We start from the raw sequence: 144179 nt of genomic DNA on the forward strand, positions 1-144179 counted from the left end.
GCCGTGTTGCTCTACAAGTCAGTATGAATGAAGAACAATACGATACAACTTCCCCTTCTTAACACCAGGCTCGTTCAGTTCCAGTGAACTGATCGGAGAGCCATCAAAAGAAAGCCAGAGGGCAACGCATTACATTTACTATATACAATCTAGTAATCTGGCAGGCAAGCCACTGCATGTTGCTTCCCCCTGCTCTCTATTTATTTGTATTATTGTGGTTCCCCAGGGTGGCCAGCAACATGATGCTGAAGGCCAGGCAGAACAGGAAGCACTACGGGACGGTCCGCACGCTGCTGCTGAACTGCGTCAAGCTGCTAGACCAGGAGAGACACCCCCAGGTAAACACTCCCCCAGGCGACAGGACTCCACTCTGCTGGTTCTGTTCGCAATCTCTGGGCGACGCATTTGGTGGACATTGCATTTTGTACATACTAGTGTCAAACCCTACAAACATCACTTGCGGACACTGGTCACTTGCATTCTTGGTCCGAAGCTGCTTGGGGAACCACTGTAGTCGGCTTCTTTAGCTTACTACCTATTAGAGAGGTGACCATCTGGAGATTTACGAAGTGAAGCCGAGAATAATCTCAGCATAAGGATTGCCTGCCGGAATCGCTCCAGGAACACCTATCAATACTCCTTACTCTTTATGATTCTCCTTAATCGTGATGTCGGGTGCCCCCCCCTGGTCTCAGATCATCGCGTCGGCCCACTACATGCTCTCGGAGCTCTTCCAGCTGGACGAGCCTCCCGAGGCCGACAGCGACGGCTCTCTGCGCGCCGGCTCGGAGGACAGCTACAGCGACGAGGAGGAGGAGGAGGGGGAGGAGGAAGAGGAGGAGCTGGCAGAGGACGACAGCGACGGGAGCAGCTCGGACGCGGCGGGCGACAGCAAGGCCATCGCCGTGATCCGCTCCGTGGGGGAGCTGTCGGTGCCGGAGAAGTACAAGTCCACCCACCAGATACGGGTGAGTCTTGGTTCAGCCGGAGGATTCCCCCAAACTGGGGCACACATAGCCTAGGGTCCCCGGGGTAGTACGCAAACAGAATATCCCCTTGGTACCGTTACCCACGGTCCCCTAGGTATGTGTGCCCTCGGTCTCCTAGGTGTGTGTGCCCTCGGTCCCCTAGGTGTGTGTGCCCTTGGTCTCCTAGGTATGTGTGCCCTCGGTCCCCTAGGTGTGTGTGCCCTTGGTCTCCTAGGTATGTGTGCCCTTGGTCTCCTAGGTATGTGTGCCCTTGGTCCCCTAGGTAATCGTTTACTAGTTAAGATTTGTGTGTAGCTTTGTTAAACGTACAAATCACAACCTAAATTCCAAGTTGATTTTTGAAGATGTATAAAGTCGAGACCTCAGCTTCCATTTTAAACGCCTAGGGCGCTGCAATATTAAAGTGGAAATCTCCAAGGCCTCCGTTTTGTTCTCTTCTGTGGCACCCATGGCGGAAAAAATACAGTACGGGGCTATACACAAGTGGTTAGGAGCTGTTGACTGTTGCAGCAGCTCCACCATTACCTCTCTGGGATGGGAAGCACAGCAGTAACTGCACCGTATGGGATTTGAATGCACAGTGGCAAAGAAAGCACAGACACCCAGTTTGTAACATTCATAGTACTAAAAATGCAAGGGCATTCATCAGTGGGCCAAAGGCTCAATCACCGTTGTGTAACCTCATTCACTGATAGATAAAGACCTAACTGTAATATATTTCAATGAAAATCTGGAGATAGTTGAGATTGCCACTTTAATAAAGATTCAAAAATATAAATGTATAAATTTAGTTCCTAGGCCACTACAATATAAAAAATGATGCTTTATATTATTTTGTCCTGTGTATTGCTGCATGTGTATCACTTCCTGCTGACAACTTCCTGTATATATTGCCCTCTGTTAAACCTTTTGTTATTGTTTTTGTTTGATCACAGCCCAGTTACGCATTCCCTGTGTCCCAGGATAAGGAGGAGAGGTGCAGGCACGTCCTCAGCTATGTGTTGGAGGTACGCTCGAGTTCATATTGCATCAGCGCGTCCCCCTACAGTAGTTCCAGGGGCCAAGAAATGTCATTATCGGGTGCATCCCTAAAAAGAAGGAGTTGCATGCATGTGTTTCCTCCGCGGTATCCTAACGCCTCGCTCATCACACCTAGGGGTTGAAGGCGGTGGACGGGAGCATCAAGAAGGAGAGTGACCTGCCAGCGGCGGACCCCAACACCCCCATCCCCCTGAAGTATGAGGAGAGGGTCGCCCCGGTCGAGAAGGGCATCACCCTGCTCCTGGAGATAGGTCAGCACAGGCCAGCTCCCCGCCCCCCCTCTACCAGGGCTCTGATCACAGGGTCTGTGGGCCACGAGAGTCTAGTGATTACTGGTTAGGGTGTTTGGCTCCTAGCTGGAAAGGTACTGGGTTCAATCCCCATTGCCAGAAGCCTAATGTAATACACTAAGCAGAGTATACTCTGCATTAATTCTGATAATGGATTGTTCCCAATGTTTTTGAACTTTGAATTGAACCAGTTGAACTATATAGCGCTTTTATCCAAAGCGCTTTACAGTGTTGACTGACATTCACCCATTCATGCACACATTCACACCGACGGCGGAGTCAACCACGCAGGGCGACAGCCAGCTCGTCAGGAGCAATTAGGGGGAGGCGTCTTGCTCAGGGACACCACGAAACCCAGCTAGGAGGAGCCAGGGATCGAATCAGCAACCAGCAACCTTGCGGTTACCAGCCAACCCGCTCTACATCCTGAGATAATGCCGCCCTAGAATGGGGCGTCTCTTCTTAATCTTAATCAACTTAAGGCAAAGATAATAAAGATATAGTTTATTAATCCCAGATGGGAACTGGGTGTCACAAACAGTAGCAGATGGTACATAAAGTTTAAAAGGAGAATTTATTTGTAAACCTCTTTCCCCCAACTGCGGCTCCTCGTAGTTATATCAAGTTTAAGGCAACCTTTACCACACTGGCTAACCATAGTTGTATCCCTTAAGTTAACCTAAGTGTGTGTCTCTGTAGTCGTACCATTTCAGGAGATCAGAAAGCACGCTACCCGGTCGGGGATAATTCCCGGGACGTGGCAGCACCGCATCAAGCAGCAGCTCTTCCTCAAGGCGTCCAAGGCCTACTACGTGCTGTCGGACGCCGCCACCAACCTGCTCAAGTACGGCCGCGCCCTGCGCTACATCAAGCTAGCACTGCAGTGTCACGGTCAGTAGCGTTGGTGTAATAACACAGCCACAGCGTCTAATGGATCATACATAATGAATGTATAAGTGCATGGGGATTTTAGTTAGGCTTAAGTCCCATTCATTATTGAGCTTGTTCACTTTTTTTTCCCGATCTTGTGTTCGCTCTTTCTTTCATTTGCTTTTCAAATCTTTCTTGCGATATTTCATTCTTGTGATCTTTCATTCTTGTGATCTCTTGTTCGCTCTGACTTTCTTTTGTTTGTTCTTTCAATCTTTATTTCAATCTTCAATTAAAGTTATTACTTTTACTTTCCTTCATTCTTTGAAGGCTTTCTTTTGATCTTTTGTTCTTACTTAGTTCTTTCTTTGAATCTTAACCTTTCTTTCTTTCTTTCTTTCTTTCTTTCTTTCCCTCTCACATTATCCTCCTGTCCCTCCATGATTCTCTCTGTCTTTTCCTCCCTACCTTCCCTCCTCCAGATGCCTACTGTGCGGTGAGCAGCGTGCTGCCCCCCCAGGTGCTTCTCTTCCACACCGAGTGTCTGTCCCTGTGCGGGGACATCCAGCTGATGCTGGCCCAGAACGCCAACAACCGGGCCGCCTACCTGGAGGAGTACAGCTACCAGACCAAGGAGGACCAGGAGATTCTGCACAGCCTGCATCGGGAGAGCAGCTGCCAGGGTGGGTGTCCTGGCTGCACACCCGCTGTATGTAGAGATGGACGGGTGCTTTTTTCTTCCCCAAGCAGAACCTTTGCTTGTACCAGAAGCATACAATGAAACAACATATCAATGCAGAAGATGGGTAGTGATACAGGGATAAGGTCTCAACGGAGAACTAAAGTAAACAAACAATCGGTTCAAGAGCCAGAGGTAGTTTGGTGGGAAAGGGATTCATGCATTACCTGCTCGGTCCTCCCATCCAGCCTTCAACATGGCCACGGACCTGGCCACCGACCCTGAGTACCAGCTGATCGTCAGCAGCAAGTGCTACGAGGCGTCCTACGAACTGCTAACGGCGGAGGTGGTGAAGGAGCAGGGCGCCGAGCAGCTGGGCCAGGTGCTCAAGAGGCTGGGCAACATCCGCAACGAGATGGGCGTCTTCTACATGAACCAGGCGGCCGCCGTGCAGACGGAGAAGGAAGGTAAACGTGCTTCTGCAGTGACTCACGCTAGCGGGGGACATATAGAGAAACCCCACAGACATGCACAGCATTTCATTCCCCCCCCCCCCCGCCCGCTGTGTCTCCTCCGACCTCCAGGGAGGTCCTCTGTGTCCGTGCCGGAGCAGGAGTTGTGGAAGAAGAGCTTCGCCTGCTTTGAGAAGGGCATGCAGGACTTCCACGCCATCGAGGACCAGACCAACACGGCGCTGCTGCTGTGCAACACAGGCCGGCTGATGAGGATCTGTGCCCAGGCCCACTGCGCCCTCTCCACCGACCAGAGCCGGGGGGAGTTCTCCCCCGAGGAGGCCCTCTACTACAACAAGGTAGGGGGTGACACTGTCGCTTTTGGCGCAATGGTTTCCCTGTTTTCGAAAAACCTGGAATTAACTGAAGTTTTGGGATTGAATGCTTTGCTTGTCACTTCTGAGGTGGTTTGGATGGATGGGACTACATGGAAATGTTTTCATGATTTATCGAGGTCATTTGGCAGACATGTACAGTTTGGAGAGATACTACTGAGCAGAGTGCAGACAGATCTGATGGTATAGAGCTCTGAGATTTGTCGTTTATTTGGTGGTAGTCAATTGCAATTGTAATACTTACTTTTCTTATTTACATTATGTTGTGCATTTATGTCATTCAATGTAGTATTGGATGCAGGAGGGTGTCCCTTCTCGGCTTTTGTTAGCACACATTCCAAAAATGACGTACAACAGTACAAAAAAATCTATTTGCTCCAAACACTGTTGTATTTCTTCTCCCCTCGGCTTACAGGCTATAGACTACTACCTGCGTGCCATGAAGGCTCTGGCCATCAGAGGGAGCCACCCTCTGGTCTGGGACAGTGTGAACTGGGAGCTGTCCACCACATACTTCACCCTGGCCACACTCCTCCAGGACTACGCCCCTCTGTCCCGCAAGGCCCAGCAGCAGGTAGAGATGAGATGCGATAACGCTTTATTAATCCTAGGAGGGAAATAGTTATTATTTAGCAGCAAATTATCGTTATAGCAGCAAATACAAAAGAAAATGAATATAAACAGTCCAAATCAAGACACAATTAAATGACAATAATATAAGTTAGGGTTATTGTTGGCTGGTTGTTGTGGTTGGGAAATCAATAGAAGAAAGAATATAATAAACAATATAAACCAATCAATGCTGGTAATTATGCTTGGTACCTCAACACACACACATAGCAGCAACAATACAATATAAAGTAAATAGATATTAAAAATACATAAAATAAGTAAGAAAGAGTAAGTAGATTGAATAGCTACCGCAGGAATGAAGTGGGTGTGCAGGCTGATAGATTGCATTTGTGATTCTTCATCGGTGACTCCGTCTTCAATTGAGGTTGGATGTAACATGGAGATGATGTACAAGTACGATGGTGTCCACATGTAGGCATCTTTGAGCAAGATATCTTAACCCCTACATGCTCCTTAAAAATAATACTTTTTTTTTTATACTGTTGGATTAAAGCATCTGTAAAACACCATTAATCAACGGTATTGGATATGTTTGGATATGTGGGTATAACTCTGCACTCTGTCGGCCAAACCAACCAAATCAAAGCTGAGTTGTGTGCTGGGTGCAGATCGAGCAGGAGGTGACGGAGGCCATGATGAAGTCCCTGCGGTACTGCGACCTGCAGACGGAGTCGGCCCGCCAGCCCCTCTACCAGTACCGGGCCGCCACCATCCACCATCGTCTGGCCTCCATGTACCACAGCTGCTTCCGCAACCAGGTCCTCCCCGCTCCGCCACACACTTTAGATCTATAGAGGCCCATGTGTTTTATTGGTCATGTTCTGGGCTTTATTCAAGGAGCGGGCTACAGCTGTTCACAACCCCACTTGTAAGTCCATTTGGATCAGAGTGTCTGCTAAACAGAAATTGAAACTATTGATTTTATTATTTGGTTTAAAGCCAGCGTAGGCAATTTGGGGAAACCAGCCAGAGTAAGCTTGATTTTGAAAGTATCTAACGTAAATCATTAGCCCTCATCATTAGCCCCTTCAGGGCCTCCCTTCCAAAGCCACTCCCAGAGCTTTAATCATGCGTCATGTGTGTGAAAGGGCTCAAAGCCTCGAAAACCCCCAAGCATACGTTACAATGGCGCCTACTTTGTTGTGTTGAGCAACCGACTAAAACCAACCGTTCATATATATAACTGCACCAATGACTTCCGGTTGTTATCTCTTGACTCATTCGGTGGCGGTCCATTAAACATAGCGTTGACCTCATGTCCCGGCTCCCAGGTGGGAGACGAACACGTCCGCAAGCAGCACCGCAGCCTGGCGGAGCTGCACTACGGCAAGGCGGTGCGCCTCTTCCTCAGCCTGCGGGACGCGCCCTGCGAGCTGCTGCGCACCCTGCTGGAGCGGGTGGCCTTCGCCGAGTTCACCATGGCGGGTAGGGGTCAAAGGTCGAGGAGGCTAGAACAAAACAGTGCTGCTGCTTCCGTTTGTCAGGGAGAAGACGTTGTCACTGTACTGTGTGAGGAGAAGGACAGTGTGTTGCCGCAAATTCAGAATTCTGCATTTCTGAATTTAGGAATTCTACATTTGTTGCGGAATAAGAATGGGCAAGAAGAATTGAACCTATCGACAAAACGATTAGAAGCAATGTGAATCTAAATGCATAAAATAAATCAAAAAATGACAGTTGAGGAAGACAAAGAGGATGGATCAGATCAATAAGTGTAATAGGCTCACAGGTGTCTTTCCTGGGTTCTAACACGTCTTCCGCCCCCTTGTGGTCACTTCAGGTCAAAGCAGCAGTGGAGCCAAGCTCAAGTCCCTCACTGCGGCCCTGGAGGTCATGACAGACACCCGCCACGCCTTCCAGCTCATCCACAAGGAGCTGCTGGAGAGCCACAGAGAGGTGCGAAGCATGCAGAGAACACTACATTGTAAAGCACTGCACCATTAGATCATGTACTGTATACAGGTCATTCGGCAGAGGCTTTCATCCAGAGATACTAGCAATCAAAGAATACGACCAGTATAGGTTTAACTGTAAAGGAAATGTATTAAAGTGCTGCAAGTTTTAAATTATCATTTACTTTTTCCAAGTAAAGAAACTGATTTTCAACAAAAGTTACTGCTAAAAATGTAAGTAAACCTCTTAAACTACACTGATGCCTCTTTCCTGTGTGTGTGTGTGTGTGTGTGTGTGTGTGTGTGTGTGTGTGTGTGTGTGTGTGTGTGTGTGTGTGTGTGTGTGTGTGTGTGTGTGTGTGTGTGTGTGTGTTCGTTCTTGTGCAGCTGATGACATGTGACCATACCCAGCCAATGGCGTCAGCCGACGGGGCTGATGGGCCCTCCTCCTCGGGCCTGAACCTGGAGGAGGTGATGAAGCTGGTGGGAGTGTTCGAGGCCAGCTTCTCCTTCCTGCTGCTCCAGCTGGTCAAACTGCTCGCGGCAGCCAAGCGCAAACCAAGGTGACCCATCCGCCATTTTAAGATATCAACCTAAACCACAGGGCTATTAATCTACAGCTAGTGTTTTTAATGGCAAGTAACAAAATTCAAGATTCAAGCGTTGTATTTGTGACATGCATACAAGTATGCAGTGAAATGTAAAAGTGACAGAAGCGGTGCAATTACAAATATACAAAACAAATTAAGAAAATAAAAAAGCCAATATGACAATTTTTTGAGATCAGATGCTTGAATCGGTTGAATGTCGGGAGGTGTTTGAAAAAGAAGAAGCTAAAACATTGTCTCCACATGATTGAAGAGCAGATACTAAAGTGTGTGTGTGTGTGTGTGTGTTTGTGTTTATTTGAACAGCACTAAGGACGAGGAGCTGCTGAAGACCTACAAGAGTGTGTACTCCAAGCTGCTGCGAGCAGAGAAGAGCGCTCCGCTCCACGCTCGCGTGCAGCTCTACGTGGATCTCTTGCAGCAACTGTCCTCGCCGGCAGGCAGCGAGGACGCCAGGGCATGCTGACGCCGCTGCGCACGCAACGGAGACCGCGCCACTCGACATCGGGAACGCTTGAGACCGCAACGGTTGAGGACTCGTCGTTCGTTTGAGGACTTATCGTTTGAGATTGCGTCGTTTACCGCATCCTTAGCGGTTAGCTTAAAGGCCTTAGCTTGATGCTTCGCCCCCGGTTATTTAATGTAAAAGCTGAGGTTAAATCCATCTATCGGAGGATAGTCAACAGGGTTACCAACTTTACCACCACCACCACCAAAGGATTACCTCACAATATGTGCCTTTTTTCTAAAGTATGAATGATGAGCTCAAACCTTTTCTAATGCTTGCACACTATGGTTTGGTTTGTACATTTGTAAAGATTGACTTGCTGTAAAGGTTTGCTTGTTTGCATGTCAGATACCACAGACTGGGGTCATCTAGCTTGAATCTAGATGCATGATGGTGTTTTAATGTATTATTTTGGTGTGTTGATATTCAATAACACCATTAATGACAAGTCATATGTTTTGCTTTAGAGGGTTGAAACAAATGAGCTGAAAGATGTCACTATGAGCAATAGCCACACGCTCTGTCAAGGTCACGTTTCCGCATTACTTTACTGAGAGTTTATATCAGTGTCTGCTGTGAAGAGAATTAAAGCATTTTTAATTTCCAATAGCTTTTTTCTTTTTGCGTCAAATGTACTTATTTAGTGATTCTTTGTGTCATGGCATAGCCTAAAGACTGGAATATAACCCAGGCATGCAAACTGGATTGGGGTGAAAAAGGTGAGAATGATGCGTGAGCCAAGGAAAACACAGACCCACTAGGGGGTTCCAGGGTTATACTCCGGGGAGTTAAAAAAAAAAAAAAAAAAAAAATATATATATATATATATATATATATATAAAAAAAGAATTATTAAAAAATTGTAAAAATAAAAAAAATTTGACCTGCGCGCATGTTTTTTTTTGACCTGCGCGTGCATGTTATTTTTGGACCTGCGCACATTTTTTTTACCTGTGTGCGCATGTTTTTTTTTGACATGCACACAAAAAAAAAACATGCGCAAATTGAGGTCAAACAGGTCAAATTTTTTTTATTCATTTATTTTTTTATATAATTTTTTTATTATCTTTTTTAATATAATTTTTTGTTATACTTTTTTTAATATATATATATTAATATATATTTTTTACATATAATTTTTTTTTTAATATATATATTTTTAATTTTTTTTTAACTCCCCAGTTTATTTTTATTAGTTTTTATTTTATTTTTTATTTTTTTTGAAAACTCCCCAAAAAGATAGTGTAGTCTAACTTTAGTCTAGTCTAAAGTTTTAGTCTAAAGTCTGAATAAAGTCAGATTAAAGTCTGAATAAAGTCTGATTAAAGTCCGAATAAAGTCTGATTCAAATCTGAATAAAGTCTGAATAAATTCCTGAAAAAACCCTGAAAAACTCCTGAAAGTCCTGAAAAGTCAGAATAAAGTCTGATTAAAGTCTGAATAAAGTCTGATTAAAGTCAGATTAAAGTCCGACAAAACTCTGAAAAAACCCAGAAAAACTCTGAAAAACGTGAAAAACTCTTTTTTCGCTCTTTTGTCGGCTCTGCCGCTGCCGACAAAATCTCACTCTGAACTCAGTTCAAAACTTGAGAGCCCTGTAAATGTATAGATATTATATATTATATATATCTTGTACTTGATATATATATATATATATATATATATATATATATGTATCTTGTATACTTGAGAGCCCTGTAAATGTATAGATATTATATATATATATAATATCTATACATTTACATATATATATTATATATATATAATATCTATACATTTACAGGGCTCTCAAGTTTTGAACTGAGTTCAGAGTGAGATTTTGACGGCGGCGGCAGAGCTAGGCTTGTTTAGAGCCTAGCTCTGGGCTCCCCTTCAAAAAACCCTGAAAACCCCCTGAAAAACTCGTGAAAAGCTCCCGAAAAACTCCTGAAAAAACCCAGAAAAACCACAAAAAAAACCTTAGTCTAGTCTAACTTTAGTCCAGTCTAAAGTTTTAGTCTAGTCTAAAGGTTCACACACTTTCAGCCCCACCCAGCGCCGTCGTATAGGGGGGAAAGGTTATGACAATTATAAGGGCCCACAGCCTGCTAGGGCCCACACACAGCCCCCAGTAGCCTCTATGACAAAATGATTATGCATACACTGAACTAATATATATTCATTTGAATGAATCCGAATTAAAACAAAGCCACAAATCATACAATATTCTAATTTTAATAATTTCAATAATCCCCTTGGCCCCTTCTTAAAAAATGGTTTGGTCCACACCGCGGTTCGTTCTTCTTCCCATGGTTCTCTTCCTCATCGGAAGTGAGTGAGCGATGAGACTTACAGTGAACAAACAAGCCAATTTAAACTTTAATTGAGATTAGATGAGGCTTGTTGTTGTTTTTGATATTTGTTTTACAACAACGTATTCCATGTGCTCTATTTCACTTGCACATTTAAGTTAAATGCTACATATTTACCTGTGGACTATCTTGAGCCAGGACACTGTTTTTTGCATATCAGTGCTTGATTGTTAAATACAATAAAATACCCACACCTATTTGTTGAGTTGTTAATTGAAAATGTATTTGCAATCAGAGGTGTAATAACGTGTTGCAAATCAGGGAAATGAGAATAAGACAATTAATAATACATAATAATACTTGTTAAGTCGTTAAATGTAAAAAAGGAAACAAATTGGGTGTATTACACCAGGCACCGTCAAGAACACAAGAAACAAGAACATTTAAGGTGGCAATGAATGGGGGAAAGGGGCCCACACCGATATTCTTTCAGGGGGCCCAGAATTCCTAGCAACTGCCCTGCTCCCACCCCCGCTCAACACACACACACACACACACACACACACACACACACACACACACACACACACACACACATATATCTATGGCGGCGCACACCTGCATGTAGTTCCACTGATTATTCGCTGATTATTTCGCGGGTCTCGGTGCGGATTGCGCTGCGTCTCCATTGAGCCTCACTGTGCTGCTGCTCGCGCTCCGTCAGCTGTTGGCTCCACCACAGGTTAGATTGAAAAAGACGCTGAGCCGTCTCCATTACACGGTTAATATTGACGTTATTTTAGTAGTTTAACCGAAACATGGTTAGAAACGTCCGGTTGAAGTTATGAAAGTAACTAATGATCCGTCTGGTCCTTTTGTTTTCCAGGTTGACCGTCGGGTTAATTAACGAACACTTTTTGAAGTAAAACGACCCGCTACATCCGGACCTGCTGTGAGTAGGACACTTATTTATAATTTATCTTAATTGTTTTTTACTCTAGGCCTACTTGATAAGTTGAATAATGGTAGTTCTGGATGTATGTCGTCGTAAGCTGTTTGTAATTGAGTTAATTGATATTTTTCGCCGGGTGACGCGGCTGCAGATATTTATCAATGACTCCATGACGGAGTTGGCGGCGGAAGACGTAGGGGGGCGGGGCCATGACGTCACACAATGACTCCGCACTCGGTTACCGTCGTAGTTAGATGGGAAAAATAACTTATTTTAATAACTTATTTGGATTTATTGGATTAATCACTAATTAAAACACACACACACACACACAAGCCGTAAAACTAATCTCGTTGCTCTCCTTCACAGCTCAAGAAGAAGAAACCGATTCTGTGAGTATCACGATCGAACCACGAAGAAGAAGAAACTGCGAACTGTGAGTCACAACATTTTCTTTTAATGCTGTGGGCTGACAGCGTTTAGTTTGAACCGGTTCTCAGGCCCTGCCCCACGTAGGCCCTGCCCCGCCCCACGTAGGCCCTGCCCCGCCCAACGTAGGCCCTGCCCCGCCCCCTCTCTGGCCCTGCCCCCTCTCTGGCCCTGCCCCCTCTCTGGCCCTGCCCCCTCTCTGGCCCTGCCCCCTCTCTGGCCCTGCCCCCTCTCTGGCCCTGCCCCCTCTCTGGCCCTGCCCCCTCTCTGGCCCTGCCCCCCCTCTGGCCCCGCCCCCCCCTCTGGCCCCTCTGGCCCCGCCCCCCCCTCTGGCCCCTCTGGCCCCGCCCCCCCCTCTGGCCCCTCTGGCCTCTCTCTCTCTGGCTCTCTCTCTCTCTCTCTCTCTCTCTCTCTCTCTCTCTCTCTCTCTCTCTCTCTCTCTCTCTCTCTCTCTCTCTCTCTCTTCCCCCCCCTGTTCTCATGCCTCATTCGTCCCTAGAAGATACTTTATCCGTCCACTTTCCTACTACATTCCTCATCATTGCATCACATCCCATGTGTGTTGTCCTACTGATAAGGGTGTGTGACTGACTGACCAGAGATGCATGCGAGGGTTCTGCGCTGTTTGAGGCCTTCAGTTGTGTAGACGTTCCCCCTCAGGGGAACCTAGTGTTTAAGAGGCCGTCGTCACGTCAGTTACATGAACTGGAACGTCCTTCAGGATGGAGACAGGGACTCCTCAAGGAGACACACCAGGGGGCGAGATGTGAGGGCTGTCCCTCTCAGCAACTAGAACCCAACCTGGTTCCTGCACCTGAGAACCACGGAGCACGTTCCAATGTTTCCCTCCGTACGCTTTGAAGCCCTAGCCCTAGCCCCCCCACCACTGGTCTCTCCATCAAACCGTCCACTGGTCTCTCCTCTCTCAAAGACCTACAAACCCACCGCTGGTCTCTCCGTCAAACCCACCACTGGTCTCTCCGTCAAACCCACCACTGGTTTCTCTTCTCTCAAAGACCTACAAACCCACCACTGGTCTCTCCGTCAAACCCACCACTGGTTTCTCCTCTCAAAGACCTACAAACCCACCACTGGTTTCTCCTCTCAAAGACCTACAAACCCTCCACTGGTCTCTCGTCTCTGTCGATCGAAAGGGAGTCGGGTTCAGATTCCCAAATCTGGAGAGGCGGAGATAGGCGCTGCGAGGCGTCCAGTGCGGTAATGCAAACGACCCCGGAGAAGCTGGCGGGAGCCCCGGGAAGTGTTCTCTTTTCTTTGTGAAGGGCAGGGCGCAAAGGCCTACAAACCCAGCACTGGTATCTCGTCTCTCAAAGACCTACAAACCCAGCACTGGTCTCTCTGTCAATCCCTCCACTGGTCTCTCCGTCAAACCCTCCACTGGTCTCTCAAAGACCTACAAACCCAGCGCTGGTCTCTCCGTCAAACCCTCCACTGGTCTCGTCTCTCAAAGACCTACAAAGCCACCGCTGGTCTCTGTCAAAACCTCCACTGGTCTCGCCTCTCTCAAAGACCTACAAACCCACCACTGGTCTCTCCTCTCTCAAAGACCTACAAACCCTCCACTGGTCTCTCCTCTCGTGATAATAAAGGTGTGATCTTTAACCTGGTACTGGTCAATCTTTGCATGTCATGGGGTACTAAGTGTGAGGGGCAATCTTTGCATGGCATGGGGCACTACTTCATGTGAGGGGCAATATTTAACCTGGCATGGGGCACTAAGTGTGAGAGGAGCAATCGTTGCCCTGGCATGGGGCACTAAGTGTGAGAGGGGCAATCGTTGCCCTGGCATGGGGCACTAAGTGTGAGAGGGGCAATCTTTAACCTGGTACTGGGCACCACATGTGTGAGGGGAAATTTTTCTACTTGGCTTGTATTACCTGAACATTTTAATTTTCAGCTATAGGAGGATGCTACTCTTCCTGAAACACCCTTGAGTGTCATTTGGTCGGATGTTTCTGATGACTCAAGTCTGTGGCCTAAATCAAAGAGGATAACAAAGTGGGTGTTCAATACAGCAAGAGCCTGGAGCGATCTAGCATCTGGATCTCAATTCAACCTTCTACACACTGGACAGGATGACTTGAGTGTCATGCAGCTTGGACTGTAGTGTGACTGAATCATGCAAACAATGGGAAGCGACAATGGCTACTTGGTATGATGGACTAACGGCATTCCGAATGGACAGAATCGGATGAGAAACCAACCAACTAACTGAAGATGGAAGATGAAACATTCTGCAACGTGGCTTCCCTACCTAACCTCAACATGATGGACTGCTGGCAAGCCCTCTGGATCTCCTGTAATCCTGCCCTGAGATCCAAGTATTTCTCGGGCTGAATCGGAAACCATCTTGGAATCATCCCAACTAGCGTCCCTGTCGAGCTGCAGTTGTGCTCTTCTTCAGAAGAGGTTTAGAAAGCCTCACTGGGGCTTCAAGGTCTATGAAGAGGAACGTTGAAATGTGCACCATGATTCTCTCCTGTAAGAGCTGTTGTATTCTAGTCGCCGAGAGGGGGAGCCTCACAGCCTACCCTTTGGCATTTCTCCTTGGGGAGTCCCTGTCATGGTCTTGACGGACGTTCCAGGTCATGTAACTGATGTCACGACAGCCTTTTGAAAACTTGGTTTCTCCTGAGGGGGAACCTCTACAGAACTGTAGGCGTCAGATGGCACAGTATCCCAGCATGCATCTCTGGTCACTCAGATCGCACCCTGATCAGTAAGGCAACACTCATGCGATGTGCATGCGATGTTTTAGAGAGTAGTAAGGAAGTAGACAAAAGGCATGAGAACAGTTTGTTATTTTGTACTGTTGTCAGCCTTGTTTATGGGTGGGAATTATTTGCTAAATGGGGGGGATATGAAATGTATAGTCAATTATTTGTACATGAACCAACAGCAACAAACTACTAGGTCAAGGTAAGTCTGTTGGCTGTATTTTGCAACAAGACGACCAAAGCACCCCAAGATCTCCATCGTCGTTCCAGCTCAAGGTAAGAGGCTCCTGCGGGGGGTTGGTAGTTAGATTCGAGACCGTGATGTGCACGGGTCTATAAAGATGCTGTCTGACTTCACAGGATCTCCTGGACCAGGGTGGACCAGAGGCTGAGGACCAGCAGGTGACCAGATCCCACTGGACCAGGTATGGGTCACCAGGGTGGATTATTATTATTATTATTATTATTATTATGTGGATGTGTCTAGTGCTTTTCTCGCACTTAATTATAATGTAGGGTAACTAGATCCCCTAGACCAGGCATGGGGTACCAGGCTGGACCAGACGGTATCCAGATCCCCCTGGACCAGGAATGGGGTACCAGGCTGGACCAGAGGGTATCCAGATCCCCCTGGACCAGGAATGGGGTACCAGGCTGGACCAGAGGGTATCCAGATCCCCCTGGACCAGGAATGGGGCACCAGGCTGGACCAGAGGGTATCCAGATCCCCCTGGACCAGGAATGGGGCACCAGGCTGGACCAGAGGGTATCCAGATCCCCCTGGACCAGGAATGGGGCACCAGGCTGGACCAGAGGGTATCCAGATCCCCCTGGACCAGGAATGGGGCACCAGGCTGGACCGGAGGCTGTGGACCAGAGGGTAACCATAACCAAACACTTGACACCTGGAGGTTCTTTTTAATTATTTCAAACAATCGTAGAGAGTCTTCATTAGTTTTTCCTTCAGATTTTTCATTCTGTGAATTTTAGCCAAAGCTGTGATTTGAAATAATTAAGGTCACATCAGCTGCTACTACTATAGTTTATCCAGCGTACATCAAGGTGGACACTAAAACGTAACAGCTGGTCACACTCACACTTGGTAACGTAACATCACCCTTTTAATGTGTGTTTGTATTGTGAACAGATTAAGCTGACGACCCACCAGGAGCGAGACGAGGACTACGATGGGACTGCTCAAGTCTTTGGAAGGTTAATACCAACAGGTTTTTTTTACATCGTTTCACCACCAAAGCTATGCTGTTAAATTCACAGAATGTTTTACTATATTCCTGAATTACAAATTCCCAATTGTAGCATAATTGACATTGGTAGCCCCATAGTGTAATCAACATGGTAGCCTCATAGCGTAATCGACATGGGTAGCCTCATAGTGTAATCGACATTGGTAGCCTCATTGACATTGTTGGCCTATGGCTAGCAACATAGATTATGCTACGAGGCTAACGATTTGTGTTTTTCCTCTTGCAACATTTCAGTGACCCACTGACGGCGCCTCGTCGGAGCTGGACGGTGGAGACTTCAGATGCAACTTCTACCTCGCAGGACGTGACTTAAGTCACGGGTTGTCAAGGGTTCCTTATTTCTCAAGGGTTCCTTCGCGGGTTCCTCATGGTTCAGTGTTAGGGAAAGAGTTAGGGTCAGATGGTCTCACGATGAACCATTGTTTTTTTTTAATCATATCCCAGAATTGTTTCACTGTGTGCACAGATGTTGAAATGTATACTGATGTTTTATGATATAAAATAATTTAAAATGACCTGGTTGTGTGGCTTGTTGTATGGTAATTTTTATTATACACATGCATGTTACCCTAATGAGGTAAGGTTACCTCTCCCCTCCCCTATATCCTAACCTCCCCCCTCCCTCTCCCAACCTCCCTCCCCTATACCCTAACCTCCCCCTCTATACCCTGACCTCTGTCCTCCCCCCCCCCCCATACACCCTTACCTCCCCCTCCCCTCCTTTACTCATACCTTCCCCCCCCCCTCCTCTAAACCTAACCTCTCCCCTCCCCTATACCCTAACCGCCCGCCTCACTTACCCTCACCCCCAACCTTACCCTAATCCTCACCCTTATCCTCATCCTCACCCTTATCCCTAACCCTAAACCTAACCTTAACCATAGCAGCGAATATCAAGCCAGTAAAAGCACGTATGATGATATTAGCTAACTAGACAATCAGATGGACAGTGGCTATACAGTATAGCTAGTCTAGCTTTCCAACCCAATTTTGTGTAGCCCACCTTCGTGAAATGTGTGATGAAAAGGTCCTGCCACACTTACCTGACAACTGGAATGGGGTATTTTTTGGGATTACTGTTGAACTACTGTGTTCACCCGGCTATGAACTGAGACTTGATAAATCATATTATCAATATATAACATTTCTTGCCTTTTCTCTCTATAGTGTAACACTATATAGTACCATTGATACACTTAATACTAACCATGAAACGTATAGCAATACTAACCCACTCTATATATCTCTCTCTTCCCCCTTACCTCACTTGTGAGGTAAACCATTACCAGTCATTAGCCATCCTTGTATTTGGCCCTCATCGCACCTGAAGTCCCATCCCTATGACTGCCCTACCATCGCCTGTTGCTGTCCCCTTGACCGGATACCTGGCCTGCGCTGCCTAGCGATCCACTACTGCCCTATGACAATTCCTAATCCCTATGACAATTCATCCCTACACTAGACTATTTGAACTTTCTGACACTAAATGGGATTCATGCATTATCATACTGGTAAGGTAACCATCCCACCTCTTTGTAACATACACCCCAGGTGGCTCTAAACACCATGTTCTATTCTCTACACCTAACTAACCTATTAATTTATCATGTATACAAACCGCACTGCCCTGTAACTCACCCTAGGCAGATGGGTCAGGCCCTCGGGTCGTGGATCTGCTCGAGGTTTCTTCCTATATGTATCTCCAATTCTAGGGAGTTTTTCCTCGCCCCTGTTACTCATGGGCTCTCTCTGAATGTTCAATACTCAAAAATAAAGCGCCGTGAGACGTGTAATGTTTTGGCACTCTATAAATAAAATTGAATTGAATGTTAACTTGTGTATAATTCCCAATTTTTATTGATATATTTGCACTTTTAATCTTGCTGAATTCTACAAGGAAAATATTAAATAAAAAAATAAAATTAATAAAATAAAATAAAACTTAGTTCCCCGGCCCCATTCGTCTTTGTAAGGAAATGTTCTATTTTGTCTAATTTTAGGCAAAGTATAAGACAATACTTTCTTAACAGTATAATTGGAACCATGAATAAGTCATTCAAGTAACAAAATTGAAATACTATTTATTTATGTTTAAGTATTTGGCAGACGCTTTTATCCAAAGCGACATACATACATACAAAAATACATATAAAACAATCACTCTAAACATAATTTAAGGGAAGAATGTAATACAAAATATCATTACAAATTGTCAAGACAGAATAAACTCTGCTGCTGCAGCAACAGAGATACAGTCTATAAGTCCCTAAGATATCTAATGTATTCATACATTGTTTATGTAGGATATACAGTACGTATATGTATATATAACCTAATCATATTGTTTCTTCTACTTAAAAATAGCTGACCGTTTTTTTCCCCTTCTCGGGGATTATATTCCCAGTTTTGATCTCGGACATCTGGTCACTTATAGCATATAAGAATATTCTATTACTGTTAAGCCAACTATGAATAATAAAACACGGCAAAACATGTGTCCTTTATCATAGCTACACATATGACAAAAAACTGCGTGAAAATCAGTGGTATTCAGTGAGGTAAGATTAATTAAATGCGCTAACAGTTCATTGCTCCTGCCAAATGAATTACACTGAGTGGAGCGGATCACCACTCCAAGATGGCGGCCCCGCGTCTCGTCAGCGCCAGTAGGCAGTAGCGGTCGATGCTGCGTCTACTTATAAGATGTCTATGGGCGGGACTATCAGTACTACTTCCCCACATAAAGAGCTTAGTTCAGATTGGATCGCTTCCCAAATCGTCCCGCTTACATTTTCGTCTCGTTTTTATTCGATAACGAAAGTGTCAAAAGATTTCGTCGTAGTTTTTGTCATCCTAAATTGATTTTTATTTAGTTATCGTCTCGTTTCCGTCAGACTGTAGACCCACCCCCAATGTTTCCCAATGGATCTCCACGAATCACACACATCGCCGAAAGGTGACTAGTTTGCATGCCTGATAACCAAATCATACAAATGTATATATTCTGTTGACTGTACAGACCGAACAGAATTTGAATATGATATGAATATCTTCAGCCTAAAGTTGGTCACATAATGATGAATTACGGAATTTATTAAGAGAGAGCATCTGAAAAAAATAATGACTAAAAAGATAGAGAATTTAGCCAAGATCAGTTAGGGTTTTATTGTAAAGTGCAAATGCTGAAAAAACAATCCCTCTTAAAAATGTAAGATAAAACTAAATAACATAATTTTACAACATGAATGTGATTGTTAAGTTGCTCATTCCAACAATCTTACCAAAATGTAATGCAATGACACTGAATTATTTGAAAAACACAAATGTGCAGCAGAGCTAAGGGATACCCTTATTGCCCTGATGCTGTCAATTCCACATAAGATGTGTCCCCAGTAGTAATGGAGCCAAGTATATTTCTATAGAACCCTTCAAACACAGTGGTCAGTGCTTTACATAGGGATCCCATGTATACAACATTTAAAAGGACAATCAAAACACTTTTTCTCATTTAGAAGAAAATGTTAAAATAAGTGTTAAATGTTAAAAGGTTACACCAGGTCCGACCTACATTTTCATAAAAAGCTGTGGCAAGTAGAAACGTTTGGAGCCCTGATTTAAAAGTTGATTGTGTTGAGGCAGACCTCAGATGTTCTACAAGTGTGCTCCGGATATGCGGGAGATGAAAGTCACTGGACGACACAGCGTGTGTCCGCCTGCTGCTCCTCTTCCAAAGGAGCGGTTCCCCTCCCTGAAGAATGAGGAGAACCGTGGTCCAGAAGGTCTTGGAGAAACTTCTTGCTCCCACTGGGTGGAAGGTTGTAGAAGAAGTACTGAGGCGCCATCTCAATAAACCTGGCAGAGAAAGAAGGAGGAGGTTGGTGGAGGTAATAACAATAAATACATTATTGAACCTTTTTAAACCGTTTTAAATAGTTGTTATCGTGATGGCAAAACATTACATGAATGACACTGTCACTCTCAAAAAATCGGATTGTACGATATGTTGAAAATAAAATATACACGTAAGGTGAATTTAAAAAACAATAGGGACGTTAAATATGTGGAAAAATAAGATGAATACTCTGTATTCTGCCCAGTTGTTTTATATAAACAAGGTCATGCATCCTTTAGGGTTACTAGCTACTTGTTGATTTTTCTGGGCCTCATGTGCATGTCACTTTTGATATAAGCAACTGATAAATGACTCAATATGATTGTAGTTATATCTAGTGAAATAAATCAACACTAGTTGTCCCATGTGGTAAAAGCGTGTAGGTCTTGTCCGTACTCTTCGGGAGCGATGCGTGTGACGGTCCTCAGGCAGTTGTCCTCCCAGAAGGAGAAGTGGTGGAACAGGATCCACTCCGGCAGGCCCAGCTTGGGGGTCCTGGCTCCGTAGCCCGACAGGGGGTGGATCTGGGCCACATGTTTATTGGTCAGGATCAAGTAGTTCCCCGAGCCGTCCGTCTCCTGGGCCACCTGGACGTAGATCAATGTTGTGTTGAAGTGTTGATAGTGTTATTGTTCTATCGCTGCTTTTCAATCTTCAGCAAGTTCTGATTCCAATGTATAACTCTCCCAGCAGAAGTTCTGCTATAACAGAGCAGGACTTCTGGATCCCAGAGTACCATTGCCGTGACAACAACAGCAACAGCTCTCCCACCTGCATGAAGAAGCCGGCGAGCAGGGCTCTCTTGACGTTCAGGGTGTTGCTGCGACATCCGAAGGTTGCCGTGGAGATGGGAAGCTCCGTCCTCCTCAGGATGTGGATGAGTTCGTCCCGGAGGTGGTCAGCGCTGCGCAGGGCGGAGAGGCTCAGGTCGTTGGTCTCACACCACTCCTCCACCCTGCAGTCTGGGCCAGGGGAGAAGCCAAAGTATTTCATTGATCAAAATGCACAGTACAACAGAGGGTCCCTCTGGACACCGGGCCGAGGGTCCATTACGTGATCAAAATAAAAGACAAAGTAAAATGGAAAACATTATTTTTTTAGTGACCAAACGGTATCTTCCAGGGTAGCATTGTGAAGATTGCTGTTGCTGCCTGTTGTATGTCTGTACAGTCTGTATGTTTGTACAGTCTGTATGTCTGTACAGCTGTGCCGTTGCCTCTCTAACCTATCCTTTCTCACTTTCTCACTGCCCCTTTCCCTTCCCCCCCCAAGAAGCTTGTGATTTTTGTCAGGCCATCATTGTAAATAAGAACTTGTTCTTAATGATCTGCCTGGTTAAATAAAGGTTTAATAAAAATAAAAAAGGTTGTAAGGTAGAGGTGTCTGACGGCGGAAACATGTTTGTGATCGTTTGACTCCTATCTCTGTATACAATTTACTATTTTGTTGTCTTGCCAGTCGCTCCTATCCAAAGTGACTCATTGAAAGACTTGCATGTCGTTAAGGGGTAGGGGGTAGGGGGTAGGTCCTCTTGCTCAAGGATACCTACAGGTAGACTGCAGACATTAGGCATCCTACCCTATCAGGCCTCGTATTTGTTGTCTGGAAGCTGTTTTGGCAGCCATATATTTGAACATAACTGTTGTTCTGTACCCCTGTATGTTGCTGAATACACCGGAATGTAACCAAACCTCTGGAAACCCTTTCTACATTTCAATAAAATGAAGCGATTCAGGAGATCACTGTGCACCGTCCGCTGTGTTTCCCCACAATGCATTGCGGTAAGCCACCAAATGGCTCCTTGTGTATGTTGTCTCTGCTGCTGCCTTCTGACTACAGCATCTGGAGGTGGCTCATCACTCACATGGGTCCTGCTGGCTCTGCTGGAAGGCTTTGAAGACGTTGATGAGGGTGAAGTGGTCTCCTGCCGGGTGCTGGAACTTCATGAGGCTCCGGCAGGACGGATCCGCTCCCAGGCCCACCGAGGGAGCCCGGAAACAGCTGGGTGCTGACGGAGAGACGGGGGTGGAGGAATGTTGTTTACCAACACAATGACAACTAGATGGATAGCGGTACAGTCGTATGAATGTATTAAGTACATCTGGGATATATTCACGACGGGAACCATCTGAAACAGCCTCTCGACCAGATGCTGGATATTTTGCGAGGTTTCTTTCTTGGATTGTGCTATTGGCGGTGCTTAAATAACATTCAGGGAACGAAGCACATCGATTCTCTTTGCTACTGCATAATAATTTCAAGGAACTGACAGTTCTTACAATTGCCAATTACATTGGCAGCAAAAAGGCAACATTTAAAGATAACAAAAATATTTACATACATATCCTATACCTTGACATATCCTATACCTTACCTTACCTTTACCTCTGTATCTGCTAAGAATTTAATGTGAAAAGTATGAACAACTTTTTTGCAATAATAAAAGAAGAGTGAAATGCTGATCAACTAGAGAGTTATTTACCTAATAGACATCATGTTCTGTACCCACTACATCGCACTTAGAGGGCCCCTATTTAATCACCAGGTGTGACTTTGATGAGCCATTACAAGCCCTTTCAAAATCCACCCTCGGGTTACATCCCACGCGCGAGGATCCACCTAGATTTATGCTGGCAATATCAGCCATCAGCTGGCACAGTCCACTTAATATACATAGGTTGATAGGGGCCCTTCGACCCAATAAGTATTCACCATGGAAGGAGTTCAGCACGACAGCCCATTCTGACCTGTGAGCATGGCAGCGATGGTGACTACCTCGTCCACACAGTCGAACTCGCAGGAGGCCAGGAGGGTCTTGGCCATCTGGGGGTCCAGCGGGAACTCAGACATGATGATGCCCATCTCAGACAGGTTCCCGTCGTCGTCCAGCGCCGCCAGGTAGTCCAGCTCCTCCAGAGCCTGCATCAGGCCCTCCGGATCTGGGGGGGGAGATGGGTGGAGACGGGTGGAGATGGGTGGAGACGGGTGGAGAATGGTTTCAGAATAGGCTCAGAAGGTTCCAATAGGAGAGTTTTTCCTGTGGATAAAGCAACTTAAAATGGAAAATCAAATTGAGATAGAGAAGAGAGAGGGCGATAGAGAGAGAAAGCAAGGGGGAACAGAGAGAGACAGATTCAGTGCACAAGCAAACAACAATGACACACACACACACACACACACACACACACACACACACAGTTTGGCTGTTTTTATGAACATAATGATCTGTATGAGCATGTGTTGATCTGTGTGTGTGTGCCTGCGTGGGTGGGTGGGTCGGGCGTGCGTGTGTGTGGAAGCGGGCACAGGGAACAGAGCCTGCTGGTTCCTCTACGATGCGGTCCACTGATCTCTAATAGGAAACTGTTTGTTCTGATCTCCCAGTCCTCACCTCTCTCTCAGCATTCACTAAATTACACCCAAATCGCTTCCCACAATAGCGTAGCATGAAATTGAAAACGTCCCCTTCGCATTTAACATCGGATACGCCCACGTATATTCATCGAAATGTGCTCAAGAATAATGATATTCATTTGCCCTGTGTAGGCATCCAGGAAGCTCCAGAGACCAGGGTGAAGCAGAACTAAATCCCCCGTAAGCAGACTCTCACCTGGTCGGTCGATGAAGTCACATGGGCCCACGCCACTGAGCTCCATCCTCTTGAGGAACAGCACAGAGGAAGTGATGTCACACTCCAGGATGTGCGGGTGTGTCTCGTCGGGCAATAGCCGGTCCTCCGGGTATAGACAGAAGCACTTGCCTAGAAGAGATAAACATCCAACTGTGAATTCAATGACCCAGGGAATGTGTGCGCATCACATCATATCAAGTGATTAGTAGTTGTTAATTTATTTTACTACAACACTGAGGCTAGCTTAGCCGCAAACCTGTTGGGCCTGTGAGTTGTCTGCGACTGGCTGCTTCCCCCCTACTGATTGGCTGAACCATGGCGGAGTACGTCCTGATCCGGGGGTTGTACACCTGCAGTGACATCAGAACCACATGGCATCAACCTTACAGATCAGTAGAGATGGTTATTTTTGAGAGATATTACGCATGCTGTGATATATGCATTTATTTGATTACATTAGCAAACAGATTGCGTGATATTATCACTTCATAATACAGTCATAATTTATACATTCATTGTAGTAATCTTTATTTATTTGACTTTGACTTGGTTAAGAGGCAGACAAGAAACGTGTATCAAGCAACAGAATATACAAACAATAATAATGTATTCCAAAATATTAAGTTAAGTTAATGTGTGGCTACAAAAAGCCCAATCTATGTCAAAACGCCATAAGAATAACATACGTATCTCTCCCCGAGCCCAGCATCGATGACAAAATTTATCGAGCCCACATCCCAGAAGAAGTCCTCGTTGGGGCTGGAGGTGAGGAACACCCGTCGGCCTCCAGAGGCAGGCTGGCTGGCTAGACTCCCTGCCTGCCCAGGGTGCACCGGGATGGGGCAGAGCTGGCCCAGTGTGGGAGGCAGACTGGAGCCTTCCTGTCTGAGCAGGTCACATGCCAGATCCATCTCCTAAGAGAGAGAGAGAGAAAATAAAATAAAGAAAGACAGATGTAGAGACAGACTTCAAATAGCATTATTTTATTTTTTTTCCTTTCCTCTCATTATTCATTTATTATTATTATCTGTATTACCATTTAATATATATATTTTTATTAATTTCAAGATTCTGTAATCAAGCAGAAGTTGATATGCATATCAGGATTTAGTCATTTCATACAGATGCATCTGTATGAAAGATGCCATACCAATACAGTTTAAATTAATAAGGCAGACCTGTGCGGTGACCAGGAACACAACCACGTCGCCCTCCTCTTTGGAGTGGTGGATCTCCAGAACCAGACGCACAGAGGAGCAGAAGTAATCTTCATCTCCGCTTCTTCCACCACCACCACCACCAGCATCAACTCCTTCACCCCCAACACTACCTCCACCAATTCCACCACCACCCTCTGCACTACCGACACCACCTCCATCATGACTACCTTTACCGCAAACACCACCACCACCAGTACCTCCATCTCCTCCACCACCACCCTCTCCCCCACCACCGTCACCACATCCATCATCACCACCACCCTCTGCACCACTCATACCACCTCCATCCTGACCTCCACCAGCACATCTACCACAAACACCACCAGTACCTCCATGTCCTCCACCACCATCCTCTCTCCCACCACCGTCACCCCTACCCTCTGCACCACCGACAACACCTCCATCATGACCTCCACTAGTACATCTACCACAAACACCACCACCACTACCAACACCAGTGCCTCCACCTCCTCCACCACCACCCTCTCCCCCATCACCGTCACCACATCCACCACCACCACCACCTCCACTGAACACCACCTCCCCCGCAGCGGGGCTCTCCAACTGGATATGCGGCCCCGCCACTGAGCTGGGGGCAGAGCCAGCGCTGTAGTGGCCCAGCAGCTTGGGTCCAGGGTGGCTGGAGGTTAGGAGCACCGTGCGGAGCTCCGGCCTCCGCCTGCCCACGTCCCTGAGCAGGCCCAGGAGCAGGTCGGTGGCCAGGGTCCTCTGGTGGGCCTGGTCCACCACCACCACACCGTAGCGCCGTAGCTGGGGGTCCGCCTTCATCTCCCTCAGCAGCATTCTGTCCGTGCAGAACCTGGTGGGTGGACGGAGTGTGTGTGTGTGTGTGTGTGGGGGGGAGGGGTTACATTAACATAAATGTGTGATCATAGTACTCATAGACATAGAGAAAATAATCCATCTATGTTTGGGAAAGCGAGAGAGACAGAGAGAGAGAGGGAGAGACAGAGGGAGAGACATAGACAGAGACAGAGAGAGAGAGAGAGAGAGAGAGAGAGAAGAAAAATAACCTCTCCCAGACCTGAGCACGGTGTCCCCAGAGCAGCATGTTTCCTGGGGTACGCTGTAGCCCACCTCATGGCCAATGTTGACGTCCATCTCGTCGGCCACTCTCAGGGCCAAGTCCACCGCCTGCTGGCCGCTAGTCTCAGTACACACCACCATACCGCGATCGTAACGCTCCGCCAGGCTCAGCTCTGCACACCACTGGGGTATCTGTGTTTGTAAAACAAGGGCATCACTTATATCATGCTAAATATCCATAGGATGTTATACATATTCCATACATGACATTTATTTTCGAGTTTCGAGTAAGTTTGAAGCGCAGGCGTTTTATTATTTTGTAGGTGCGACAATGTGCAGTAGGCCTATGCTTGTTTGCTCTGAAGCCTAAATTGTAAGTTGATTTGGATCAAACAAACACACACACACACACGCACACGCGCACACACACACACACACACACACACACACACACACACACACACACACACACACACACACACACACACCATCATCATCATCATCATCATAATCATTGGTGCACAATTATAATAATATAATGGTAATGATAACATGGATTGATCTACTTACTTGGGAACTCCTACCGGTTTTGGCAGACCCACTCACTATGACAAACTGGCTGCTGGATAAGCTGTCCATGAAGTCTCTCTTAGCTTTCCAAACCGGCAGATCCGTCCTCTCCTTGAGCAACGTGTAAAACCTCGAGGAGTAGGGCAGTCCGTCGAACGGGTTGATCTCCAACACGTCGTCAAATTCACTGTCCGACGGACTAACAGAGTCCATGTCTAAATCGCCCTCCACGCCATCTCCGGATCGCTCCTCGGCAGGTGTACTGCTAATGTCCTGCGCCATAGTCGCTGACTGTTATAATAAAACTATGAGCGGAGTTTACATACTCATCGACCAAGAAACAGCCTATCAAATACAGCCCAGAAAAAAAAATTGATAGAGCCACAACAAATTATAACACAATTATAAAAGGGGAATCGTTTCCATATGGGGGGACACGAATCGCGAACGGATCAAAACAATGCGCTGAACGAAAGGACAGACGCGCCAGGCGCGTCATGTGGTCACTAAGCCTCAGATGAGCTGCGTGGGATCTGTGGGACAACACGACATGGAGGAAGACCCGTCCGCTAGGGTTAGACGGATGGCAATTCGTATACACACGGACTTCTCATGATAAACTAAATGGCGCGCCAAACGTAAAACATTAAGTCAAACGGGACAGATGCTGTCCTGCAGTGCCCTGAGACAAGAAAACATCTGAACCGGTGTCATCACTTTCAGCCAATGAGATGCCTTGTGCAAAGGTTACCATAGCAGCCATAGAGTTGGTAGTGTTGAGAACGATTTACTACTAAGTTTAAGGTATCCCCCACAATGTTTTGTATGAGGCACATTTGAGACTTAAAATTAACACATTTGAGTTTGATTACGCCTACTTTATTTTTATTTTATTTTATGAACCTGGTAGAGCTCTTGATTCTTGCTCACAGCCAATCACAGAGCGTTCTTAATTAAGTCCACCTGACTTGAATAAGAACCGCTGTAGCAGCGAGGCGCATGCGCGGAGTTTGGACACACTTGGCCGTGGACGTGGAGCTTCGAGAAGGTGCTGCTGTTCTTTCATATTCAACGTGACGTGCGTGCGTGCGTATCGCCGCTTCAGTAGATTAGAAACGGCTCTGCTGATTGTAGCTCGTGTTTTCATTCTGTATTTGGCTTCAGTCTGGGTTTTGTAGTTTCAAGCTAATCATAAGCGATGACAAAATGTGACAATAGTTATGTATCAAGTTTTCAAAATCCCCAATGTTTGGATGTGTTGTCAAATAAATTATAATTTCACTCTGGGAAACGGAACGCAGCGCTGATTTCAGTCTTGTTTTGCGTGTTCGTTTTCTGAGTTAGCACGCCAAGTAGCTCAGCACCAGCCGTCTGATGGAGTTTGTGTTCGTAAAACCTGTGGGAAACACAACTCTGAAGTCTGTCTGTCTCTGGTTGGGACGTCTGCTCTGCAGCCTGACTAAGTGGGTTTTTCCACCAAATATCCTGGGGAATGTGTGGCTGTGAATGGCTGTGAATAAGTGAAAACATTAAAACAGCCTACAAATTCAATTGAAAGTGAACAAAACGAGTACTGAGATTTGGGCAGTGTTTTGCGTTATTATCTGGAGCTCCTGGTGGTGAATGTTTGTGTGATGCAAGCAGCTCCTCCAGGAAATGTAAACTTTTCCCAAACTGATTTAATAGTTAATTTCAGTAATTTTCAGTAAGGACTAGGAGGTGGAATAGCCATGTGTGGAAATAGTAATTTGGAACTAGAGAATAGTTACCAAAAGTAACTGTTTTGTAAGTATGACATTTACTGTAAACTTTGGCGTGTCTTGGAGTAATTGGGTTAATCAGTAACAGGGTATTTATTATTATTATTATTATTAATAATAATAATAATAATAATAATAATAATAATAATAATAATAATAATTATTATTATTATTATTATTATTCATGAAATTTATATAGTGCTTTATTTGTTCCACCAGAATCAAAGGAGGGACTGGTGCTGAGAATTACTGCTTGATGAGGCCGACCCCCGCCCTGCCTCCATCATCTATCCAGAAGAGGTAATGTAATCTGTATGAACTTGGTTGTTTGATGCACTTTAAGCAGCTTATTTTGTGCCTGCACTCAGGAATACGCTGAACTTTATAAACGCTAATGTCACTGAAAGCGGATCTTAACAGATGTGTACAAACTGACCATCAAAATATACAGGTCTATGTGTTAACAGAGTAGACGCATCAACGTGACTGACTTTGAACACACAGCAACAGCTGCGCTCGCTCAAGGTGATTTTATTCAACACCAATCACAGTACAGGTACACACCCACATTAACAATCACAGGTGTCAATGTTCAATCAATTCAATCAACTCAGGATAAAGTAAAAACCAATCAAACAAAAACAGCAGTATCGCATTTGCACCTTAACCAAACAAAAACGTAATACACATTGAGAGCACACAATTAACACTGTTTGGTTATTGATCAATCGTTGACCCACACTGGACCTTATGAAGCCTGATTAGTCCAATGATTGGGAGAGTTTGGTTCCATTTGATTTGATTTGGTTCCATGCTCAGCTTGTTGGTTTAGGCTTGGTAGGATGTTGGCTTGTTAGACTTTGTGTAGAATTTAGTCATTGATTACATGCTGTATGCTGATTTTACACATGCACTTGCACACACTACTCGTAACTCATCTATTTGTTAAATAGTCTACTTTTTCAGCTTTCAATTGAGTCACAGCTTCAGTTCGATGGCTGCATGATGTTGACTTATGTGCAATGTGGTTTCTTTCCGTGCAATGCTGTATTTGATTTGCCTTGGGTGGGGCCTTTTGTAACGGGCAGCTCACTGAATGGAGTGAGGGAGGGTTTTTGTTGAAGTGTTGCGCTTTGACTGCCGTATGGTCTGTTTGGCACCTTGCACCCATAGTTTGGCCATTGGTTTGCTCCAGGGGCGGTGTCATTCTGAGTGGCAGAATTGTTCTAGAAATAAATTCATTGGACGGACTGCGAGGAGACGTTAAGTCTGACTGCCGTGGAAGGTTAAGATGCCAAAAAGGCAAAATCATCGGTAGATTGCGCTATAATCAATTACATTTACAACGTCAAACTTGCCATATTTATTTCTATCACAGGGCAATAAAAATACAGTGGTGAAGTTGTTGGATATTTCGACAGATATTCGCATATTCATTTCGGGTTCATCAGTGGTTCCTGCCGTGCCTTCAGTCAGTCTTGGCGGACAACCAAGGGACACCTACTTGCTCCTGACTGCTTGCTTTTCACATAGGGATCGTCAATCAATTACTGAGCAGCACCTGAAGTCACAGCCCCGGTAGCATCAGTCCAAATGTGATTTGTTTAATGTTGTTCACCAAAGATCTCCGCCATGCGTTAAAAGTTGTGCTCTAATTTGGTCAGGCTTGTCTACATGAACCAGATTCAGGCGGCTTTGGTGAACAGTTCTTCAGGTAGACCGTCCTCTGTTCCTCTTGCAAAACCAACAATCTTAATTTCCCCTTGTAGTGCCTGAATAAATTTTAACTTTTGATAAAGCAGTTACAGGACTGAGTTAAAGTCATGAGGGTATCAGGATTAATATGGGGCAAGCTGTGGTCATTGAGATTCTAGCTGCGAAAGATGCCAGTTTGCCAATTGGGTAAAGTGAGTTTAACTTCATCAAGATGGTGTAAAGGTACTGGCCAATGTACTTTGCATCAAGTGTCACTACACCCTATTATAATAAGCCTACAGAATGGCTAACTAAACTAAAATAATGCAAACTGCTGCAGTTTAGTGGGACTTATTTGAGTTTAACTTTGTACTTTTATTTTATTTTGGAAGCGGATCCAGTAGTCCAGTTTTCGCGGCTTTATTTCTGGTAGTTTGAGTTTTTATTAATGTTTTGGTAGTTCAGGGGACAGTCCAGGGTCCGACGGCCCAATGCGTGGTTGGCCCAGTACTGTTCCATCCTTCTCTTTATTTTGGCTGGATCTGCTTTGTTAAACATTTAAGTACAATTCATTATCACTGTTACGGCCACCCTTTGTAACATGACTCATAGTTCAGCGGCCAGTAACATGACAGGAAATAAATCACCAAACCAGAATTGAAGTTGAAATAATAATACCACTTTATTAAACTTATCCCAAACTCCTCCATCAACTGGAGGACCGTTTAATAAAACAAAAGGGTGGCGGAAGCCTGGGCCAGCCGCGCATTGGGCCATCAAAGCCAGGGCTTCCTCCTCCTAACCTACAATTCTCAGACCCTCTTATAATTCACGGAACCAAACAGCTCAGGACAAGAGACAACTTAACGACAGGATTGGCAGGAGCTGCCAATAGTGAGAGCCGTGTGGGAACTAGGGCTGTCAACGAATATTCTAAATTCGAATATATATTTGAATAGTTTTTAAAAACGTTCAAATAGATATTAAAATGTGGAAAAACACACACCCATGGCAGCCACGGCACGGCTGTCTGCTTTGCGAGTGGGCGACCAGAACACTATAAGACAAGAGTCAAGCGACAAGAGTCGGAACCTTAAATTGCTTGCACAAAACTAGAGAGAGAGAGAGAGAGACTTAAATAAACTACCTATACAAGTAGTTATGTCTCGTTATATTTGTTTGTCCTGTTATTGATGTAATGCGCGTCATTGACATAATGCACAAATATAGATATTCAAATAGTTTGAATTTGTGTTTTTTTTAGAGGGAATATTCAAATGTCATTTTTGAGCAATTTTGACAGCCCTAGTTGGACCACAGGCCACGCCTTAAGTAGTAGTAGTATAGCTCCACCCCCGAATCAGGAACACCTGAGAGAAAGAAGAGGATGAAGCAGGAGGAATAAGCAAAAAGGGGAGGCGCATAACAATCACTTATTTTCTGTGTATTTTGTTCTAATTCTAACACAGCTTTTAGATGTCTTAAATAGAAATGTCCTCAAGACGCCTTAAGAATATTTAAATGAACAGACATAGGAAATTAGTCTAACCCTTTTTTATTTTGGAGGTACTACTTACAAGAGTGGGATTTTCCCTCCAAGTACCTGCGTAGCTGTGAGCCTGGAGAAATAGACACCTGATTACAGTATCAACTATTTCTCTCTCAGGATAACCTCTCTTTAGTCCATTCTCAATCTGATGAGTAAATCTGAAAAATGTCAGTTTCTCTTTCTGGCCTGATTCACTCATTTGACCATAAATCTCAATGCTTGGCGGTTAATGATGTGGCGTTTCATGATGTGGTGTGGCGTTTTGTGATGTGGTGTTTCAGTTTTCTTTACGACCTGCTCCACTGGACACGTAATCGAGTCACATTGGGAGCGGGCAGAGCACATGGAGATATATAGAATAATCAACTAAGTGCTCGGCTATATATGGTTTTTCATTGTTGTGTGGAACAATCACTAGGGGATTGTGCATTCGGTACATGTTCAGTCATTTAACGGGCCAATGGTTTAATTGGTGGATGTTTTCATTGGCGATCTTCTAACCAAACGGCACCAATTGTCCAAATGTTGTCCTTCTTTAAATGGTCCTCGTACAAACAATGTCTGTGGTCGTACAGCTCTGTGTTTCTCTACCTCGACTATCAACCACACCTCGTCCATGATCCCAAACTGAAACTAGTAAGAAGATGCAAAGTAAACAAGAGGGGCTGCAGAGTAACACAGGGTTGGAGTTATAGGGGGCCATCCAGGTCCTTTCAGTACACTTCTTTTCACCCCGATATTAATTGGAACGCCCTACATACTCAAACTAAGTATAGTGAGTACAGATAGTATGGATATTGGAACACAGCACATGTGTTTGTGACAGTTGCTTGTGTGTGTTGTAGCAGAGTTGAGACCAACAAATGCGTATGCAGTCCTTGCACTTTATCGTACTGCCTGCATGACGATCACATACTTTAAAACATACATTGCAGTACAAAGGACATTTGTTGAACAGGATGGACTGGTGGTCCTTGTAGTAATACTCACAAACATAAGGTGCACCAAAGAATCCGGTCAGGTTTTCTATGTAGTGGTAGTGCTTGTCATGCAGGTACAGCCATATTGTTTTGGGGTGTTGTTCAGGATGTGTCTGAAACATCTCCAACCTCTTGAAAGTAGAGTTGTGAAGGAAAATCAATATTTTCACTTCTAAATGCTTCTCAAATTTGGAGACAGAGAAACCAACTGATTCTATTTGATTTGATTTGAAAGGGACCATGTACAATTTAAAAACATAAATCTAACCATTTGATGCATTGAACCAGAGTTGGCCTTATGCTAATTTGCATCTGCAGTCCCTAGGTACAAATAAATACAGCATAGATAAAAAAACATCAAACATCACTCAACAAGTGAGATGTAACATACAGCAATATGTCGCACATGAAGTGCCCCCCACAGGCACACATAACGCATATAAATTTGAAAATATTCTGAAATTTTCAAGTTAGTAGATTGTGCTTGTGTAGTATGTTATAGTGGTACTTAAGTGGCTTGAGTGTCTGACGTCGTAACCTAGGACACTGCAATTCCTGGGCTAACAACAATTCAGCCTCTTCAGGCACTACCTCTGGCCCCTGGCTATCCGTCACCCCCACTTTTAGAAAATGTGCTAGACATAGTGAGGAACGCAAATTGTTGTGGGTGTTGATGGGGATGTACACTTAATTTTTTCTTGCGTATGATAATCATCATAGGGTATGGATTTTAACTTTAAACGGGTTCCCCCCCTTTTATTATGAGCTCCTGTGACAACAAACTCGAATGCATCATCTGTTAAACTAGGGTCATTACTTTGCATGACTTGTGAAATCTTTTCTAAAACGAAATCAGCATTGTAATCATCACTAGCTGTGAGTACAGCCTGTACATCACTGGCCAGTGACAGCCCTCACAGGACGAGGTTCAAAACGCTACCACTGTTTGTACTCTGGGTACAATGTGTTATGACACCAGTCAACCTCTCTCAGGAATCAGGAACCTCTTCTAAATTTCCAACAGGGATACTTCTTAGATCAGGGCTATTAAATTACAAATTCAGTTGGGCCAGATTTTCAAAACAAGAAATTCAGTTGGGCCAGACATTTTCAGCAGCAAGTAATGAAAGTAATGAAATGAAATTGAAAAACAAACGTTTTATTAATTGTCACATCTGAAAAATTACATTAATACATCTTTGGTGAAATCTGACCTAGGCAAAACTCTGAAAACAAAAATAGTGTGCAATATTAGGCCTATCAATCAATATTAGGCCTTCCTTTTTTGAAACAAAATAAAATAAATATTTGTCATATCTGACCAATAAGCAAAACACAAGGTGCATTGAAAACAAAATAGTGCACATTTATAGGAGGTTTCCTTTTTTAAATACATAAAATAAATATTTAGGTCACATATTAAAACAAGCATATCCCCCCTGGGATCAATATGCCAAAGTGCATGAAAAAAACAGAACTAGGCATATTAAAGCTTAGTAAACAAACCCAAAACAAGAAATAACACATGAATACTTTGTTACTCACTTAGTTACACATCCTTTTGTTGTTCCTTTTGTAAAGCGTGCCGGGGATGAGATGCATTTGCTGAGTGTCGGAAAATGCAACATTCGGCCTGTGCTCAAGTCAGTCCCGAAAAGATCCAGTTTGACTTGGAATGCGCACATCTGTTCCACCAGTTCAATGACAGTTTTGTCTCTGCCTTGTAGTCCCACATTTAAGTCATTCGGGTGTTTGAATATGTCACTGAGAAAGCAGACATCACCAATGAAGTTGTCATCCAGCATTCGGTTCAAGTATGTTTCGGCCTTTTTATGCTTGGTGCTGCGGAGGAAGGCTGTGATTTCCTCTCTTAGATCACAGAAACGCTCGAGCGCTTTGCCTTTGGACAGCCACCTGACATCGTTGTGCAAAAGCAGGTCGTGGTGCTCAGCAGACATTTCTGACAGCAGCATGCGGAGTAAGCGGTGTTGGAGGCTTGCTGTGGAGCGGATAAAATTAATTGTCGTCATCACGCTGTCCATTGTCAACTTGAGCTCCCCGCTTAGTTTTGCGGAGATGCTTCTCTGAAGCATTTGCCGTCAAAAAAACTGACATATATGCACAGTTGGGCGGTATCCGTCTTATCTATGGACTCATCTACTGCTATAGACATGACATCAGCTTTCTTTAGGTCTTCCAAAGCGTTTCGAACACATCAGTAGCAAGAAGTTGAACCCTGCGAATATTTGAGGTGTCTGAGAGGGGTACGTTTTTAATGGTAGAGGTCACGCTTGTTTTTACTTTGTCGTCATTTATAACCTCATTCACGACGGCCAGCATGCACTCTTTCACGGTTTCAGAGTCTGTAAATGGCCTTTTCTTTTTTGCCAAGATCCATGACACACGAAGGGAAGCTGCTGTAGCTCTCTTGGGCCGTGCATGTCCGCATCATAGTAGCACAGCTCCGATTGTAAGATGCCAGCAAACTCTCCTGAGATCCCTTGGGAAAGTTTGAACGGAAAGTCAGAGAGAGAGAGAGAGCTTTTTAAGCCATGCTTCTCCACCTGCTCCTCAGGTGATCTGCATCTCGCTGATTAGCGCTGGCACCAATGCCCTCACTGGCGCCATCTGGTGGAAATGGGTGGTAGACCGCCTCCACCACCTGCCCCCTGGGCCGTCAGGGGCGCTGTGCTGGATCCGTGTGTGTGTGCGCTCCGAAAACGTGCCTTCACAGAGACAGACGGTTTGGCACTACAGTTTAGCACCCAGCTCCAGCCTAAAGAAAAATAACTAATACATTATCAAGCAAAAACAATGTTTAACCCCCAGTTGGTTCGATAACCCAAAGTATTGTAAGTAAGGTTAACCGAAAATATCAATAATGCAAAGGATGAAAAACTATGTAGCAAAATATAAGTTCACAAAACAGGGCCCCGTTTCCTGATAACGATGGATCCATGCTCGTACGATAATTCTTGCAATGGATCTTACGATGCATTGTAACTTTTTTCCGAGCGTTTCCCGAAACTCCTCTTAACATGAATGCGTGTGCACTGCTCTTACGACGTCGTAGGCTTGTAGCTGTCTACTGACACGGTGCTGAAATGGGCTCGGTAGGAGGCGGAGATGCAGGAATGTTGTTGGATTAAACTATATTTTGTGGCAGCAAAAAAAATATCTCCCCATCAAGGCCAACAGCAGAGTAGCCTACGAAAAGAATAGATAATAATAATATGAATGCTACAAATATTAAAACACTATTGATCAGGTCTAGGCCGACATATGCTATATCAGTCCTAATCCTGAATGCACCGTCCGTAAATTGATTCACAGCATTTTCTCCCCTGAAATAATTCCATATTACAAAAATAAAAAATAGCATGTGTCTGTGTGACAACTATAGCATTTATTTAAATGTGCTGATTCCTGAAACATGCTTTACGCCGCAAAGAGGGCAGACTTTCTCTGATTCCGTAGAAGGTTTCATTCATTCATTCAGTGATTGGCGCGCCGCGCGCTCTCCAGTAGGCCTGCACGATTCGGGGAAAAATATGAATCCCGATGTTTTAGTTTAGAATTGATATCGTGATTCTCTTTTTGCAACCACCGCCTCTTTCCCTTGACATTTAGTTTTCACCTTAAATATGCGACAGATGTAATTAAGGCAACGTGGTCTTACAGAATCCGTGTATCATTCGTTCATTCGTTTTTCAAAATAAAACCAAAAATAAGAAAACGAACAGGAATCCGTGAAACGAGTCGGACTACGTCCCGTTTACAAAAAATAATGCCCATAAAAGGTTCGAATATTAAGTCCTGCCTAATATTCGTTCGAATATTATATATATTTTTAATATTCGAATAACGAAGTTCGGAGTCAAAGCCCTAGTCCATACACTGGTAAACAGTGACGGCGTTTGTTATCTCGTTCCACCGCTGGCTTTTTTTGTCGTAAGCTTTGGAAAATGCCTGCGGAAGCGATGTCTGAGATGCAGAGACAGCTTCACGCTACCAGCGTCCGTCTCATATGGTGTGGAATGAGAGCTTGTGAAGGGACGCAGGCGCGCTTGTGCAATAGCATACTGCATGAGAAAACGCCTGCAGAAATTCTCCGACACCCGCTGGGCTCAGAATGATTCATGTACAGTATGTCTTCTGTCATTGATCAATATGAGGACATTTTAACCACGATGGTTGAATTAAAATCAGAGGGAGACAGCAAGTGCAGCTCGCAAGCGACCTCCCACACGAGCAATGGAATCATTTGATTTTATTTATTATATTTTATTATATGATTTTATTATATTTTTGTTGACTTCTAACATGTCTACGAGTAATAAATCGGTGGTAACCACTGTTTTTGGGGTATTGCGAAATAGCGCCATCTGGACATTCAGTGGTATTGGATGACGTGTTTTAATAAAACACATCCAATACATGGAATGTCCAGCTGGTGACTCCACTGAGGCTATAGTAACGATGCCTCTTAGTGCTCTACGAGTACCCCTGGAGCGTTGTTAGGCTAACGATGCTTTCGGGAACGGGGCCCAGGGCAATTCTATATCTTAACAAAACGGAGCTTGTGCAAAACGGCAGTAAAGCAAAACAAAGCTAAGGCAGAACGGCAGCTGTAATGAGTCGAAAGTCACTCGATCACAGGGGGGCTATCCTAAAGATAGTTGCCACTGTTTATAGCGCTCCAGATTTTTTTAAAGGGGATTTTGTTGACCCTTTTATCCAAAGCGACTCCACACCGACGGCGGTGTCTTGCTCAGGGACACCTGGACACTCGACTAGGAGGAGCCGGGTATCTAACAAGCAACCTTCCTGTTACCAGTCAACCCGCACTACCTCCTGAGCTACGGCCAGCTAGCCGAAGTAGAGGTGCTAACTTTTTTTTTTATAGCTTTGCTGGAATCCTCTGGCTCAATGATTGCCGTAATACGGTCACTATTATCAACAGTTTTTGTATTATCATTACTATTTGGCAGAGTAGCAAATTTCCCATTGAGAGCGATTTTAAATGTCCCCTGCAAAACATTTTTTTTTCAACCCCACAGTGACCACCTATACTGCTGCAGTGCATATAGTTAAATATATTTACCTCAGCAGCCGATAGTGCTACCTTGGCTAAATTCTCCATCTTTTATGTAGTGAGGCAATCCATCTGCCTCTCCTGGAACCGTCACCTTATCGTGGTGGAGAGGTTTGCGTGTCCCTGTGAACCTGAGGGCTGTGTTGTCTGGAGCCATGTGCTCCTGGTAGGGTCTCCCATGGCAGAGTGGTCTCAGGTGAGGGGCCAGACTAAGAATGGTTCAGAAGACCCCATGAATACATCAAAAAGAGGAGGAGAGACCCTGCCCGGAGGAAGCCCGGGGCCCCCGTCTGGAGCCAGGCCCAGACGAGGGGCTCGCCGGCGAGCGCCTGGTGGCCGGGTTTGCCACGGAGCCCGGCCGGGCACAGCCCGAACAAGCTACGTGGCACCCCCCCCCTCTTCGCCCTGTGGGCCCACCACCTGCAGGGAGACCCGCTGGGGTCGGGTGCGCTGCCACATGGGTGGCAGTGAAAGGCAGGGGTCCCGACGGACCAGACCCGAGCGGCAGAAGCTGGCTCTGGGGACGTGGAACGTTACCTCACTGTGGGGAAAGGAACCGGAGCTTGTGAGGGAGGTGGAGCGCTACCAGTTAGATCTGGTGGGGCTCACCTCTACGCACAGTCTCAGCTCTGGTACCGTACTCCTGGATAGGGGTTGGACTCTATTCTTCTCTGGAGTTGCCCAGGGCGTGAGGCGCCGGGCGGGTGTGGGGATACTCATAAACCCCCGGCTGAGTGCCGCGGTGTTGGAGTTTACCCCGGTGGATGAGAGGGTCGCCTCCCTACGCCTAAGGGTGGTGGGGGGGAAAACTCTGACTATTGTTTGTGCATATGCACCGAACAGCAGTTCAGAGTACTCGGCCTTCTTGGAGACCCTGAATGGAGTCCTGTATGGGGCTCCGGTAGGGGACTCCGTAGTTCTGCTGGGAGACTTCAACGCCCACGTGGGCAACGATGGAGACACCTGGAGAGGCGTGGTGGGGAGGAACGGCCTCCCTGATCTAAACCCTAGTGGTCGTTTGTTACTGGACTTCTGTGCTAGCCATGGATTGTCCATAACGAACACCATGTTCGAACATAAGGGTGCTCATAAGTGTACCTGGTACCAGAGTACCCTAGGCCGAAGATCGATGATCGATTTCGTGATCGTGTCATCTGATCTGAGGCCGTATGTTTTGGACACTCGGGTGAAGAGAGGGGCGGAACTGTCAACCGACCACCATCTGGTGGTGAGTTGGATCAGGGAATGGGGGAAGAGTCTGGACAGACCTGGTAAGCCCAAACGGGTAGTGCGGGTGAATTGGGAACGTCTGGAGGAGGCTCCCGTCCTAGAGATCTTCAACTCACACCTCCGGCGGAGCTTTTCTAGCATCCCTGTGGAGGTTGGGGGCATTGAGCCAGAGTGGGCAGTGTTCAAAGCCTCCATTGCTGAAGCTGCGGTGGTGAGCTGTGGCCTCAGGGTCTTAGGTTCCTCAAGGGGCGGTAACCCTCGGACACCGTGGTGGACACCGGTGGTCAGGGAAGCCGTCCGACTGAAGAAGGAGGCCTTCCGGGGTATGTTATCCCGGAGGACTCCTGACGCAGTTGCAGGGTACCGGCAGGCTCGAAGGGCTGCAGCCGCTGCCGTGTCGGAGGCTAAGCAGCGGGTGTGGGAGAAGTTCGGAGAGGACATGGAGAAGGACTTTCGGTCGGCACCAAAGTGTTTCTGGAAGACCATCCGACACCTCAGAAGGGGGAAACGGGGAAACATCCAAGCTGTGTACAGTAAGGGTGGGACTCTGTTGACCTCGACTGAGGAGGTAGTCGAACGTTGGAAGGAACACTTTGAGGAACTCCTGAATCCGACTAACACGTCCTCTATGTTGGAGGCAGAGCTCGAGGTTGATGGTGGTTCATCGTCAATTTCCCTGGTGGAAGTCACTGAGGTAGTTAAACATCTCCGCAGTGGCAAAGCCCCAGGGATTGATGAGATCCAGCCAGAAATGCTAAAGGCTCTGGGTGTTGAGGGGCTGTCTTGGCTGACACGCCTATTCAACATTGCGTGGGAGTCTGGTACAGTGCCAAAGGAGTGGCAAACCGGGGTGGTGGTTCCCCTGTTCAAAAAGGGGGACCGGAGAGTGTGTGCCAATTACCGGGGTATCACACTTCTCAGCCTCCCTGGGAAAGTCTACTCTAAGGTGCTGGAAAGGAGGGTTCGGCCGATTGTCGAACCTCAGATTGAAGAGGAACAATGCGGTTTCCGCCCTGGACGTGGAACTACGGATCAGCTCTTCACTCTCGCAAGGATCCTGGAGGGGGCCTGGGAGTATGCCCATCCGGTCTACATGTGTTTTGTGGATTTGGAGAAGGCATATGACCGGGTCCCCCGGGAGAAACTGTGGGAGGTGCTGCGGGAGTACGGGGTAAGGGGTTCATTCCTCAGGGCCATCCAATCTCTGTACTCCCAAAGCGAGAGCTGTGTCCGCATTCTCGGCAGCCAATCAGTTCCGTTCCCGGTGGGTGTTGGCCTCCGCCAGGGCTGCGCCTTGTCACCAATCCTGTTTGTGATATTCATGGACAGGATATCGAGGCGTAGTCGTGGTGGGGAGGGGTTGCAGTTCGGTGATCTGAGGATCGCATCACTGCTCTTTGCAGATGATGTGGTCCTAATGGCATCATCGGCCTGTGACCTTCAGCACTCACTGGATCGGCTGGCTGCCGAGTGTGAAGCGGCTGGGATGAAGATCAGCACCACTAAATCTGAGGCCATGACTCTTAGCAGGAAACCGGTGGATTGCCCTCTCCGGGTAGGAAATGAGTCCTTAGCCCAAGTGAAGGAGTTTAAGTACCTCGGGGTCTTGTTCGCGAGTGAGGGTACGATGGAGCGTGAGATTGGCCGGAGAATCGGAGCAGCGGGGGCGGTATTGCGTTCGCTGTACCGCACTGTTGTGACGAAAAGAGAGCTGAGCCGCAAGGCAAAGCTCTCGATCTACCGGTCGATCTTCGTTCCTACCCTCACCTATGGTCATGAGGGGTGGGTGATGACCGAAAGGACGAGATCGCGGATACAAGCGGCCGAGATGAGTTTTCTCAGGAGGGTGGCTGGCTTCTCCCTTAGGGATAGGGTGAGAAGTTCAGTCATCCGGGAGGAACTCGGATTAGAGCCGCTGCTCCTTTGCTTAGAAAGGAGTCAGTTGAGGTGGTTCGGGCATCTGGTAAGGATGCCCACTGGACGCCTCCCTTGGGAGGTGTTCCAGGCACGACCAGTGGGGAGGAGACCCCGGGGAAGACCCAGGACTAGGTGGAGAGATTATATCTCAACACTGGCCTGGGAACGCCTCGGGATCCCCCCGTCAGAGCTGGTCAATGTGGCCCGGGAAAGGGAAGTCTGGGGCCCCCTGCTTGAGCTGCTGCCCCCGCGACCCGACCCCGGATAAGCGGACGACGATGAGGATGATGATGAGGGCAATCCATCTGGTCTAAACAGCTTCATTTAATATTTTGTTTTACCTGTCATTTATTGTTTATAGCATTTATACTTGACCCTGAGCACAAAATCTGAAGTTCCTTTGATTGTATAACTGTTTGCTGAGGCCATCAGGAAACTGATTATGGAATTTTAAGTCCATTTCTCCAATGAGGTCCATTTACACCAGGCATAATCGGTTTTTCATCCAACCATAATCTTCATTTCATACAACAATATACTTTACCCCATCTACAGTTAACACACTTATGCTACTGTTGACACAGACATACTGCATGTCTACTTTTCACACGGCTATAATCTACTCTTCCCAAAGCTAAACAAACCCATCCCATGTGATTCTTTAAAAAATCTAATTGTAAATTGTAGGTGCAAAAAATTATATTATCCTTGGCTGTGTCTAATAAGTACCACCTAGTTCTGCATTGGTTTGAGGTGTTTGGGTCCCATGCCATGGAAGCTATTGAGCAAAAAGCTTTTTTCCATAGAAAGTAAATGTGATTCTTTAAAAAATCTAATTGTAAATTGTAGGTGCAAAAAATGATATTATCCTTGGCTGTGTCTAATAAGTACCACCTAGTAGAACAGTTCTGCATTGGTTTGAGGTGTTTGGGTCCCATGCCATGTCCGTCAAGACTGACCGAAAGCACGGCAGGAACCGCTGATGAACCCGAAATGAATATGCAAATATCTGTAGAATATCCAACAACAAACTAACTTTACCATGGTAATAAAAATAAGTAGCTCTAAACTAGTACCCCTTCTAACCTGTGCCCAAACTCTGCCAAACTCTACACAACATATTTTACATGACCAAGTTGTCACAATTCCATGGATGTCTAATGAGAACTAAAAGCAGCTGGCAGCTGACCCAGTTAATTAAAGGTGCTGCATGTAAGATTGAAGATCTATAATTTGTCATGTCGGACCATCAAGACGGTTTATATACTTGAAGGGTATGGTAACTGTGGTAACTGGCTGTTACCACTAGGTGGCAGTGCTGAACCATCACAGCGGAGCAGACCCTCTACTATAGTTAATGAGATCAAGAGAACATCAGATCAGTGGCGAACTTAGCCCTTTCGGGCTCCAGGCAAAGGTGAGCAGATTTCTGAGACAAAATCTGGGGACATTTTCGGTTTTCTTACATTATAACAGGGTCCAGACGGGGGGGGGTTACGGGATTACGAGCTGACAGAGTTGTTGACGGGGGGGGGAAGAGGGGTGCACGGTTGGCAGAAAGACCGTCAAAACATGAAAACATGACCCATAAGGCCTTCTATGGGGCCTGGGGCTCCAGGCAAATGCCTGGTTTGCCTAATAGTACGGCCCGCCCCTGCACGAGATGTGAGTGTATTGGCACCACCCATATGTTTGTGGATATTAAGCTGATTTAACTTCACATTTGAGAGAACATGGTTTCTCAAGGGACTGATTTCTTTGTTTACGACAAAGAAAAAGGGCAATTCTGTAATGTAGGCCAATAGCATTACGTCAGAGTACAGACGTGTGTTTTTGTCATCATTTGCCTTTCCAAATATGGTGGTGGAGCAGCGAAGAGGGCAAAAGCATATGGAAGAGGGGTAGGATTGACGTATTTATTCAACTACGAGAGGGCTCTATTTCACGCTTCCTGGGTATCTACAATGTCCTCTTCTCGCACAGAATATACACTCACTGAAGCAAGAAACTGCAGAGGAAAGGGACACAAGGAATATATTCAATTTATATTGGCCTTGAAGTTGAAGGGTTTGCGATTTAATTTAATAACTTTTCAAAATAAAAGTGAAGTTTCAACGTCATTTTTTTAAACTTTGTACAGGTTATACATGTAGACAATGGAACCCATCTACATCTAGGGCATTTAGCAGACGCTTTTATCCAAAGCGACTTACAATACACACCGTGAATACACACCGACGGCAGAGTCAACCATGCAAGGCGACAGCCAGCTTGTCAGGAGCAGTTAGGGTTAAGTGTCTTGCTCAGGGACACATCGACACTAGGAGGAGCCGGGGATCGAACTAGCAACCTTCCGGTTACAAGTCATCCTGCTCTAGCTCCTGAGCTAAGCCGACCCCACATGATTGAACCCACATCAACATTTTATCATCTTCAGTCATACTGAAGTTGCCGACTCTTTGGAATGTCTGCGGGTAAGATTAAACCGCCTTAACTGCTTTTATCAAAGGCTGAAAAGATTGTATCCTTGCGATAATGGTCTGTTTGAGTATGGCAATTATAATAATAATAATATCTAATTTGCAAATGTAATGGCTTTGTTACCAACCGTGTTCATGGCTAATTACATGACTACCGTTCCATCAAACATCTCAAAATCAAAATGGATTCCATTAGTGGTTTAATAGCACATCCTTGAATTGAAGGCCTATACTCAGTTAATCTGTCACGCTACATGGACGTTTTCTAGGAGTAGTTCGGTCGAGAAGACGTGTCGCACAAGTTTTGAACATTATGAATAACTTGAATAAGGATTTGGAGCGAATGAAAAATAACACAAAAGACCATTGATTTCAGTATCTTTTATTTCGCACACATTTTCATTTTTCTGCAAATTTCCACTTCATCATTCATGACCTCATCATAAACCTATTTTCTTCAATTTTAGCATTTTTAAATTCCCTTTTCATCCTTTGAGTGGAAAATATGGCATACTAGTTGTATAAAAAGAAAATACTTACACTTTGTAATGGCTTCTGAATGCCTAATGGAAATCCACATTCATTTAGAACTTACAAACAGCAATACAACTTGAGGAGGAACAAATACACAGTGCAAACATGTACAGAGTTTCCAGTGAAGAGAACATACCTACTCTGTAAGCAGGCATGCTGTGTACTGCATCAAAAACCATGAGATTGACTTGAGTGCAGTATGTGATAATGGCCCGATGAGAGCAGAGCAACATGTCTGAGGCTTTTCAATGTATTGTGGATGCAACACAACATGCACTGGATCTGTCTGAGCTGACATACAAAACGACATACAAATCCAAAAGCTGACGCTAATGGAAAACATATTCAAACACAAAATAATTAAGTGTGTATGTGTGTGAATAACTTTTTTCGGCTCTTGGAGGAAATAAAATCAAAGGAAAATTGCGTGTTCAATGGCAACGTCGATGAATCATGAAATCCAAATGTAGTGTTGGATGTGTTATCAAAGAAAGAAAAGAATATTTCACTCTGGGAAGCGGAACACAGCGCTGATGTCATTCTTGTTTGGCGTGTTCATTGTCCGCGTTAGCATGCCAAGTAGCACCAGCACAGCACAGTCTGCTGGAGTTTGTGTTACCATAAGACCTTTGGAAAACACAACTCTGAAGTCTGTCCGTCTCTGGTTGGGACGTCTGCTCTGCAGCCTAAGTGGGTTTTTCCACCAAATATCCTGGGCACTGTCATGAAGTGGTGAAAACGTTAAACGGTAACCCTCTTTCTGCCCGTTTCTCACAACAGTGTACTTATAAGGTAATGTGCGAGCCTTTGTACCTCGCCGCGGGTGTTTTTCTGACGAGGCGCGATAGAAAACTTTCATGATAGAAAACTTTAATGTCCTTCCAGCGTGAAGTCATGAGGCCCTCTGCAATTAAAAGGAGAGAACGGAAAAAAATCCTGGCAGCTCGCTGTGTGTACATGGATGTTAAAGGGTGTCATGTTAAAAGGGTATCCGAGCGAGAGTAAGCCTACATTGTAAAACACTTGCGTCGTCGTGACTTCAGAGATGCACGGGGAGCAATAACCCAAGCCATGAACTCCTATCGTTTGAAAAACAGAATAAATTAGATTTCTCTTCTCTATAAAACTGCTCTGTGGTCTATGTGGTGCACCCACAGTGTCGTATTAAAGTATTAAATTGCCCGGTGAAAAAAGATCAAGCCAAAGAAAAGTCATCCATCACCTCTTTTCATGTCTCTCTCAAAAAAACATTTTCCTTCACCTCCGTCAGGTTGCACAAAGTCCTAATAAATATGAAACAGATAAATTAAAGTTCATGTGTACCTGAGTGAGGACTACGTCAGCGCCTTATAAAGGCGTAGCACCAGGACGGGACAGCAGCCCTCCTTTTCCCTTTTCGTGACCACTCCAAGAACCACGCCCTGTCCTAACCTGTCACCGGAACGTTCTCTCGGGGCTCGTAAAATAGTGCAAATCAAACACGATGTCCACGTCGTCGTGGCCTTTGTCCCTCCCTCGAAGGGGTCCGCTACTCCAACGAGACGGCGTCACAGCGGTAGACCTTGTGGGCTTTGGGGGGGATGCGGGGTAACGGAGGGGAGCGCCTGGAAGGGGAACAGATCATACAAACATCATGGCTTCACGTCGCCCCCACTTGTACACATCATGTAAATTGCTGCATAAATGCAGTTCATTATTATTATGGATAAATGGGGGACAGGACTGTGTCCTGGCCAGGGGGATACTTTTTATCTTTTTAAATTCAATTAAATTTGAAATACTTTGTTGATCCCGAAGGGAATGGAGGACTCTGCATTTAACCCATCGCTATCAGCACTAGGAGCAGTGGGCAGGCTGGTTACTGGGTACTGGGTTCGATCCTCATGGACAGACCTACCTGTTGGGGAGAGGGATGCTGGGCAGGGGGATGCTGGGTGGGGGTCTGGGCACAGTGGGGATGGGGATGGGGAGGGGTACGCCCCCGTGGACGTGGAAGCTCGGCCGACATCTCCGGCCCAGCGGGTCGGCCGGCAGCGGCTTCTGGGGCGGGCGGGGCTTCTCTGGGTCCTAAAGCCCGACAACACAAAGACATTTACTTAGTGGTGGAAGTCATGTGTGTGTGTGTGGCTCAACAAAAGGATGTATATAAAATCCATTGTTCAGTTGAAGCATGTTTATATACTGAAGGGCTCATGGGTTTTACGTTCTCTCCGACTCAAGTGGACGACCTTGAGTTGGTCAGTGTCTGCTTTCCCACGTAACCGTTTGTTGCATTAGATTGGATACTTTAACACTGTGCAATGCCTGCAATGAGCAGTTCTTTGTTATTTATGGAAAGGGTTTATGTAACATGCTAAGGGCATTGAATAGAATGGCACATATAGAGGCACTTATGAAATATGGATTACCAATATGGTATGTAGACTCACTGGGCATACACACACACACACACACACACACACACACACTGTCTCTCGCCACATACATATTCAGATTGCATAAATGGAAGAAATCCTTGAGCTGCATATGATTTTACAGAAGCATCTTACAGAAAATTGAAACCCAAATAATTAGCATATCACTTCATGCATACCGTTCAGACAACAATGTGAAGGGGGGCACTAAATCATTCATGAACAGAGTTGCGAAGAAGTAGCTGAGAGGAAAAAAAAAGATGCCTCGACAACGAGAAACAAAGTCACGCAAGGTTATCGAGCCGAGGTGTTTACACGCATTCTGGTTGAGACCTGTTTGTGAGGACCTCCATCGGGCCGGTCGAATGGCGCGAGCCGCAAGGTGAGCGGTACCGCCGATAATTGACTACCCCAATGTCCTCCCAGAGGGACCATTATTTTTCGTATTGTTCATGCTGCTTTTCTCCATTCACCTATGGACATGTGCTGAGGGAATTGCTCGACTCATGCAAATATACAAGGGAAACGCGGTAACACACTTTGGAGACGTCGAGGACAAATAAAGGACATTTTGTTTGATCCTGTGGTATCAATTGTCTTGATGAATTACCTGATCACAAGACTTGAGAGTCTCGAGACTTGAGAGACCTTCATTTCATAACGGCGATTTGTAATTATTATGTCTGTATGTATTATGTTATTTAACCAGGTTAGTCTCATTGAGATTAAAATCTTTTACAAGAGAGACCTGGCCAAGATGGACAGCAGTACACAGTTCCAACATAAAACACAAGACAAAGTACAAGTTCAATACTAAGTGCAATAGTGATAATACATTAAGATCATTGACTAAAACATTTGCAATTTCCAATGGAGTCCGACGTCAAACTCTTTACGACAGCTTTAAATTCACTGAGTAACGAGGTCTTGAAGCTTGAGCTCCTTCTGCAGGTTATTCCAGGAAGACGATGCAAAAACCTTAAAGGCCTTTTTCCCACTTCTGTCTGCGCTTCAGCAACAGTCATAAGGACCGTGCCCTGAGGCCGTAACCCATGGGGGACACATTTCCGGGACATATGCAGTGAGAAATAACAGGGGAGTTCTAAAATCGCCTTGTAGATAAAAACATAAGTGACTAAGGGCGTATTCACACCTGCCTTGTTTGGTTCGAACCAAACCAAAAAAAAAAGAATTGCTGGGGGGGACCTTTTGGGCTGGTGTGAATACAAACCATCAAACTCTGGTGCGAACCAAACAGTCGGACTGAGACCCAGCCAGAGAGGTGGTCTCAGTTCGCTTCCAAACAAACCCTGGTGCGGTTTGTTTGTTTGAGATGTGAAAGCGAACGCACCTCGGCCCGATCCAGTTCTAAAAATCATACGCCTCATTGGACGTAACAGGCACCAACTCAGTCACGCGCATTATGATTTGATTTGATTTGATTTAATTCTGGCTCAAGACAATAAAAACAGTAATCCAAAGGATGACATGCAAAAGTACAATACTTATTTCCAGCATGGTCCTTGGTGTTACAGACAATAAACAAACAGACGAGGAGCAGACACATCACATAAAACCAAATAAATAAGAAAACAAAACTGCTGTAAAAACTAAACTATCCAATTTATCAAAAAATATCCACCTTGTTCCATAAAATCAGCTTGACCTGTCTTTTAAAAGTCCCTCGCGATGATAGGAATTGTGTAGTAGTAGGCAAACTATTCCAAGCCATGATACCAGTGGGAATTACCAGTACCATTATGGGAATTATTGATTGATAGATTTTTTGTTGTTTGATATCTTTTCACCCAACGGTCTGACAAAAGCCCGTAAAAAGTATGCTGGAAAACACACATAAAAATGCTGATGCATTTAACACAGTCAGCACCAGGATAAAGGCCCATTCACACCCTATGGTAAATACGGATACGGACGCTTTCGTCCGGTCCCGGAGGTTGTTTCGTCCGTCAGTGGGTCCGTCGCCTCTGAGCTTACGAATCCGGAGTGCTCCGGACGAACCGGAGCACTAGCACCGGAGATCGATGCGGCAGTAGAGTCAGAAGTCCAACCATTCGTGAAAATAGAGAGTAGCAGTCCTATAATATCTGATATGTATATATATTTTGTATTTAACATTTTATACTTATATTATACTATATACCTGACATTTTTATTTTATTGTTCACCTGCTTTGGCAATGCAAATGTATATTTCTCATGCCAATAAAGCTTTTTTTAATTGAAATTTTGAGGAGCGAATCTGCGGGTTAGTGAGGGGTGTCACATGGCACCGCCGCGTACACTTTATGCCAGATGACACAGAGCAAAATCATCTCCTCTACAGATACCATGTTTGTGATTGTCGATGCCGGTCATTTTATACACGACAGTCACTGCTCTCTAGAGGTTGTTTTGCGTAACATCCATAACAACGCTGAAACCGGACGGAGGTATGAAGGGTAGTCCCCCACAATGTTTGGTACAGACGGACGAATTACGGAGGTATGAGGCGGCCTTAAGGGAGAAGAGTTTGACCAGTCCGCAGATCAATGTATATCACGCTGGAAATCCATAATTGTTTACTTTCACCGGCGCTTCCCCCCCCCCTTTACCCCACCCCATACCTTTTTGTCCAATGATTGAACAATCTTTGCACACATGTGGGTTTGTTGTCAAATTCTGGGACTGTTGCGAAAATTTCAATGTGAAAAGGAACCGCACCAAACCAAAAAGTAAACATTGTATTTTGGTCTGGACCAAAGACAGCGAACTAAAGGACTTTCCTGGTGTGAATACGCCCTAAGACGTTGCATAAAAAGAGAAGACCAGTTAACTTTTGAGTACAACGTACAGTAATGCATCAAGTAATTTATACTATTAACCTTAAGTGGTTAAAATAAAAAGAGTCCCTCAATTGTATACGTTGTTGTGTATTCAGAGTGCAGCAGAGTGAAGCATCTCAGACATTCTAATGTCTGCTAGGGAGACGCCGCTGTGGACCGCTGCCCCGTCTCCCCACTCTCGTCTGACACTTGTGAGAAACTGGTGGAAACAGACGTATCTCCCACTAAGCTCTTCAATTTGCCAAAAAGTAATCATTCTGTGTATCCTCATCCAACAGAACAAAAACCCCATGTCTGTAAGAATGTCTCGGCTGCTAAGCTGAAGCTAGTACGATCACTAGGTCCTCAGGTGGACGTTTAGCAGATTTCAAAGAGAAAAGCTAACTGGGTTGGGTTCATTTAGGACCCTTGTACTTTTTAGTATGCACCCATATAGAGTGGAGCAAGGGCAACATTTTATATTCGATAGAGCACAAGTATATATTATACATATGTATATATTTATTTTTTTCAATGATGGCTTTGCAGTTTGGAAATAAGTGTTGCCTTATTTGGCCGCTGATTGATTAAAACATGCTCACTTCATTTGGCAAAGATACATGGTTGAGGATCTGTGTACTTTAATATATTGCACAACCCATTGGCCAATAAAACATTCCAATTCTGTTTCTCTTTCAAAAAATAATCTTTTTGACATTTACAAGGTTTACAATCCCAGCCGCTACATGTTGTTTGAAATAGGGTTTACATGATTGGCTAATCATGTAAACATGCCTTCTATTCAAATTATTCGCTCTCACAACGTTAGCTTCACACGGCTGCTTGGTTTTTAATTAGCGTAAATCCAAGCAGGATTATCTTCCCTACTTCATTCCCCACTACTTCTTCAATGCTGAGAAATCAGATATAGGGGCAAGATTGTAAAGTGCTTAGGCGGGTGGATTCCCAGCTGAAAGCCTGGGAATTTGAACTTGATCCCCAATGTCTGTGTTGTGCCATCTTAGAGCAAGGTGCCCTAACCCCGACCTGGGGCCTCATGTACAAAGACTTGCATGGATTTCTGACTAAAACTTTGTAGACGCCAAAATCTGGAAAGCTGCTGCACACAAATAAATCCGGATGTATCAATCCTTGCGTAAGAACGATTTCACGCAGATTCTCTTTGTACATCCCAATTAACGTGAAATTGAGCACACATGCACAAGCCCGTCTCTCCACCCAGTCTCCTCCCTCATTTAATATGCTAATTCGTATAAATAGGCCTGCAGTAGTGCGCTGGTTAGGAGAAAGGAGAACATGGAGAAAGGAAGAAAAAATAATGTTGTTTGGCTCTCTTTCCTCCGGAATCAGCACCAAAAGCAAAAAACTGGCGTGGGAAAACGTTGCCAAGTCGGTCAATGAAGTTGGGGCGGAAAGCCGAACTGTGGCTGACATTAAAAAAAGTGGTAGGACATCAAGGTGGACGTAAAAAGAAAGGTCTCTGCCCACCGGAGAAGCGTGGGTCAGAGCGCAGCGGGGCGGAGTCTGGGAGCTCGCCCTATTTGAGCAAAGGGTGGCAGCTGTGATTTGGGATTGGCTCTTTTTTGACCAAAAAATCATAATAGTCGCGGAACAACCGTTAATTTTGAATGCGACCATCTTCTAACAAGGCCAACACTGCCATTGTCAACCTATCGATTATTGCCACATTTTGCACATGCTTTTATATTCTCATTCAATTTGGATGCATGCTGACGATAGGTTGTATCCATACACCCAATGTGTCAATAATATGTACATAATTCGAAATTGGCCGACTGGTTCATTGATGGATTGATTTTAAGTAACAATGGCTTGTGCTTACTCCACTCAACATCACATAATAATATTGCAGTCAAGAATTTCACAACAAATGTGTGAAGAGAGATCATATGTCATGCGTGGTCCGGAAAATATGTAACGTTTAATAAACAAGCCATCACTGAAAATAATATTGCTGGGGCTTCCTTTTAATTCCAATATTGACAATTTAGTTTTATGGGTCTGTTTAAGTTTAGCCTAACAACAGTGTCACATTATGCGTCTCGACAACAATAACGCATGATTGAAGCGCATTTAAGATCACGCATTCCGACGTTCAAATCCACTTTGAACTCGCCTCATATTGCAATATTACTTCATGACTCGTGATCGCGTAGGCTTAATGTTGTTGCGCTGCATTGCCTCTATGTGCCGCCAACTGACAAAATGCAGCAGAAATGTGCGTAAGCCAGGCATTTAGTTTGCGTGGAGAACTGCATATTCTCACGTCAAGTCAGTCTTTGTACATCCGAACGTTTGTGTGAGAAGTTGCTTACGCAGCTTTTTTGTGCGTAAGAAAGCTTTGTACATGAGGCCCCTGCTCCTTAATGACATGATTCAAGAAATGGTCACTTCTCAAACAAAATAGGCCTAACCACCACAAATAATAACTTGCACAATTTATACAGAGATAGAAACCATTCATTAGTCTATTCCCATTAGTTCTCTTTGGTCGTATAGTTGTTTTCTATAGAATAGACGTCAGTTACCTGAACTATGAACCACCTCTCTCTCCCTGGTCCCTCTATCATGTTGTAGCCTCATGTCTGGAAGTGATTTCATTATCTGCATCCAGCAGACAAAGTACCTTCATCCACATCTGATCCCCCCCCCCCCCCACCACCGGTAGTGTGTGGATGTGAGGGGCGGGGGGGGGGGGGGGCGTGTCCGGCCTTGACATTCTTAAATTGTCGTGTTTGCCGAGACCAACCGGACCGAATCAAAATGGCGGGAACATCTGCGGGCAGACCCCGTGGGTTCACTGCTTCCCCTCACATCCCATAATGAAGAGAGGAGCCCCATCAGCAGACCCCCGCCCTGCAGTCGATACTCAGGCAGCCGGATCAGTCGCCGCCCGACATCAATACGGGGACTGGTTAACCACGGAGACGCAAGATGGTGTCCTGACTCTTAATGCTCTGTTTTGTATGAAGAAATACATTAGCAAACAGCGTTTCCTTTGAAGGCATTATTCGCTGATTCCCTCATTAACCGCGATTGTGACAACAATGTGATATTGAACGGCCTCATTGAGACGCAATAACCAACCAAAATAAAACCCTGTGTCATTTTCAATTTGAAATCCACATCTGCTGGGCTAATTACAAGACTCATCACACACACATGCACGCACACACACACATGCAGACACACACAAACCCCCCCCCCCCCCCACACACACACACCCACAAACATACACACACACACAACAGGCCCTCAAAAAGATTAGACTAGTAGAATGACACACACACCCACACACGAAAGACACCCAATAGAATAGACTAGCAGAATAACACACACACACCAACACACAAAAGACCCCCAGTAGAATAGACTAGCAGAATAACACACACACCAACACACAAAAGACCCCCAGTAGAATAGACTAGCAGAATAACACACACACACACACACACACTAAAGACCCCCAGTAGAACAGACTAGCAGAATAACACACACACCAACACACAAAAGACCCCCAGTAGAATAGACTAGCAGAATAACACACACACACACCCACACCCACACACAAAAGACCCCCAGTAGAATAGACTAGCAGAATAACACACACCCACACCCACACACTAAAGACCCCCAGTAGAATAGACTAGCAGAATAACACACACACCAACACACAAAAGACCCCCAGTAGAATAGACTAGCTGAATAACACCCACACACACCCACACACTAAAGACCCCCAGTAGAACAGACTAGCAGAATAACACACACCTGGTCCAGAATGTAGGAGGCGGGCTGGCGAGGCAGGCTGTGGAAGGGCGTGGTGCCGGGGGCCAACTGCAGGTGGGAGGCCGTGTGGGTTGGCCGGAGCCTGTGGTGGGCTGGGAGGGGAGGCAGGGTGGGCTGGCTGGACCGGCCCACGCTCAGGGACAAGGGCATGGGGTGGCTGATGTGCAGCGGCTGGTAGACCGGGAGGCGGCGCAGGCTCTGGGACTGGAGGTTGCGAGGGGGCAGAAGGGGCTCTGAACTCAGGAGAGAGGGCTGGGGGGGGGGGGCGAGAGAGAGGGAGAGCATGGGAGAGAGGGTGAGAACGAGGGAGGGGGGGACCGGGCGGGAGGGAGAAAGGCAAAGATATTATTTTTAGTTGTTAAGTTAATTGTTTAATTGATTAAAGTATTGTACAATTATCCCTTCAAGCAAGAACATTTCTGAACATTTCTTAATTTCCTTCATAATCTTCCTAGTCCTCCTAGTCTTCATAATTCCTCTGTCTCTTTCAACCTTTCTGTTTCTGCGTTTTGTGTGCTAATCAGGCCGACTTTTATTTATACAATACAATCACAGAAAGTAAGACTTTCAACATTTATAGAATTATAACTTTGTGACGGATGTTCAGTTGAAAGCTTAAGTCAGAACAAACACCACACTGTCATTAGTCCTGACAGAATAGGAGCATGATATTTTAATGGTTGGTTGGGTTCCATACTGGGTTCCACCCCCCCATGTCCCCAGCCGACCTGCAGGGATACTTGAGCAAAGATAACCTAAGCCTCCAGCTCTTCCCACATTAATCTGTATTCACCACAAGTCAATCTGTATAGAAGCCGTCTCCTAAACGACTACACAGTAAACAGTCCTAATAGAATGAGACTGTTGGAAGCCAGATCGCAACCAATTGTCCACTGCAGCTGTCAGTGCCACGGCGCCAGAAAAAACACCTGAAACGACCCGACTAGTTGGAGAGTGGAGAGACACACACACACACACACACACACACACACACACACACACACACACACACACACACACACACACACACACACACAACCCCTTGTAAAGATGGGAGCTGGCCATCTGTACATCTGGATGACCCAGTGTAATCGGCCTCTCCCAATTATCCTCACAGTTGGACGGCATAGTGGCCATCCAGCAGACGAGATAATGAAGTGATTTAATTGGTGCTGGCTGATAACACCCGAGCAGGGTATTTATCCATGTCGTGAAAGCCACATTTATGGAGTAACTTGTGGTTGTTTTGCAGCCTCGATGCCAGCGTGTCATGGAAGAGGCCGGTGTGTGGAGGTATAAAGGTTAACAACCCTAGAAGTCAGAGTCTCGTCTGCTCCCGTCTGAGGACAGATAATAGGGCCACACATCATTCTGCAACCAAGTCACTCGTCTAGTCTGTAGCTTCCCTCTCGTCTCTGCTGGCAGACAAACCTGACTTTGGTTTTTCCAAAGGCAAGACGGTGTGATTTCTGTTCGTACCGATGTCAAGAGATACGTTTCTGACGGTAAATGTGGAACACGGAGATGTATTTAAAGCAGGGGTTGTTGATGTGGTTCTTTGGTGCGGGAAATACAGTACGTGTATCTAGTAAAACAACGAAGGAATGATGAGCATACCAAAGAAAACTCAATGTCAAAACTAATGTCAAAGTCAATGCTCCTTGCAAATGAATTCAAAAGACACCATGTTTCATTGTCAAGGTCTTCACGGGTATTATAATTGAAGTACATCTCCAAATTCCAAATGTCAGTGCATGTCTTTCGAATTCCTGCATTATGAATAACATGGAATGAATGCGGTACATCCCTGCACGAATGAGACACATGCATTAACCAACAGCACACACTCTCCAAATCCAATGTCAACGTTTGACTCGACTACAAACATCAACAGCCATCCCATTCCACCTGGCGTGCTTGAATCAATCAAGCGCGTTGTGCCACCCGGAATAGAAAACCATTTCACCGCATACAGGGACAATACAACAGGCAGGAGTATAATGACAGTTTTCTATTCATTAAAACACCAAGCGTCATTGTATTTCCACACACCTCTGGCTGCTGCCAACAACTCCCTATAATTCATATTTCTTCAAGTGAGATTCTGTGTCTGAATCAATTACCTCGCCTGCCCCCCTGTTTGTTTTCACACCGAGCCGGTAGGTAAACAGGTTTGGATAAGCGTGACCGTGCCAAACCCTGGCTTATTGTCAGCCTACTGAAGAGACCCACAGCCGCTAATACTGAATTATTACAATAGCAATCATAGGCAAGGGGGCGGTGACAGGAGTTAACACATGTTTACACGCATGCGCACACATGCATATGAGGACGGACACACACACACACACACACCACACACACACACACACACACACACACACACACACACACACACACTGTGCTTTCCCCAGCACTTTTCTCTTCAGAAGACAAAGTGCAGTTAGAGAGAGAAAGGAAGAGAGAGTGGTGGAGGAAGCAACTGAGAGTGCCAGCTACCTTGTAGATGTTGTGGTTTCCAGAGGATCTGATTGGGGACTTGCGCTGTGGGGACACTCTGAACATGGACTGGGTCTTTGTGGGACTCGTGGGTCCGTTCGCCTCAATAGATCTGCAGAGAAACAAAAACAGTATTTCATACTAAAGGGATAATGCTCTGCTACTTTGTATACATTAGAGTACGGCTCAAGCATAAAATCTCTGCCATCAACGCCCTTTCTGACAAAAAAATTGTTCCGAAAAAGTTGGCCCATTGACATCCTCAGTACAGGATAAGTGGTCTCCAAGGTGAACCAATGACGTCAATGGTCCAACCTTTCTGGGATTTCTTTCACAAGAACCAGTGTTGATGAGTCAGACCGCGCTGTTGAGGAAGCCAGGCATATCGGTGCAACGCTGAGCGAGGCGAGGAGGGTCACCTGAGCTTCCACATGCTGTTGTTCTTCTTGGCGAACAGGAAGTGCAGCAGTGACTTCCTCTTGAGGAACACCACCAGGGTGAAGCCCAGCAGGGTCGCCAGGAGCACCAGGATCGCCACGGTAACCGACACACTGTCCGCTGACACGCCGTATGACAACACACACGTTAATACGCACACACGCACGTCTACATGTGGGACAAGATGGTGACGCACACGCACAAGGACACATACGATGACACACGCATGACATAATGTCGGGAGAGAAGGGATAATTATATAGCAACTGATAGAATAAGCAGAGCCCTCAAATGAGACCTTTCATTTAAATACTATTTAAATACAAGGTTATCAATCAAATACTGAATTTCTCACAAAATATATCTCTTAGGGCATTTTCAATTGTTTGGCTTGGAGTTAAACACCCTTACCACCAGACTATCCTGCCCGCTATATGAATGCTAAACAGTTTATCGCCACTGGGTTTTTGAGGTAATCGGTGGCTGTGGATAGACAGCCTACCTGCCACTCTGATGGGTCCACTGTCGATGCTGCCCCCGAACCCCGAGCCCTGGCAGAGGGGCGGCGCCCGGTGGGACTCACAGTGGCAGTTCTTCTTGTTGTTGCACACCTGGGAACACAGCGTCAGCACTCATCACATCAGGGCGCCCCCGCCGCTTCTGACGCCAGAGCTCACTCTGAGGTCTGAGAGTTCTTGAGTTAGTTGTTACAGATATTTACTAGAAGTTCGCTCATGGCTACGAATCATTAGACTATTCGTAGACTGGGATTTTTCCTCTTTAGAAATGTTCAACCAACAAAGTAAAATTAAATATCTACATCTTATATGCCAGCAATCTTAATGTTGTGAACTTAACAAACAGCAAAAAATAAGATTATGCCAATACTGCAATATTGCATTATGACTGATGGAATATTTGTATCCTGTTTTGTCCTGTACACAGTGCTAGTACTATTCCCAGTAAATGTAAATGCTATGGGAAATGCTCATCTCACACAATTCAGAAAGTGTCTATCAGTGAACAAAACTAAGTAAGAACAAATCTTCTCATTATGATAGAGCAAGATTCAACACAAAATATAACAACACAACCATTGATTCCTAACTTCCAGCAACAAAGTTGTCATTATACATTTCCTTAGCTGGGCGCTGATCCCAAACACGCTTATCTATTGCTACAGATTGTGTTGGAAAAATAAAATAAAGTGCTTTAAGGACTTTAATCTATTATGCATTGGGGAAAAGGAAATCATTTGATCAGTCGATCAGGAGATGTAAAACGTATACATTCATTCATCTCTGTGATAGAGACTGAAGTTCTGCTGAAGCCATTGTAAAAAGTCAATCTGGCTGGAGGCGAAGCCTTCACAGAGCTAAACCACAAAGTACATAAAAGATGAAAGAGTTCTGTTCAAATATTGATAAGAAAATGGGAAGAGAAATGTGAACTTGTTTTAAGCAAGCACCAGCCAGTCCTGATCCGGTTGGTATTCCGGAAGGTTTAGAAGGTATTTTCACCTTCACACGTCTTTATCAGCTTTATATTTTACAAATACATCACTGATATGCATTTTAGATGTTGACTTAAAAAAAGACGACACGTTAAGTGATTAGTAGCAGGCTATCCTAAAAGGTATTTTTTTGTATACTGTTTTTGTATACAGTCCCTTGCACCAAACCCCACAGATGATGGACAGATCCTTAAGTGGGGTATAAACGATGCTGTTTAACAGAATTGATTTCACCTCAGAGGGCCAATAAAGATTGATAGAACGGCACAGCTGCCATAACTCACACTGTAGGTCCATTGTTGCTTCCGCGCCGCACAGCGAAGACAGATAGCAAACACTGTTACGCTAATGCCCTGGTTAGCATCGCTCCTCCACATACTTTAAATGATGAAATGCTACAATAATAGCACTTGAGGAGTAAGACAAGAGGTACCGTAATAGATCATTTTTTAATGATTCTCTAAGCAATCCCTTGAACATATTTTCTGCAAACTTTAAACCAAATTGGAGTGACTGAATACTTTTTAGCTAAATGAAATAATCCATACAGGGAGCAGGATGGTGTAGTGGCTAGGGGGTGCGATTCCCAGCACTAAGGTACGGTGTTTGATCCACAGCCTACCTGGAGGCGTTCTCCAGCAAGAGGCCGAACCCGCTGCCTTTTGGGTGATATAGTTGGCTTAAAATAATCCACGTAATGTCTGACTGTTATGAATGTAGTTCCTGTACAGCTTTTGACCCATCCAGAGGTAACACTTCAAAACAAACACAAAACCAAGAACATGGAGCCATCATCTGGTGTTACAACAACTCACCCCACGGCCGCTGCACTTTCCAGAACATTCATGGACGCCAAACTCACTGACGTTCTGGCACTGGCGATTCAGGCACATCTTTTCACGTGGAGAGAAAATACGTAAGCGTGTATACTATACTGTATGCAGAGCAAGTTATTGTAGTGTAGGTACACAGGGTTAGTGCTGCAAAAATATTCATTGAGTAGGTTAAAGGGTTAGTGTTTGTACTGCAGCAGTATGTATTGGACATGTGAAAGGGTTACAAGTTATTGTTAGTTCTGCAGTACTATGTTTTGAGCATGTTAATGGTTAGTGTTAGTGCTGCAGTAGTATGTATTGAGCATGTGAAAGGGTTAAAGGTTATTGTTAGTGTTGCATGAGTAGATGTGGAGTCTGTGAACTGTTGTAAACCACAGCTTATACAAAGCGTTTCCCCTCACCATTCCCTCTCCACACTTGGTACCGGATAGAACCAGTCCGGGGTCCGGCATGTCGTCCCCGAGGTACACGTGGGTCCCCCGACACAGGATGCGCCCACCTTCCTGCATCGGGATGTTGGTCTCTATGGAAACGGCATTTGTTCCAATGACTGGGCGATTGGCCCCTCCCTGGCACTGGATTTTACCACACTTTGCGTCCCTGTTTATCAAAACACACACACACACACACACACACACACACACACACACACACACACACACACACACACACACACACACACACATATGAAAAGATAGGACTACATACGTGTCTGTGTTAAATAGTGATATGTAAACTGTCGAAACGGAGACATATGAACCGATGCGTATAACAAGATGCATATGTGTTGGGGAAGGGGACAAAAACTATAGTGTGACGCCCTGGTTACCCCTAGGCCGGGTCGTAACAACAGTATCATATCAACATCTAATAAGTGTGCATTTTGTGTATTGAGTGTATTTTTCGCCTGTGATGATAATCACTCAAAGGCAGCGAACAACTCTGCTAAGTGCTCCATTCATTAGAGCAATTACATCAATTAGCGGAGGCCTTGATTACGGAGAACTCCACTCAAGTGTGAGGATGACGGAATAATTAGCGAACAACAATTGCATGGATTGATTAGCTAATTAGCTGGAGGCAATTATAAGGTGTCATGGAAGTCTTTTTCACATTTTTTTGGGGTCTCTGATTGCGCTAATGTGATAGATTGTGGATGACGATACAGAGTGACCTAGCCGGTGTGTTGGTTTTGTGCAGTGTGCTTTTCACCCCAGCTCAGTAGCAGCGGCCTCCGTCTTACCTCGCCTCACATTTGGCGAAGGAGCCCTTGGAATCTTTCCCACAGTTCCCATAGGGGTCCCCTGCAGAGTTCACCCTCTCAAAGCAGATCTCCGGAGCAGGGGTGGCTCCTGAATAGAGAATAAAAAAAAGATGGAAGATAGGAGCAATTAAAATTGAGACCTTGAGGACAAAAGAGGAGAGGAGGCGTGTGGTGAGAAAGATGGAATATAATATGGCCAGAAATAAACCCCCATTAAACCTTTCATCAAACCTACATGCATTTGACAAAGAGTAAAGATACTGTGAAAATGAATGAAAGAGGCCATTAGACAGAGTAATTAAGAGAGAAAAAGAAAAAACAGAGTGAAAGAGAGTTGGGCCAAGGGAGAGCGTCGACACAGCAACGAACAGAAACACAAAGACAAAGGGGCTAGTGTGAAGGTGCGTGAGAGACCAAGATCACATTGGTTTGTGGTGGGGACTCACCAGGGCCCCACAAGGTGATGCACTGCTGCTCGTGGGTCTGGCAAATGCCGTTGTAGCAGTAGCCGTCCACGCTGGTGCAGGCGTGGCCGTCGTGCAGATACACGTTGGCGGGGCAGTGGGGGCTGGTGCCCGTGCAGAACTCTGGCAGGTCGCACGAGTTCCCCGCCTCGCGGCACGGCGTGCCCGCCAGCTTCAGCTGCCGGAACAGTGTGGTTCTAATGAGGCGGCAGTAGCTCAGGGGGTAGAGCTGCGGGTTCGCTGGTAACCGCAAGGTTTCTAGTTCCATCCCCGGCTCCTCCTAGCTAGAGTGTCGAGGTGTCCCTGCGAGGCACCTAACCCTGATGGCGCCCGACGAGCTGGCTGTCGCCCTGCATGGTTGACTCGCCGTCGTTGTGTGAATGTGTGCATGAATGGGTGAATGTCATGCAATATTGTAAAGCGCTTTGCAAATGCAGTTTATTACCATTTACCATAATGAGGCGTGTTTTGTTTTTTTTGTAAAAAAGGCAGGCGACCTACAGCCGTGTTTCGGTGCCAATGCTGGACACTAAGGTGTATGCACTCATGCAAGTGGTTATGCATTACAAAAACGTACGCACACGCACACAGATGAAAGTATGGACACACACTGACGTCCGTGAATGGGTGAGAAGAAAAGAACACGCATGCAAATAAACGCCCCCACACACGGTTTCCCGGTGTGCAGTGAGGCGTCTCCTTTGCTTTCTTTTCTGTGTGAGAACAAGATGTAATTTAGCCGTGAATAAAATCAATGCTAAAAGACGTTTCTCCACATGAATCAATATGGAAACTAGGCTACCAACACAATGCACTGCTACAAAGCACTTGATCATCTGCGGCAACAATATTTTCAATGGAAGCACAAACACAAACCTGTGATATCTTTTTACAAACACATTTACATGACAAAGGCAAATGCGCTGCTCAGGCATGATGCGGTCGGTGTGGCGCCGTCGCTCCGCCACATTAATGTGAACGTCTTATTATTTGGTTCTGATGCATGTCAACACTGTTATTCTATGTACAGTGTAACATCTATAATATACACATATATTATATTGCTATGTACAGTGTAACATTAATGTGTGTGTGTATAGAAATATGATATGTGTGTATATTATAGAGTTTATATGTAAGGTTGTATTTGAATATATTTATTTAAACAAATCAATTTCTGGAACTCTATATTTCTTACTCTTTTAGTCTTACTTCTTGTACTTTTGTTTTGACCTAGAACATCTATGACACGGGCCTTGACCTTAGAATTGTGGTTCTCAGAACTACCGTGTGTTCAACTGTGCATTTGATAAATAAAACACTGCAATCCCTAATATTTAAATATAATGTTACAGTAATATTAACTGGAGAGCGGAGCAGAACGTTCACACACTGGTTGGTGAAAACATTGGATTTTACATGTTTTCTGTAAACATGTTCACTGACCCTTTAAGATTTAGCGGTTAAATGTTGCTCCTTCTGAGCTCTTTTATCGATTGTCCTCCTTACCATGCAATCTTCACAGCACTGTCCATGAGCGCACACAGAGTCTCCCTTCAGAGTGCACATGGTAGCGTTGCAACACGGGTTCATGCACTCCTGAGAGAGAGAGAGAGAGAGAGAGAGAGAGAGAGAGAGAGAGAGAGAGAGAGAGAGAGAGAGAGAGAGAGAGAGAGAGAGAGAGAGAGAGAGAGAGAGAGAGAGAGAGAGAGAGAGAGAGAGAGAGAGAGAGAGAGAGAGAGAGAGAGAGAGAGAGAGAGAGAGAGATTATGTGAGTGCAGAGGAAGACATAAACAATAATTGCATCATCAACAGAGGGCTTCAGCTAAGAGGAAAGACGTGCCCTCCATGTCGTGACATCATGAGACACGATGTCATGATCAATCACTTTTGTCATCAATAGGAGGAGGATGGGCTGCTTCTGAAGGACCACTTCGTTCACAGTCTTTATTAGTATTTCTGTTTACTGTGCATTTTCTTTAACTATGGTTGGGGCCTTTGCCCGGTGCCGCTAAGCGTAACACATATAGTATAACTGTATTCCAATACAAGAGGAGGCTATCAAGGTGTAGGTAGTCCCCACCTGTCTGATAGGACAGCTACAAGTGCATGCATCTCAGCAGGAAGAGCCATGAGTGGAATGTTTACGGTTGCAGCCGGGACACGCTGCCACAATCACCATTCGTCTCCCAAGCACTCAGTTCCTTTGTTCGCTCTTTAGTCCGAGCAGAACTTTTGTGATTAGATTTGCTCGGGCACTGCTCCGCTACATTAGATTTAACCTTGTTGAAGATTTCCAGATCGATAAACAGAGGGAATGGGTTCTGTTTGTTTTTTCTGGCCGAATGGACTAACTGGCAAGAGGTTGGAAATGTGTGTTCTGTGCTGAGGTGATGTATCGCTTGGGCAGGGTCCATAAATGTCTCTATTGCCTGAGCGGCGGGCTGGGTCGTCTGGGCTAATAGGCTGGGCGATGGATGTGGGTTTGATCTTAAACGACCAGCTGCATGTCTAAGTATCAAGGCATTGCGTTTGAGTGTGCCTTTGCATGTGTTTGTTTGTATTTAAAAAAGAAAGAGAGGGAATGAGAACACATTGAACCAGAGAGAAAGACGGTGAGAGAGAGAATGAAAAAATGAATGGAAGGGGAGCGAGAGAAACTGAGTGAGAGAGAGCTAGAGTGAAATAGACGGAACGAGAAAGAGAGAGGGAGAGAGAAAACGAGAAATAGATGGAAAGAGGGAGAGGAAAAAGGACAGAGTTGTTTGAACGGCACCGGCAAACAATGCTGGTGCTCTGGCTTGCGCTGATTACACATTTCTATGTTTCATTTGTCAGGCGTTTGGACGCTGTGTGTGATTAATGGAGCGGCTCGGGGGAAACGACATCCCGGCGGCGGCGGCTGTCAGAAGCCCGTTCAGCCATGTGGGGCGCGGGCGAGGGAGAGATGTAAACACACACGCTCCTATCAGACACACCTGCTGGCGGGATTGGGCCTTCAAAACTTTTCTTTCTTTTCTTTTTCTGTTGATTTCTGGTTTCATCTTACCAGGAACAATGAAATGACAACGCGGTTGTAAGTATTCTCCAATCTTGCCTTCAGGGGTGTAGACTAGAATAGGGTTTTTTTAATGTGTGGAGACCTATTACCACGGTTAGATTTCATATTTCAATGCATGTGAACTGATGACAAATTTAATTTCGTTGCGTATCTTCCGTCAAACCAAGTGTAAATCCAATTCTCCATCCAGACACTCCAACACAAGCCCTTACACTCTGTGGTGGACTAAAGTCAAACACCTCTTAACTCGTTGGCCCGTGATGAATCCCAGCCATGTGAGCCAAAGCCTCACCTCGGGCTCCCCACAGTCGCATTCCTCTCCCTCCTCCACGTAGCCGTTGCCACACTTCTGCCCCCCGTAGAGCACCTTGACCTCGGGCATGTTGTAGAGACACATGCCCACGCCCTTCTCCAGGCTGGCCGCCAGGTCCTTCTTACTGCAGCTGCTGAACACCGTGGGGAAGGGATACCTGCAGGGGGGGGGGGGGGGAGAGCAGCAGATGGACCCCGGTTAGGTGACAGTGGAGGGGATTCAAAGGGAGGGAGGGAAATGCAGAGAAAGAAACCATCAGTGAGTGAGTGAGTAGATGATGGAGAAAAAAGGGCAATGGAAGACAGAAAGATAGAAGCCAGGCACTGAGAAAAGCCAGGCACTGAGAAACCACCAGAAGAGTTATTCTGCCTGTCTGGAGGATGAGTGCCCAACGAGCCCATGACTTGCCCATGTCTTTGGATAAACAGCCACTCTACCAATAGGCCAATAGGAGGGCATCGTACACGGAGGACAAAGTGACCTGGATTGCTGCCAGCTACAGTCTTAAATCAGAGTTTAGTGAAGACAAAGCTGAGACCCGTGCACCCATTGGAACGCCATCAGGGACCACATTAAGCGAGAGAGGGAGAGGGAGAGGGAGAGATCTATCTATCAACTGATGAATTCTGAAGTCTGACAGACGGATCATTTGACCGTCAGACAGTCATCCTCCGAATCACCTCCATTCAGAGCGAGGACAGACGGGTTAACCCTTTTAAAGAGAGAGACAAATGCCCGGGCAGCGTGCCGCCTCTCCTCCTCCCTGGCCTGTGTGTCTGGCTCTGACCCCTCCGACCAAGCTGTCTGCTCCGGAGCAGATATGAAAAGACCCCAGGAGGCATGATAGCCCTGAGCCACATCATCCCAGCAACAACAACAACCACCACCAAAATCTCTGAAACAAAACCGGCACACACAATCGACCTACCACTGATGAGACAGAGAGAATTTGGCTTCTAAAAGGGGGATGATGAAGGGGGAGGTGGGTAAGGCTGTATCTCTATGCTCCCACCGCCTGGGTCAAGCACAGCTCACACAACGTAGCGTGAAGCGGACATTTGTTTGGAAAAAACTCCTGCAGAGCTACCAAGGGGGGGGGGGTTGGGTAGCTAGCGATGAAGGCCTGGCAGTGAGCTCCATGGCTGGAGGGGAGGGGAAGGGAGACAGGGGGCCACTCACACTGAGCCAACTGGCATGTGATGTTTCAAAAAGTTTCTCTCAGACACAATCATGACATAGGGCCCCTTCATGGTGCGAGATCAGCCACGCTCATCGGCGGTTGCCACGGGATACGCAGCCACTAGAAAGCTTGGCGTTTCTGACAGCCTGCGGAGCATTGCGGAGAAGTGTGTGCGCGTGCGTGTGTGTGCGTGCGTGTGTGTCTGCGTAGCCTGGCTCCGTGCACAGCAAGAGAAACACCGGGAGCCCGTCACATAGGGGCCAACCTGGCAGCTGTAACCTTGGCTACTCCGCCCTAACTCCAACTCTCTGTTTTAGCAGGGGGTAGCGGGTTTCTCTGGTCCCTTACGGCAACGGGAAGCACATGCTTTTTTTTTTTCTGTGGGAGGCTGATGTGCTGATGCCGGTGCGGGGATGAGGTGGATGGAAGCGGCAAGGTTTTAAACCACAGCGGTATCCATGGGGCTGCGGGCGCCTGTCCATCTCTGTCAGCACTGACTGCTTTCTTCTTCTGCAGATAAATGATTTTCTATTACTCCTCCACCTCCGCTAACCCTGTGTGTGAGTGTGCGAGTGCGTGAGTGTGTGTCTGTGTGTCAGCAGCGCCTAAATCTGCTCGCCGAGCTCACACTCATAAATTGCACACAGCTACACATTCACGTGCATTAGCTTGGCTGCTTCACGCGCACGCACTCGCACACACACACACACACGGACACACACACACACACACACACACACGGACACACACACACACACACACACACAGGCTTTGCAGTAACATTGCTGCTAGTGGATAACATGGATGGACACTGACAAGAGGGAAGAGCTATAGAAGAGAAAGTGAGAAAACACAGCTTGGGGATGCTGGGCGGATGTGCGATGCAGTGAGAGGAGAGATGGAAGGGGGCAGAGCACATGAGTGAGCCTCTACTGGCTCTCTAATTCCCTCTGTGGGGGTCTGTGTGGCCTTCCACCCGTAAGGCTGATATCCCCTTTAGTGGTTGCACCGTCTCAGTGACCTCATGATAAAGCATTGTGTTCTCTCTCTGTATCTCTTGCCCACTAACTCTATACACGAGCACTGTGATACAACGGGAACACACATCTATATTTACACACACACACACACACACACACACACACACACACACACACACACACACACACACACACACACACACACACACACACACACAGTGTGTTAAGGCCATACCACATGTCTGGTATATTGTGCATGGAGCCCAGCCAGGCAGGAAGTATACTCTGAGTGTTTAATAGGAAGAGGTAATGGCTCGCGTCCACCCACACCTTCCACGTGTGCAGCCACTGGACGAGTGTTTAATCAGGCTTCCAAGTGTCCTGGCAGCTGTACAATTGTTTCAGTTTAATATACCGCTACGGCGAGGGGAAACCAAGGTTGAAAGTTGTGTAAATGAAGGATTTGAGGATGAGCCCTGGATATAATTATGTCCATCATGTAGGATTAGGTAAATAATAGTTTGTATGGGTGGGTGAGCGTGTGCTATGATGCAACACAATGAAACGCTAAATGAAGTACATTTTGTCCTTATGGCTGTGAAATACATAGGCAAAATATGTGAAGCTCCATGCACATAACTATCTTCCACCTGATCAATGCTGAAACGTCTTGTATTCCTACAGTCTGTTCTTGTACACCTAAAACGATTGCTATTCTAGGAGGGGAGATGAGCTTAGTTACGAGTGTCAAAAGATCCAATGCACTGCCGATCGAGGTCAAGCTGTTACCCCATGTAGAGCCTCCGCCCATGGGCCTGTAGTTCAACAGGGCCCCCCTGCAGTGGTTCTCACTATTCACTTCCCGATAACACCTGAACCAGCCTCTGAAAAGCTGCGAACCCGCTCAGAGAACCCAGGATTTCCTCTCGCTGTCAATGATGCAACACTGAGGATATAAACACTTCCATAAGTCAATTCTTATCCGTCCGTCCTTCCCGTCTCAGAAGGCCTCTGGCTGTTGTCTCGACTGAGGAATCGAATCTTTGCCGGACTGTATTTACAACACAAACATCTGCCGGAGACCATAAAAAAGGAAAAAAAAACGTTTTTACCGGTCGTCGCTCTCTGTGTCTTATCTCCTTCCAATCTCGCAGGCTCTTGTTTAACCTCTGCGCCGATCTCGCTCGTACAACAGATATATCATCAAATACAATCATCGGTTCTTTGAGCGGACTCCCAGATCCAGATACGACGCGCCCCTCCGGTATCTCCATGGATCTCTCCGCCCGCCCCCAGGCCTTACTAGATCTGGTGGCGCCATCAATGAACACCTCGTTCAGATGCAGTTAGTGCTCCTCTTCACAGGCCAGTGCAAGCCAGAGATGTCCTGAACGCACCACTAAAGTCTGACTTATGAAGACGCACCCGTGGACTACGGGGCGGTGGTTTAGCTGGAGCAGACTATTAAAATAAGTAATAAACCACATTTTAATGTCTTGGGAGTGAAGGGCAATAGGCTCCTGATTGGTTTCTGAAATGTTGACCAAAAGGCCTCTGGGTAATATTTCAGGGGATAAAATGAGGCGGATGAACTGCTGGGTCAAGCGTGAACTTAATTTCCCCCCCCCCCCCCCCCCCCGTGTGGCGTACCTCTGCATTATTCTCCATTACCACCCTCCTGCTGACTAGGGCTGTCACCAGATTTGGAGGTTCCTAGATGTGTGTAGAAAAGGTTCCTAGATGTGTTTAGAAAACTGAAATACCGTTCACAAAAAAGTAAAGTTCATTTATTCAAAGTGACTTACAGTGCCTTTTTTAATCTACTTTTCATTAATGTGCTGCTAGAGGTTAGGCCTCTTGCTCAAGGTGGTCTTCAGATGCGCAGTGGGCTTAACAACTGGATAGTACGTATCTAGCCATCCTTCCAATTTATCTGGATTACATTGTGAGTTCCTTTGTTGAGGACCTTGACAGCGCACACACTCGGTGCACATTGAAGAAGTACATTACATTACTCTTATCATCCTAGAGTGGAAATGTATTTTCCAGCATAACAGGATGAGGTTATCCTGTTGCTGCAAGGGAGCACACACACCCACACACATGCACACATCCACACACACAAAAATCTTTGTGTGTCACAAAAAAGAAAAAATCAAAAAGTTTTTCTTCCACAAGAGAGAAACTGAAAAATACATAAATTTGGTTATTAAGTGTTGGAATATAACATTATTTTTTTAACACTATCCTGAGTGAAGGACAGACAGAAATTCACAGATTGCTGCTTTCTGGTTGGATTTACAGTTGCATGTTTTCCCAAATCGATAGAAAGTAAACAAAACACTACAATATAACTACATTGACGTCAGAAGACAGTCTACAAACATAATTGCATGGCCATATATGGGCATGTGGCACCAACTTGCATCTTTCAAGCCAATCAGAGAAAAGCAGTTGTTGTGGCGTGTGTTTCGCCAGAGGTGGAGCTGTACTACCTGAGTCATTTTGTGTGTGTTTGATAACTCCTCAAAGCAGCTGTGGTCTGGAGACAATGGTACAATAAATCAAGAACAAACAGCGGAAATTTCCCACATTCAATTTGACACTTTAACATGGTGGCAACTAGCACAGTGTTTCTTTGCTTGCTTTTAAACAATATTTCCTCCTGCTTCATAGAGGAATCAAGTCTTGAGTTCATACGTCGGTGACTTGTGGGGACTTCGAATCAGATAAAGTAAATTGGCATCAGCCCAAGGGTGAAATCTGTTATGACGTCTCGGGGCCCGGTTATCTGGCTGGTGTTTACACAGGAAACGACCAGGCGGTCCATCATCGCCAGCAGGCCGTTATCACAGAGACCCAGACCCAGCTGATACACCTGCTACTTCACACGCTGATGTTTGCTTTAGTCTATGTGTGTGTGGGACCAGATGTGAAGTGGTAAAAAAAGAGGTGGGTTAGCTTGCCTTGCCTTCATTCTACTAATAAATAAAAAAACAAACAGCCGGTACTACAACATGTGAAATTACAAACTGAATCTAGAGTGGAAGATTCAGCAACGTATGTGATATGGGGAGCAAGGCTCTCAAAGAAATTGCTAAAGCTTAAAGTCACATCGCTTAGATATTTAGATGTGATTTTAAGAAGTTTAAGAGTTTAAGAAGCTGAACATTTTGATGTACCATACAGTATGTCTATATAGTATAAAGACTGGAGGAGCAGCAGCAGTTGCCTCTGCTCACTGTTTGCCCTCTCTATGGGCGTATTCAAACTAGGAAAGTCCTTTAGTTCTCTGGCTTTGGTCCGGACCAAAATACAATGTTTATTTTTTGGTTTGGTGCGGTTTCTTTTCACATTGCAATTTTCTCAATAGTCCAAGAATTTGACAACAAACCCACTATCTATTGGATATCGGACCCAAATATCAAACAACAAAAAACGAATCAATCAATGATCGGACCGAGGTGCGTTCACTTTCACATCTCAAACAAACCGCACCAGGGTTTGTTTGGAAGCGAACTGAGACCACCTCTCTGGCTGGGTCTCGGTCCGACTGTTTGGTCTGCGCCAGAGTTTGATGGTTTGTATTCACACCGGCCCAAAAGGTCCCCCCAGCGATTTTTTTTTTTGGCTTGGTTCAAACCAAACAAGGCAGGTGTGAATACGCCCTATGTCTCTGCTTTCTCTGTCTCTCCACTCGCCATCTCTCTTCCCTGTTTGTATTCTCTCCGTCTCTCCTCCCTCTCTCTCCTCCCTCTGTTCCTCCTTTCCCTGTGTTCTCTGTGATTCCTGCATCACTACCTGCCTCTTCAAAAAAAGCATTCTTCAGCACACTGTATCTTGTATCACTCTATTAGCATTTAAAAGTATGTAACAATTCTGAGTGATTCTAACTTTACTTGTATTGTTTCTTTGCACTCACTTTGAGGTTGAGATCTTTTGCTGACATCAGCAGGAGGAAGCTTTCTTTTTTTAATGTTTTAAAAGTCACAGTATATCTGTTTGATAGGAATCACAACATGCTAGTCAACTTTTGACAGCCAGAACCGACTAGCAAAAGCAAGCCCCATTCTACGAGCCCGGCTGCCGCAAGAAACGATGTGATTGGTCACAGATACCGTGTCAGAGTAATCGTAAATACTCATAATGCAGCCAATTTTGAATATACTACGGCTAAGGCTGGTACATTTGGAACTCTTTACTCAAGAAAATTGGAAAGTTCCGTAAACTCTATTTCAAGGTGTGTTAGTGCTATTTTGAGGCGCGTTTAAGTGTGTTTAGCCTCGACTGCTCCGTTTACGTGCGTTTAGCCTCCACTACAGCCGTGTGTGTGTGTGTGTGTGTGTGTGTGTGTGTGTGTGTGTGTGTGTGTGTGTGTGTGTGTGTGTGTGTGTGTGTGTGTGTGTGTGTGTGTGTGTGTGTGTGTGTGTGTGTGTGTGTCAGCCAGCCAGCCAGCCAGCCAGCTCTGGCCGATATATGCTTATGTGTGTGTCTATGCATTTATGTGAATGTATGTTTGTGTTTTCTGCTGTGTGTGTATGCATGTGTCTATGTGCGCACATACGTCGACTGCCCTGCAGCCCCTGGAAATCAGGAAAAGGCAGCCCTGTAGCATACACATCTTAAATACACAGCAGCACTGGTAAGCTCTTCTCAGCGGCTCAGACAGCTCAATCACCCACCAGGCAGGCGCAACTGCTAATTTTGTCTGCAAAGTAGCAGCCGCAGTGATTTCATTTGCAGCTGAACATGTCATGGTGTTTAATGGCTGCAACACAGAAGTGCTGTAAGTAAGCAGGGATTTTCCCATTGTGCTCCTGTGTCCTTGTGCCGGGCGTGAATTCAAAGCGCTTTCGACGGCAGGCAAGAGAGGAGGGTTTCATTCATCTGAGTCTGCTGAGCCGTGGCCGTTTAGTATTCAACATCAACAGCGTGCGGTGGACATGGTACAAAGACAAGTATTTAGACCATTACAGTACTGATGTTACAGTACAATAGCACCAATGCGTGAAATATGTGCAGTAAAAGACATAACTAAATTAAAAGCACAAAGAACTATTCACATATGGATGATAAGAGAATTGTGTCATCTTTAATTAATCAATTCTATATTAGCTGTATAAACTGTGTTCATTAACCATTTGTCCATTGTGGATGCTTTCTGTGAAGTATGTTGCATTAATGCTTAAGAATGACCGTTGCATCATGCACCCTTTGCTGTTCTATAATCAAGACACATTTGGCTGCGAGTCCGAGTCCGAGTTCATCACCTTGTGTTCAGTACCAACATTGCTCTACTGTAAATGCTTGTGGTTTAGTGCTAGTCTTAGCGCTCTACAAAGACTCCTACATTTAGACTTATCAAAGTTGTTTACCTCTATAGGCGTGGTTCCTGAACGGTCTCTTAGGAGTCTTTTTAGGAAACACTCCTTACGTTGTTCGTAAACTGCGCTGTCCAGAAAGAACATGCTGAAATCGATTGCTCAGAGATCGATTTTCCATTTCATGCGCAGGTGCATGACAGCGTTCTTCAAAATATTGCAGTCTTTGAGGCTATTTATTATGTAATACTGTTTATGCTGAAACTGCTTTGCTTTTTGCTACCTGTCAGTGGCCAGTGTGTGTTTATCCAGTGAAAAGTGTCAAGGGAAAGAGGCAGTGGTTGAAAAAAGTCTTTTGACCACTTATTAAAGGACAATTCCGGTATTTTGAACATTGAGCCCCCTTTCTGGTTTGTCTAGGATGAAATAGAGTGGTTGACATTTTGACTATTGGTCCTGTCTCAGGTATTTGGCTAATTTAGAATCGCCGCTGTCTGCTTCAGAATGACTGGCAATGGGCATTCACAAACCTGTCCTTAAAACAACCCTAAACGTTTGTTTTCAGAAATGTGCAACTCACGGAGTGGTTAGTGGTGTTTGTTGATGTTCCAAATCAAGTATATTAGCAGTTATTAATTAATTAAGTAATTACAGTTTCTGTCATGTTTTATTTGGCATTTTTAAATCCATTGATTTCTGGTAGAAGACGTGTTGCTCGTTGACCGGAAATGGAAAGGGGGGCTGGTTGTAGTCTTTTCACTCGGTCTAGCCCTACTGTTGATACGGAGAACTAAAAGACTACAACCAATGAAAAGAAAAGACTACAACCAACTACGACCAATGGTCAAAATTTTGGTTTTATGTGTGACGTAGCTTTAAGAAGGCTTTAGCGTTTAGAAGGTTTCGGGAAACCAGGCCCTGTGCTGCGTCGCCCGTTTCTTTGCTATGATTGGTTGTGCCTATCTATGTGCGTCCAGAGGCATTTTGTTCTGTGCCCGTTGGTGACGCACTTTGGAAATCGATAATGAACAGAGAGGTTCCAGACTGATTGCAGGTATCAGGCTAGATCTAGTGTGTCACACTGAAGCTTTCCTCAACGGCAGTACTGTATTTGAGGTCATGATGCTGGAAGGGTCCAACTCACCCTGTGGAGGGGGTCATGATGCAGCCTCCCCGGTCCACCGTCATCCTGCAGCCACACCCCCGCTCTGGCGTGTCGTGGTTCATCCCAAAGTTGTGCCCCAGCTCGTGGGCCAGGGTCACGGCGGCACCCAGAGGGTTCTCCGAGTGGTCCTGGGAGAACCCGGAACACAGATACTTGATTACCATGTTGGAGGTTATACAATTCATCTGGTTCAACTTGTCACGTGTCACTTACTCCAATGGAGCTGTTGTTTATGTTGAAATATATGAGAATCAAAAAATAATAAAAACACCCATGGCTCAATTAACTAGACTATGTGTGTCTCTATTCAAATATATTCAAAATCAGTCAAGTCTGTTTTTAAATCTATTTGGAATTGAGGGGAAAATGCAGGGAAATCTGCAGTGAAAAGGCACTTTGAGACACTTCACATCACAACCATTTTATGACTTAACACTAAACTCAGTTATCCACTAATTTGGTCCTCTGTAGATTTGGCAGGTAATCCAAAAAAAATAAAATAAATAACAAAACAAGTCAAACTCAGAACAGGCTCCGGCCTCAACCTATTTCTTCTTTCCCAGCTCCTATCCCCTGTCCTCCTGCTTCCCATTCCCTATCACACTCTAGGAGGGGGACACATGAACCCATCCCACCCCAAATGCCACCCCAGCTGTGAAGGCCCCAGGTGTTTGGGGGCCGTTGATGGGACAGCTTGGCATTGAACAGCTGAAAGTCTCTGGACACACCTTGCTGTGTGACTGGTGGAAGCAGTGCTAAACGACATCCTCAGATGGACTGACTCCCGGAGAAGAAGTTTAGGATTTAAAGATCTTTTTAAGAGACAGTGGAGAGAGAGAGAGAAGGGAGTGGAAATAGGATGGCTGTGATGAGAGGCAGCCTGCCACCAGAATTGCAGAGAGAGACGAGAGTAGCGACGTAGACGGCAAGGGATCCGGGGAGGGTGGGTGAAGGGGGAAGCAGTAGATGGAGACAGGAAGTGTAGCGTTTCGGGGCGGGATTGACAGCTCTGTGATGGCTCTGGTAGGATGTAACGTGGATGTGGCAGTGTGCTGTGTCACATACACCACAGAGCTCACCCACCTATGCAGTGCGCATGCACCCACCCACACACAAACACACACACAAGCACACAGATCTACACATGTACACGCATGCATAAAATGTACACACAGCCACACATACACACACAGACAAGTAGACAAAAACACACTCGCACACAAACACGTGCAAAAGTCGACAGAAAACCTGCACGTACACACGCCTACGCACACGAAAAACAAACAAACACACACACATTTCCACCACATATAAAGTATGACTGGCAGAGGCGTGCTTGTAATACTACTCATGAGCAGCTCTAACCCGATCAAACATCCTTCTCTAGCAGCAAAACCATGCAAGATTAAAATGATGTTTGATCTTCCTTCACATTAAATCCCTGCTGCTCCTCTTATCCCCTCTACACCTATTATCTCCTCATCTCCCCTCACCTCTTATCCTCTTTATGCTCCGCCTATCATCTCCTCTATCGTCTATGCCTTGTCTCCTCTCTCCGTTTCTCCTCTCCTCTCCTCTTTTCTTCTCCTCTCCTCCACCTCCTCATCCCCTGTAGCCTCTCCTCTCCTCTCCTCTCCTCCTATCCTCTCCGCTCTCCTCCCTCTCCCATCTAGCCTGTGGTCATCGTTGTCTCCGCCCGGAGCCGGACGGCTGGGGGAGGGAACATCATATGTTGTTCCCTCGACGGTGAAGGTCACGCTTCAAGGTCAACAGAGCTGAGACGCCTTCTCTCCCCTGACTAAAGAGTAATATCTGGGGAGCCGAGACACCTTCACTCGCGTGGAATAATTCAGCTTCTCCAGTTGTTATAGTTTGGTGTGTTTGTGTCTCCTCGCTTTATTGTGTGTGTGTGTGTGTGTGTGTGTGTGTGTGTGTGTGTGTGTGTGTGTGTGTGTGTGTGTGTGTGTGTGTGTGTGTGTGTGTGTGTGTGTGTGTGTGTGTGTGTGTGTGTGTCCTTTGTTTGGCATCTTGACTATGTGTTTGTGGGCTTTATTCTGTATCATGACTGTTTGTGTTTGTCCTTAGTCTTGCATCTTGACTTTGTGTGTGTGTGTGTGTGTTTGTGTGCTTTATTCTGCATCTTGACTTTGTGTGTCCTTGTTTTGCATCCTGACTGTGTGTATGCATATGTGTGTGTGTGTGTGTGTGTTTGAGTGCACTCTTGTCTTGCACTCATCTTGTCTTTTGTTTGGCATCTTGACTTATGCTGGTTTGTTATTTTGTGTCTTTACTATGTTTGATGGGTATGTGTGTGTCCATACATTATTTTGTATATTACTGTGTGTGCATGAGCTTTATTATGTATCTTGACTGTGTGTATGTGTGTGTGTCTTTGTAGTTTGACTGTGTGTTTGTGTGTGTCCATGCTTTCTTTTGTATCTTGAATGTCTGTGTGTGTGTGTGTGTGTGTTGGACTCCGGGCTTTATTCTATATCTTCACTCTGTTTGTGTGTGTGTGTCTGTGTGTCTGTGTCTGTCTGTCTGTCTGTCTGTCTGTGTACGGCATGGGTCAAACCGCAATCACATAAAAACACGATAGGGTTGTTATGGAGACAATAAAAAAAAAACATCCAATAAAACATTTTTGGCAGGAAATAATTGCCAATTTAGACGTGTTCTCCGATATTTCTGTTTACGTTGACAGATAATATTCACACTCTGGCCAAACACATTGAAACACGCTGACACGGCGGTGTCTGTTGTAAGCTGACTACATCTGAGCCAACTGCACGAGGCCTTTTAGGTGGGGCAGTTTATAGTGTTTGCTGGTGCGTGAGCGCTGGATTCGTCTGATTCGTGGGGGGGGCTTGGAGCTTTTATCTCCCTCCAAGACGTCTCTTCCAACCACCTGCCAGTAGCCGGCAGGCCCCACATCTGGGGATACGCCCGGGCCATAACCCAGGGCAGCAGACAAACATATCTGTCAACGGGTCGGAATCCAGAGCGGGCTCTGTTGGACTGACAGCTGCACATGCAATTGGCGTGAAGTCAAGTGACCCAATGGACTCAGATCCAGATCTCAGTTTGTTAGTTGGTCTTGTGTGTTAGGGAGATTTTCCTTTTATTCACATGTGGTGTTGTAAAAGCCTAATGTGGTGCAATTTATCATACCAATAAAAATGTAAATGTGGAATGGTTTAAAACACTGTGTCCGGTCATTTAACCAGGGTCAAGGACAGCCAGCTTCTATGGCCAGGACATACACATTAACATACACGTGTGTGTGTGTAGATGTGTGTGTGCTTAGATGTGTGTATGTGTGTGCAGCTGTGCGTACATGTAAGTGTGTGTAGATGTGTGTGTGTATAATGTGAGTACAATACACACATTATATCTCTGTGATACACGCCTGTAGCGTTGCAAATCAATCTTTGTGTCATTTTAATACCTCCCAGGCCCCTTCAACACATGCCTATGCATCCAAGGCCAGAGCACATCTTCTCTTCTTGTATCAACCCTGTCAACAGAGAGCCCTGGGATCCCTGTTCTCCTTCTCAAGGTTCTCTATCTTAAGCCCAAAGCACCAGGAGTGCGATTTTCAGTTCATGTTTAGTGCAAAAAAAAAGAAACCTATTGTTTTATAGGAGCAAAGCCCATTCGCCGTGATTGTAGCAGGGCTGTATTTTTCTGCTGGCTTTGTATAGGTCTCAGCTCTTTTTTTTTTTAGACCTGGAACATCAAAAACATGATTTTGCATCTGTTCCTGATCTTCACGTTTGTCTGTGTTTCAGTTGGTCCTCTTGGCTGTTTCTGTTGCTTCTGTGTCTCTTCTACATTGTTATTATACGACCAGCACATCTGCCTGCAGCCTGCTCCCTCGCGTACGTCCTTCCTCCTGAGCATCTCATTACAGAACAGGCGTTTTTTTTTACTGCCTTTCTTATGTAAGGTTACAACCACAATGAGTAGAGGAAGAGTAGGCGGTAGTGGAGTAAATAAAAAGCCTACGGAAGGGTGGCTCAGGGGAACTCACCATGACGACGCCACCTGATTGGTCCACTGTGCACATGCTCATTATTGGTGCCATTCCGATCGTTGTACCCTGGAAGTAGACGCCACTAGAAAACAGAGGACGGACATCAGAATACGACCAGATTCTGAACAGTACAAACATGAATTAAACACTGATATTTTGTCTTTATCGCTATATTCCTCTCGTACCCAATTGCCTTTATATATTTTTTGCAATTATCTATAATATACGTCTTGTTCTTATCTTTACAGCTCCTGGTCTCTGAGACCCAACATAATGTTGTCGTATGCCTACGATGACTTTGTCTAATCTTTATCTTACTTTAAACAGTGGTCTTCACACTGAGGGTTTGGACCATAAAGCCTGCCTTATGGTCGGTGTGATGTGCCATTCATGATGGAGAGTAAACGCACGGCCGTGGCATTTAAAGTGGCCGTTAAGCCGTAACATCGGTGGACGCGGAGATCGCTCACACTTTGTGCCGAAGCTTAGAATTGTCAGGGGAACGTGACAAATCGTCGTAGGAACTGTCATGAGTGCAATAGCATCCGTTTTGCTTCTCTTTGGCATGCGTAGTTCACCTTCACAAATTAAGTCTACGTGGGTTGCGGGACAATTTGCATTTTAATTTGTTATTTAACTCTAAAATATATATGCATGCCTACATGCCTTAGCTGTGTCTTCAATGAATTGGCATGTTTGAAGACTCAAAGGGGGCTTTACTGTATTGAGTCGTCACATATTTGTGCATGTTATTATCAAGTTGTCCGACTGGCTTACTTAATGTACGCAGTGCAAGCCAAGCGAATAGGCAATACAAGATTGATACATTGATTCAGATTCCGAACGATATACAAAGATGGATGACATTTCCCTGGCCCTGGTAATGTTTGGTGGGCCCTTGGGCCAGGAGTCCCTCCACAGGCGAACCATGGCATGCAAAGGCTTGATGTAATATTTGGACAAATGACCAAATTGGCAGTTGTGATCCTGTGGGTTCTTCTCACCTGATGAGCTGGGCGTTGTCGTGAGGTTTCTGGGGCAGGAGCTTGACTTTCCTCCAGTCCAGGAACTCGTGGAGCGTAGAGAAGGGGTCCTGAGACACGGGACACTTGTCGGCGTCGCTCCACACCTCCAGGCCCACTAGGGCCACCCGGATGTTCAGGGGCCTGTAGAACTGCATGGGGGGGGTTTAGATTAAATCTGAAAACGTCATTGTCAACCGTGACAATTGTTTTGACATGGCTCATAGGATGGAAAAGCCAGGGCCCATGGTGTGCGCTAGAATGTTTTGAATAGGTTGTGACTCAGGGATAAAATACATAAACGCATGCAACAATTTATCAGGGATTGAACCCAGTACCTTTTGGCTGGGAGTACAACCCCATAGCCACTAAACAACCCTGATATCTTGTTATTGGACAATTTTTATTTTTTCTTTCCATAATTCAAGTGTTTTTGGGCCAGAAAACGATGTGTGCTTTCTCTCCACCCAGAGATAATCATATTGCATTTTCCATGCCAGCGATGTATTCAATTTCAGCACATTCGTAAAAAACCTTCTGCAATACATCACAGAGAACCCTTTCATATCTCCTGACAGGTATGTCTCCATTAGAAAAAAGAAAAAGATAAATTTATTCTGTGTCGGGGGGAGGCCGACTCTTACCTTGTCCACATAATTTGCTATCTCCACCAGTCTCTGCTTCACTCTCTCCACGTCTTTGCCCTGTTTCTGGAACTGTACACAGAACATTGTGTTAGCCGTAGTGAACAAGAACAAAGAAAAGAGTCGTACTTTCTCAGACTCGTGCAGACATTTCAGCTGTTTTTCTTTCTTTCTCAATGCTGAAACCTCATTAGGGAGAGTGCTAGAAAAGTAGATTTGTCCGGAGATTTGCAGAAATGTGTAGCAGTCCACATTGGAAACAGAGTACAAGAAGTTAGTGAAACATGGAGGGTTGAGCGGCATTGCAGGGCTGTTTGGTTGTTGTGGAGGCAGATTGTTTGGACCTGGATGTACTGGATATAAAATACAGGAATAAAAGAAAAAATGGAATAAAAGGTTCCATTAAAGGATTTAAAAGCAAACAGGAGAGCAAGATGCTGAAAGCAATTTATAAAACGTGTGTGTTGAGTGATGTTTCACATGTCAAACTGCCTTTCTGTGGATCTACAGGGTACGTCCATCTGTGGGCCAGGGGCGTGAGGAACTCTTTGCAGCCACACCTGACTGATTGACCATTCTACAGCTTCTCTCGTTCCAAAGAGCAGTTCAAGCAGTTCAGCGTTCACTGCTGGCATCAGCTGAGCGTGGCGGAGAGGAAATCCTCCGGCGTGCCCAGGTCTGCTTACAGAAGAGCTGGGTTGTATCCTCCCGGCCTTTTCCTGTTTCCTGCCCCCCCCACCCCCCCCCCCCCCCCCCCCCCCCCCGCCGACCACACCCCCACTCCAACCCCCCTCCACTGGGGGAATTACTCACCGCTTCCTGTCTGCAGAACTGGGCTGCTGCCACTAGACCATGTTGCACACTGACCTAATTTTGCAGCGGGGCCGCTGGGACCTGTGTCACTGGTGGTACTGCTAACCCTCCCCCTTTAAAGAGCTGCTCCTTAGTGTGGCCCTGCTGTAGTGGTGGTGGTGGTTGGGTACTGTTACCTCTCGGTTGTCCGCGACGATGACCAGCTCCACGTATTTGGTGGTTTTCTGGGCATGTCTCTTGTGCTACGTTTGAGAGAGGGAGAGGGAGGGAGAGATTGATTCAATTAGGAGAGGAGGCAGTTTCAGGAGGAAAACACATAACTGGTGTCAAGGGCAATGTGTTTTCAAAAAGTGTTCAAAATGTGTGACCAAAAAAAGCTTTCGCTGATTTAGCGGTCTCCTTTGGCCCATACATTGGCACAGTGTTGGAATATAACAGCTTCCCCTGACCCATTTTAAAAACTTCATTATAAATCCTATTACGCCTGTAATACATAAATCTGTTCCAGCAAAAAAGACTAAGCTACCATGAATTCATTTTTTTTCAAAAGCATATTGCAACAATTTATACAAGAACATGTTTGGAATCTGCAATTACTTACGTCCCTCGTTGGTATGCAGATTATATAGCAGAGAGAGAAATTCTATATTCTAAGTTATTAATAGTGAATGCATGTTGATCAGGATTGGTAGTATTTATTCAAGTTTAGACAGAGTGGGCATCGTTGGCAATGCTGGCGGAAGATTCAGCGACCTGTCCTTTTGACCAATCACACAGAACAAGAGCAGTGGGATTACACACTGTTGGCAGATCCAGTGTATTCTGATGGCAGATGGACGCATCTCAACATGCCACAAACACGTAGCACATGGCACGAGCACTGTGGGCCAAAGGCCACCGCAGGGGGGTTCGAACGTTGCCCTCTGAGCCCACAGTGTAAAGACCACGGTGTGGTGCAGAGACCAGGCTCTTTAACACAGAGATCTCCTATCATATTGACCTGGGTGATAACTCATTTCAACTCTTATTTTCCACCAAATTAACATTTGATTGATATATCTATATAAATCTATATAAAATAATAAATCAATTACGGGAAACAATTAATTCATTAAAGGGACTCTGTTTTGAAATGGTTGATTTGGTCATTGCCAGTCGTTTAAAAGATTGACCTCACAATGAGTGACAGCACATGTACTAGTGGATGGATGGATAGGTTGACACAGAAGGACCCACCCAGTGAACTGTACCAACTGGTTGGCTAATCTATCCATCATACATGGTCAGAAACTCCCACTTGTGATATCGTTATTGGATACATTCTTTAATGGCTTGGAATGGCAAATCAAATTCATAACGGATGGTAAAAAATGGGCACTTTAATGATGATGATTTTTTGTATTATTTAGAAAACACAACAAATCAGTCATCAGAAGAACACTCACCCGTGTGCTGAATGAATGAAAGGGGTTTCCCATGCCGTCTTCAGGGGCGGGAGATGACACGTTGAACCCATGTCCGCAGGTGCCAGGCGTGAGATTGAGGTCCTCCAGGTGATAGAGGAGGTGGGTGTTGTTGTCTGCGTAGCCACCGCCGTGGGCCGTGGGAGTGGGCTCAATGACAAGTGTCTTGTTCTCGAGGGCGATGAATCCCCTGCCGAGGTAATCACAGGGTTTGGTGAACAAAACACTCGACTGGTCGCTCCAACTTCAGACGAGATGTCTGGACTCTGACACTTTTATCAAAAGTGGAACAAGATACAGTTCATTAAGGAGCAGGGAGGGCGGTAGGGCATCTTGCTTAAGGATGCCTATGAGATAGGCTTGGGGAAGTGGGGATCAAAACCAGAACCTTTGGGTTCTGGGTCGGTGGGTGAACAGTAAATGTCACTGAAAGAAGAAGAGAACTAAATTAACTTAAAAACCATTTTTGTATAATTTCCCCAAATATTATATCAGAATGATATAATGTGTTCCTTGATGTTAACAGTACACATTTACACAGTCATTTAAATAAATAACGTGCACATGCTGTTTGGGGGTAATTGAGCAGAAGATGCAGATTATAATTTCTATATATTTTTTCTTGATGGCTGAAACTCGGGCACTATGCGAGTGGCCATTAGAGAAAAAAACCCAGACAGAAATAAGTGCTAAACCACAAACACCTCGCAGAGTGATAAATAACGATGTGTGACGAATGCCGACCAATAAACAAACCCTCCTAGCATCTAATTTACATTGAACCGAGGGGGCTAACGACTTACAGGCCATGCTTGTGTACACACACAAACACACACACAGGGCCAGGGCCATGGGCAATTAACACCACGCTTAGAGATGTTGCTGTTTGTTTGTGTACATACATCACAACAGGGTCAGAAATGATCTGAAATTAACGGGGGCTCAGGGCATTTTGATGCTTATAAAAACAGTATTTCCCCCTGAAATTGGGGTGACGTGGGCTTTCAAAGCCCACATTAAATAACTCATAAACTTCTGTATTTTACGCTGTGTTTGCAAAGCAGTCTATGAATATTGGTCTGTTAGGCAACATAGAAAAAATATACTATTTGCCGACATTTGACACAATTGCCCTGGAAGGTTAAAAAATGCCCCTGGACCGTAGCCTAGGAACCTGACGTATCTGCAAGGCTTATTTGCTCTAGCCTATGCTTCAGGCCCCACTCCAGTTCAAACTGATTTCCAGTAGTCCTGGCAGGGGCCAATCCCAAGCGTACATCTAATATGGGGCGGGTTTGATATGAGGTCTGCCCTGTGGTGCGCCCTATGGGAGTGCCGTTGAGGCATCTACATAATCCAAGAAGGCTGTCGCTAATGTGTCACACGCTCTGATTGGTTGTCGTAGGTCTATCCAATTGTGTCCAGTGCCTTTTGGTCTGCGCCTGCTGATAGTGCCCTTTGCAAATGGAGAAATGACCTGAGAGGTTCCAGACCAATATGCATTTGCAAATTGGTCTGGCAATGTCCTGAAATGTATTTAAAGGGGGGGAAGAAAGCCCTTGTTAAAAAAAAAGTTTACTTCCTACTCTGTAACATATTCAATTTTTAATTTCTTACCGAAGGCCCGAGCAGGCACTAAGGGAGACATCCGATTTCAGACGACCCTGCACCTCTCCATGGTAGTAGCAGTTTTTCTACGAGAGAGAAAAAGAAGAAGAAAAATGTAATGTCTGTCCTGCTCCACCGCTCAAAGTGCTTCAGGAGAGGCTGAGGCAGAACAGCCCTGGGGAACATCATGGCTGAACAGTGATCCCGGGTGGGCCTGACATCGTCCGGTATCGTGGGTAAGGGCAACAGAGGTAGCGGCTAATTTTAGCGGCAAATTAATTCAGTGTCTTTGTCCATTCAGCGCCTCATCGCACGTTTTATGGGAGCACATAAAGCTCCCCAGTAAAATGTTTTGTTGTCCCACCAGGCATAACTCTTTGAGCGAGTTACCAAGAGTCAATTATAAAGTAAAGTAAGAGATCTTCAGCACTGGCTTATTCCCAACAAACTTTTCAAAGGGAAACTTTTCAAGGGGGCCGAGGTCACGTCGTTTTGAGGTTGTACAATTATTACTTTACAAACACATGGTGGATCATCGTAACATTTCCTTCCGAATAAAGAAATACAAAGTTGATGTCTCCTGAGTGGTCCACTCCACGGTCCAACATTAGTTTTAAATTACCTTTTTCAAAGGAGATGCGACCAAAACAAGGAGAGGGGAATGTTTCCATATTCCCGTCTCAAACATGAACGATATATTGAGAGGATAATGTTTACCGCTCACTGTGAACGCTTTTATCAAACAACAAAACTGTCTGGCCATATTTATGTTTTCATACTGCAATATTTATACAATATTGAAGCATAAAACATGTCATCCAGTGACTCAAATAAAATACTCAATATATAGTTCCATCTAAATCCTGCTTTTAGTAGCAAAAACAAAGATGTACAGAACTTTGAAAAGTTGCAAAGGCTTTGTTAGAAAACCGCCATTTCCCTAGTTTTGACATGCTACCTTTTAACTGACCTTCTGGGTGGCCCATTGCCCACAAAAAGAGGTGTGCCTTATTAATGAAGTCCTCTGGGGATTAAGCGATGGCTCAATCCTAACAAACTCCCTGGCATTGTTTTCCGGGCATTATAATAATTAATATCAACATGGTCGCTGCCAACTCATCAGGTCTCCAATATGATTACAACTATTTCACATTAGTCTTGATTTGGTTGAGGACTGATTCTCTCTCACACACACACACACACAGATTCGCTCAGGCACTCACACACAGGGGCACACACCAGCTGGCACAGACGTGATTATAATTAAAAATAAGATTGTATAAAATCACTTAGAAAGGATTTGAATGTTTGAAGAGCCGCAGCAACGGCACATCCTGCTGGTCTCCTCAGTTGAGGGATTCATTCGTTCATTCGTTTTCATTAGTATTTCTAAAAAAGGTCTCTTTTCTCAAACAGTGTGGGTCACCAGGTCCACTGTATGCCAGCTGTGTGCCCCGCCCACAAAGCCCCGTGCAGTAGTAAGCCTACCGTGGACGCGTGTGCGCTGGTGACGGCGTCTCCGTCCTCTCCGTAGTGCGTCTCCGTGTAGTGATTCGTAAAGAGGCCGCTAGAGTCGGAAGACAAAGAGAGCGGAGGATTATTTGACAGAAAGCAATGATTTCTGTGTCAAATGCTGATGCAAGACCGTTGCAAAACACAAACACTGCCATGTTACCAATGTTATAACCAATGTTTCAGACAACCGTGTTTTATATGGCTGTCAAGAAACCATGTAAGTATTTCAGTAGACAGACATAGACAGATAGACAGACATCAAATCTTAAAGAATACATTGCTTTTTTTTCAATAAAAAATAAGTCCTATTTTAAAGTTCCAATGTGTGTTGGATATTTTGTCTTCAAAGGTTGTTAAATGAACCATGTACAAATTTGTAAAAAGATGAACAAGTGCTTTATACATAACAAATGCCTCTGCAAAAAACGATACATGGTAATTTTGAACATAGTGTCCTTAAATACACCTCCCATCCAGAAGGGCGGTTTAAAAATTTGCAATTTGCAACAAGAAAAAAATTCTACTGGGAGAAGGCCTAATTATCCTCGCCGTGTGCCCGCGGGCCCCGGTGTACTGCTGGATGTGTGCTTGTTTGTGTGTTTTAACACCTTGGGTAATAAACAGATGGACACACACAGTTCCAGTCTGGCTAGGCAAGCGATAGAGAGAGAAGCACCTTTCTAGAGCCGTATCTAGAGCTGCATGCCTGCCTGACTGGCCAGGAGAGGTGTGTGTGTGTGTGTGTGTGTGTGTGTGTGTGTGTGTGTGTGTGTGTGTGTGTGTGTGTGTGTGTGTGTGTGTGTGTGTGTGTGTGTGTGTGTGTGTGTGTGTGTGTGTGTGTGTGTGTGTGTCTTTTGTTGAGCCCCCTATGCTGGTTGGTTCAGCCTAACCCGATAAGGTCCGGTCGTAATTCTGTTTCCTTTTCTTATTCCTTCCCCTTATTGTCCCACAGACAGGCCACTGTTATATTCTTATTTAAATGTAAATCTGAATCCCTCGGCCCCAATCTGTACATTCTGACACCAACGCGGCCTGTCTCTGAGAGTTAATAAAGAATATAATCTTATCTGGAAAACCTGCGTTTTCCTCGGGATGCCCTTCCTCGTAAAAGCGAGATGAAATAATGTGTCTTTCTGTGAAAAGGGCACAAGAGATTTACATTGTAAATGGCCAGCGGGCTGCCATTTGGTTCATTAGGCCAGTCAGATGGTGTAGTCTAGATCTAGATCATGTATTTAAAAAACAATGTATTTAATTTTATGTAAAAAAACATTCCATAGCTATGAGGTCTGAAGATTCAGAAGAATACTGTAGAATACTGACACAGAAGCCACTCTTTAATTTCCTTCTGCAAACGTGGGTGAAGCATTTTAATGAAGGCAGGCATTTGTAGAGAGGTGGAGAACGTTTTCCTTCTCTATTATTCAGTTCGGTGTTTCATATTTAATGCAAACCTCGTATTTCTCTAGATGTGTTTGGCTGGTAATGGGGCTTATCTGGTAGAGTTTGCCTTAAACCCCATCAAGGACATCGCCATCATTTGTCTACCAATGGATATATTCCTCATAGAATTTACATACACCTGATTTGAGCAAATGAGACCCACAAATCTCACTTCGAATGAAATGAATAAACCAAGTCGAGGCAAAGCAGCTTCCGAGATAAGACGCAGCCGAGCCCCATGGGAAATGAAGTTCTTTTTTATGATCGTATTATGCCACCACTTTTCCCGAAACTCATAAGGTCTTTAAATACCCATTACGCCTTTAATGTGGCTTATCATACCATTAGCGACCGCTAAACCAAATCTGATAAGCTACCAGCTGGTAATCACCTCCGTTTGAGTCCCATTTGAAATATGTGACGCTAGGCTAGGATAAAATAACACAGAGCCGGTGTGAACGCGCTAATGTGTCGCTGTTAACCCCAGCAATGGGGTGTTTCTCGAATAAGGGTTAGGAAAGAGGGCTGGTGGCAGCCTTGCGTTTCTGATGCAAGTCAATTGATCAGTTAGGAAATCAAAACCCATGCAATTTTGAACTTTGTTACCAGAACTGTTGGTGGTTCTCTGATGTATTTTTTTGATAGATTAAAGGTCACGCTCATGATAATTCCCGGTTTAATGCTGTACAGTTGGTTCATAGAGGTCTTTTGGAATGGGGGTGGGGTTGGTTGGTTGGTTGGTTGGGTAAAGCTGGCTTACAGCAGTGACCAATGGCATACCATATTAAATCTGCTTGTTTTACAAGAAGAACTGTTTGGCAAGGCATGGAGCAGAAGGATTCAAGCCTCCCCTTCGTCTTTGGCAATATTCCTCTTATGAATATGGTTACAAGTTTTACAAATAATTAATCTTAACTTCTACATTTTTAGTTTGTACTAGTGTATTACTCCCAATCTCACTCTCTCATACACACACACACACACACACACACTAGATAGATAACAAAGATATAAACACACACACACACACTCTCTCACGCTCTCCCTATTTTGCTCTCACAGTATTCACAGGGATACTTGTGCGTCAACAAAAAAAACTAGAAACATATCTATCAAAAATTGCCATGGGTAGCACACCGGGGACCACACACACACACACACACACACACACACACACACACACACACACACACACACACACACACACACACACACACACACACACACACACACACACACACACTACTATCAGCCCCTGGTCACCTTGAGATAGCTGGCCATGGATTTTGAATGCTGCTGTAGTAGTTGTTCTAAAGCATTGCAGTGGAAGTCAGCAAACATGTTGGCATATTGTTTGGGTTCTAGGGCTTTAACAGGGTGGGAGGGGTCGGACATTTAGTTCACCATCACCTTGGTAAGTCGAAGGGGGGTGCGGGTGTATCTACTCAAATGGCATTTAGATGAAGGACAGCTTCAAAGTATCCGCCTTTTCTTTGATCTCACCCCGGGGGAGTCACTACGGTTCCCGGTACAAAGCGATCATGACTGATGACGTAGCCGAATCAGTTTACTCTCCCCTTACGGTTCAGTGTCTTGGTACAGTAGTACAGTGATGAAGTGTAAAAGTGGGTCCCAGCCGAGGAGCTACGTGTAGCGTGGTACACGGCAGATAAGACGTGCTGCAGCATTCTGCCCAAAGCACACGGCCCGCTTGGGACGGATGCAAAATTGTGTTTTTGAATTGCCCCGTCCAAAGAAAAACTTGTCCAACACACAGAAAGATACAGACCCAATACATTTGCACTGTGTTCCTTTTGCCATTAAAAGAATATGATTATATTTATTTTTTGGGTCGCGTTACAGCGGAATTCATGCTCCATGTGCTTTGGGCTCTCGAAATATAAATCATGGGTTTGTGCGGCTCTGGCTCAGATATTTTAACTATTGCAGAAGGACGTGACGTTTGGCACCCCCAAGGATTTGAGCCGCGTTGACAGGTATAGCTTGGAGGTTGTTGATCAGTTCAACAAATGTCAAACCATAGTTCCTTTCTCCTCCTGGAGACTACGGAGGAAACAACCTCTGATTCATTCTTGGTCTGTAAACAAAGACCTTTTAGAAATATTTTCTTTAGGAATGAGTCATTTAAAGATAAATCAAATCGGTGCATTTATGGAAAATGAAATAATGCAAGGAGTTAGTCACAGCTTTTGGCATTTGGAGAGAAAGACTAATTAGTAGTTGATAAATGAAAATAATTTAGAAAATGCCCTTTTCGAAAGATTAATCACATCCTGAAAGGTGATTTTTTTTTTTTTGCTTTTTCGCTGCCAGAACACATGTTTCCTTCAAGGTGCACCAGTTTGTTCCACGTGTTTCAGAATGGTCGAAGAATGCTTTATTGATTCCAAACTCCTTAAGAGTCCACTGGTCTTTGTCACAAGACACCACCCTGAGCACTAATGACTTGTAAATATGCTAAGGCAATATTCCTCTTATGAATATGGTTACAAGTTTTACAAATAATTAATCTTAACTTCTACATTTTTAGTTTGTACTAGTGTATTACTCCCAATCTCACTCTCTCATACACACACACACACACACACACACTAGATATTGATTTTTATTGATTCCAAACTGATTCCAAACTCCTTAAGAGTCCACTGGTCTTTGTCACAAGACACCACCCTGAGCACTAATGACTTGTAAATATGCTAAAAACTAAATGGTTATAACCTGTGCAATATCCATGATCACACAGGGAGAAACATATTATTTTTTAACATCTGAAATTTAGTCAGTATCTTATGCTGTTACCCAAAAACTCAGAAAAAGACACACATTGTATGTTTGTTACACACATACAAAATCACTGGCTATTTATATCTAATGCTCTGGGTTGAATGATCAACAGTGTTGACTATGGTCAGTTCTAATCCCCTAACAAAGACAGATAAATGTGTTGATTGGAAAAGAGGCAGATCATTCGCTAGATTGCTCGTGAATTTAGAACAAACAACAACAGACATGCATCATGGCTAAATTTAAAACTGTCAATGTGTAACGGTGTAAACACTACATGATTTGTTGATTCGCAGACAAATTCAATCTTTCCCTAGGCAGAGCGCTGTATAAAATGTAGTTGCATATATTTATATTCTAAGAGCTCACTCTATATTATTTATATATTTGTATATATAAATATATATATATATACACACATAATTCCAAGAGCTGTGGCTGTAACATAATTCATTATAACATTCCCTGGAGTGTGAATCCAGTGCGGAGAAAGACATGTCTCTTCCTCTGCATTATACAGGCCGGGTTTGATCTCTTCCTCTGCATTATACAGGCCGGGTTTGATCACGGCTAAATAGTGTGTTTTATTAAGCTCCTCTTTCTCCACACTAATCGAATCCCTGCCCTCTCCTGGCTCATATCTACCAGAGAAGGATCATTCTGTCAGGGATGGGGAGCGAGAGAGAAGAGGAAAATGTAGACAGAGTTGGAGAGAGAGAGCAGATGGAGGGCAAAAAAAGTGAAAGAGAGGGAATAAGAGTGATAGAGGGGGAAAGAGTGAAAGACAACCATAGAAATAAAGAGAATTAGAGAATGAGAACATATGGAGGGATATGGTGGCTGGAGAGTGAAAGAGAGAGAATAAGATATATATATATATATATAGAGCATAGGAGACAGAGGAGAGCAGTGGCTGACAGCTCTAATTCTATATCCTGGTACGGCGTTGGCTGTAATTGATTTACAGTGGGCTGCGTGTCACCTTGGCTGAGCCAGGACTCTGTAGGAGCACTGAAGTGTACAGTGGTAGATACAGAAGGAGAGAGAGAGTGAGAGGGAGAAAGAGAGAGAAATCCCCAGAGGTAAAGATTCATAATTTATGAAAGATCATTCTCCTGTGAGGAACTTTACTAACCCCAACTTGTAATCTGACACTCTCTCTATTAAATCATGTAAGGGTGATACTCATATGTATATGAACATCCAATGTGTACATTTACATTTAGTCTTTTTTTTTTTTTTTCTATTCTCCAAAGCCGGGGGTGAGGGTGAGAACAATCAAAATATGGGATTGAATTAAGTGCTTCATAGTCAAGTTTTTGAAAAACAAGCATTATTTTTTGTAACATTAGTGCACAATCATCACATCTCAAGATACAAAGTGTGGCCTAGGTCAAACATGATTCAACCTGAGCGTCTGCCGAGTCAGTGGGTTGTAAAGTATATTTCTTTATAGAAGAAAAGGGGGAATCTTATTAAGAAATAAGCTTTGAACCAATGGATAACAGACTGCTGAAACAAGAGGAGCGCTGTATCAAAAGTGAACACAAGTCAAATAAAGAGACATTTTACTGCATTTCACAAGGCAGTGATCGAATCAGCGTGCCTCCAATACAAATGGCTTTTTAAACTTTAGCGAGAAAAATAAGAATTTGATATATTATCGTGTCACACAAGCCTCAATTAAAAGCAATTTCAGAGTTCCAACATTTTGTAAATTTGTGGATTTAATTGAGAAGAAACATAACATTGATAAATGTATTTTGTAATACGTTTCTAACCTCAGGGAAACAAACGCAAATCAAATTTTCTGACTGGGAACAGATATATTGAGCTATGGCATAACACTTTCACACAAATCCACAAAATATTAATAATAACAATGCATTTCATTTATATTGCTCTTTTTAGACACTCAAAGACACTTCACAAAGGCAAAAGTAGATGAAAAATACAAAATAAACGCATGCAAACGGATTGGCAAATAGCAAAGACAGTGTGGGGAGGAAAGTGAGATGTTAAAAGCACATTTGAAAAAGGGTGTGTTTTGAGTGATGCTTTCATAAATAACGTTTTAATAAAGAAGAACCATATGTATCTCTTTTACAGGACAAGGCATTGTCACACCCAGGCTACAACAGCAACACTGCGTAAGAAGAACTTGCACCCACACACCTTGTTTTATATTTTGGCCCTTAACGACAACAACCAACCGTTGCTGATGAGTAGGACCAATTGAATAGCAACTATGAATCCATGCACCACCTCTCTATCCCCCCTCTGCTCCTCTGTGGAGCGTGGAGGGCTTTTCATCACCTTTCTCGCAACACAAACCCACGCCTCACCACGCACCGTATGTCACGGGATGCCCAAGGCTAGTTAGCATTGAGCTACGCTAGGTGCTCGTCAACAGGAGTAGAAAGCAACACAACAAGGCTCTTTGGAATAGAAGGGCCGAGAGCCTTCTGTCAGTCCTGACTCATATCAAAACCAAAAGTGATGTTCTCCCCTCCTTCGCTCTCCCTGGATGGGCAAATATATTACTGTTTAGTATCAATCAGCGATCGACAGTTCATACCACCATGTGCATTTATGAGTTTCTTATGTTTTATATGATATGGCGTAGAATATAATATAACTATTTGCCACAGGGGGGAAAATTATTGTGCACATGCACAGGGTCTGCAAAAACTTTAATGATCATGTACATACACAACACAGACAGATCCATACAACAACCCATCAATGACACATGACAGATATAAAACACCCATTGTACAGATAATACACCCAATCCCACAGTCCATGCAGTAATGGGAAAGAAGGGTAAGGGGTTAAGGCGTTGGACTCTCATCCGAAAGCTTCCTGGTTTGAACTCTAATGTTCTAGTCAGGATGTCAGCATCCTCAAGCAAGACATCTTAACACTACCTGCTCCTTAATGAGCTGCATCTATCAAAGTCACTTATACTGAAACGGAAATAGCTTAACCACTGGCTGGTGAAGGACCACTACCAAGGCCTGGTTGACTAGGTATTAAAAAACGCCTACGCACGTGAATACGCAACGATTCAGTCCGATGATTAAGGACAATGATTCAGCCTGCTGTTGTTCTGCTCCTCTGAACCCTACTCTCTACCTGGATGACACATTGCCATGATGTCTCACTGACTACGATTTCAGAGAGAGAGAACAAAAGAGAGCATGATTAAACGAAACAATCCCAAAAAAAGGCCCTCCCTCTCCACTCCCTCCATCTCATGTTTCTCTGGAATTGAGAAGTGTTGCATTTGTGATCAGGCAAGATGGATTTTCTGAACCATCAGAGAAGAGATGCAATGATTGGTTGGTCTTAACTCTAAATTGGCCCATACAGAGGCAGGCGAAGTCAACCAGAACAGATGTTCTCACAGAGCATCTCAATCATAGCTGACGGCTATGGTATTTCTTACAAATTACACTCAAATAATAGCTCTTAAATCGTACCTGCAGAACCTTTCAAGAGCATCGAAAAACGATTATGATCTAATCAGGCCAGGATAGTGTCATAAGGCAAGGCAAGGCGACTCCCAGACCAGGTAGTGGGTTTGATCCCCAATGTCTGCAGGCTAACCTGTAGGCTTCCTTGATGAAGCTGACCTTTAACTCCTACCTACTCCTTAATGACCTGCATCTGAACGAGATACAAGTCATTTAGGGAAAAAGTGTCAGCTAAATTACTTACAAACTGTACTCATGAAATATCATAGGATATATTTGAACCATTATTCACCTTTTGGTAAAAAAAAAAAAAAGATGTGCAATCAAACAATGTCTACTGTCATGATTTAACGTTTTCTACTTCCACATTTAATAAAGAGCCTTGGGCCACTTAGGTGCAGCAAAGCTCCAGATTAATTCGTTTTTTTTTTATAGAGCTGGCCTGCATGTGTGCCTGGAATATGCAAAAAAACTGAAAATGATTCCCTCACTTCACACATTTTTCCTCATTACTGTAAGAGCATGAAGTCATTTTGCCCCTCGGGTGGTTTAAAGGTACAAGTTGGCCGATTCAAACAGAGCCCGAGAGGAAAAAACACGCCCATCTACAATACGGCCATGCGCTGCGCAGGCCTCTATTGACTGGTTGTATAAAGCACACTAGAACCCTATGGGAATAACCTTCCACTGTCTCCCCCTGAATCCACCCCATTCAATTCAATGGCTTTTTCACCCCAGTGGAGCCAATTTGTTTTGCAAAATAGATGCTAGTGTCAGAGAGAGAATATTTCTTAAATTAGGTGTTTTATTTAGTAAATGAGCGTGTGATTAATGAATCGTGCGAGTGCGCTCACATCAGCAGGCGGAGGAACAATGTGTGGAGCGGGGGAAGCTGGTGAATGCTAGCCGTGCCTGGAGGCCGTATCGACAATAAGGCGCAGTCAGCCATATGCTTCTTCTGGCTCCTCCATAAATACACCATAGCTCACATCATTAAATGATTATCTGTTCATCCTTTTTTTTTTTTTTTACTTTTGATGAATATCTACGTCGAATAACTTTACGAATAACATTTTTTTATGCTTTCTCAAAGGTCTTGCGGTTTGGTGATATGCACCTTTGTCTGCTGAGCAGGGGTGTGATGTATAACCATATTTAATGGCCGAGTTTCAACTTTTGCATCATATAAATACTGCTTTTTACACACATTTTTTAGTTACATTTTTTTCAATTTCTGGGGGTCTATCCATGCAGAGGCCATTATTAAACCACACTATTCAGCTAATACCATAGTTATGCATGAGAGCAGCAGTGGAGGTGAAATAGATTACAGAGACAGAAACACAAAAGGAAAATCGACATGATGGATGAGGACTGCAGCGAAAGAAACGCTGGAGAACGTTAGCATGACTGTAGTGGGAGGGCCATTACACAACTCAGAACAGATGTCGCACACACCGCCATCATGCCAAGGGTCAGGAAGCCGCAGTGGAGAAAAAAGGTTATACATTTTCTGTTTGAAATTGAAGTTGACCGAGGGCTAATGGCTAATTTCCTCGTGACGTGCAGTCCATGGAGAACACACCTTTCCCTCTCTCCACTGGGTTGACTAGCAATCCATCACATTGTTTTAGCTCCAGGTTGCTCTTTAGCTTAAGGCAAAAGGATGTTCTTTATTTCCCCATGGACGGGCCACTCCGTGTGCCCATGTGCTGCCTCCTGGTTGGAGGGAATCAGGGGGCTAACTAGCACGTGTGCCTCTTCCAGCTAGGGCCCTGTTGTGTAGTGTTCTAAGGTGGTTAGTGTGTACGACAAAATAATTTACTATATATACATATACTATTTCATAATAATTTTTCATCAAGTCTCTTCATCCCATTACGCGTGCCGTTAATGAACAGGTATGGTTTAGGAGCAGCTCATGCCAAACCGGAAATGAGACCAGTCCACAATGTCGACAGGTCCAACACTCCAGACTATCCTGCTTATCCTTTCCTCCGAAGAGACAGACTGAGGCGGATATTTCCAGGTCCGAAATATCCGTCGCAGTCTGTCGACCACAAATAGTGTATCATGCCCTTTTCAGTCAAGCTTAGAGCATCATCTCTTCACAGAGGTGGTGATGCATTTGTTCATAATCTGTAAATCTGATGAGCGTGTTTGTTGCTGCGGGAAAAACAAGATGGAAGCTCTGTTGCTGCCTGTCTCTGTCTTTGCTGGTGGCCACATCGTTCAATCTTGTTGTAAGAACTGCATGCATGACAGGAAAACACACCTTAAAACTGAATGTTAATTAAGAGATTCCGAATGGTTGGCTATCTGTGTTTTACACATGTAATGGAATGAGTTTTCAGGCACTCGCATAAAGATTAAAAACATAAAATCAATAGAGAAAATAAATGATACGTGAGTAACTACAAGAAAATAACAGGAGGACGGAAAGGATTGTTACATAAATGCTTCCTCCGAAGGTATAAATGCTTCCAAACACTCTGCAGGCTGCAGGTCAATACTTTATAGGAGGTTGACTCAAACGTGTTCTCATAACCGAGGAGACGAGAGGTCTCTGACATCTCTCTAGCATCAGTTTTCATTTTTTTGTTTCACGTTTTCATTTCGTACTAATGTGGAACTGCAGATCTGGAAGGAATTCTTGTTTGATATTATTCATTGGAACCAAAGCAAACAATGAATAAATGGAGAACGGTTAGTTTCTGTTGGCCCAATGTATCACCACTTGGCTCCTTGGCTACTTGGCTCCTGGGCAGGCTCACTGTTCAGCTATGCTCCTCCGCCTTAAGGGTGAATAGTATTAGAAACATAATTAATATGGAAATACTATTTTCTCCAATGTTGCCTCTCTCTCTGAACATCTAACCCCAGTTAAACTACTGTGATAAATTGATAACAGAACCTTATTGATTTTCTATTTCTCACTGCCCACTCGATTTAATAAGCTGCCTCAAATAAACCCTTAATGCCATCACATTTCCGACTTCTTGGTGGCTTGGTTGGATCCACTTTAATCAAATACGTTTTTTAATATCAGATCATATTTTTCTTTATTAAAAGTGATATTTTCGGAAACAAATATGCAACACAGAAGAGAGACCACTTGCGGTGTGAGGATATTTATACAGTATATATTATGAAATACAGATTCTCCTGTCTACCCATACCTATATGAAATTGGGTGGTGAAACATTCTCAAATCTTAAAACATTGGATACTCAATAGAAATGCATTCTAAATGCTAGGCTGAGAAATAGAATGCAGAACTAAAAATTGCCATGGTTTCCAAAGATTCTAGAACTTGCCGATGGACTCTGATGACAGCAACCCAAACATGTGTGATTGGTCAGAAATTCATTGATTTTTTTTTTTTGCCGCAATCTGATCCGATTTCTCGTCTCCATAGAGACCCCACCCCCACCTCTACATGAATGGTCGCTTCAGTGATCAGTCAAAGAGTTGTAAAAGTTTGTCCGCAAAGAACTTCTTCGATCTCGACCAGCCGGAAAAAATTTGACTGCACTGATTCTCTAATGACATAATGGCCTTGCGTCTGTCTACCTCTGACATTATATTACCTTGGCAATATGGCGAGGGTTGTAGCTCTTAATTGGCACATTGGAACAAAAGAGTGGGTTTGATGGGTGGGTCGTTGATACTGTGCTGAGGCAGCAACATAATTCCAAACTTTATGTTCAGAGAGAGAGAGAGAGAGAGAGAGACTATTGGCTGGATGGGTGATGTCGCTCCTCAAAGTTGCTATAGATGTTTGATGCCAAACATCGTCGTCTATTTCAATAAGGGATTAAAACACAAAAAAATATATAAAAAAATAAAATACAGGAAGCAGAGTGCAAATACAAAAGTGAAAAGCAAGCCAAGTGACCTTTAACCTGTCGAGGTGCAAGGGCTTTTAATTTGCATATCTGGATTTTAACAGAGAAAGTAATATCAAAACTTTTTCAAGGTGACTGGAAATAACCAGATATTATAATCAAATATTCCCTGTAAATAATCACTATTTTTGCATATCCTGTTTACATGTCTATGAAGGGAACATCTTTGTCCTATCGGCTTATCAACAGAGCAGTTTTTTTTTCTCCCCAAACTGATTTATCAGCTGTCCTATTGACTTCCTGTCGAAAAGTTCCCAGAGTCCTCTCTGTTTATACATGGAACCTGCACTGTTAATTGTGCTGATGACCCTGAGTCAGGAGCCTTCACAATAACAGCGCAGCAAGAAAGTCCCCCCTCTATCTTTTAGGTCATGTGATGCACTTCCTGTCTGCCGTCTGTTTTCCTTCACACAGCTGGTTGATTGTGGAAGCACACTTCCTGTTGCAATTGTGTGTGTGTGTGTGTGTGTGTGTGTGTGTGTGTGTGTGTGTGTGTGTGTGTGTGTGTGTTTGAGTACATACATGTCAACATGTGCACTGGGTGAAACCAGAATGACTTTGAAACAAGGCTTGAATGGGTAGGAGCCTCTGCTTCATGAATAAATAATAATAATAGTTTGTGTTGCCCATTCATTCATTCAGACCATAGACTGTGAAATAGGGATGTAGCGTCTGTGACATCACCGATTAGAGGGTGTGGATTTGCGTATGGATGGTATGGAAGAAAAATTTACCTTACATTATTATGCTAACATATACTTTTCATCTGGCCTATATGCTATATAAATATAACAATGGTGAAGAAAAGCTTAAGAAGACAAGTCACCACCCCTCTCGAACTATGACCTGGAGTGGTGTCATAAGGTCTGTTGATTAACTTATCTGTGTTTACCCACCGACATAGAGGAAAAACAACAGATTGGGTAACTAGGTAGACATGGTGTGTGCAGGAGATATCGTAAATAACAACATTCTTGATGGACAGAAAGGGAGATATAAGGAGGGGCCCGTGACTAGCTCTCTAGTTCTTTGTCAAACCAACTCAGCTTTGCTCTTACTTGTTCGCAAGTAAAAATAAAGTCTTTTGTCATTCTTGCTCCGGTCTCCTCGAACTCTCTTATTTTTAAAGTTTAGTGTTAAATGCGGTTTATCTACCACAATAGCGCTATTGCTTGAGATCTTTGCAACTATCCATATTTTGCACATTAGGGTAAGAATTGAAGGGCCACATAAAAACATGGTCCAAACTCATTAATATTCGATCCTTAACACATGTTTAATTAAATATTCCTGTCAAAACAGGGCCTCTAAAAATACATATGGAACTGAACTAACACTGAGATTCTAACCAATCAATGAAACAATGTTTTGGCTTCTTATTATGAGAATGAGGTCACATTTTCCCCGCTGGCTTAGAGTGTTGACTGGCCTTTTTGCGTCCAACCAGTGCAAGCCACCTGTAGGTAGAACTACCTCTAAAGGTGTGTTCACACCGCACTTCGCCCCGCGACACGTTTCAATGTTAAGTGAACGTGGAGACGCGAATCGGGCGAATTTTTTTTTCGCCGATACGCGCGACAAGATTTGATTGACAGCGCGAAATTTTTCCTCGTGAACGGCGAGCGCGTTCACGTGGATTCGCGCCGCGAATAATTCGCCCCGCGAATAAAGTTAAAATATTTCAACTTCTTCGCGGCATTCGCGTTGAAACAGCCAATCAGCGTTCACTCCCTGTGGGTAACGTGGGTGAAGTAACGTAAAACAGCCAGTCAGCGTTCACTCCCTGGGTGACGTCACGTAACAGCCAATCAGTTCACTCCCTGGGTGAAGTAACGTAAAACAGCCAATCACCGTTCAACCGTTCAGTGAACCGCAGCTTGGAGGAGAAAGTGATTGTTTGCGACTCCCGCTCTATATCTACATATAATATATAAATATCTATATCATATAATATATACGATATATATAATATCACGGCACAAAGCGGTGTGCGCCTCCGGATTATATTATTAACCCATAAACGACGGGCTCTCCCTCTTCCACAACAGGTACAGACACACATCTCGGCCATGGTTGATGAGAATGAATTGGCATGAATGACCGTTGCCAGGCAAAAAAAAAATTCGCCCCGCGAATAATTCGCCCCGCGAATGCACACAAAAATGCACAGCGACAGATTATGATTTGTCGCGCGGCAACATTCGCCTATTCGCGCGAATAGGCGAAATGGGACAAAGTGCGGTGTGAACACAACATTAAGGTGTGTTCACACCGCACTTCGCCCCGCGACACGTTTCAATGTTAAGTGAACGTGGAGACGCGAATCGGGCGAATTTTTTTTTCGCCGATACGCGCGACAAGATTTGATTGACAGCGCGAAATTTTTCCTCGTGAACGGCAAGCGCGTTCACGTGGATTCGCGCCGCGAATAATTCGCCCCGCGAATAAAGTTAAAATATTTCAACTTCTTCGCGGCATTCGCGTTGAAACAGCCAATCAGCGTTCACTCCCTGTGGGTAACGTGGGTGAAGTAACGTAAAACAGCCAATCAGCGTTCACTCCCTGGGTGACGTCACGTAACAGCCAATCAGTTCACTCCCTGGGTGAAGTAACGTAAAACAGCCAATCACCGTTCAACCGTTCAGTGAACCGCAGCTTGGAGGAGAAAGTGATTGTTGCCGTTTGCGACTCCCGCTCTATATCTACATATAATATATAAATATCTATATCATATAATATATACGATATATATAATATCACGGCACAAAGCGGTGTGCGCCTCCGGATTATATTATTAACCCATAAACGACGGGCTCTCCCTCTTCCACAACAGGTACAGACACACATCTCGGCCATGGTTGATGAGAATGGCATGAATGACCGTTGTCAGGCAAAAAAAAAATTCGCCCCGCGAATAATTCGCCCCGCGAATGCACACAAAAATGCACAGCGACAGATTATGATTTGTCGCGCGGCAACATTCGCCTATTCGCGCGAATAGGCGAAATGGGACAAAGTGCGGTGTGAACACACAGTCAGTCCCTCCACCAGGGCTTCACATACAGGCGGTCATGGCTGCTGCATGATGCAGACACACATTTACCCACCAGGGCTGGCCAGAACCAGCTCGTTCAGATCTAAACATGAGGTGACAGGCCAATAAAAGGTTAGGAAGCAGTGAGTTAAAACTTAGAGTTGTATGCTCATGGATCCCTTTACACTTACCAAGCGGATCATTTAAACCGGAATCCTCTGCAGGTGCCAGAGAAACATTGGTAATGCCACAAAGTGATGAAACACTGACAAAACAATGTGTTGTTGATGACCTTGCAGACAGAGAGTGGTTCTCTGTCTACAAGATTCTCGTTTTCATTCAATCTCAGTTTCGGTGCATGAGTCCGTTCTTGGGATCATAGATGTGGAGAAACGTAACAGGATGACAAATGATCCAGTGATTGGTTGCTTTGTGGTGTCTGGGAAGACGGTAGGATAAGAAAACATCACAACAAACATAAAAATGTACATTGGCATAACACTGCTTAGAGAGGGATCTGGGAAGATTGATGAAGAAGGAGATAGATTTCTCACTCAGACTTTCGAGAAACCAGAATGTATTATCGGCTGATGCAGGAGGTAAATCATAGAAATATGAAAATGATGCAACATTACCCTTCCATCAAACAATAACATCCTCTCCACAGCCTCTGAATATATTTGTCCTTATCTGCTTATTATTTACTGATTATTTTATGCTATTAATATAATGTTTGTGTCTTGAGCGGTAGATGGGTGGTGGTGTTATTGTATGGAGAGATGGGTGGTGTTGATGTGTTTGGAGATGGGTGAGTGTGTTCATTTATTGGGAGATGGATAGGTGGTATTTCATGTATTGGGAGCTGGTTGGGTGCTGTTGAATGTATTGGGAGTTGGGTGCTGTTGATGTATCAGGAGATGAGTAGTCTCACAAATCATGTTGCTGGAGGCAGGAATCTAAGCGTGTAATGACTACAGCACACACAAACTCGGCCAGAAATGATCTGTCAAAAACCCTCTTCAGATCAACACCATGTAGACTGGCCACTGTAGAAATACTCTCCTTTAAATCCACTTCAGCCTCATCCCCCTCATGCAAATTAGCTTCTCTACGAGGATATCTCCCTAACGAAACAAGATATAAACTCCACCCCTTTCAGTTTTTGGTTTCCCGCCCAGGCTCTGTGATGTCCCACCGGAAGCTCTGGGGTCGCTGGTGCAGAGTGCATCACAACGTTCTCCTTAATCCCTCTCCCTGAATGAAAGAGGTAGAAACCTCCCGAGCGTGTCCATTTCTGAAGTGCTCCTCCCTGTGAGCGTCCTTGATCCAAGTAACCCATGTGTGGCAGAGAAACATTCCAAATGCACATTAGATGTGATGAGGTGCCCGCACTCACACACACACACACACATGCATGCATGCAGGCACGTACTCACAAATAGATGTACACACACAAGCACAAAGCAGCATGGAGGTGGGTTGGTAACAGGTAGTTCTCCTGATTGTTTCTATGTTAAAAGGAGATATTGCAGATACATGTTTATGCACTCTCTAGAACATTTTCCTACCCAACGTCCTATATACTGTATTACTAACATGGTCAACAAAACTGGCTTCACATGTTGTTTATTTGCGCCAGTACTTGTAACTACTGAATGAGTAGAAACATAACAAAAGGTGATTGGAAATTGAAAGAAACTAGAGAGAGGTGAATGCGTGGCAAAATAGGCCAAGGCCAATAAAGCTTTATTTAACTTTATTGAGTTAAATTGAAGAGAGAGAGGAGAGACATCAGTCTTGTGTTAGAGAAGCGTTATTTTAGTCACTTCCCTGAGCAACACCAAAAGCTCTACACACTCTCATCCTCCAGGACTGAGGCAAACTACTCCCCAAGGGCATTCTGGGAAATCCTCAAACGCCACAATGCACACAGCACCAATTAAAGTCCAAAACTTGATTAATCTTTCTGAAATTATTCATCATTCATTATTTTACTCAGAGCTGTGGTTATCATGAAAATTACCATATTATGGGAAATCATCCACATATAATCATATAAAAACACACACACACACACATATATATAATACACGCACACACACACACACACACACACACACACACACACACACACACACACACACACACACACACTCCCAGAAGAGAGGTAATGGATGTTCTATCAGGTATGTTCAAACCGAAGGAAATAAAAACACGTCGTCGGTCGGTAGCTGGTTTCCATCAGCCCGCACACCCCCACCTTACCCCACCCCTCTGACAGACGCCTCCGCCCCAGCTCCATCAGGTCACTGATGTGACACAGAGATGTGGTTGTCGGGGGGAGGGGGGAGAGCTCTTTAAGTACAGGCAGGCTATTAGCCGCTGAGGCTGACAGGAATGCTACACCACGCCACAGGGTTCTTTCTCGCTCCAACGTTAACAGCTGAATGACACAGGGAGCAAAACGAGGTTCAAGAGCTTGACAGATCCAATTAATGTGACTAACGCAAAAACAGTGGGGTTCTCCCTCTTGGTGGGGCTTAGTTATACAGTCTGTAATGTCACCGCATGGCGCTAGGGATCACACGTCGCTCTTTTTCCTCCGGTCAGGGTCAGTCTTTAGTTAGTTCCTAATGAGATATACATCAAGGATACATCCAAGGATGTTGTCATGGGGATGTTTTTAGGCGACGTCATGATGTTGTCCGAGGTGTTGGTGTTTGTGTGCGTGTGTGTGTGGGGGTGGGGGTGTTTTCTTGCGTGGGTGTAGGGTGCTTTCCCATGCCTTCCGGTCTGTAGAGGAAGAATGAAAGGAAATTACCTCAAAGAGGCGGCGAGTGAGCTTGGCCTTCTTCTGAGATGGGTGAGAAAGTTGCAGTAATAAATATACCAAATACTAACAAATTCAGGGCACTCTAATGCTGCAGCAATACCAGGAACAATTATTCTCTAGGAATCACAAATACAAGTTCTGGGGAATAAGTTGTTATTACATCTTTGGTGAGGGAACACTGTCAAGTCTGGCTTGTTCTTTGTCATTTTACTTTATGGACATTAATGATTTTTTACTTTGATTATAGGTATGTTCTGCTTGATATTCAAACTATTACAGGATGTCATGAAGGAAGAACACATAGTGCAGTACAGCCTTGAATTTAAAAACAAGGCTAAGGGGGTTCTGGTACGATTCACACATTGATGACCAACATTTAGAAAAACATGTAGGCCTACTTTTAATTCAGCCTTGGGTGAATTTGAACCATAGTGTGTTGGACTGTTTTCAAAATGGGTAGGCTTTTAGATTAAAATAAGTAATGCTGTCTGAGTCTGCAAATCCTACATCGTTATTGTTGTAGTATTCAACCATTAGCAAGGTGACACTGATTTGCTATTGATACCGCATAGATAGACTGTATAATATTACCGTTAGTGAATTGCATAGGGGTCGATGTGAGCTCATGAATATTCATGAGCAAATGCAAACTGAATGGCTGTAGAAGTGTTCTGAGACATGGCTGCGAACCGGCAACTTTCAAAAAAAGTACTGACGGTTTTGTGCCGTGCCGCTGCCGTATCCAGTGGAATAGCCTACATTGACTATAATGGTTTCTAATGTCTTCGGCGTACGTTTTTATTGCCGTGCCGCTTCCGTGACGGTTCTGGTGGAAATTGCCCTTCACTCAACATTCCGAAAATATCTATCATGTTGGATAACCCAGATTTTGCGATCGGGTGCTCTTGGAGTTGATGAGATTATATCTTAGAACACTACAGCAGACAGGCTAATCTTGGCCGGTTTTCGTCCAGATTCGGCTGCCATGGGAACGCCACCCCGATTGTCGTAAGGGGCAAATCGGGCCGGATATCGGGACATTTCTCTTGTAGTGTGGGGTGAGCTTAAAAATTGTACATCATTCAATTTGCATCAAATGTGAGTAATCACCACAGACAATACAAAGCCAGCCATTTGGAGGCCGAAACCTCCTCCACACGTGTTATAATAAAGCCTCTAGAGTTGCATCCATCCATCCATGTGGGATCCAGCACACGCATTGGAAGCTCCTGTTTTGTGTTGCAGTAAAATGCGTCCGTAAGGGAGGGGTTAGGGAAAGGGAAAATAGCGTTCCGTTTTTTGTTTTTTTTGGCCCGGTCGTAGGGGTGGCCAGCGTGGTGGCCGAAGTTTGACCAATGGTGGCCACGGCCACCCCTGGCCACCACGTGGTTCCGCCACTGCCTGTGGTATGTTTGCGTGGAACATAGCGTTGCCATAGTAACACAATGTTTCTCTATGTGAAAATCATGTGTGAAAATTATTGTAATTATCTTTTATAGCCTTTTCCCCATTGGATAACTAAATAAATGGGACCCCTTCAAACAATATTAAATAGCAAAAAGAAAAAAGAAAAAACACATTCACATTGAGGTAAATGTTATTACTTGATTATTATATTAACACAGGCACACACACACACACACACACACACACACACACACACACACACACACACACACACGCTCTTTGGGTTCAGTTACACTTCCACCAAAGTCTTTAATCAAGAGTAATGTAAAGAAACCTCCGGTACAGACCAGACATTAATCAGCATGGACCGAGTTCCCCCCTAAACATCAGAACCGCCCCTGCCGGCCCGGTCTGCCTGTTCCCTGTATGAAATGTCAAGCTTTTTAAAATGTAATATTACATCGCCGCCCATCTCCCCCCCTCCCCCTCACACACACACACACACACACACACCACACCTCTGCTCTTATAAAACAGCATGACAAACCCTCAGTTTAACAGTCTTTCCATTGTTTTCTCTCCTTGTTATTTACCACTCCATTATTAGGCGAAAGAAGCATCAAGTGGTGCAAAACCCCTGTACGCACAGTGTAAAGAAAGTGCTTTCTAAAAGCATATACGCGATGTATGCATTTATAATGCACTTTCTTTACACTCTGCATGAGCTCATTACTTGCAAGAGAGATGTTTTCAACGTCTGGTGAGAAGTTTGAGACATTTCATTTGTATTTGAAATTGAACATACAGAGAAGAGTGGAGTAGAATATACCGCCATCGGAAAAGTAGACGTGTTTAATATGCAATATGTGGTTCACAGAGGAGACATCCATTAAATGTGAATAATAGTACGGTTAACAACTATGGTGAAAACCTCATAACACAGGGTAAGGGTTAAGGTTTTTTCCAGGGTGGCTGCACATTTCAATCAGAAATATTACTTTGATTGAATTACTGAGTTATAATAAGGACTTAATTATAAAGTCATTGAATGAAACGGATGAATGCGTGTGTGCTGTGATGTCTGGTGATGTCTGCAGAGGATATCCCTGTGTAAAGTATTCAAGTTTCCCCACTGAGTACACAACCACCAGGCAAACAAACAAACAAACTTGTTACCCCAGCGGGTTTTCGACTTGTTACCACAAGTCGTGACCACTAATATCCGTTCCCGCTATCCCGTGTCAGCGTGCGCTCCACTCCACTGTTGGCATGGCAACAAAGGACAGGGACACATCGACGGCTAAGAAAATACTACTTTCTAATTGAATTGCGTTCTGCTGCTGGTTTTGCGCCCTTCGGTCAGGTCTTGGATGACTTTCTATTGGTTTAGCAGCGTGTGCTCTGTCTGGGACCGCCGTTAAGACAAGTGTCGTGTCAGCGTACGTCTGCAGGCCCAGTGTTAAAAAGAGACTCACAAACTAGAAACCGTTTAGAGAGGTTCACAGCTTCCTTTGTTTATTAGAGCTAGTATGGCTCACGTTCGTGCAGCACAGCCGCGCTATTTACAATCCCACAGCAAATGGTAAATGGACCACATTTATAGAGCGCTTTTCAGACCAATCAAAAAACATGTGCAATTCTTGCCTCACATTCACCCATTCATACACACATTCATAGGCCATCGCCAGCTCGTTGGAAGCGGGGAGGGTGACTTGCTCTGGGACACCTCGGCTCTCAGCTAAAAAAGAGCCAGGGACCGAACCGGCAACCTTGACTGAGCCACCGCCGCCCATAATGGCCCCATCAATGCCTCCACCTTAGTGTGGACCTCTTCAGGCAGCTTTTCAAAGGTCGATTGCAAGGTCAAATGTAATTACTCGACATTCATAATTATAATAACAGACGTGGACCATTCAGATGAATGTTGTCGGGAGGGGTGGGGGGTTAAGTACTGTAGCGGTACATCTCTACCTAACCCCTCAGTTTCATAATGACCTCATGCCTGGACGTGAGGGACGGAGAGAGAGAGAGAGAAAGAGAGGTTCAAGGTCGAGTTAATTTTCATTTGTGAAATGTGCACAAATCAGTGAGAAAAACCTTGTGTATCTTCACACATACACACATACACATACACATACACATACACACACACACACACACACACACATCTTGAGATATTTCCAATGAGGTCATGAGCTCCTCATTTCTCTTTTCCTCTGACCCCAGTGTGTCACTAAGGGTGGGGGGGCGGGGGCTCGGCTCTATGCGCAGGTCAGAGGCCAGGGAACAGCTGTTACACGGGTACATGATATCAGAGGACACATCTGGTGCGACCGCGAGGCCAGTCTGAACGGCGATGGCTATTCGCTACGGGGCTACCGAAGCAGTGATGGATCACACACACCCACACACACCCACGCTCTCACCAACACACACATGCTCACACTAACACATACATACATGTGATCACATCACACATACACAGACACACACAAACACGGATACATGCATCACACACAAAAACACCCCCCCACACACAATTTTTCGGTACGGGTCTAACGGTTCGATGCACGTTTCATTTCGGTACCTACCAAAATTTGTATTCTTTTTTATTTTTTTCGAAAAACGTTTTTATTGATTATCACACACTCTGTGACTGCCTTGTCTTGTCCTGATGTTTTGTGTTGAGGACCACAATGGAAATAAGTCCTGGACTTTATTGTGTTTTTATCCTCAATTGTATTTGATGTGTTTTCATTTGTGTAAGGCATTTGTTTGATACAATTTAATAAATCAAATAAAAAAAAGTTTAATAAAAAGAACAAAAAACTGCTGTACCGAAAAACATACTGAACCTTACACACATATACAATCACAATGTAGTACACAAGCTTTAAAAGCTGGTCATTGTCCTTTTTTCAAAGTGTTTTTCTTATTCTTATTTCTTATTCATTCACATCCAAGTTCTTTGGTGAGCCTTCATTAGTCAACCACTGTGACCAACGTTTTGTTGTAATTATTCTGTTTCAATCATTATTGGATAGTGGTGGGGATGTTTCTCATGGCACGATATGTCGATGGGTGGAATCTTGGTGAAAAGTGAAAAAAGAATCAATAGTATGGGCGTTACATACAAACCCATGTATCTGGAGATGTACATGCTTATTCATGGGCTTTGCAGAATAGACCAGATCTGGTGGTGGACGACATGGACATTTGAATCAGTATTTGTTCTGTGTTGGCAACTCTCTGGGTCTGGCTGTTTGAATAGATCTATCAGTGCACTGACAGACTCTGTATCAACAAAGGCGTGAATTAAAATGCTTGCACTTGCTGTTGTGGATAGGTCAGGCCAAGTCCTGACTCAGCAATACTATTCTGGCAAACTGTACTGTACCTTTTCCCAGACGTACAACTGTGCTTTACCAGCAAACTCGTATGCTAGTGCTGAGGTTTAGCTTATGTAGAAAACTATGAGTGCTTGTATTAAGAGAGAGAGAGAGAGAGAGAGATTGCCCTGTGTGCTTGTATTTTTCATGTATGTCTGCATGTTTTTGTGTGAGTACTAAATCTGAAAGTTTATAAACTCCCCCCTCTGATCCTCCGTCTGGGAGAGGACCGAATGATCATGGGGAAGAGAAGGAAAACAGCAGAATACACCCAGAGTACCCAGGATGACATCACAGTCTCCCCACCCCGGCTCCCATCCTCTCTCTCATCAGCACTCCTCTCAGGGAGATGTTCTTAGAGGAGAGAGACTGATCTGAACTCCATCACCAAAGCATGGTATGACGTCCCTCCTTCTTTTGAATATAAAAATACATCCACAAGGAGCAGGGCTCGTAAAACGCCCTACTTCTGCAGCATATTCTGCAGTGTCCCTTCAGTCCATTAGTTTTAACACAGTTCGCAATTAGCAGAGAGAGAGAGAGAGAGAGAGAGAGAGAGAGAGAGAGAGAGAGAGAGAGAGAGAGAGAGAGAGAGAGAGAGAGAGAGAGAGAGAGAGAGAGAGAGAGAGAGAGAGAGAGAGAGAGAGAGAGAGAGAGAGAGAGAGAGAGAGAGAGAGAGAGAGAGAGAGAGAGAGAGAATTGAATAACCCCAAAATAAAAAAGAAAAGTGCTGAATATTTTAGATAACATTAGAAATGAATATTTGATGCAGCTCTATTTTTCTACTTTATTTTATTTCATATTATCTATTCATTACGTAGTCGACCCCTGCCTTGTCGTGAGAATTTCATTGTCAAGGAGTTCCCCTGTGGTATACACTGTGCACTTGGGTGAGAAAAAAAAGAAGGATGACTTTGAAAGGGAGGAAGAAGCAGACTCACTGGTTTTTCTCCAGTTCCAGGATCAGCCGTTCCCCTTCCGCTTGTACCAGCAGCTGAAGGCTCGCAGGGTAGCCCTGGAAGACATGAGGCAGACGTGTTGACGCGCGTTTCATCCATCCGGCCAGCGAGTAGGGTGGTGGAAAGATTTAGCATGACGCACACAGGCAGGATGTGGCACGGCACAATAGTGTTGGTCAGACAGGACGTGAAGTTTGATGGTGTGTTCGGTTTTTAAAAACGAAGGTGGCTTTATTTAACTTAACGTGACTTCTCTAACATTCGCCAAACATTGAAAATAAGAAGACCAAGAACTGGATAATGAGGCACACCATTGCTTGTTTTGCAATCATTATATTCCAGTTAAATGGTGTCCAGCACCATTGCATATCCGTGGAGGCAGAACAGGGTTCATTGGCAGCTGAACTGACCCAATAGCAAGGATAACCTGACTATATGCCCGTCCTTCCCTTCCCATGTTTAAATGGAACAAGCTGTTCGACAATCTGTGTTCAATCTAAACTCAAAGCTTTTGCTTTTGCTAGTTTTTGTTGAAAAAGTATGTTTGCTGCACATTAGTTTGAATGGAAGGCAGATGCATGATACAGCTTAAAAAACGGGAGGTGTGTGAGCAGTGAGTATGAGAGTGTGTAAAAACCTCCCAAATATTAGGAGAAGCCAAGTTTCTTGGCACTGTAGATCTTGCTGAGCTGTTGAAAGAGCTGGGAAGTTTAAGGAAGGATTTCACAGTACGTGCGCAGCCTGCCTGGGAGGCACACATGCTCACACTAAAACAAACAAAAGCCTTTCAAAACAAAGGCGGGTAGAGTAGGCCTGTGTGTAAATAAAACCACATGGGAGAGGATACGCGGTGTGAACAGGGGAGAGAATTAGCACAGAGGAAATCCAGGCAAACAGGAAAATAAGCCTGGATGGAAGGCGCGCATTAATATTCGGCTCTAAGAGGCTCCGAAAGCAAACATATAAGCGGGAGGCTAAGTAGGTGGTCGTTTGGCCAAAGGAATATTTACCCCAGATGTGAGGTGATCAAGGGGTCTTTGCTTGGTGCCCTGTAGAATCATGGGTGTTGAAGTGCTGTAGTGCTGTGGCTTAGTCTTGGCCCTGTGCCACTCAGCTTGGGAAGGACCATTCCCTGCGAAAACAGACAAACAAAGAAATTGGTAAGGTTCAGGTTAGAAATGTATCTATGATGACCACCAGGGGGGGAATCGCTAGACAATACAGAGAGCGTTGTTATTTTTGTGGTCCGATGATGTGGTATGACATCAATGAGGTCAGTCTGCATATGATCATGACCTGTCAAGGGTTATCGATATACTACGGAGATAAATTAAACATAGTTCTGCACTGTTCAATTACTGTATATTGGTAAGCCACATTACGCGGCTGTCCATAAATGTCAGTGCTAGCCCAACCTTGGTTAGCACAAAATGAAGCGTTCCTTTCAACGGCCAAGAACAAATCCCGAAAAAATAAATACAATTAATAATGCATTTTTAAAAAGTGTGCTGGTGAAATATTTATATAAACTCTACTTTGGGTTAAAAGTGTACTTAGTGTACACTTGTAGGGTTAGGAAGTTCGACTCAAGGAGTGAGAGGAACAGTTTAACGAGACTCTGTAATAACGTCTTTCATAATTCATAATTCACACACACCAATAAGGCGCCAGACAATAAGTGGATGCAGCGGAGGGCGGGCGTGCCAACACCTCGGCCTTGGCCTGGGGCTCGCAGAGCGTCTGTTAAAGTTTGTAGACTGTTACTGTCTCACTTGTGTGCCTGTGAGGAGACACAGTGTCCTTCAGAACATCAATTATGCATACCGGCGCACTTTATGAGGAGCTAGGAATCTAGAATAGCCTCAGAGACAAAACAAAGAAAAAACGAAATCCTCCCCTAGTCCTCATCATGTTTGTTATGTTTTTTGTTTTTTTTCCTCTAACAAACATCTCAGACGCAAATTTCCAATTTTGTAACCGTCATTTTCTGTCTTTTTCTCATACATCTCATCCATCCGGGTGATTTGTAGGCATACGCCACAGAATATGAATTCCCCTATTAGTCACTCCCACCACACGAGAATAAAATGTATGAACTGTAAGGAACCAACTCTGTTAATATTCAAGCATGCACACTCCATCAATCATAGAACTTTATTTCTCCATTGCGTGGTTCAAGGTTATGGTGCATCTAAGACATCCAAGTATTTTGAACGTAAAAATACAAGACAACATAAAAAGTACAAATGTTAAAAGCAGTCTAAAATGTACGTATCTAAAAACTTCAGCCTACTGTGTGGCCCTGACCACCAGCTGTTTATAACACTGCTCATAACACAGACTAGGGCCGTGAAAGGGGTTGACCTGTCTACCTCACAGGGTATCTAAGCACGTGCATACAGCAGTAATGTTGATTTTAGCGGTTAAAACCAGGGAGCCCTAGAACCAAGACCACAGACTAGCTGTGAAGTATTTTTAAAATGACAGTGCTATAAAAAGCCCTGTCTGGCAGACATATTGTCAGCAAACACAAACCAAAAAAAAAATATATATATATTTGGCTGCTGCTTGCAAACTCATTTTGATGTTTGAGACACAAAAGCGGGCTGGGGTTGATTAATCATTGGTACCGAGGAGAGCTGACTTGTGAAATGTAGGGACACGCAAATTAGGTGAAAATGTATGTGTTTGTGTCTCTCCCCAAAACTATATTTCCAGGAAAACAGGAAGAAACTTGACTTTTAGTAGAATTCTCACAGGCCTTGAGTCATCCTGGGAACTGAAAAAAGCGGGGGTAGGCCTAATTCCCATCTGATTTCTGGGGAGTAGTTTAATTGGTGAACTAACTAAAGCCATATTCCCATATCCACTGTAAGAGGAAATCAGTTGAAGGAATACATACACAGTTACACTGTTCACGTTTCAACTCTGCTTGGCATCGAGAAAATGTTCCCCACTCTTGCTATGTAGCCTGCGATTCTACATTGTATTGCATACTTTTAAAGTGACCAGAAGAATGTGGCCCTCACAAATATACATTTAATTTGTGGAATTGTATGCCAGGCTTGGACCACCAACCCACTGACTCACTAACAGGATAATCTGCATTGGCAGGAAAATGCACTTGCACAGGCACAAGCCAATGCTCAGATATATACCTCAACAAATGACTTAACTCTGTTTAATGAACCGTCACCCGTGTAAACATTCAATTAAAAGTAGGGTTGCTTGCAATTTTTTTGTGGGGGCGAGTTTCACCACAAAATCCCCCATATCAATGTTTCATTAAAACATGGTAACTGAAACATCTTTACACTCTATAGTATTATTCATGCACAACTGCTTTGGGCGTCCTGCCTGTGGGACTTAAATTATGCTTCATAAGCCGTGATCTGTCGCTGTGATGTTCCAATAGATTCATTATTGTGAAAAAATACACACCAATACACATAATATGCTCTCAACAACATTACACATTGCAATAATTCATATCTAGTAATGTATGAAAAGTGACCTACAGTGAATTAATGTGTACAGATAAGACATTGGGGCTCAAACCCTTTACCTCTCAGCTGGGAGTCGGAACCCCGCCACACTCTCTTCTCCTCATCTACTATTTGGTTGAATTTTTTGTGAAAATTAAGTTCTCCATCGATTGGGGTATAAGGTGTAAAAAATTGACTGAAATTTAAGATGAGGAACAGGTAGAATCCCATGGGAAGGAAGATTGTAGTTGTTTATTTTGGATTTGCTGTGGACCTGTATCAGCAACTCTTGCTTACACTCTGCCAATGTGCTTCACCCCAGTCAATGCTTGAAATCAGAAACTATCACCGTCCTTATCTGAGTGAATGTCCATCCAAGTGTACCTCAGATACTGTTTGCATATAATGGCTAACACGATTATTCCAGAGCATCTTGCACCCTCTTCCTGTGTGTGTGTGTGTGTGTGTGTGTGTGTGTGTGTGTGTGTCTGTGTGTGTGTGTGTGTGTGTGTGTGTGTGTGTGTGTGTGTGTGTGTGAGAATGAAACAAACTGAGCAGCATCTGCAAGTGAAATAACATAAATAAGGAAAGGTAATAATAAAGGATAAAGGAACACCTTTGGGTATAGATTGTGATTCTGGTTTGGGTGGTGGAGTCCACCAGCAGTTATAAGAATCCTTTTCAACCCAACACTGAGATTAACGCAAAGTTGCTTTCACTTATTCAATACTCACAATATTCAATAAATTCATATTTTGAATACATAATTGTCTTATCGATCAAAATTCTCTCCATTTCCTCTAAATTTCATTCAATTTCTCATAAAGTCGAAAAATGTGTAATGGTTCCATATTTTAATATATCCAACATATTAAAATCGTCCAGCTTATCTTTGAAGGATTTCAAACAACAAAATGTTTCTCCTTTCAGGCTTCCTTCAAGAAACAAGGGTTCCTACAGAAACACCTATAGCTAAGCTTCCCGGGTATATATCCAATTAATAATTCTGTAAGAAAACCCTCACTGAACTAATACCACAAGGAACGCTAACGCTAGCATAGGCCTACATTACTAACTCAGAAATCAGAGAGCTCTTAAAAAGACAACAGAAAGTGAAGAGCCTTTGAAGAGTTTCAAGACGGTGGTCTTATGAACTAGATCTAAGCCAACCTATGTTTCCCTCCCTGGAGGGTACTCAAAAAAGGAAGAATAGACCAAAAATAAAAAGCATGAATAATCATAATAAGTGTTTTGTGTTATTCCAACGTTGAGGCGGCACCCATCAAATAATGAAGCACTATATGTAGTGTTATGGCACCTACTTGGTTACATTTAATACCAGAGGTCTCTGGAATCATTGTCATCACATTTACATATCGTAATTGCACTGGCTGATAAAACAAATAAATAAAACAATGTTTCTAACAAAACAACAACAAAATCAGCAACCAGGAGCTGGTAAACCTTAGTTATGATGGACCGCACTATACAGAAGATGATCATAGTCATGGACAACCCCTGGTTGCTCCCTTAGAGGTATCCAGATCAATAAACGAGCCAACTGTCTTCCAAGGCTCTTCTTACCAATGGGAGCCCTGCACAAAGAAAAGCTGACGTCTTTCATGAAAACTGTGAAAGTCAGATGTTGAACATAGTATTTATGGAATTGTAGTATTGAAGAGCCAAATATATATCAGGTTAAACAAATAGTCATGCCACTGAACATAGACATGATGTGAGGAGACAAGCCGAAGGCTTACAAGTACTTATCTTCAACTTCATTTTCTCATCCACTCGGTTTGATTTCTTGGTGTTATTTTGAACGAGACCATAGGAGACAATCAATGTGCGGTACTGCTTGTTGCAATCTTTTCAAAATAAATACAGCAGTTTGAAGATGAGATAGGTTAGCATACTGCAGCCTTTGGATGCCACTGGAATAAGAAAGCCTGTGTTGCTCATAATGAAAATGGCAAAAAGTTTCAAACAGAAACTTAAATGAGGTTAAGCTTCAAAGCTGCCAAATCCATTAAAACATCCTGACTCGACAATAGATCTAACGACGAATGGAACGCATAATCGTAATTAATACTTTGTGAAATCTGCAAACACTGTTGTCAGTGTATTGAGTTACAGCGGTGTAAACTTCTTTGTATGCGATGCGACCCTGCTTGGGAAGGCAGTATCATGATAATGAGACAGCTACTACAAAGGGCGGATGCTCAGGGACATCTCGCTGTGGAGATGGGGAGGGAGGGAGAGGTGGAGGGAGGGGTGGGGGGGCATCCTTGTACAAGTTCATTAAGTCCTTTATTGGTTTTGAGTTTGCTTGATACCTTGATGGCATCCACCACATGATGGGGAATGAAACAAATAAAGACATCACTCTACCTTCTTGGAGGCTGTGGTGGATACCAATGCTTTTACAAACGCTTTACATCCACAGTAGACTGAAAAGGGTTTTTACTCTTCACCTTTCATGTTCCTACCCAGAACACTCCGATCTTATCCAGCTTGAGACTGGATAAAATCACAATTACATTTAATCCTTTTTGTAAAAATGTGTTTTTGCCCATTCCCATGTATTCACATTCATCCACTCAAAACACTAGAAAGCAGGAAAACTAGCTTAGGAGAGAAAAAATATTGGTTCTTACATTTAGCCGCCATAGTGATGACATGCCTCAAGTCATCCATCTTGTCCTCATGGCGCTTTCTCTCCTTTAAACAACATTTAATTACAGGTGATGCTAATAAGGTGTTAATTAATGGATGTGAGCCCCCCCTCCCAATCTCTACTCCAAACACAGCAGAACCCCGAGGGGCCTGACAGTGTAAACACCAGGGCATTTGGATTAACATAAACCAATAGTAACCCTCCCCATCCAGCAAGTACACTTTAAACCCAAGGTATACCCGTATGTTTTGCTAACATGTTGACATGTGGTCATAGACAACCAACAGTGGAGGAGACCTTTCCATCATGTTAGCCATGGAAATCTACATCTACATGTTTATACAGTAAATGGGGGAACACAAGTGGCGGAGCAGGGGGGTTACACCAGGTGAAGTCATTAAGTGGGTTGCTTCACTGTAGGGACCATAACACAGATTCCCTCCTTGCACTCTCCACACTGTACCTCTCAGAGTGAGGGCTTGTGGGATTTTCTTGATCTCATCTCAGACGCAGGGTCCGCTAAGAAGCAGGTGCACCGCAGATGAGCCTCTGCAGAGTATTAGCCCACAGCATTTGTTCATTTTCTGTCAATCACATAGCTAGCTAGCGTTCAGGGTTTGGAGAAAGCATGTCAGAAAGAGACTTATTTTTATGGAATCGCGAATGTGCACACACACACATACAAATGTGTATTTCATTGATGAAATATTCCCTGTGTCGCTCAGAACTGTCAACTCCCATATCAAAGCCTTCACAGCATTAAGTGAGGAGTACGACTATAAGTGATCTTGTCTGGTGGATGAAGGACAGGGCAATACACAAATCAGTGGCCACGTCCTGTTATCATTCTACCAGTAACAGGTCGACAATCTTCAGTAGCAAGTTATATATGTTGGCTGTTCTTAAACGGCTGAAAAACCATCACTCAATGCACAATACACTTAATCCTTATGTAAATGTTACTCACTTGTTTTTCAATTAAATTTAAAATATATATATATAATATATATATACACACACATTCTGATAGTCATCTCTGTCTCTTCATAGTTGTCCTTCTCTGTGCTCACTGTTCCTTATGGAATACAACCTCTAGACTGCTCCACTAGACCACCTCTACATCCCAGAGAAAAGTCCTGCACATGGGGATCATGTGATGGGTGGAGATCCACCCGTCTGTAAACCACATTGAAGACAGGGAAGAACTGGTTCATAGCAAGCCTCTATTACCTGATGGAAAAGACTTATCTATTTACCAACACACACATACAGACTATGCATGCATAGTCTAATAGTCTAATGCATGCATACACATGTGATACAACATACAGACACGCCCACACATCTACACACATAGACACAAATGAATACAGACGCAGGCACGCAAAGACACACACACACACACACACACACACACACACATATACGTACTGACACACACTCACAAACATGCACACATACTGTATCTCACTCTCCCAAACCCACACACACACACACACACACACACACTCTCTTATACCCATGTCACTGCACCCGGTTGCTGAACTCAACTTAAATGGTCGCTCACCTGTGCACACACAGCCACACACATTTATCCTCTGACGTAACCTGTGCTCTCCTCCCTACACCCTTCTATGTATCATTCCAATATCTCTCATCACCCCATCTATATCATATGTCTTCTCACCCCCACCAGGGATCCGCAGGAGACGAGACGGGGAGAGATGGAACTGCCAGTCACCTGTCTGTAATGTGTGCATGTGTACCCGATTCACGTCAACGTGGCATATCTTGCTTAACTACCAAACACACGGCGGTATCATCAGTTCATGCCTTTTGATGTGACGTAGTTTGCATGTCAACGACGGTTCTGTCAACCCGACAGACAGCTCTTTGGTTCTCTAGAATTTCACCGGGTCTTGTTCTCCTCAGACCAGAGAGAAATGTCAAACTGTCCAACCAACAATTGGTTGGTGCGAAATGAACGCTGTTTGATTTAGCACACATCCCAGAGGGGAAAGAACAGAGAGAACAGAAGAACAGAAAGATCTGATAAAAGACGAGGGACACATGTCCAAATGTTCCACCGTTGGTCAGCCATTGGTGTGAATGGACGGACAGGAAGCATTTGTTGCCTGAATTCTGTTTTCCACAAGAGGTTTCACAAGGTTATTTGGGGTCATTTTACCAGGATGGGAGTAGTAGCGTGTGTGACGTGCCTGACACTGTATGGATATGGTTGTCATGAATACCCTTTCAGGGAACGGTGTTAAGGGGTAGGGGAGGTGGTGTGTGTGTGTGTGTGTGTGTGTGTGTGTGTGTGTGTGTGTGTGTGTGTGTGTGTGTGTGTGTGTGTGTGTGTGTGTGTGTGTGTGTGTGTGTGTGTGTGTGTGTGCTTGTTTGAGTCTAATTGTATGCATATAACTGTGTTGGTTTGATCGAGAAAGCCAAACCCAGGTAGACCATAGATCAGTTAAAATACAGGTGTATGCAAATTATCTTCATGTTGTTTTTGAAAACATCTCACAAATATTTTTAAGGGAATCATTTATGATTTATAATCACTAATGTGTGCGTTGGTAGTAGATGGTGCAGTGGATCACTTGCCTCAAGGATGCCTACAGGTACACCGCTGACTGGGGTTCGAACCTCGAACTATTTTCGGCTGGCTAATTGGTTATTCCCGAAAGGCAAATTTAAGCATTTTGGCGATTTGGGGTATTTCCCATGGCAATTTTGCCAAGGAACCCTCACTAAAATGATTTTTGGGAATTAATAAGTACCCATCAAAAACCGAGAACTTGCAATCATCATCTTGCCATCATCATCATCAAAAAAGCTATAATTTGCATTGTCTTGCGCGATCAAAAACATACACGCACGCGCGCTCACACTCACGCGCTCATTCATTCAACTCATAATTCTCAGCTCATGGCTTGTCCTAATGAAACGGTAACTGTTTCACCTGCCATTCTACAGGTTAATGACGAAGCTATAAACACTTAAAATAAACGTATTTCTCGTTCAAAAAGCAGGAGGGGAAATTTGTTTTATTTATTAATTGAAGCCATCCAGCCAACTACTAGGACCCCGATGTGATCCAGCTCACATCGCCACCCGAGTATGTTAACGTGTTCCCACACGTCACGTAATGCAATTGATTAAATGAAATGAAATGCCACCTACCTTTGTATATTGTAGAAGTGGTGATGCCAGCTGTGTCTTGAACCGGTGACGCGCACAAGACGTGCAGAGCGACCAGAAAAGCAAAGTTAACGAAGCGCCAGTTTCTCATGTTGCCCGACCAGGGTCCGACTTGGTTATAGTAAAATAATCATGCTACAGACCATGTCCCGGCGATAAAGCTGGCAAGATAGCTGTAGTCATTAAAAAAAGTTACTGTGGATTTTTTGTAAGAATACACCTAAAGCTAAACACTCAAAAGAAGAGGCTGCTAAACAACTTTTTGACGGTGCATGTTCCAACCGCGTTGTGTCCGAATGGAGTCAAATACAGTCCACTATATAGACAGGCGAAGTTGTGCCAATACACTTCAGAGATGTGATGAGATACACAGCGGAGAGAGGAGGATGTGACAGAAGTACACTGGGGTAGTCGCACCCACCAACCCCTTGTATCGAAGGAGCAGCTTGAGGAGCACGCTGCCAGAGAGTCCGAGTCTGTTGGGTCCTAGCGCCTGTTTTTGAAGCAGCCTATTTACCTGATGGGGATTTGAATTGGCAATGCCAGACAGTTTTTTTTGCAGCACCTCTGTGGAACATTTAAGATTTCATTAGGAATTTTTAAATATTTGGCACATGCCTATTTGTATAGCCCATTCCTTTAAGTGATTTTGCTTTGGTTGTCTTGAATAGTATTCACCATAGCAAAAAGAAACGTGCGCTTTCATCCTATAGGCCTATTTATGATGTATAGGCATACAAGCCTCCCCTAATTAACCATAGGCTTTTGTTTACATCACAAACTGTCTTTCTAACCTTCACTGACCTTGCAACACATTCTTTTCAGACCTAGAACAATGCCTCTCCTACAGTGTTGGTTCTAGGCTACTCCCTTTGGATTTTCCTAAGGACTCTGATTATTACAATATCATCTGTTATGTTTTAATAATAATAATAATAATAATAATAATAATCATCTATCTAATCAATAGCTGCCGTGGGTGACCTGAATGAGGTCTCCAGACTAACTGGAGTTTAGTTTAGAACCAAAATGGCGGCCAGATTAATAGGGCCAATTAAGATATTTGAGCCTAATTTCTGGACTTCTATTAGGTTGAATATGGCAGCGTTTGGGTCCCTAGGTTCTGTGCGTCTTTATGTGATCCTTTAATGTATGATGTAAGACGTGCTCGTCTTCCATGAAAAACCTTCCAATGACACCTCCAAAGTGCTCTGCTCCATCATTGATTTACAGAAAGGTCATTCTATATAGCTTCTATGGAAAAAAGCTTGTTTATTAAAGATGTTAGAAGATGCCAGTATTTATTTGCATTGTAAATAGTATATTAACATATGGAGTGATTGCATTAGGTATTCAAGGTTAACTCTACATATCAAATACATCCATTAATGTATGCTGGGAAGGTTATTGTGGTTTGGTTGGCGATGTCCTTTTGTTTTTTTATCCAATATTTAAATATCAAACATTTCTTGTGTAATGCGTAATTGTAAGTAAATACATAGCAATTAAGGAATAGGTATGAATCCCGATCTAACAGTTTGTGCTACATTGTGAAAAAAGTCAATACAAACAGTCCTAATGATGATATGTCAAGGTGTTTATAGTGCATGTGGATATATCATGACACAGTGGAACACGGTTTAAAATGAAACACTCCATTCGTCCTCATTGGTCCTGCTTCATCTTTGTAAAACCTGCTCCAAAAGTCTCTGAAACAATAAACACAAAAAATAATGCAGATTACTCTCTCGAAATGATTGATAATTCATGGACTTTTTCACAGCGTTTTATTGAGTGTGTGTGTGTGTGTGTTTGTGTGTGTGTGTGTGTGTGGGGGGGATAGATGAATGAATGAAGGGATGGAGGATAGCTTGCTTGATTGATTGATGGATGGATGAGACATTGATAGACGACGGACAGATGCTGGCATGAGTGTCTGTGAAGAAGCTCGATCGATCCTCCACACCTAGCCATGCCTTCAACCATGAAAGGATAATCTTTCCCACTGAGTCCCATCAGTGGGAACCCAGCTTCTTAATGAGCTTTAACCTTTGTGCAGGCTCATTACCATCCCTACCGACATGGTGCTCCCATAGCCACACTGCGATCACCTCGAGAGAGTACATCACCCTCTTCTACCCACTGTGGTCAGGCTCCTTTTAAACCCCCTGTGTTGCAAGGCTCTTCCATGTCAAGTGCAGGCAACCTATTTACATATACGGTAGGTCTAAAGGGATGCACATGCTTGCCCATATTATACAACACCCCCTAACCCTAGGACCTCCAAAGGGCCCAACGGAAACCCTCATTATCAAGGAAGAAACCCTCAGAATGAACACAGAAGAGGGATCCCTACTTAAGGGATGGAAGAGGGGTTAGGGGGCAGACATAATGGTGTCCTCAAACAAAGAAGAAACAACGGTTCAATTATTAAGGTGTTTGGCAATCGTTGATTGGTAAAACATTTATTCTAGTCTGTGTGGTTGTGTGGTTCGCTGAAGCTGTTTTTTCTTCATAGCAGTGAGGTATCTATGAATCAATAGGAGGAACACATACACCTCGGTTGGTAGGCAAGGTGAGGCAGGATTCATATTTTGTAACAAGTCCGCACCATCTACCACTATTAATGACATATTTTCCTTGTAGAAAGCCATTTAATGAGACCCTATTGTCCTAGCCTCAGTAACAAGATCAAACTCAGATATGCTGTACTGTAATTACTGGCAATAAACCAAAGCATTACACAGCACATTTTGTTTATTAAACTTTCCCTATAGCTCTGCAGCGCCTCCTGGAAAAGTATCCTTGGAAATGGTGATCAAAGTTAAGCTATTAGATGGTCAAATACCCGTGCTATTCCAGTTCATTTCCCCTTCCATAAATTACACACATACCTCACAATAGAATATTCATTACACCTCTATATAGGCCTATAACAGATACACTGAGAGCTCTGCGATAAGCAAAATCATGATTAAAAGGCACAAGGCTTTCCCTTGCGCTTCTAACAACTGGTCTATCGTTAAGTAATCGCTTCTTTAATTAGGGCGTGAATACAATTTAAGTAAATGGTTTCCCATATCGGGTTAAGGCAACCGCTTTTCTAGACAAACGACTAGAGGAATCGTTGTATTATGAAGTCAAACACTGACCTCTGGTGGCAAATGACCGAACTTATAGTTAATCGATATACACACATAATCTACAGATATACGTGGGTACCTGGGTAACTAGATATACAGTAAGTACATGCTTAAACAGGGTCACCACCAATTAATTTAAATATTTGTTTGTGCATTTGTTTCTTTCTGATTCTTATTTCAGCTCCCCTGAAACCTTTCCAGTAGACAGATTCAGTAGTAGTTACACCAATCTAGTTGTCACTTTGGATGCCACTTAGGATACAATCTTTTGCTGAACAGCCAAATGCAAATGTGCATTCTTTATTATGTATGCACTATGCAAAAATATATTTATTGTCTGATTTCCACTTTTTACTGCCAACGTCACATCAACAGTGCACTTTCGCAACAATACATGCCTGACTGAAATCATGCCTAACAACAATAATAATTGACTGTCTTTATATAGCACTCTTCAAGGCACTCAGGGCATTTTATAGAGTGAGGTCAGAGTAATAATAACTGTTGTGGGGAGGACCTCTACCTTTTTAAAGAGTTCTGCACGCAGCCTGTTGGACTGTGAAACTGCCTTTTTCCTTTCCTCCTCCCTTCTCCGAGCCACCTCAGGTAGCTTGTAATACATCCTACGAAACACACAGAGAGGGCAGAGCCATACATGCATCAGTAACATTGGAAAAACATTTAAAGGACAATCGTTTAAAGATGAAATTAAATAAAAGTATAAGGGGGGGAAAGGTGTTAAGGTGTTAAGGTGAGGGGGGAGAGGGGAAGGGGTGTGTTTGTGTGTGCGTCTCTTTGTGTGTGTGTGTGTGTGTGTGTGTGTGTGTGTGTGTGTGTGCTTGAGGGCTCTGCCAAAGAAAATTGGCTCAAACTGGCGGCAACCACTTTTTCTTTTTTTTTTTCTCATTTTATCTTTGCAGGACCACAGTTTCACCAACTGTGGATGAACCGATAAAGAGCTCTCTTCTCTCTCTCTCTCTCCCTCTCCTCTCTCTCTCCTCTCCGTCTCTCTTTATCACTCCATCACTTCCAACAAGACGAGACGATCTGTCCAGAGATTGTCGGGAGCCAGAAGGGGGATTAGCACTGTGAGGAAACAGCTAAATAAGTGAATAGGACACAAAGGGCGGCCATCTTGCGATCAGGTGTGTCTCAGGAGATAATCCAGGGAGTAAAGAGCCGCACAACAGATAGGCGGGAAAACAGAGGGTCCTGCTCTTATCTCCAGGGGCGACGGTCGCTTGGGCTGTCCAACATTTGTCATGGCGTTCATGCTATCTGTGTGTGTGTGTGTGTGTGTGTGTGTGTGTGTGTGTGTGTGTGTGTGTGTGTGTGTGTGTGTGTGTGTGTGTGTGTGTGTGTGTGTGTGTGTGTGTTCGTTGGATGGGCTTTAAGGTGTGAGTGTGTGCTGGTGTGCATGCGTAGTGACGGTTTTGAAGAGCGTCCACCATTGGAAGAGTGTCGGAAAAAGTAAAAGGGTTCATAAAAAAATGGACGGCAGAGAGATAAACAGATAGAGAGGGAGAGACAGAGGGGGCGAGAGATAGACAGAGAGAGGTGGAGAGAGTTAGACAGAGAGGGAGAGAGAGAGAGAATGAAAGAGTGAAACATTTTGTTCTGAGGGGCGGGGAGACTCACCGTCTGGATCGCAGCTGCATCTCTCGACCTGATATAGATCTCTCTCTGGGCTGGAATAGGTTATCTGCAACACACACACACACACACACACACACACACACACACACACACATGTAAACACACACATGCTTGTGCAAACACACACACACACACACACACACACACACACACACACACACACACACACACACACACACACACACACACACAAAAACCTTAAATTGACTTTTGAGTTGAATATGAGATTCTTATCTCATACCCCCCCCCCCCACCCCTCTCCCCCCCAACACACACACACACCAACACACACACACACACACACACACACACACACACACACACACACACACACACACACACACAGTACTGAAGCCAGATGAAACCCTGCTGAGAGTGTAAGTGGACTGACTGCTGCTGTCTAATTCAACAGCATCAAGGCTCATCCTGCATAATTAGGATTCAAGTCAAAGCCCGTCCGCATCATTAGCCACAAAATAGACAGCGACACGCCGCGGTCTGCCATGTCGGGCTCAGTGATGAATATTAAACCGGGGGGGGGGGGGGGGGAAGGCACTGAACATCTGAAGTCGTGATGACTTTCAGGGAATTTTGGGGTATTTATGTCAATGAAATGTCATGTGGAATTCGAGAACTGAATAACAGATTTTCTTTCAGGACACAACTAACAATGACACGTCTGTCACATAACAGCACATGCTGTGCTTTCTATGTGAATTGTTTTGTGACTGTTTTGTAACGTAATCTAGTTTTTTTACTTTTACAAAATATTGAGTCACCACAAGAATACACAATGCACAATTTTATAAACTGTCTGTAGGATGAGTCAAGTAATCTGTAATACTAGATAACAGCCAGCAGAGAGCAAAGAATACAAGCAATGCATCTCTCTCTCTCTCTCTCTCTCTCTCTCTCTCTCTCTCTCTCTCTCTCTCTCTCTCTCATATAGACTCACACAAACACACCCCCAAATCCCCACAATCACCCATCCACATCCTCTCTCACACACCCACAAACACACACACACACACACACACGCATACACTAGCAGTAACTGATCATTAGGGCTGTTGGCGATCCAAGGTATACATTATGGAATGTGGATGAATATATATCCCACAATATCCACACTGGGCCTCTGCTACAGTTCCCCCCCTTAAACTCTACCTGCCAGCTGCACTGCCTATTACCACGGAAATAGCTTCAACAAACTAAACAAAACATCAGCCAAAAAGCATATGGTTTTCTTTTTTCGTTATGGTCTTTTTTTAACGGACATTAAATATAGACGGTAAGGTTAAGAGAGGGAAAAGGATAGTCCAGATGCAGCATTGGGAATCCACATGCAACACTGCCAGGGCTGTGTTGGTGCCTACGTGGTGAGCCTGCTAGTGGGTTGGAGAGCCACAAGGCCGGCCCCCGAAACAAAACACAATTTTGATTCGTGAGCGATGCGGAGTAGTGCTGCTGCAGGTTCATGCAGTGCTGATGTAATGGACAAACAACGGGAGAGTATTAGCCTCCGCGAAGCCGTCCCGGGCTGCTGGCCAACTGACCTCCAGAGTGAGAGGCAGGAGAAGAGGGAGAGGGAGGTGGTAGGGAGGAGGGAGGCAGATGGAGTGGATAGGAGATAGAGCTGTAAGCAGGAGATGTGGACCCACACCATGGTCCACACCTTTCAACGCCCCTGTCCTGCCGACATGGTGCTGTCGTCATGTTGGCCTCCGGTCCGTGTTCACAGCACCGTAGATGGACACTTAATGAATACCCGACGGGGATGAGTGTGTTGTTGATAAAAGCACATGACCGATCATGGGTTCCACTAAGGGAATCTAAAAGCAGAAATTGGACATGGGGTCTGTGTGTTTTTCTACCTTTTTTTTTGTTGTGTGGAAGAGAGAAATTTGGGTTCAGAGCACTTCTTCATGCACAACTAACTAACACCCGATGGGACACAAATGTGTTGTTTGTTCAATAGGACCACATCTTTTCTTAACAGGGCCACGCACAATCTCTTGCACGGATTGCAGGAGATCTAGTGCGTGTTTGTTTGTGTTTGTCGCGGTGCACTTAGTCCCCCCCTTACCACTGAGCGGATGAGGTATGGTGCAGTTCCTCCTCCGATGGCCTGCGTCCCCCCCCAGGCCCTGCTCCTCCTCCTCCTCCTCCTCCTCCACGCTGTCGTCCTCCAGCGTGCTCCTCCTCCTCCTCCTCCTCCTTCTCCTCCTCACCCTCTCCTCCAGGCTCCTCAGCCTCCCCTGGGAGCGGCTGATGAAGTCTGGCCTCAGCAGCTCCAGAGCCTCCTGGTGGAAATGGGTGAGGAAAGCGGTTGCATGTGGGTCTCACACAGTGTTGGTGAACATCTCTGCGTTATTTTAGGACTGGAATGTATAAAGTCGTTAAACTGGGGAAAATGTTCTATAAATACTAGAAGTCGTGCTGATTAGACTGAAAGCTCCTCCCCAGAGCAGGGTTTGAACAACAACCCTCGCACTTGCTCCTTTGGAACTCAATGTGTCATTCACAGGCTGAATGATCCTGCTAAAGCAGAGGGTTTTCTTATCCTTTAACGTGACTTGGCGGAAATAACAAAGTAACATCCACCACTAATCCTGCATTCAAACACAATCACGTAATGTGTGACTCCCAGGACGAAAGGTGCACACATTCTCGAGCCAGATGCCCCAAACCCCCTACCTGCTCTTAAATTAAATGTATCTGACTTCACCATCTATCCCATGATTCCCAACCTTGGGGTGGGGACCCCACTTGGGGTCTTCTAATCTGCATATGCGGGAGATTGCAGACAAAAGCAATAGATATACGATGATTCATTTTAGCGAAGGTCTCATGGCTGTTTATACAAACTGCCAGCCTAATGATTAATAGCCACGAGCAAATCATTTAGTGTGTAGTAGAGCGATGTGATTACGTTCACTGTGACACTGATATTACCAGCAGATGTTGATTGGGTAAAAACAATTTGTGGGGAAGCAGATGGACAAAAGTTAAAGTCAGTGTCGAATACATTTTCAGAGCTAGAAATGTGATCACGAGCCAAACACGGTTGGGAGCCACTGGGCTAACTCCTTAAAGAGAAGTATCTGTATTATCGCTTTGGACAAAAGCGTCTGATAAATGATTGAATAAATTGTAAAAAAGTAGCAAAATACAATTATTCACCAGATACAAGCCTGGAGAAAAGAAATGTGTATATCCCTGTAATCTGTGCTTTAACCTTGAAGGATCCTCTTTGCTGACTTGCAGTACTGAGAGGCTGCAGGCAGGATGAGTAAACAGCATTCTGCTTTGCTGGGGGATAAAGCTAAAGTAAGCTTCACTCACTGGTTAGATTCTGAATCCATTACCATGTCTTGTAAACATGGAGGAGTTTTCTTAGACCTCACCCCTACTCGCTTGACTGTGTGTGTGTGTGTGTGTGTGTGTGTGTGTGTGTGTGTGTTTAAACTAGATTAACACAAAGTATAAATAAGGCACTTCCATTACAGACTTCCAGATTGGCCTCAATAGTGTTCTGCATTCAATATCAAAATATATGTTTTTAGTGAGTTTAGATCTTCTGATCTACCTTTGAGTAGATATGCACAAAAGGTTTATGTAAAGAAGGCTGTCAGTGACCGACATACAGATAACAGATAAGGTAACAGAACATTTTGTCACTATTTAGTAAATAGTATTTCAAGATTCAAGGACAGTTCCGACTCAAGTCTAACAATATAAATAAATAACATAAATGCCAACAAACTCTAACAGAGTTGTGTGTGTTTTGTGATTGCAATGTCATGAGTGCCATCTGGTATCTCCCATCGTTTCAAGGTTGCACTGTTCATTTATGAACAGTACACGGACGCACATACCGACACACACACACACACACACACACACACACACACCAAACCCACTCACACATGCACGTGCACGCACACACACACACACACACACACACACACACACACACACACACACACACACACACACACACACACACACACACACACACACACACACACACATTGGGGGGGGGGGGGGTTATTAGCGATCGGTCATTTACGTTGATTAATGGCAAGCGGAACAGAGAGAGCAGGGGTCCTACTTTGAGGGTCAGGGGGTCGGGGGGGCTGTCCGGTGAGCAGGCGGTCGAGGGCGAGGGATTACAGCACGCCGTCCTCTGAGTAAACACTGCAGTGGTCGCGGAGACGATTTGAGGTTCCCCTCGATAAACACACGTCTGGCGTCCTTCTTCTCTCCGAGAGAGAGAGAGAGGGAGAGGGAGAGGGAGAGAGAGAGAGAGAGAGAGATGCAGTATTTAGGTTTTCCCAAAAGGTAACTGAGCAAACCAAAAAATGCGGATGTCGCAGAACACAATGACCTGAAAAATAGAAGTAAAAAAAGATCAAGGAAACACAAAATAATCCTGTCTTATCTATGCAAGCAAACGCGACTGACAAGGAATCTTGCGAGAGAGAGAGAGAGAGAGAAAGAGGAATTATTCATAAGCAAACAACTAATAATTATGCTACCTGCAACGTCACTCATAAAATTAAAGCGTTGCATTTTAATTCAATTGTTAATTCATTTGTGATTGCTTATCTGTAAGGCTTGCAAGAGAAAAATAGTAATAGTACTTTGAGTATGCAGCCAAAGAGAGACACAGGGGGCTCCCCAAAATGTAACTGTTCCTAATTAACCCTCCTCTTTTTATTGCTCTTTCTCAAGCTATTGTGTTACCTCCCCCTGGACAAACCCCGCACAGAGTTTTTACATCACAAAGCCCCAACAACTAATAATAATTGTGAATAATACTGCTAATAATAAAAAACATAATAATCATAATAACAAATCTCACTGTAAGTATCGTGCAATAAATTTGTAATTTCACCCATTATCGTGGTGAAAGCGAGACTAGTGTGTGCGTGTTGGGTGTGTGTATGTGTGTGTGTGTGTGTGTGTGTGTGTGTGCGCTCCCAGAATGTGTTTAGCTTCCACACCTTCCTGCTTCCTATAACAGACTCACACGCCTAATCCGAGCTTTCCCCGATCTGGAGAGGTGTGGGGGAAGAAGCAGACCTAGAGGTGACCCTGGTCTATCTCTAGCTCACAGAGAACCAGCCGGGGGGAAGTCAGGTGTGATGGATGAATAATTCAACACATGACCATGCAGCCATGCTTTAGGTCTGTAAACCGATCCGCCTATGGCCGTTATCACTTCGGTAAAAAACAGCCATGTTGCCTTTATAAAATAAACATGGTTCTATATCTGACATTTACATACTACTTAGGGAAAATACCCCGGGATAAATAAGGTGACATCTATGCTGTACGTGATCTGCAGGAAAGAAAATAGCTAATATAAAGAAAATAGCTAATATAAGTTTCATATTTTGACATAGTGATGGTTTCCTTGTAACATTTTTCTATAAATGTATTTTTTTTCATTCAGGACAATATAATAACAAAATAATTAACATAAAAATATTAGACAAAATATTTTATTTTAATTTTATTTAATTTAATGTGTAACTATGGACATTTAAGCTCTAACCACTGTATCAGCTTATCTAAGATCACTTTATAGACAGGTATAAAGGATTATAGTGCCAGTTCAGCACTACAGACACACTGGGCAGCAACCATCACATGAAACCGAACATTTAATTTTTGTCATTTAGGGAATGCAATGCTAAGGACTTTCCCTTATTGGTGCTATCTTTTGATCTCCCTTCTGGATAGAAAACATGGGAAACCTAAGTGTGAGACTACATTAAGAGATACGCACAGTCAATTTTTTTTATCAGCCCTCTGTGATAAACGTGCCAATCAGTGGCAATCGAGTGCAATCATCTCCCCACCTCCTGCCAGTTCAACCCCCTTTTGGCAGAGGGATCATTAGGCGATTAGCCGTTGATGGAATCCAAACCAGCACCTTAAAAGCACATGATTAAATAACGTTGCCAAATTGCGACGCTTCAACTGCCGTAAAAAAGGAAGCATAACATAGCTGTCAATGTGTATTAGCCGGCGTTGATTTACGTAAGGGCTGTAGAGGCCCTCAGAGCATCACATTGTAATCATTTAAGAGGCGTCTTCCATTTGAGTATCAATTCAATTTGTCCATTTAAAAGACGAGAGCCAGGGCAGAATAATTGCACTGAGTGGCTTTTTTCCCATGAGAGAATCTCACCCCCCAAAATATTGCGGCCAAGGGAAGGCATAAAAAAAGTACACAGCTAGAAAGGAATCTACGAATCAATTGTGCACGTAAACGTCACACTTTGTCTAGTGTGATGGAAAGAAAAAAACAGGATTCAAACCTGGGTTGGCGCCGAAAGCCAAGTGTAGTTTGGAATTGCTCTGGGAAGAAGAGCTTGGCCGGGCCTCATCTCCATTCCCTCCGTGTGCCTCCGAAGGCTGCCGACTGATGCCCCTGAATGACAATATTTCCAGAAGTGTCTCCGAATCATTTGCTTTGTAGTCAACACCTTGGACCAACGCCGGGCCCCCCGCCGCGTGGGGCCGCTGTTGATTGGCTCGAGGGCCTCTCGACGGGGCCCCACTACCGCCGGCCGTGCTGCGCTTGTGACCGCCAGTGGGTGTCGGCTTGAACGCTCCATGACTACCGCCACCGCCGGCTTCGCTGTCCACAGGGGGTCTTTGACGAGAGGCAGCTCCCAGACGTAGAGAGCAGGTAGACCTATGGAGACAGCGCTGAACGGCCCTCCTGCTCTCTGGGCCCTCCAGAGGAACCAGGAGAGGCTTGTCCCGAAACACCACAGAGAGGGAAGATCTAAGGGGCAGCTTGAGGTGAACCCAGGAGCGATGAAGCAGCAGGGGAGGAAGAGGACCAAAGGAGTCCCTTCTCATATCCTGGCCTCCGCCTGCCACCGTGAATCCTTTCAGGTCTTGTTTGTTGGAAGAGTCTGCTCGCTCGCTCCCGTTTGTTGAAGGTCTCTGATGCTCTTTGTTGACCGTAGAATCACGCCACTTGACTTCCTCCCACCAACTCATGATGGGACTCCGTCTGTAAAGGTCCGGCGGAGAACAGGGGGCTCGCATCCACCGGCAGGCTGAGGTGAGTTTTCTGCTCCTGGAGGATTCTGGGGGATGACTTGAGGCGGAGAAAGACAAAGGTTGAACAGGACAGGACACACACTCGTAGGAGCTGGAGCGTGACTTGGTGACGTTCCTCGTGCAGATGGTGATGGAGGAGAGGGCAGCGCTTTGGGTCCCTCTCCCCCTGACGTTGGGAAGACTGGCCGCCCTGAGCAGCCTGGAGCTTTCTCTGGGAATTGCTGGGTCTCCTTTTGTAGCGTTACCGCCAAGCTCCAGCCACGACTTTCTCGTATTGTACCCATCACCGTAATGCATGATGGGATACATTTCCGCTGAGGTGAGAAGAAGGCCTCCTCAAGGACAAGCTGTAAGAAGAAGGAACACATTTGACCTGTTAGCATGGCCAGCTATGCTGATACATCAGCTCTGGTTTCTCAACTAAATCAATGAGGTACCATACAGTCTTTTGGGCAGAGTGAGCCATTCTACCGGAACAGCATATTTTAGGGTTTAACCAACCACATCTCCATCTTAAAAAGAACAGCTCCCAACCATCTCAGCTTCTTTGGTGGACAAAGTCCTTGATTAACAATCTTACAAAGAAGCTAGAAAAGTACAATGGATCTCTATGCACCAGTATAGTGATCAAGCTGCCTATATCTGATGACGTGCACTGAAGCCCTATTCACGATTGGATTTCTTTCCCCCGCATTTCAGTGTCACAAGGGAATCAATCAATACATGCATGTAATGAACTCAATAGGGGACTCAATTGATTATGAATAACGTATCAAATAAATATACATGGAAAATAATACAATTATTATAGTTATACAGTAGTAATTAATTATAGTATATTATAAAATAGTCAGTTTATTAATTGTCAGAAAGTCAATTATCAGACGGCCTGTGCCGGGCTTGTAAGATCCTGCTCAAAGATAACAACAGGTAGACTGTGAACATTAAGGATCAAACCCAGCATCCTAACCCAACCACTATATCCCCCTCCCACTGCACACATCATGATGTACCAAAATCAGAGTGATGGAGATAGTGAGAGCAAGAGTGAGAGCCAGAGCGAATGATGGCACACAAGCAAGAGGGAGAGTGAAGAAGAGAGCGATAGAGAGAGTGAGAGAGCACATTTGTGGCTTGGTGTCGATGAAGTGTTACTTGAGCCATACAGATGGGGCTGTAGGGCAAGACAGAGTACACTGGGAAACACTTACAGAGAGAGATAGAGAGAGAGAGGGTGGTGGAGTGACCAAGATGTATGCCGCCTGTTTTTTTAGGGTCAGGGGTTTTTAAACCACATTCTAAAGTTATAGGCTCTGTCTGTAAGACAGATGGAAAACAATGGTTTGCTTCCAAAATAGACTTTAGTCATAGTAGACTTGAAACACATAGTTGCGAGGTAAAACACCGCAATGTGAATGGGGCCAACGCGTGGTTAGCTTAAAGGCTAAACATCAGATCTGGAGCTACAAAATCTCAAATGATTGCCTGTTTAAAAATGTCTCTCCTGCTTTTTTTTTATTATCTTACTTGCAAATATCCAATATGTCTTTTGGTTAGCTAGACTCTGCTGAAAAGTTCTGAACACCTATGTCTGCAGTCAACCAGTCATTCATGTTTTATACAACACTTTACAATAAGGGTACATTCATTTAACGTTAATTACCATTAGTTAATGCATTGATAAGCAATAACAAAAAATTTACTTAGAGTTAATAAACTGTTTGTAGTTAGTAAATGATTATAACTACATTAACTTATAAATAATATACCCTTATCGTAAAAGGTTACCAAATCATTCTAAAATACTCACTGTAAGTTTGGCTGCTAAAGGACTTAATAGTCAATTCCAGTAAATATGTAACTTAACAGACCTCTTAAGACAATTAAGAGAGCTGTCATGTAGTAATCATCCAGACCTTAGCTCAGTGGAATTTTTGTGAATCAAAGTGTTTACATCACTTTGTAATCTCAGTGGCGGAATGTTCCAGAACTCCTGGGGAGATTTTGATGTTGATATGGTTTGACATCACTTCCCTAACTGGAGTTGAAGGGTCACTTCCTATGAAACCATGCAGATTAAGAACATAACAATGTGCACTGGCTGAGGAAGTGGCTTTGAAACAGCCTAGCTATGCTCCCACACTGAAGTGTGTCATGTGTTTTTCAATCTGAAACACGTATGCCCATTCATAATAAGTAATATTTAGATGTGATAATATCAAAACTTTAAATTCTAGGTATCATTGTAGGACAAGTGTTGCCCGTAATACTAAGTATGGTTCTGCTACTTGTATGTATCAGGTCACATGGTCCATGATCCATTGTCAGTCTCTTCACCAGTTTAGTCTACTACCCGTTCACCTGTGTTTGTCCTACGATGATGCCTCCGGGAAAAATTGTCTATCGTTTAAAATTTAAAAAGTTAAAAGGATTTGAATATAAAAGACAAAGACCTATTGCCAAACCATCAAGTGACTAAATATCAAGCGTGTATATCAAGTAACGTTATCCTCTAAATCTTCAGTAACGTCAAAGTCATTTGAAAAAGTATCATTTGAAAGGATCCTGAATGATACTTACCTGACGAAGCGACGACTCAACAAGAAGCTTGTCCTGTGTTCCTCGTTCTGAATGGTTCGCCTCTTTGTTCTCAACAAAGACCAGTCCTCTTGCTGCATCTTCTACACCCACCTGTGGTGCGTCTGAGCGAGGCTGTCGCCATAGCCAGGTAAACACCTCCGATAGTTCATCAGCAGTAGCTGTGGAAAAAACAGCTGTGCTGGTGGGGAAGGGGAATAAGCAGGCAGAGCCCCCCCACCCACCCCGACAACTTGAAACAATGTAATTATTCAACTATCCCTATTGGTGTCCTTAGCATAAACTCTTTCTCTCTCCCTCGCTCTCTCTCTTTCTCACTCTCACTCTCTCTCCCCCGCCCTCCCGAGCGACAACAGACGTCTCGGTTGGACACACGCAGATGGAAGTTTAGACTGTGGTCCATTAATTCTGGGCCCCCCCCACACGGAGCGCCTGGCTGAGGAGGAATGTTGGATGAGGAGCCCTTCGGGATCCCTTCACCACCACCACCACCACCCACCCATCCACCTCCTCCACAGCTTCCAGCAGCTCACTGACCATGCCCCCTGGGTCTAGTCCTTCAGACAGGCACTGGAGTAAGACTATCTCCCCTATTCATCTCCATCCTGCACTAGCTTTACCACCACCCATGAGCCACCTCCATCACCAACACCTCCACCACCACCACCACCATCACCACCTCTTCAAGCTGTCTCCACCTGCACCACCAGTGAGATTCTTTATCCACCCCCCTTCCTCTCCAACACCATCGTCTCCTTCTCCTCCTGCCCCCCCACCCCCCACGTCCGTCCCCTGGGCCCAGGCTCAGGTGGCGAAACAGGTGACGGCATCTCATGTTTCAGGACTTGAGGTAGTATTAAGTTATTAATGGAGTCAGCGGTCCAATGACTTCCACTGTTGCCTTAGTGACACAGTGCAAAAGAATATTTCATTATTTCCGGGGGCAGGAGAATGTTGTATTTTGCATTAGCTATGTTGTTTTTAATTTCATTATTTGTTTTGATATTGGTATTTTTTTGGTTTCTGTTTGTGATTTTTAGAACTCTGTTTTATTTATTGTAAAGCACTTTGTAAACCTTGTTTTAGAAATGCTATGCAATTATAGATTGTTGTTATTATGCACCTCAAACAAAATGATAAAAGTAAATTTGGATAAAAACTACAAAATCTACTTAATGAGAATAGCAGAGGTTATAACAGATAGATGGTTGCGCAAAATGATTGATTGGTTGATTGGTTGATGATTGATTGGTTAACAGAAACACTAAAATGAACTTGAAGACCTAGATTTGGAAATGGTAAAAGAAAAAGGACTGAAGAAAAATGGTGGAGATCAGTGCGGAAGTAACTATCAGTGAAAGTTCTGTACATTGTACCCTGATGACACATGGTTTGCTTCATGAAACCTAACCAAATTCGAATAGATGGAACTGGAAGTACACCCCCACACACTCACACGGTCTCACTCTCTCTCACACACAACCTCTCTCTCTCTCGCTCACACACAACCTGTTTCTCTCTCTCTCTCTCTCTCTCTCTCTCTCTCTCTCTCTCTCTCTCTCTCTCTCTCTCTCTCTCTCTCTCTCTCTCTCTCTAACCTCTCTCACACACACACCCACACACTCACACGGTCTCACTCTCACACAAACCTCTCTCTCTCTCACACACACACACACACACACACACACACACAGAGGAAGGCAGAGTTCACAATGATAAATGATCAAGCTACACTGTTGGGTGTTTTGAAGTGTAAAAATATCCCCAAAAGATAATACTATTGTTTTTTTGTTTTTTTCAAACTATTGATTTCTGCTGGCCTACTTTGACTGGTTAGGCAGTATAAACATTGTTGAAATAAGTAAGGAGATTGCATTTAAGTGATGCATATGGAATTCTTAAATGTGAACAATATATTAAAATTATGTTGGCAAACTACTCTTGGTGAATATAATAAACTATTAGGATTAGTAGTCATTTCCACACAAGTCTACTGGATTAGTGCCAAATTCTGCACCTGGTTTGGAAATAATTATTTCTACCAACCTAACTATTAAGAAGTTAACATATTGTGGAGCATCTCAAACTCTTGCATCACATTTTATGTTAAATTGTAAGGATTCATATCAGGGAGTATGTTAGAGATATCATTTATTTGCCCAAGCTGGGTGTCAATTTATACTTGTGTATGCAATTACTTTTTCACTGAAAGTGTATAAACCCCTGCACACATACACGCGCACACACACACACACACACACACACACACACACACACACACACACACACACACACACACACACACACACACACACACACACACACACACACACACACACACACACAGTGTTCAGTTGTTCAGTTGTTCAGTATGCCAAACCATTTGTATTACTTTCATATTTCAAATCTCCATACACCAAGTGTCTTATTCTGAAAGGAATTCAAACACAAAAACTCTTTGTGATCGTCAGTCTTATCATTGACCTAGCTGTGACACCTACAGAATGAGGATTCAAGTTCATTCATCATGTAGCGACCCCTGTATTTTTCTCCCACCAACTTGTTTATTTTTTTTTTATAGAAAGCCTATATTTAGACAAAATATAGCATCTGCCAGCCAATTATTAAAGGTCAGCGTTAACCTCTGGGGTCCGCCCCTCCATCCACATCTTCTGCATCGCTAGGTCCCATCGAGGTACAGATACACAGTGTGCATTCTGCCTTTATTCATTTGATCTCCACTTATGAATCTGCAGTGGTCAGTTCTGTTTCGGCCAAGGAAATGCCACTGTTTGAGTTTAAGCATTGCCAGACAGCAACACTATTTTCTCTAGTTCCGGCATTTCACTAAATGCTTCATTGACCACACAAATAAAATCATACAACGGGGCCGACCAACCAACAAGCCTATAAATTTTATTTTGAAATAGAAAAGAAAGATAATTATTGTATGATTTTATTTGTGTGGTCAATGAAGCATTTAGTGAAATGCCGGAACTAGAGAAAATAGTGTTGCTGTCTGGCAATGCTTAAACTCAAACAGTGGCATTTCCTTGGCCGTATTTAACATTTGATGCTCTGACCTTATGCTGCAGTGTTGGCTGCTGCTCCCTCACTGTGACCTTCATTACTTTAACATTTACTAATTGCCTTTAAAGAATTTTATTCACAAGACAGGGGTGGAGCAAATTAAAGCCATGCATTATTTCTGCATGGGGAAGAAGTGGGCCCCACGGAAATCCCACAAAGTCCTTCAAAACGGAATAGTTTCACTTTCAGTTTTCAACACTTAATCATAATGTTTGTATACGTGATGCAACTCAATGTTCACAAAATAATTATTGGAGTTTTATAATACATGCATGAAAGGGGTGTGGTATCCTTCAAACAATGGGGTTTGAGGAAGGTGGAGTAGAGCCAAAAACTATTCAGATTTTATCAGCATGACTCAAATCAGTTTTGCCAGCCAAGTTGTGATGCATCATTAAAGATTTTGCCCATAAAGAACCTAACAATAATCGATAATTGTATGAGGGTCACTCAAAACGTGGTGTCATTTTTGGCAACAAGTTAATGGTCATTTGGGGACGATGTTTTGTTTTCTAATGCCATTCTGTGTGAGTACTTGATACATTCAACATATAATATATGAAAATAAACCTTCCACTGTCACTAGAGCTTCTAGTAGAGTTAGAAAAACTCAAAACGACTAATTCTAAGTTTAAGGGGCGTGCCTTTCCCTACATATGAAGGCTTGTATGACATGATAAATGGGGTCAGTAAAGGAAAAGGGGTAAGAAATACATGACTATAAATCAAACACTAGAAATGGCCACCTCGTGATGGCCACCTCATGATGTCATTATGGGGAGAGATTTTTTGGTGTTTAAAACTGCCACAGCATTTCTCATGTGAGACATAGCCTCGGTTACGGTGTCTATTAACATTTATTTAGGTATTGCCTAAATAAATGTTAGGTAAGAGAAAATATTTAGTTAAGAGAAGAATCCCTTGATGCATTCTGATGTACAAGCCCTATAGCATTAATGGTTATCAATACCTCAAAACTTGCTGTACAGGTAGCTAGGTAGTTAGCTTCAGGTTATGAAACCCTGACAATATGGAAAACAACTACACAGAACCCAATCAAGGAGAAATTAATAACTGAGGAGCTTTAGGAAAACAAACAGAAACTGTCCAAAAACAAACAGAGCAATTCAAACAACTTCAACCTCAGGCAAAACTATCTGAACACAGAGCTGCCAACTCTCACGGTTTCACCATGTGACACACGTTTTTGCCTGCTTACTAGTGGTGGCTCGTTCGTGAACGAATCAGTTCGAACGAACAACTCTTTAAAACAAATGAACCAACCTGATTCTTCGTGCTCTCGTTCATCGTCGTTCGTCTCGTTCGTTCGCCGAGACTCGACTCCCAGCTCCGCCCACTAGTCGCTGACTCGCGAGTCGCCGTTCGTTCACTGACTGTGTTTAGCTGTGAAGACTCGAGGACTGAGAAGTCACGAGAGCCAGACGGGCAACAACATCCCGATTCCGAACATGAAGCACTCCTCAGCTAAAAGGAACTTAGTTAATGTTGTGTTGATTGTTGACCGTTTGCACCATTGCACGATCATGATACAAGATTCTACAGAATCTCACGCCAGCGAAAACCCAAAAGTTGGCAGCCCTGAAACACCAAAAACAATAACCAATAACAAACTTCAGAATCTTTTAATATAGATGTATTTGGTGTCAAAATTAATTTTGAAACGACTTCCTTCATTGTTATTGGTGCAGGGTTAGAGAGGACAGTCACATTGGTTTTACACTTAATTAACAAATGAAGACCTAGCGTGATCACATTTTACATCACTCTTCCCTGTCCATATCACTGAGTTATTAGATGCTGTTGGAGAGTGACAGAAATTTCCCATCTCCAATTTAATAATGGCAGAAAAGCATTTGCATAATAAAGATTATGAACAATAAAGATCTGAGGCAGAGCCATCACTGAGAATACAACCATGCCATGACAACATCTCAAAGTTTCTCTGTGGGCAGTGAACCCAAAACTGCTTCAGGGCTCTATTTCCCCAATAGTGATAAAAACAGATATATCATTATTGTTAAGAAAATATAAACCTTAACTTTTAACATCTTAGTGGAAGGGATGTATTAATTTGGTGTTTTCACCCTTGGGTGATGTCATCTGCTTCTCCTCATGACACAGCTGTCTCATTAAAACCCATCCACAATTAAGAGGCCTAGTTTGTTCCCATTGTTTAGGAATGAAGGCGGAAGCAGGCAAGGCTGGTAGTAATGTTAGAAGTGCGCTTGAGGCTACAATTAGCGCCCCTAAGCCCCTTATTTGTTATTTCATGCCCTAATTGGACCCATCAGACCACCATTGCAGAAATCCACTCTTCTGGTTAAACCAATTACTAAGACATAGAAAATATATGGATACAAAAATAAAAAATACAAAAATACATATATTGTACCTTAGGTTGTAAATATATTTCCTAGAAAATCTGATCAGAAATGGAAGTGAAAGAATGAAACTCAGAGACTTAACTCCACACGCAACTTTATTGCGTGTGGAGACATGCTGAATGTGAATGATAATTTCAACCACTCAATATCCCAAAAATGTCTGGCTTTGAGAAAATCCATTGGTCAATTTTGCAGTATTTCAATTTGATACAGAGAAACATTTTTCTGGAGATTTCTTTCCCCTGATTGTAATGGCTTTTTTGTATTGTGTATCTGTTGAAGCCTGCCATGAATAAACCTCCACAGTATCTCAGACGTCGGGTTCAGTGGTGGCTGGTGATAATTGTTGTTGTTGGTGGGGCGCAGTAATAGAAAAAAATTAATTTGGTAGATTTGATTTCCTGAATTCCGGTGCATTTTGGGGATGGCCACTACCTATTACCGATTACCTACTATTCATTCAGATTCATAGCCTACATCCTGACTTGCAGGGCCTGGGCAAGCTTACCCATTGTTGTTATTATGATATTGAGGCAAATCATGATCACTGTCCTATAGCGTCCATTTTTGTGTCTCAATGGCTATTTCAGATGCAGTTAGAAATACTGGACAGTTGCTTTATATTGTTTATATGCTACAGGCCGAAAGACTGAATTAATATGTAACTTACTTGCTCCTTTTAAGTATAACATTGCTTGGGGAGTCCAATTCCTCCACTGAAATGGGTGCTTTTACAACTCTCTGCTAGTTAGCGATCCATCTCTGCTGCTTCTCTGCTGTAGTTGTGTTGCACGAGTGTTGCTGAGGGAGGTAGCCTATTTGATTGATTCTCTGAATTGTCCAATCATGTGGTGATAAAAAAAACAGAAAAGACATACCATTGGCCTGGGGCACACACTGGTCATCACCCGATGGTGATGACCAATAACTCGCCTAGCCCAAATCATTGACGTTCAGACACATTTAAATGGTTGCTGGCAGTTGCAAGTACGGTCTATCACTAGGGGTGTGCATCTCTCCAATAAAAGACGATTCGATGCGTATCTCGATACATGGGGTACGATACGATTCAGGAACGATAAATTTTTAAAATGGAACGATTCGATTCAGTTCGATTCAGAAGGATTTCGATTCGATGTGGCACGGCTCAATTCGAGAGGGTATGATGCAATGGATTTCTTGTTGAAAGTAGACAATCATTTCACAAAATGAATTAACTTGTAAATGTGGCATTTCCTTCAAAAAGATTTATCAAAGACTAGAGAAGTGTATTTGTTAGGGGTGTGCATCTCTCCAATAAAAGACGATTCGATGCGTATCTCGATACATGGGGTACGATACGATTCAGGAACGATACATTTTTTAAATGGAACGATTCGATTCAGTTCGATTCAGAAGATTTCCATCTTTTAAATCAAAATCGATTTTCCGATTCAAATCAGTTTTTGTTACACCCCTATCTATCACACAATTAAACGAGGATAAATGCTTTTTATTTTTGTTGATTTATTTCGTATGTATAATTGTTTATTCAAAGTTGGCAGATATATTCGAGTGAATCTTTCACGGAGGGGCGGCGCCCTAACGCCCTCTATTGACCCACCGCCACTGGTCGGGTTATTATGTTGTCAGCTGTAAATAGAAACTCTTCCATGGTGAGGGCTTCTTCCTGGATTCAACACAGCAGACGACCGGTGTACGAGAGAGACACTAAATTCCCTAAAGTAATGCAATCTCAACACATAGTGAACTAAGTAGACTTTGAAGCTTCTTGTATGTTTGCACATGTTTGACAGATAGTGAGAATGACAAGTTAGGAGTGTGGTGGATAAACCGCATTTAACACTAAAACTTAAATAAGAGCGTTCGAGGAGACCGGAGCAAGAATGACAAAAGACTTTATTTTTACTCGCGAACAAGTAAGAACAAAGCCGAGTTGGTTTGACAAAGAACTCGAGAGCTGGTCACGGGCCCCTCCTTATATATCCCTTTCTGTCCATCAAGAATGTTGTTACCTATGGATCCCCTGCACACACATGTCCAACCATTTGCGATCTGTTATCTTTCTAGTCTCCCTCCTGGCCTGCATCTTACCTCCCAGGAGTTTTTTGGGAGTGGGTCAGCAACAGTTTATGGTATTAAGTGGAGTGTCCAGCTCTTCTTTTGCCCCTAGGCTAACCTCAGTTCACCCTGATTCTCACTGACCTCTATGTCAGTGAGTCGCCACAATCAAGCCAATCACCAGACTTTCTGGCACCACTCCAAGCCACAGTCAGAGAGGAGTGGTGACCTGTCTTCTTAAGCTTTTCTCGACCATTGTTATATTTATATAGCATATAGGCCCGATAAAAAGTATATGTTAACATAATAATGTAAGGTAAATTTTCTTCCATAGGAGAAGCTAGAGAGAGAGGTAAAGACAGCTAGCAAGTATACAGGAGAAACCTTTTCCACGTTCTCTTTTCTGCCTGTGTTTCTCCATTGCTACCCAGGCTTTCTGAAAGACCGACACGTGCTACGCAAATTCAAGTATCACTAATAGTTGCACAGACTCATTAATATGCAGCTATTACCGTCAGACACAAAAAAAGACATTACTGGCTTTACTTGTGGATGTCCTTGAAGATGCATTAGGCCTATATGGGCGACACAGCATTGATTCCCCATATTGTAGGATGGGCTACAGGTCAGTGTGTTCGAGTTAGCAGGCTTGAGCAAGGAATGCCCAGCCCCTACCAGTTCTGTCTTTCAACCAAATCTGTCTGTTTGGATGGAAGCTTCGGCTAAATTATTAATTAGTAACGCTAGAATCGTCGTGCAACTTTATCATTCCGATTCCGGGCACATGTTCCGAGGAAGGACGGATTGACTTTTCTGATGATGAATGGCCAGGTAAGCAGGAAGGAGTGGCAGTCCAACATCAACCTTCTGTTTGTTTTTGCTTTAGATTGATGAACATGTCCAAGTTTGTTGCATCCTGTCCTCTATCAGTCGTCATTAATCTAAGGGCTTTTGTTGGTGACGTGTGTGTGTGTGTGTGTGTGTGTGTGTGTGTGTGTGTGTGTGTGTGTGTGTGTGTGTGTGTGTGTGTGTGTGTGTGTGTGTGTGTGAGACATGAAAACATAGCTAGCAAGCTAGGTGGTCCGTTTTTTTATTTAACTCTGTAACCGGGCACATTAATGTCTGCATATGAAAAATCTGAAAAACTAAAGAAAATTGATCTTTTCAGATAGTTAAATTGAGAGCGAATAGCACTCTCAATCGCAGCTCCATTACACTAGACCGTAAAAGCTGTACAACTTAAGAAGAGATTAAAAAAAATGGCCTTCTGTTGCATTTTAATTTCTGCTATTTCTAGGATGGTTGCCCTTTCAGTTAGGGAAGAGCATTGACAGTTTTCTTTAAATATGATACAAAACATTGTGGTTCACAGCATCAGATATTGTTGCCCAATTAAGGCTTGGACAAGGTTCTTTGACATTTCCCAGCTCAACTTGATATTTAATAAAACCCACATAAAAAAATGAAAACACATTTCATTCTGAGCCTCAATGAGAATGTGTGTAGGTTTTAAATTTGGTGCAAACTATATGAGATGTTATAGTACAATAGGTATTACAATTATACTTTTAAAAGGTGTGCGTGTGTGTATGTATGAATGTATATATAAAGATCTATCAAAACAAGGTTTCATTATGACTTTGATAGCCTGCTTATTGTTACTGCTGAGAAAAAGAAAAAGGTAATCTATATGAAACAGATTGATGCACCTCTGAATCAGGGTTGGAATCAGCCACTAAGTCAGTGAGTCCATCATCATATCGCAAACATTACTCTCCTGTTAAATCCATGATTACAAGGGTTGCAGCTCCAGGCTGTTCTTCATCTATCAATTTTACAAACCACATGATTCCTTCAAAATGCATTTGCTAATGACCTAATTGCCGAGGATTAAAGGGGTCTTATTATGCATTTTCTGTGCTTAATCAATAATATTAAATAATATTAAAACTAGTCATCTGACCCACTCTGTTGTGAGTGGTCAACCACTAATGCTTGTGTTGCAAATCTCTCGCAGCCGTAAACATGGCCGATAAAAATGGCTGGTGTTCAGTTGTACCTGTTCGAGGCTGAGTCAGATACCAAAACCCAATGTCAGGCCAAACAATCGAATCAACCTGAAAAACTTTTAAAACAGACTTGAGCAGGATGTTTCACATGGGTAAGAAGTTATGTTCTATTTCAGATGTCAAGTTATAACTGTCATTTCTCATCATACATCACAGAAACAACTTGGGGCTCTTCAACAGACCAAAGTGTATATTTTATGATTTATTCTTTAGGTGCACTTGTGGAAAGTGTGCCAGATTGCCCAGCAACGCTGTAAACTTCTGCTGCAAAGAAATACGAAGGGAAGCTAAAAGTAGATTTAATCAAAGACTACATAATCCCTTTTTTGTTGTATCTCAGTAGCGGAGAATTAGACTGAGAAATACTACAGTCCCCGCTTCACGTCATGTTTGTCACCCTGTTTGCCTTACAAACACCAGCCTCACCAGGTCATCCACATAATCTGTAAAATATTGCATTCAAATAGTCACTGTGTTTATAATGTACTTTTCTGAACCCAGCTTTCTTGTTCAAATGTTAAGTAGTAAGTATAATTATTTTAAATATATATCTTATTTTTTTGGCCAAATATGCCAGAGATACTGTATTTAGGGCCTATTTTTATTGGCTTTGCGGTGCATTCACCCTTCTTGTACTGGTAGAACACAACCTAGAAGACAGCTTGACCGAACATACCCATGTAAACCCATGTACACACACCCACACAATATCCTTGTTTTACACACAGCACCGGCCGTGTAACTCTGTAACAACTACACTGTTAGAAAAAGGCCTCCACATAACAGAGCTTAGTAAAAGGTGCAAAATGAAAGGAAAACAGTGGCTCAGAGCCTGGTAAATAATGGTTAATAATAGTGTACTGCGGCCATAACATAACAGCTACGTTTTCAATCACAAGATGGAAATGGATATATGATTATACAAGCTGTTATGTTACGGCCACGGTTACTCCCACTGGCCGTCCTCAGTGGGAAAAAAAAAAGGATGAGGATGAGGATAAATGACAAATTGCTGGAGGGAGCCCTTCCTCATTTTCTTTATTAATAAATGTGTACATTTACAGTACATTTACTAAGAACACAAGAAAGAAAGAAAGAAATACACTTGCACCCATGTTCCTCATAATGTTACATCTGAGCTGACCTGCACTTGTTCTGTGAATCTGGCATTGGGAGTGCCAGAGGTGCAAGACTGACTGATGGACATATGCCCAGAGGCAGATATCTATTTGCAAATTTGATTGCATAAAGAAAAGGTCTAAGTCTTCAAATAAGAAACTAAGAAAACAAAGAAAAGAGGAGGAAAAAGTGGTCCTCTGATTGGATGACAGTTGATGTCACCCATGGTGTTAGACTGGGTAGCCCTGCCCATTCTGCTGGCGATTTGTTCGCCAGAAGTTCGCCCTGCGGAAGGCTCTGGAGAAGAGCAATACATTTCTTTCTAGTTTTGATACGTTTTTGTGGGAGCCAATCACCAAGCTGGCTTTTCCCCTTGGCGCGCTATTGGCTGGTTTAACACAATGATGACAGGGAATCGACGGCAAGCAGCCAATTGCGTACAGAGTCAATGTAACTCCGCCCGTTGATCACGCCTCTTGTGCTGAAGAAAATGACAGCAACTGGGGTCTGGCAATAGCCAGGCTACCATGGTGTGATTAGCACATGATCTGCTGCTGTATCAAATCTAGGAGCTGCATTAATATAAAAGGGATGTCTGTGCTAAAATGGGACAGTGGACAGCCCTATAGTGATAATTGCTAAAGCTATATCCATAGAAACATAGATTGTTGTCGATCTGTTGTTTGTAGCTTCTTTGCAGCTACATGTTTTTGCTTTGAATAGGCTATTTTCTACTAGATAAATGTCCAGATGCAATATTCTCAGAAGCCCCCAGCTGCAGGAGAGGGGACTTCTAATCTCCTATCTTCCCAACTCTCTAAAGCAAGGAAGCTCAGCCAATTATTTGTTGCCTCTGCAATGTAACCTATTCATTATTTGATACTTGACAACATTTGAATATTTTTTTCTTGAAACCGTTGTGGTTTGTTGTCCATATTGATGTGGTAGAAGTGGGTGGTGATAAGCAGCACTGTTGGGGTAATGTGGATGGTGGGGATTGTGTGTCTGTGTGTGTGTGGGGGGGGGGGGGGCGTGGGGGTTCTCCAGGTGTGTCGCCTGGTGTCCCAGCTCCCCGCCAGATGATCAGAAGTGGCAGCCATCGCCACTAATACTTACACTAATTTCACTTTGCTCCGGTGCAGCAACCAATTCACTACAGCAGAAGGTAAACAGAGAAGCACACACTACAGGGATTATAAATTAAATGCAATGCGATGCAAGGGTAAATTTATTTCTAACACTATTCTATCAACACAGGCATTTACATCAATAGTCAGGCATTATAATTGGTTTGCCTCGGGAGTGGGTAAAACAGTTTTTATTGGCAGGCTAGCAGTTCCCCTCGACTTGCGCTAGCCTAGCACCAGCGATTTCTGCAACTAGGACTGAATGAAAAATGTTGAAAACGGTCTCCAATGATAAATAACACACTGGCTCACTTGGAAATGAGACCCGATGTCCAAAATCCTGAACTACCCCTTTAATGCGCACATCATGCAGTGCTTATGAAGAGTCATTTTGATGGCTCCAGTATTGTGGTTTCAGGGCTAGGCATGACTCAAAGTGTGGTAAAGTTTTAACACGATTGTTTATTCAGAGATGCAAGGTTAAATGGACAGGCACTCTTGAGGGGGTTCATGAAGCATCTTTTGGACCCAAGTATCTTCAGTCTGTGTTGGTATGGGCAGAATCATAAAGAAGCCACGCCTATAGAAGCAGAAATGAGTCAGAACTGTTGTTGGCACTACGAATGTGTGAGGTTTAATCATGTGGTGAGGAGATAATTAATGAGCACTTAATTTTCATCAGTGCCCATTCCATTATATTATTGAAATGTTGAAATGGTCCCTGACATGCAATGCATTCATAAATAAGCAGCATCTCTTCATACTGCTGCTTAGGAGCCCCATTCTACCACTGTCTACGTTTACCCTGGCTGTGCTTATGTACAGCTTAAGAGCTAGTACTTGAAAGTCACCATAGCCAAATGCGTCACTGAAATTGCTGCTGATCAAGACTTAATGGGGAACCCCCAAGCTTGGATATTTTCTAATATAGTACTGCTTCATACGCAAGTTGTAAAACAATTACGGCCTGCGACTTCAAATTCATTTTCTCCAAAGAAATCCAAGAAAAGTTCTGCCATTTAGGTCCTTTTTCAGAAATCCTAGACCAATGAGAATGCATCTTTTTCGCAGACACAAAGAAAATAGCAAACTGCTCGAAAGTTCACTGAATTGTAATGATGTCAATTGTAAGTTGTAAGTTCTGTCTCATCAAACTTTTCAAAATGTATAGTTCACAGTTAGCAGAGACCACTTCTGCAGAAAAGTGCTTTTTTATCAAATTACTTTTTCATTTTCCTTACTTCAGTGTTAATGCTAAAACCTCTTATTTTGAGGCCCACAACTGACTAAACAAAATGAAAAAGTAGTAAATCACACAGTCCTTTGATTGCATCTATTGTGGTAAACAACATCCATATACCTATAATCATCGCTATCTGTTATATGTATTGATCATTCCCTTGATAGAAGTCTGCGCTTCAAGCCAATGATTACTTGCGCTACGAAACATAAATAGAGGTTCCTTTGAAACAGGGAATCATCCTCAAAAACAAACGTCTCCCAAGCATGGATGCATTAAAGAATGCACACCCACTTAACCCCTCATCCGCAAATTGCCCTTTGCTCCGCTATTTTACACTTGGATTAAAAGTCAAACTCCATAATAACCAAATCCTCTCAATACATATATGTTTTGAAGAAAGTACAGAGCATACACTCGTATTCCATGACTTTGTCACTGCCCTGATTCTTATTGGAATTAACTAAGAGAATAGTTATTGATTAGAAGGTATCCGCCCTGCCCTTGTCGTATGTTTTGATATGCTATTTCATGTGTGAAATGAATCAGAGAATTACTGAAGGACTGTGCTGGTTGTTGGGGTGTTCTGTGAGAGTCCGCGAATAAAGGGATTGAACATGGTGTCTTGGCTCTATGGTCTATTTGGGACAAAGGACTTGGATACTGCACCCTGATTTTAATCATTCTCTTCATCAGCCTCCATTTCGTTCGCTGTCTCCTCTCCATTATTAGGCTCACCTGAGGCCCCGTTCATATGCAGCGCAGAAAGATACATCTATCAGAACACTGCATTTGATCACAAATGGGATTTTATATATATATATATATATATATACTGTGTAAAGTCAATCAAATAATTCATCCCGTCTATTTCTTAATTAAAATACAGATAACACCCATAATTTATCCTAGGCCTAACTGCAACCTTTAACCTTACTTGGGTTATTACATTTTTTATCTTTATTTTATTATTTTTGTTTTTTTGATGATTTTTGTGAGCGGCTGTAATGTATGAGTTACAGCACCATTAATTTATACACATCTGGGCCTTCTATTGTTCAAGCTGACATTCAGCCATGGTCTACAAATTTGTGTTATTTTTTTCTCATTTGGTAACGTAAAAGTA

General features: G+C 44.0%; 3 protein-coding genes across 4 annotated transcripts in view; 1 reads left to right on the top strand and 2 right to left on the bottom strand.

Annotated features, from left to right (window-relative positions):
* Positions 1-8986, top strand: part of edrf1 (erythroid differentiation regulatory factor 1) — a 13805-nt gene extending 4819 nt beyond the window's left edge. The window contains exons 11-25 of one of the 2 annotated variants that reach the window (XM_084470252.1): positions 1-17; positions 227-338; positions 696-968; positions 1925-1996; positions 2146-2281; positions 3020-3211; positions 3673-3873; positions 4118-4336; positions 4454-4680; positions 5132-5290; positions 5958-6107; positions 6621-6774; positions 7130-7245; positions 7629-7804; positions 8156-8986. The exon at positions 1-17 is cut by the window's left edge and continues 95 nt beyond it. In XM_084470252.1, coding sequence (XP_084326378.1) covers positions 1-17; positions 227-338; positions 696-968; positions 1925-1996; positions 2146-2281; positions 3020-3211; positions 3673-3873; positions 4118-4336; positions 4454-4680; positions 5132-5290; positions 5958-6107; positions 6621-6774; positions 7130-7245; positions 7629-7804; positions 8156-8315 — 2364 coding nt within the window. In that variant the 3' untranslated portion in view covers positions 8316-8986. Of the gene's footprint in view, positions 18-226; positions 339-695; positions 969-1924; positions 1997-2145; positions 2282-3019; positions 3212-3672; positions 3874-4117; positions 4681-5131; positions 5291-5957; positions 6108-6620; positions 6775-7129; positions 7246-7628; positions 7805-8155 lie in introns of both variants that reach the window. The other variant, XM_084470251.1, reaches the window with a different exon arrangement.
* Positions 8987-19718: 10732 nt separating this feature from the next.
* On the bottom strand, positions 19719-26674 carry dhx32b (DEAH (Asp-Glu-Ala-His) box polypeptide 32b; the record flags this gene model as incomplete). Its single annotated transcript, XM_084470187.1, has 12 exons — positions 19719-19884; positions 20321-20511; positions 20696-20886; positions 21789-21932; positions 22672-22863; positions 23535-23684; positions 23812-23905; positions 24242-24469; positions 24734-24822; positions 25291-25595; positions 25821-26014; positions 26393-26674. The coding sequence occupies 12 exons, from the start codon at positions 26672-26674 to the stop codon at positions 19719-19721; spliced, it is 2226 nt and encodes a 741-aa protein (XP_084326313.1).
* A 16941-nt stretch (positions 26675-43615) lies between these two features.
* On the bottom strand, positions 43616-115792 carry adam12b (ADAM metallopeptidase domain 12b). The gene is made up of 23 exons (XM_084470278.1): positions 115439-115792; positions 107101-107222; positions 106073-106146; positions 82807-82885; positions 81328-81404; positions 79693-79900; positions 78424-78489; positions 77435-77506; positions 76773-76942; positions 75766-75850; positions 71712-71860; positions 63066-63243; positions 61222-61311; positions 59695-59890; positions 59228-59336; positions 58386-58584; positions 57964-58041; positions 56138-56246; positions 55617-55755; positions 55198-55309; positions 52681-52950; positions 45530-45699; positions 43616-45236 (listed from the first exon to the last, which is right to left on the bottom strand). Exons 1-23 carry the CDS (start codon positions 115545-115547, stop codon positions 45161-45163), a joined length of 2937 nt encoding a protein of 978 aa, XP_084326404.1. The 5' UTR covers positions 115548-115792; the 3' UTR covers positions 43616-45160.
* Between the last annotated feature and the right edge of the window lie 28387 nt (positions 115793-144179).

This window comes from Micromesistius poutassou (genome assembly GCF_964030765.1).
Source record: "Micromesistius poutassou genome assembly, chromosome: 7".
NCBI classification, from domain to species: Eukaryota; Metazoa; Chordata; class Actinopteri; order Gadiformes; family Gadidae; genus Micromesistius; species Micromesistius poutassou.

Coding starts and splice junctions, on each gene's coding strand:
- adam12b (XM_084470278.1), bottom strand. CDS start 115,547: ATGAGAAACTGGCGCTTCGTTAACTTTGCTTTTCTGGTCGCTCTGCAC. Junction 61,312..63,065: donor GCGACTGTGGGGAGCCCGAG/GTGAGGCTTTGG, acceptor TCTCTCTCTCAG/GAGTGCATGAACCCGTGTTG. Junction 45,237..45,529: donor AGCATCCCTCTCCCCAACAG/GTAGGTCTGTCC, acceptor TTCCCCTTCCAG/GCGCTCCCCTCCGTTACCCC.